The sequence below is a fragment of the Panthera tigris genome, chromosome E1, assembly GCF_018350195.1.
Source record: "Panthera tigris isolate Pti1 chromosome E1, P.tigris_Pti1_mat1.1, whole genome shotgun sequence".
Taxonomy (NCBI): Eukaryota; Metazoa; Chordata; class Mammalia; order Carnivora; family Felidae; genus Panthera; species Panthera tigris.
The window spans coordinates 37,254,415-37,384,483 of NC_056673.1; the positions used below are offsets into that span (position 1 = coordinate 37,254,415).

General features: G+C 39.2%; 1 protein-coding gene, 1 non-coding gene and 1 pseudogene across 3 annotated transcripts; all 3 read right to left on the reverse strand.

Annotated features, from left to right (window-relative positions):
- Positions 1-8,546: 8,546 nt before the first annotated feature.
- Positions 8,547-99,197, reverse strand: NPEPPS (aminopeptidase puromycin sensitive). 2 transcript variants are annotated; one of them, XM_042967184.1, is made up of 23 exons: positions 98,892-99,197; positions 89,508-89,592; positions 47,994-48,071; positions 39,507-39,628; positions 37,944-38,051; positions 36,273-36,473; positions 35,731-35,827; positions 35,585-35,618; positions 34,626-34,740; positions 32,424-32,588; positions 31,495-31,599; positions 31,019-31,079; positions 28,303-28,412; positions 26,423-26,486; positions 24,612-24,751; positions 22,088-22,222; positions 20,403-20,622; positions 15,740-15,882; positions 15,255-15,311; positions 12,474-12,581; positions 11,835-11,990; positions 11,495-11,542; positions 8,547-9,361 (listed from the first exon to the last, which is right to left on the reverse strand). In XM_042967184.1, the coding sequence occupies exons 1-23, from the start codon at positions 99,144-99,146 to the stop codon at positions 9,209-9,211; spliced, it is 2,760 nt and encodes a 919-aa protein (XP_042823118.1). In that variant the 5' UTR covers positions 99,147-99,197; the 3' UTR covers positions 8,547-9,208. The 2 variants fall into 2 exon arrangements, with proteins under 2 accessions (XP_042823118.1, XP_042823119.1); XM_042967185.1 differs by lacking the exons at positions 89,508-89,592; positions 98,892-99,197 and adding an exon at positions 86,881-88,517.
- Positions 51,680-54,066, reverse strand: LOC102951963 (annotated as a pseudogene).
- A 2,915-nt stretch (positions 99,198-102,112) lies between the features above and the next one.
- Positions 102,113-102,236, reverse strand: LOC122233853. The gene has a single exon (XR_006211578.1). It is a non-coding gene; the product is annotated as a small nucleolar RNA SNORA31 (small nucleolar RNA).
- Between the last annotated feature and the right edge of the window lie 27,833 nt (positions 102,237-130,069).

Here is a 130,069-nt window from a genome sequence, read left to right on the forward strand (position 1 = left end):
TGGCAGGTCGTGAGGTTAGCACACAGTGTCACTGTATTATTTGGTGGTTACTGGGAAAGGCTGGTGCTGTCGTCACCTGTCGTGTTGTTTCTCTGATGCTCAAACACCAACGAGAACCTGTGTCCACCACCCTGGGTGGGGTGGTCGAGCGGGGATCACAGAAGATAATATGGATATTCAAAAGCGCCCGGACTATTCCTGTCTCAGGTCTCCCCTTCGTCTGGCGCACACTCGGGTCGTCTGCAGATGGGTGGCACGTTTATTTACTGGAAGCAGGGAGGTATGGTCAGATTAATGGTGACAGTGGAAGAGTAGGAGGTTAACAGCGCTGCGCGGGCTCACGCGGCGGGCACTCGACAGGTAAGCAGGGCCCAGTGGGAGGCACTCACGGCCTCATTTCAACAACTGCCCTAAGCTGAAGTCCCTGCAGGTTGCAGTCTGGGAGAAGGGCATTTTTTTCCTTCTTTTCTCACCCTAAGCCAGCTATATCTCTCCCCATCAAAGTGAAATCCGTCACCATATAACTTCCTAAATCCACCGAAGAGTGGTAACAACCAAAATCTGTCACGAAACACCCAGGCAGCAGTGCATAGGGTTGCAAATGTTAGTTCCAAATATAGTGCCAGTTCACATCTCCAGTGAGGAAAGAACACTGAGTGAATTCATTACACGAACCACTTAAACTAATTGAGCCAGGAGCTTAAAGCCACATTCTTCAAATGTGTGCACTCTACAAAACTGGCATTTAACATCAGGCAGCCAGGCTGGAAAACACTCCCGAGCCAGTGAATCTAAACAAGGAAGAAATGCTCCTCAAGGTATGCACTTGCCAACCGTTAATTTGTGCTCAAGCGATTTCTAGTGATTAGCCTCGTGACTTAGAGCATGACATCAGGGGTCACAGGTCTGAGCCGAGCACACTTAGCTTCCCTAAGGCAAAGACGGACAAAGCTGGGCACCGGTTACAAAGGGGAACAACAAAAGGGGCACGGCCTGTCTTCGTTACTAAAACCAATTAAATGCATACGTTAGGGGGACGCCTGGGTGGCTCAGTCGGCTAAGCGCCCGACTCTGGATTTCAGCTCAGGTCACAATCTCGCGGTTCGCGGGTTCGAGCCCCATGGCAAGCTCTGTGCTGACAGTGCTGAGCCTGCTTGGGATCCTCTCCCTTCTCCGACTCATGTCCCCTCTCTCCCAACAATAAATAAATAAACATTAAAAAAAATGCATACACTAGAGTGTAAAACCATAGCTGGAAGAAGACCTCCCAAACACATCTGTAATCATGACGGTCTCTGGGAGGCAGGTTTTTAAGATGAGATGGTCACTTTTTTTTTTCTTCTTTAATTTTTCTTAACGTTTATTTATTTTTGAGACAGAGAGAGACAGAGCGTGAACGGGGGAGGGTCAGAGAGAGGGAGAGACAGAATCCGAAACAGGCTCCAGGCTCTGAGCTGTCAGCACAGAGCCCGACGCAGGGCTCGAACTCACGGACCATGAGATCATAACCTGAGCCGAAGTCAGATGCTTAACTGACTGAGCCACCCAGGCGCCCCTTCTTTTTCTTTTTAAAATATAATTTAGTATCAAATTGGTTTCCATAGAACACCCAGTGCTCGTTCTTCTTTTTTTTCTTCAAATTTTAGAAAATGAGTATGTATCACATTCCTAAACAGAAATAAAATTTAAAGTGGATAGGGGTTAGTGATACAATGTTCTTAGATGAGTAGCAACGTTACAAGAGGTTGGTAAAGAAGAACATATTATGTAACTATTTGCTACCTTAAATAAAAAATACACTTGCACATACTCCATGTAGAACAGGGGGTCCAGCAGAACTTTCAATGACGGAATATGATCTATACACCTGTGCTGCCCAATACAGCAGCCACTAGCCATATGTGGCTAATAAACACTTGAAACGTGGAACTTAATTTTTAATTAATTTTAATTTTTTTTTTTTTTGAGTTTTAAATGTCTATTTATTTTGAGAAAGAGAGCATGAGTCGGGAAGGGGCAGAGAGAGAGAGGGAGACACAGAATCTGAAATAGGCTCTAGGCTCTGAGCTGTCAGCACAGAGCCCGATGCAGGGCTTGAACCCACGAACCGCGAGATCATGACCTGAGCTGAAGTCCGACGCTTAACCGACTGAGCCACCCAGGTGCCCCTACTTTAATTTAATCTTAAATAGCTGCATATGGTTAGAGGCTACTGTATTTGGACACACAGCTCTAGAACCTTCCATCTGCTGGAAAGAAGAGTGTCAGCGGGGCAGGGAGAGTAGACCAGATTTGGTAGGCAAAAGACCTTATAAGTCATGTACTGTTTTGTTATCTTTCCAGTTAGAGATCATCTGTGTACTCTGTTACCGGTAGATGAGGGAAGTGAGAAACCCTTGAATGGCCACAGCAATCTCAAGAAAGAACAACACTGGACGCACCACCCTCCCTGGTTTCAAACTCTATTACAAAGCTATGATAATTAAAACAATATGGTATTGGCATAAAAACAGACACGTAGATCAATGAAACAGAATAGACAGCCCAGAAATAAACCCATATATGTATGGCCAATTAATTTATGACAAAGGAGCTTAGAATATACAACAGGGAAAGGACAGTCTGTTCAATAAATGGTGCTGGGAAAACTGGCGAGCCACATGCAAAAGAATGGGACTTGGGTCTTTCACCGTACACAAAAATGAACTCAAAGTGGATTAAAGAATGTAACACCTGAAACCATAAAACTCCTAGAAGAAAATATAGTTGGTAAGCTCCTTGACATAAGTCCTGGCAATGTTTTGTCTTGTTTGTTTGTTTTTAACCTGACACCGAAAGCAAAAATAAGTGGGACTATATAATATTAAAAAGGTTCCTCACACCAAAGGAAACCACTAACAAAACAAAAAGGCAAACTTTACTGAATGGGAAAAAATATTTGCAAGTCATATATAAGGGGCTAGTACCCAAGATCTCTACAGAACTCCTACAACTCCATAGCAAAAAGCACCCCGCAAATAATTCAGTTAAAAATGGGCACACGACCTGAATAGACCTTTTCCCAAAGACAGAGGGCCAACAGGCACATGAGATGATGCCCAGCATCATTAATCATCAGGGAAATGCATATCAAAACTATAACGAGCTGTCACTTTACACCTGTCAGAATGGCCAGAATCAAACAGACAAGAAATAACAAGTGTTGGTGAGGATACGGAGAAAAGCGAACCTTCACGCGCTGTTGGTGAGAATGTAAATTAGTGCAGATGCATAGTGGAAAACAGTATGGAGGCTCTTCAAAAAATTAGAAATAGAAATACCATATGACCTAGCAAGTCCTCTTCTGGGTATTTATCTGAAGAAAATGAAAATACTAACTCAAAAAAGATATGCACCCCCACATTCATTGTAGCATTACTTACAATAGCCACGATAGGTAAACAACCCGTGTCCACCAACGGATCGATGAATAAAGAAACTGTAGCATGTACACATGCACACACACACATCACATGTGCACACACGCTAGAATATTATTCAGCCGTAAAAAGAATGAAGCCTTGTCATTTGTGACAACACGAATGGACCTCAAGGGCATTATGCGAAGTGAAGTAAGTCAGATCGAGAAAGACAAAATACCAAGTGATGTCTCTCAAGTGTGAAATGTTAAAAAAAAAAACAACAAAAAACAAAAAACCAAGCTCACAGATACAGAGATCAGATTGGTGGTTGCCAGAGGCCCCGGAGAGTGGTGGTGAAGGGGGCAGAGGAAAAGAACCAAGTGAGAGAAGGCACTTCTTCACACTCTAAAAGGCCACAGCATGAACTTCATCCTACCACACCCCTTCACACGTCCCACTTTCAAGTGCTCTATTCCTAGAAGCGGAAACTGATCTATCAAGAAAGCAACAACCATGTCATCCATCCTCACTCATGTCAAACGTTTTAAATATTTTGTACTTTTTCTTATAAACTGGTTCTCCATCTCTCCTTCATTGTCTTGTATTATTTTCTTGAGACTTCTATTAAACCATTAGCCATTCAGTTATGTGGCTTTCTTCATCTTAACTGCCTTAGTAGAAGTCTAAATAGTAAGCATTAAGAAGAGAGTATCTGTGGGGCGCCTGGATGACTCAGTTGGTGGGCATCCACCTCAGCTCAGGTCGTGATCTCGCAGTTGGTGAGTTTGAACCCCGCATCAGGCTCTGTGCTGACAGGTCACAGCCTGGAGCCTGCTTCAGATTCTCTATCTCCCTCTCTCTCTGCCCCTTCCCCACTTGCACTCTGTCTCTCTCTCTCAAAAATAAATCTAAAAAATTTTTTTTAAAAAGAGAATATCCATAAGATTAGCATATACAATACAAAGTAGATAATCAGCCGCCTAATAGAGTGGGCTGAAATTAAAGTGCAATGTTACATACCTGCACCATTTGTCCAACTGATGAAAATGGTTCAAGTTGGCTGGGGGTATGGGGGGGGGGCAGATGGCTCAGAGGGCCATGCTGGCATGGTCAGCCAAACTATGGCAAGATTTAATTATATTTTTCTTTGGTTGTCATCTTAATTGGTATACAGTATGTCTCCTGTCAGCTGCTGGCAACTTCCCCGAGAAAGCGTAGATCGATAGTAAGCTATGTTTCTGTCGTTAACTCTACCCCAGTGTTGGAACCAGAAGTTCAGTGCTGAAAGCTACACCTGCCAGATACCAGCAGCGGAAATGCAGGACCGAGCAGACTTTTTTTTTTTTTTTTTTTACAAGTGACACGAACAGCCCAATAAACCTTCCCTTCTCTGACCCTGCCGTCTATCACATTTGCCATCAAATGTCCTGGTACAGCAACCAATCCTCTGATTTGGTTTCCCAGGGAAGGCAGTTGTTTGGCCTAACATTTTATTACCATCAGGGTCTCCTGTCTCTTGTGCTTGTGTTGGAAACCAAGCACCTTGAGCAGTCTGTGCCCGCTGGGGGCGGTGCAAGAAGGCACGGTCCACCTTGGGTGAATTTCTGCATTATCTCAAAGGAGAAGACAGTCTTATAAAAAAATAAACATTAAAAAAATTTTTAATGTTTATTTTTGACAGAGAGACCATGAGCGGGGAGGGGCAGACAGAGAGGGAGACACAGAATCCGAAGCAGGCTCCAGGCTCTAGGCTGTCCGCACAGAGCCCGACGCGGGGCTCGAACTCAGGGACCGCGAGATCATGACCTGGGCCGAAGTCGGACGCTCAACTGACTGAGCCACCCAGGCGCCCCAGTCTTATAAAAAATTTAAAACCACGCACGCACGCACGCGCGCGCGCCTGAGTGGCTCAGTTGGCTGAGCTTCCAACTTTGGCTCAAGTCATGATCTCGCGGTCTGTGAGTTCGAGCCCCGCCTCAGGCTCTGTGCTAACAGCTCAGAGCCTGGAGCCTGCTTCGGATTCTGTTGTCTCCCTCTCTCTCTGCCCCGCCTCCACTTGCGCTCTGTCTCTCCCTTTCTCTCAAAAATGAATGAACGTTAAACACACACACACACACACCAAAAACCTGGAGAGCCTAAAATCAGTATGTAGTAAGTAAGAAGAGATTAATTTCTCATCAAGTAATTTATTCAGTAAAAAAAGAGGCTATCTCTTAAGTGTAGATTCAGTGCCGTAAGTAGATTACCAAAAGCTTGTTTATTTTCTGCCCTGCTAAAAAAAATAATCACTAACTGTACAAATGTGGCTCCAAGTCTTTCTGATCACATTCTAGGACCTGTTTGGGTAACAGAATTGAAAGAATCTTTTCAAAGCTCCAGAACTCCACTCATTCCCCCTAAATCGCACACTACAGAGATCTATTCTTTACCAATACTTTCGAGGGGCTCCTTGCTCCCTGAAACCCATCCTCAGAAACTGTAAGTTTAAGAATTCATGCAGCACCATGTAGTATTCCAAAATGGTTTACTGCTTCCCATTAATAAAAGATAATATCAAATTCCCTATAGGAAGTAACACATTCATCTTTTTTTTTTGAAAAAAAAAATTTTTTTTAACGTTTTATTTATTTTTGAGACAGGGAGAGACAGAGCATGAACAGGGGAGGGTCAGAGAGAGAGGAAGACACAGAATCCGAAGCAGGCTCCAGGCTCCGAGCTGTCAGCCCAGAGCCCGACACGGGGCTCGAACTCACGGACCGCGAGATCATGACTTGAGCCGAAGTCGGCTGCTTAACCGACTGAGCCACCCAGGCGCCCCTGAAAAAAAATTTTTAATTAGCTCTATGTGGGGCTTGAACTCATGACCCCAAGATCAAGAGTTGCATGCTCTACTGAGCCAGCCAGGTACCCCACATTCATCTTTCTTTCCAACCTTCTGATTTCCACTAAAATCTTTAACCAAGGAAAAATCATTAAAAATCTTTAAAGCTGTTGCCTGGATCCAGTCTGACTGTACGACCTTTTAAATGTGAAGACATGACAATTAGTGAGAAGAAAACAGGTTTTAGAGGCTGGTGATCTTGGGCTGACCACTGGTTCTAAGTTGTTTTTTTCCTTTTTTTTCAAGTTTAAGAGGGAGGGGGAGAGAGAGAGAGAGAATGAGATCACGACCTGAGCCAAAACCAAGAGTTGGACGCTTAACCAACTGAGCCACTCAGGTGCCCCCTAAGTTATTTGTTGTGTAACTCTTTACCTAATTTTTCTGAGCCTGCTTTCTCACCTGTAAAATGAATATATTACCCGATAGGGAGCTACTTGGAAGACACGCAGTAAATCTAACACCAAAAAGACTGATTTAAGACCTTTAGAAACCCGTTATCATCAGGACTCTGGTGCCAGAATCAGTCAGGATATTAGTAGAGAACAGAGAACACACTTGAACTAGGTAACTTGACGAAGGTTTAATAAAGGGACTATTTACAAAGATGTGAGCAAAGTTCAGGGGAACCAACAAGGAATAATGGAATGATCCAGAGCTAGTAAGGGAATAATCCTTTCCCTAGGTTTGAAGGGGCAAAGTGACGGAGCTAGAAGCTAGAGAGGGCTTCTGAACAGGAGTCGTGGCCTTTGGTAGAGGGTCACAGACGACCCATGTGACCTGGGGATGAGGAAGCCTGGTGAATAAATACCCTGACCGTCCTCTCCTCATGCCTTTTGATCTTGAAGGTATTACAAATTGGATCAACACAACCTGAAGTCAGAGGGCAAAGGACCCTGTCAGTGCAGTCCGTGTGGGCCAAGCCCTCCCGGGGCACAGAACGGGATGGGAGCGGCTCTGAAGGGGACACAGAAGACACCCTCCACCACCTGTGCCGCAGCATAATTCAAGCCAATTAACTATTATACACAAAACTTGTATATATGCTGAAAATGAAATTACTTCTTTCTAGAATTTCTAATTGTAAAATGAGAATACTAAGCAGATTTCTTCTCAGTCTTTTTGGTGTCCCTACTTTGCTGGTGCCTTAAGCACATGCCTAGATGGCCTCATGGCCGCCCTGCGTGTGGCACCTGGACAAGAGAGCCTCAAGAAACGGGAACTGGCAAGTGTCAGGTTAACTCCTGAATGCTGACTGATCCAGAATGAATTTAGAAGGACTCTTAGGATTTTTCTGTTTAGGTCTTAGTCATTAAGGAATTCAGAAACTGGATTTTCTTAGACTCAAAAAATCCCATGATAGCAAAACTTCTTATAATCCTAGTGAATGATAGGAAACGCTTGTAATTTCTTATTGAAGAGAATAAAAGAAATCAGGACATCAATTTCACATTGACATTTTTATTAACGCCAACTGTTTTTTAATTATTATTTTTTTAAAACAATAGCACAAAAATGTTTCAAGGAAGCAGTCTCACAATCTGATGACCTTCTGGAATACAGTTAAGCCACACCAAATATGAATTCCTGTTAATAACACAAAAAATATTTTTAAAAAGAAAAATAAAAAGAAAAGGAAAAAGGGAAGAAAAGAAAAAAGGTAGGGCCAGAGAAAAGGAAAGAGGTTTAGAGTTAAAACTCGCTGGATTAGTTAGGTGAGGCTTGTTAGTAGGATACACTGTTAAAGCGAAGAGTGGCACACAGGCTTACAGTTTTTGTTTGAACCAGTTACCACTAATATGCGGCCCCTGCAGCAGTTACCACGGACTTCTTACATGTCCAGAATGAACCAGGAGAAGCCAGTGTTGACACTGTTGGAAAGAGGCTTAACAGTTGGCCTGTCAGACAACTAAGACCGCTGTCAGCAGAGTGACTCCTTCAGGATGGCCTGGCTGAAAACCCTTTCATCTCTATGTCTCACCTATATGCATTTCAGGGTTCTTAAAAGTTATCTTAAAAAAGAAAGAAAAAATAATGTATATCAGTTTCTCTTATTTAATGTGGCTATAAAAGATGTTTCCTTATTATTTCTTTATCTCTAAGAAGGACACCGGGGGTAGGGGGGGGGTGGGGGGTGGGGGGGGGGGAGGAGGTTGGGGGTGGAACTAGGAGGAGGAAAAACCCAGACCAGGATAGGTTTGGTTTTTTTAACTTTTTTTGTTTTTTTTGTTTTTTTTTTTTGGCCAAGGGGGTCACACAGAAGGGAAGGCAAGGAGGAAAACTACAATCCTTGGTTCAGATTGAGTTATGCAGGAAAATATATCTTCCTGATCAGTCCCCATGCCCAAAAAAACCAAAAAAAAAAAACAAAAAAACCCAAAAAACCAAAACCCCAAAAACAAAAAACCAAAAAACACTTGGAATTATGCACAGACTCTATGTTATACCAGCTATCAGCCTTTCACGTTTAACCATTCCCAGAGCAATGGACACTACCCTTGGCTTGTAGGCTGCTCGCAGAACCCACTTCACAAAAAATCTTCTTCACCCAGAAGCCTCTAGTTTCCTTTTGGTAGGTTATAAAAACAGAACATCTGTCATTAACAGGAGAGTGTTAAATACTTTTAACCACTGACAAGGCTTCAGGAAGTTTCACAGTTTCGTTATGCTCTATTTTATTACTATCATATTTACATTTTTTATTTTTTATTTTTATTTATTTACTTATTTTTTTGCTGAATTGCTGATTTTCCTTTTTCAATAGAATTTAATTCTGGAGTGTGAGCAGGAACCAGTTAACTACATTCATCGTCCAACCCCCACTGGTTTGAAAGAAGACTCCAAATTCTCGGCATATGAATCAGCTGTTCGGTAGCCCCACCTCATCCCTGCAGCCAAGCAGCAGAACCGCGGTGGCGGCGCTCAGGGTTCACGCCGTAGGTGGCGAGGCCTTTCGCTGAAGGAGGTACTGGTGAATGCTCTCAGCATCTCGCTTTAGCCAAGCAGCATTCAGCAGGATATTTTCACAGCACTGCTGGATGGTGCGCTCAGCTGAAGGAGCTGGGTGGCTCTCGAAGAAAGCCTGGTATAAAACAACCCAGAAGGTAGGATCATTACTAGCAATGGTACGAAGTTAGAAGTATCACAGGTCATGAGAAGTTACCCACTGTTCTGTAAAGGATTCAAAAGCTTTAATCGTGAAAATTTACCGCTGCTACTCCCAGGCTAAAAGAAAACAAAGCAGCCCCTTAGACCTGCATACAGGAATTCTTCCCCAAATACATGCTTCAAATCTAATCAAAAGGTAACAAAGAGGCAGAACCTCTGGCCTGTCTTTTAGGTTCATTATCTAGTGGTTAATGTAGGGCTTTGGAATTAGGTTGGGACTCAAATCTCGGTTCGGTCATGTATTAGCCTGTGAGTTTGAGTACATTAATCATTCTGTTTTCTCATTGGTGAGAAACTATTTAGTCCAGAAGTTTAAGAGAAAATCCATAAAAACTGTTAGCACAATACTTGGCAGGCAGAGTCCTTAAGGACGCACACATTCCGGCTGCTTCAAACAGAGATTAATTTGTGAAGGCGATAAGACCACAAAGATTAAATTGCTGCTCCACAGACTCACATCTTTCATACAACAAAACATTTCTGAGTTTATTATAATTTATCCAAAGCTTATTGATTAAAGATTCAACAAACTACGTTCCAATGAAGTATACCAAGATTCATAGTAAACAGAGCAACTCTTAAATACCAACCAACGAAAGGATAGGGGTCTTTACTTTGAACCAGTCGTCACAGGTGTAAAGGAAAGAATGACTAATTCATCAGATTAAGTCTAGAACTTTTGGAAATCAATAACCTCGTTCACACAAACAACAATGGCGCCTTCGCTGAGGCTCGTTCTTGGGGCTGGGTTCTTAGGGCCCAAGTACAATACAGAAGTGCCCCTCATTCCACCTCCACAAATAGCACCACTATTTACATATAAGAAACCCAGGAATTATCGTTGATTCTTCCTTCTTCCTCTGCCAGGTACATTCACAACACAGAGAAGCCAATCAGTAAATATTTGTTGAATTAAAGATTAACAAACCCAAGCCCTTGAATTTCATAACTCCATCTCCTGAAAGCTACTCTATCATTCTTGCTTGCAGTCAGCATCCCAAAATGTTTCTCTTTCCCATACTGCAGCCGGACTGAAATTTTTATGGTACAAATCACATCAACTCACTCCCCTGTTGACAAGCAGTTCAAGGGCTTTGCACTCTTAGGAAAATTCATATGGCCTCCAAGGCCCTCCAGTCTGGCCTCTACCTATCTTCCCGGTCTCAGCTTGGCCACTCACTGCCTTTCCCCTCCAAACCAGGTATATGTACTTCTCCTTCAGAGTACTTCTATCCTTTACGGTAAAGTAACTGTTTCCACAGCATACAATGTAAGTTAAATGAAGGCAGAGATCAAGTGTTTCACTGTTTTCTCAAGACCTGAAACCTTAAAATTCCAAACAATGGCTCACAGAGTGAGTGAAACAACACAACAGCCCTCAGAGCCTCCACATTCACACCTCGTAACCCCACTGCCTTCAAGAAGTAAAGGTAAAAGTGACACTTCAAAAATAACTTCACAATTAAATCCAATGGAAGGCTTAACATTAAGATTTCCCTCATCAGTGTAGATCTGTTCCTCACATGCTGAACGTTACCACTAAACTGAAGATTCTCCTTTGTAAGGGCTAAGAGGAGATTCCTTGCATAGCCATCTTGTCTCCTCGTGCACAGGACAGACCTATGAAGGTTGTTATTAGAAAGGAAAAAAAGAACCATTATCAAGGACCTACTACTCTGTTCCAGTCCCACTACATTACTTAAATAACAATCTTATCATCATTCCATTTTATGGATGAGGAGACAGGCTCACAGGGATTAAAAAACTTACTTGAAGTCCCATAGCTAACATAGGGCAGAGCACAGATTTATACTCAGATCGACTGATTCCAAGTTCCACCACGTTCCTTCAACCATATTGCAAAGCGCTCAAAGATGATTCCAACCCTAAATTCTTCAAGCATTAAAGACACAACCCAAGCTGTCTTCTTCCAAGCAAAAACAAGGATAAATACAGCATTACCCCAACATCGTATCATTACAATTTGGCTCATTAGTGTTTTTACTTACTAGATTGAAAAGTAAAAAGGAAACAGTACTTTGCTTACCTTAACCTCTCCAGCCATTTTATCAACTGCAAATCCCTCAACTGATAGCTGAAAAAACAATGGTTTAAATAGTAAATGTAACTAAAAGACGCTAGGAACAAACTTCCATTTACCTAAAAACCAAATCATTTTATATTCTCCCAACTTCAGAATATTCTAGAAGGTGCAGGATGGGTGATGGAGAAGCCCTTTAATAAAGCTAATAATTATTTAAGGAACTTTTGTGGGTTTTTTTGGAAGAAACCCTTAAAGAGCAAAGACTATAGGCCTAGTGAATCAGGGATGTCTCTAAATAACATCTATGATAAGCAAGCTACTCAAAATAAAAATCTTCACACACCTTTATTAGTCTGGATATTAAGAATCCTCCCTGGTATCGATTATAAAGTTCTTCCCAGTTGTCTTTTATAAACTTCCAAGCAGCCTTCCTTCCATGCTTGCTGCCTCCTGCCACTCCACCAATTACTGACACAGTGTCCTGTGGGCGTACCTCTTCCTAGAAATAGAAAGAGAACGAAAAGTCTACTGTACTCAAAACATCTTCTGGTGCCAGAAAGGGCAAATGCTGTTGAGGTACCCAAGTAATCACACTGAAGACCCTCATTCCTTATTTTAGGAATAACTGGCACCAGAAAGCTTCCTAAAGATCAGCCAAATTGAGAATGAGGCACTGAGACAGGTAAAAACAGGCTGCTGAATAGATGTTTGCTTGGGTTCCTACAGGATAAAGAAAGGAAGAGACAGAAAGTAGGCACAGGGGTAAGATAAGTAGGCTTGCCAGTTTATTCCTGCTTCCAACTATCCCGATTCCCACCGTTAGAGGCAGATATAGATAGAGGTCAGTAACAAAAGCCCATTCCATTTCCCCCAGACTAAGAGGAAGGGGTTAAAGCAGATCAAGAGAATATGGAGTCAAAGACAGCTGCCACAGATCGATAGGTTACAATTCCCTCTAAAAGCAGTTTTCATTGTAACTTACTGAAAGTGCAAACGTGAGGACTTTTTGAATCAATTCAGGTGAAAGAGTAGCCCCAAGGACCCTTTCAATTCGGTTTTTCTCTTCCTGCATATCTGCTTGTTTGTGAAGCTATAGTGAAAAAATACAGATCGAGATAGTTAACTGTCCCCTGGAAGTCAGACACATGCTTATATGAGCTTCTCCCCCAGTAAGGTGAAACTTCTGTTCTATATTCTCATTGGCTAGGCACGCAGGGCATAAAATTAACAGAAGATAAAACTTTACAGGATGTTCAGGCACTAAATTTGTGATTTGCCATTATAGTAAGTCACTAAATGTAAATGAGTACTATGTGAATGGCTGGTCATCAGTTCTGAGCAGTTTAAATTCAAGATCTGAGGGGTATGATGTCTGACTAATGTTCTGTGTTAAATGAACAAACTGGTGATTGCCAATACCATTGAAGGTCATCAATTTAATTTCTAATAGTCAAAAATGTATGTTAATATTAACGATGGTCTCTGATCAGTGGGATTCTGTATCATCAAATTTTTCAACTGCAAAAGCATCGCATGCTGAATGCAGGAAATTAGGAAAATGAGAAGCATAAAGAAAAAATTAAATTATTACAATATGTACATTACCAAATTGGACATCAGATCATCTTATACCTATTTTGTGACCTTTTTAAACATTTCAAATTACAGGTAAGTATTTTCTTTATACTTTTCTAGTCTCTAAATCTTCCACAGTGATTATACCGAGTCTTTTTTCCACCATCAGAAACAAAACATTATGCATACAAAAATTACAAGCATATATGAGATATCTCTCCAAGACAACTTAATCGATAGACTCTGTTGGCTTTTTTTCTCACTGAAGGTTTTACACTGACCAGTGTCCGCACACCCCATCACAGGCCCCCATTTCCTCTTCTTTTCCTTTGATTTCTTTTGAGCAGCAGTGTAGTAAAATAGATAGAAGTCAGGAGACCTGGGTTCTAGTCCTGGTTTTGTGTCTAACTAGCTGTGTGACCTTGACTAAGTCCTTAACCTCTTTGGATCTCAGTTTCCCCTTGTGTAAAATGAGTGGGGTGGAGAGATAATTTCTAAGGTCCTTTTCAGCTCCAGGACTCAAGGTCTGAACTCTGGCTTTCAAGAAGCATGGTTTTCCCCAAGGAGAACCTGTTAAACTAGTCCACTAGATGGCACCACAACACCACATTCCAAATATACTTTGAAATCAAAGTTCTTTATTAGCGGGCCTCATTATTCCTAAATTACCAACAGAAGACAATCCTCCTCATCTCCCATCAACTGGTCTCTTGAAGAAACCTAATTTGGCCTTCATTAGAGCTCTTTCGATAGTAAATCAGAATTATAGTCAGCTCCCTTACATTAAATAGATGCCAACACTTATTAAATATACATACTAGAATAAATTCTTAAAAGTGTGCTAGGACATGAAAATGTCAAGGTATCTGTCATGAAAATTTCAGAACCCCTATTTTGTTCCATACTGCTATGGAAAAGACAAAACCCACAAATATCTGATTTCATATGCAAAGAAATACAGGATTCATAGTGCACAGTTTCACAGAATATTAAGACTGAGAAGGGACCTCAATGTCATTTAATTGAAAGTTAAGTTAAACCCAAAGTATAATTTTGATATTATTAGAAAGGAAACTCTTGTCCAAGATCAGTAAAGTGGCACATTTTGAGTTTCTTAAAGTTTACATTTTTCAAAATATTTTAATCATTTAAAAAATATGATTTGGGGGCGCCTGGGTGGCTCAGTCGGTTGAGCATCTGACTTCTGCTCAGGTCATGATCTCGCGGTCCGTGAGTTCGAGCCCTGTGTCGGGCTCTGTGCTGACAGCTCAGAGTCTGGAGCCTGCTTCGGATTCTGTGTCTCCCTCTCTCTCTGCCCCTCCCCTGCTCATGCTCATGCTCTCTCTCTCTCTCAAAAATAAATAAACATTAAAAAAAAAAAACAGGATTTGTTTAAAATGAAATACTAGAAATTGGATTTGCAATTTTGATCTACTTGAGGTCAGAAAAGTGTTCTTAATCCATTAAAGATGGAAGTAGCAAAGCACATCCCATTCCTGTTCTGTTTGTTCCCACTAAGAGCAGGTCTTTAAACGAATGGGCTTTGCAGATTTGACACGTAATTTGGGTATTTAGACACATTTTGCACATTTTATTCGATGGTAATAAGTACATTCAGCTCCCCCTGTCAAGTGATTTCTTAAGATTGACAACCGCATGGACAGGGACTGGAAAAGTACAGTATCTGTATTAGAGTTTAATTACATGCCAACCCTCTGGGGAAACTACAGAGGCTACGCAGGCAAGTCAATTAATTTCCTGTCCATTCATAAGAGGCACTGACATAACTCAAACCCTGGAGACACCTGATTCTCTCTCCCCTAAGCACAGACACAAACCTTTTCTTCAAAATGGGAAGGATCCTATGTAAGTTTACACAGAAGGGAAAATTTTAAGAGCTTGACTTGTTAATCAAAATGAACACTTCATTTTTTGGTTTAAGATACATAAACTTAGAAATTAAAAAAAGTGAGAACACTAGATGACTTCTGGCATTGTATTGGTAGTACACGTGAACAGACATGATATCTCTCTCCCATAGTTTCTTAATATTTGCCTGTCTGCAACATGCATATCTACATATATTTCTTTCGCCAGGACTTTTTTTTTTTTTTAACCACTTAAAGCTTGTACTGTGTCAATCCAAGTTTAACAGCAGAAGATGGAAACCCTTTCCGAATGTACTCACCTTTAGCATAATGTCTAAGGTAGTGCCATCACCATGCTTCAAAACGGTCAGATAAACCTACAAGAGAATACAGGAACGACAAAGAAGGCATCTGATTAACTGTATCTTGTTCCAAATATTCTAATGTTAAGGCAGAAAGCAAGTCAACACGATTGTACACAGCTGTGTGTGGATGTTACGTACAAAGTGTGCGACAAAGAGCTTCGGAGCCCATACTGAAAACCAGACAGGGAGACGGCATGCACACCGGCTCTCTCAGGGGAATGTGCACAGATAATCAGCTTTAAGCACAGTGTAGTCTGAGAAACTTGAAACAAACGAGAAGCTGGCTACAAACCACCTAAATGGCACATATGAACACAGAGTCAGACACAATGTGTGGGTCAGTGTCTAGGTCATTTCTGGTTACCATTAAATACATCCCACACTGTGTGCAGAATGATGCAGTCACCTAGAAATCAAGGTTATTTATCATGAAAACCTACAGGACTCCTCAGATCAGCGGAGAGAATCTGTTTCCCTTCCACGTGGTCCTTAAATCGACGGCGGGCTTCTTCTAATGTTGCCTTATGTCCTGCTTTTCCTAGTTTGCCCAGAACCAAGCCCCTCAGGAGTGCATCTAGATGACCTGATTAAGAAGTAAAAGAGACACAACACTGCTTAAAAATCCCATTTTCACAAATATGCTACTTGGATATCTTATACCATGTCTGCCATCTTGAACAAACACAATCAATTACCCTAGTACTTGAGAGGACACTGATTTATACTGTTCAAATCACAAGAGTGAAATGAAGTGCTAATAAACACACTAGACAAGCAAATGAATTTGCTGACTTTGTCTACAAATGCCAATGATCTGAATTGACTAAATGTTCACTCCATCTAGGTAATTACATTGCTAAGGATTATATGTGAAAGAAACAGGCTTAGATCATGCAGTTTTGACCCAAGATTCAGAAAAAAGGCCACATACTGAACTAGTATGCTGTGTATAACCAATTGAAATCTGAGATTTTTAAAAATCGAAATCTGATGGATCGGTTTACTCCAATAAGCACATAAAGAGATGTTCAACTTTGGTCATTAGGGAAACGCAAATCAAAACCACTATGAGATCTGCTTCACACCCACCAGGATGACTAAAAAAGACAGACAATAACAAGCACTGTCAAGGACGCGGAGATGTTAGAACCCTCATACGCTGCTGGCGGGAACATAAAATGTTGTGACCACTTGGAAAAACAGTCTGGCAATTCCTAGAGAGGTTAAACATGGGGTTACCGTATGATCCGGCAAGTCCACGCAATAGAAACGGAGGTGTTACGTCCACAAAAATTTGTACACACATGTTCACAGCAGCATTCACAACTGTCGAAAAGTAGAAACCATCCAAACACCCACCAAGTGATGAAAACACAAAATGTGGTACATCCATACAGCAGAATACTATTCAGCTATAAGAGGATGCGGTACTGACAGACACTGCAACACGGATGAACCTTAGCAACATTGTGCTAAGTGAAAAAAGTGAGACACAAAAGGCTACACGGGGTATGATTCCATTTACAGGAAGTGCCCAGAGTAGGCAAATCCATAGAGACAGACAGCAGATTAGTGGTTACCAGGGATCGGGATTGCCAGGGGATGGGGAGTGACTGCCATGGGTATGGAGTTTCTTTTGAGGCTAAAGAAGTTATTCTGGAATTGGATGGTGGTGACGGGTGTGCAATGCTGTGAACAAACTAAAAAAGACTGAGTTGTATACTTTAAAAGGTACATTTTATTATATACTATGTCTTAAAAAAAAAAAAGTTAACACTAGCAATGATGGATTGCAATACCAAAACAGCTAAGTTGTGGTACATACAATGAAATACCACTAAGCAATAAAATGGAATGAACACCCTGGATGTATCTCTAGCACATTATATTGAAAGAAGCCAGATGTAAGAGCAGGAAAAATATATTAGGATTCCATTTACATAAAGTTCTAGAAGAGATAATATTAATCTAGGGTGAAAAAGGCAGAATAGTGTTAGCCTGGAGGGGATGGATAGGGGAACCGGCCTGGCAAGGACTGACTGGGAAGAGGCCCGAGGCAACCTCTTCAGTGTATTTTTTGTCAAAAGTCGCTGAGTTGTAACATTAAATTTTTTTTTAATGTTTATTTATTTTGGAGAGAGCAGGGGAGGGGCAGAGAGAAAGAGAAAGAGAAAGAGAAAGAGAAAGAGAGAGAGAGAGAGAGAGAGAGAGAGAGAGAGAGAGAGAGAGAATATGAATGAATATCCGGAGCAGGCTCCAGGCTCTGAGCTGTCAGGACAGATCCCGACCCAGTGCTCGAACCCATGAACTGCAAGATCATGACCTGAGCTGAAGCTGGATGCCTAACTGACTGAGCTACCAAGGCACCCCAAGAAATGTAACACTGAATTGTGCATTTTGCTACATTTAAATTATAACTCAGTAAAAAAATAAGTCCAAGAAAACAATAGGAGATCAATACATAACACAACAGGACACTAGTGAGGTTCTTAGAAGAACCAATTTGTAATTCTGACTCTGGTACTCACTTGCTGTGTGACACAAGGGAATGTTTTATTATTTTGCTGTTTGATTCTTCTATCTATAAAACTAGAAAACTAAAGATATTCTCCCTATTTCATTAAGGTGTTTTTGAGCCGTGAAAGAGAAGTACAACATCCACCAGTCTGCGTGGATCTGACCCCACACACCCTCTCATGTTTTGTTTCTAGGGCTCTGGGCTCCTGTCTAAAGCACACTCCTCCGTTGGGTCCCGACTCCTCTCCATCGCTTGGCCATCGCTCCAGGAATTAGCCCCCGTCTCTTTCACATCACGGATTTTTCTATTACTACTCTAGCATTGTCATCAGCACAAAAACATGTTACAAAATCTCCCTCTTTATTAAAAAAAAAAAAAAATATGCCTCCACTGACTCTACATCTCTCCCCAGACTATCCCCTTTTCTCTGATTGCCTTTTCAGCAAAAACTCCTTGAAGAAGTTGTCTGAATGTGGGGTGCCTGGGGGGTGGCTCAGTCGGTTAAGCGTCTGACTTCGGCTCGGGTCGTATCTCACGGTTCTTGAGTTCAAGCCCCACATCCAGCTCTGTGCTGACAGCTCAGAGCCTGGAGCCTGCTTCCGATTCCGTGTCTCCCTCTCTCTCTCTGCCCCTCCCTTGCTCATGCTCTGTCTCTCTCTCCCAAAAATAAACATTAAAAATTAAAAAAAAAAAGTTGTCTGAATGTGCCCTTTGCTTACCCCCTCCCGCTCTGGAGGACCACTAGTGCTCTCCACCGCTCCACAGAACTTGCTGATGGCCTCACCAACCCCCTTCATCTCGCCGGACTCAGAGCACCAGCCGTCACAGTGGGTAACGCTCCTTCTGCACTGCTTCTTAAGACGTCTGGAACATCTCCTCCCTCCTGACTCTCCCACCTCAGTGGCCAGTCTCCCTTGCGGACTCCTCGTCTTCCACTCAATCTCCAAATCTTGGCCTGGCATCGGACCTAGCCCTCAGACCTCTTTTGTCCGCCTACACTCAGGCCCTGCGTGATCTCGTCCAGTCTCGTGGCTGTAAACACCATCTACACACTAAATGCATTTATTCAGCCTAGACCTCTAGGCTTGACTCTCCACCTGGATGTCTAAGTTGACATGTCCAACACCCAGCTCCTGATTCCCTCTGTTCCCAGCCCACTTCTACGGCCATCCTGTTCTGTATCTGGCAAGGTCACCCCTCCGGTCCTCAGGCCAGAATGTGGTGGCTCCTCCTCCTTCCCCTTGCAGTCAGTCCACCACCAAATAGGTTCAGTTCTACCTTCAAAACACGCCCAGAATCTGCCACCTGCAAGTGTAAGCTGCACCCGGCACCTCAACTGGATTACTCGAACAGCTCTGTAAGGTCTCCCTGCTCCTGTCTCTTGCCTCTCCACTCGTCTGGGTCCCACACAGCTGAGTACGTCAAGTCACGTTCTTGTGCATCAGCTCTCAAGTCACTTTCTCATATCACTAACTGTGAAAGTCGAAAATGTACTAGGTCCCGCAGGTCCTATAGGAGCTGCACCGCTTCCCACTCTGTCCCCCTCACTTACTCCGTCCTGATGTAACTAGCCTCCTTGTTATTCCTCGAACAACCCAAGCCTGCTCCTGCTGCAGATCTCCTGCACTGGCTGTTCCCTGTCTGGACCATTTCCCTCTAGATGGCCTCACAGCTCTCTCTCAGGTCTCTGCTTATGCTCATATTATCACTTCATCATGAGTGACTGTTGCCCTGACCAGGCTAGGGCGTACCGGCCTACCACTCTTTATCTACCTTACCTAACTTTATTTTTCTTCATGATACTCGTTGCCACCTAAATTATCGTATGTTCAATGGTTTGCTGTGTCTCCCACTAGAATGTAAGCCACACAGGGCAAAGCTTTCTTCACTGCTGTACCACCAGCTCCCAGAATAGTACCTGGTATTTACTAGGCGCATAAATATTTGTTGAATCCACAAGGGGAAAACATAGAGCTCTAGGTAATTGTTACTGTTGTTCTTATTGCAAAAGACTCTGAGATCAAGACTGCCAGGATGAAATACCACCTTTAGTTATTTGCAGATGGTAGAAAACAATTATATATAAAACCACAAGATCACCATTCCCAACATATGATGACGGCAAAAGAGTAAATATACAATTATGGAAATAATCAGAGGAGAGAACACATGTAGAATGTCAGTAACTTCCTTAATTCACTTACTGTCTCTCGGTATCCTTCCGAGTTGTACACATAAGGTGCCTGATAGTTATGGCAATAATAAATAAAATCATCTAAAATTCCCTTTAGCTTTTCTTGACTACAGACAGGCTTTTGGAACGCTGTAAAAGGCCTCTATTTCCACCATTTGTGTTGTTTACGAATCGTATTTAACAGTGAATACACATGACCACCACTGTTTTTAGGTTGGTGACCCATGTAACTTCACCAATAAACTTAAAAGACCTAAGATTTAATTTCTGGGGAGCTGAAAACATAGTAACACCCAACAGATACCACGATACTACCGGTACTGTTAACCACAGCTGAGTAAAAAGGGTCCAATTCCTCATCAATTCTTTCCCCATTCCGTGCATCCATTACCTTCTCCAGGTTTGGGGTCCCAGCCTAGTCTCTCCCCTATGGGTGAAAAGACATCTTTCACAAACTCCTGGATTTCCTCATAGAAGTCTGTGTGGGACAAGAGAGTTGAGAGAATCCCCAGGTTACAGCTCAGGTCGCTCCATACAGTATAATTGGGCTCATTCACAAAAGCCTCCATGACTTTTAGAACCTCTACAGTGCTAATGATTCCAGCTCGAGCCTGGGATAGGAAAAAACATAAATTAATCTAGTCTTCAGACAAAAACAAAACAAAGAAACACAAGCATGCATTTTCAGCATTATCTACTGCTAGTCAGTCATTTCTTTGGTTGAAAGAACACAGGGGATTATGAGAATAAACCTCCTATCATGACAATATCCCTTATTTACTTTTTGTTATTTGTGACAGAGCAACTTAGGTACACTTTGTTTGGTGACAGGTTGTATAGCTACACTTGTGGTGAGCACGGCATGAGGCACGGACACGTGGAATCACTATGCTGTCCACCTGAAACTGATGTAACACTGTGCATCAACTATACTTCAATGAGAAAGAAAGCAAGGGAAAAAAAAGAAAGCAAGAAGGAGAGCCGTTAATTTCCTATTTCTATCCAGTGTCTGGGGCCTTGGCTTTGTTTTTATTTTTAAAATTCTCATACTTTCAGAAAAGACACAACAATAGTTAGGGCTTTGGTTTTTGACAGAGGCTCTTTCAAAGCTGGACCTGCCAACTGTGTCAACTTCAGTCTGTCCTTTACTCATTTGTGAAAGAAGGCAAACTGGAAGGCCTTTCAGAATTAACTAACAGAGCTAGGAAAAGGAACTCGTGTTACAGCAGCCAACTGCACAAATACACCACTCTCCTGGGACAGGTCTCTCTCAGCAATGAGATCAGCAGATGTGAGGTTTTGTGCATCAGTGCTAATCTGTGTTTATACAAAGGAGGAATCCAAAACCAGTTACTGCAGAAGGGAGGGAAAACTCAAGTCCACTTTAAAGGAATAGTAGGAGGAATCTGACAATTTTATCACAGACATCTGGAAATTATCTAACCTATGTTGGAGTCATAAAGATAATACTACTAATTGCTGATTTAAATCCTTTCTGGAACAAAGCCAAAAGAAATATAATCCTTTTTTTTTTTTTTTAAAGTAGGCTCCATGCCCAATGTGGGGCTTGAACTCATGACCCTGAGATCAAGAGTCGGATGCTCTCCTGACGCAGCCGCCCAGATACCCCACATAAATATAATTCTAAAGCTAATGGACTATTATTTGAGTAGTAATGGAATGTTAAAAAATTCTAGATGTTTCCAGCCAAGTACAATCACTATTTTAGAAAAATATAAATTATTCTGAATTATTAAAAAAAAACAAACAAACATCAATAGGGAAATTTCTTCAAGGCTCATACCTATTTCTACCGAAAAGAACTTTTGCCTTACGAAGGATAGTTTTCATTGCAAAAAGCTGGCTTAGGAGTAGTGACATGGGATTTGTTTCTGGTAAATTATATAGGTTCAATCTTGTCATGTTAATTGATAATTAGTCATTTGTTCTAGTCCCAAAAGGTGTTCAACCTTCAGGAAGAGCCATATTCTTCTAATTATGTTTCAGTCAGATACTCCAGGAAAAACAAAATCCTTTAATCAACAAAATCCATTATACTACTTGAGAGAGGCTCACCAAGGAGAAGAGGTCATTTTGTAATCCAAGTCGATCCACAGGGGGCAGAGAAAGGTCACGAATGCCGGGTAATAAACTTTCCAGCATGGCTGAGCTGTACTGGGTCCGATAAAACCCAACTGTTCCCAGGTTTAACTGAAAAGATACCCAATGGACATTATTAATTAAACAGTTCCATTTGTTTTGTTTGTTAATTTTTAATTTTAGTGTTTGTTTATTTGAGAGCGAGAGCACAAGCAGGGGAGGGGCAGAGAGAGGGAGACAGAGAGAGAGAGAGAGGGAGATACAGAATCTGAAGCAGACTCCAGGCTCTGAGCTGTCAGCACAGAGCCCAACGCAGGGCTTGAACTCATGAACCATGAGATCATGACCTGAGCCGAAGTCGGAGACTTAACTGACTGAGCCACCCAGGCGCCACATCCATTTGTTTTTTAAAGCAGTCTTTTGCAGGTGTGAAAGGAGTTTTGCTTTCAGTATATCTGAGTGAAAACAACAAAGATCACATATGCAGGCAGGGATTAAAATGAAACAACACATAAAGATAGAAAGCGGTTGTCAAAGATGAAAACAGGTGAAAGAAAACAGAAACTTGACATAGTGGGGGACAAAGTGAGAGACAGTAGGAAGGATATGGTTGGGAGGGAGGGAATCACACGGATCGGTTTCTGTCTACTCTCGGTGGATGGTTTTAAGTTCACAGAAAATATTTACTATATGTAAGAACACGGGGACAGTGGAATCTCTGAGGAAGACTAAACCTTTACAAAAAGACTCATCTACTCAGCCCACAGTCTCACCAGAATAGCAATGCTCAGGTCCTAGATTTTAAAGAATTGCATGGACCTTAAAGGTAATTTCATATAATTTGTGGAGTGAGATAATCACGGACTGTTATTCTCTGTAGGCTAATGACCGACAGGCAAAAATATTTTTGATAATATTTATATACCAAATACCTTAAAGGTAAAATAAGGTAGAAGATACAAGTACTTCACTATTTATGTTTTTACTTTTACTACTTACATGTAAGTATTTTTTTAATTTTATTTATTTATTTTGAAAGAAAGAGAGAGTGAGCATGAGCAGGGAAGGAGGGGCAGAGAGAGAGAGGTGGAGAGAGCATCCCAAGCAGCCTCCACACTCAGCACAGAGCCTGATGCAGGACCGATCCCAGAACCATGAGATCATGACCTAAGCTGAAACCAAGAGTTGGATGCTTAACTGACTGAGTCACCCAGGTACCCCTGTGAGTATTTTTTTTAAATCACCTCACGATAATACAACTGCTATTTTATTGATTCCCTCTACCTTTTACTGCAGGAATAATACCTTTATTTACCCAGTAACAATCACAGCATACATAGGTTTTTCTCATTTATAAGAAAAATTTCATATAGCTACATAATCTTCCAGATGTAATTTCAAATGGTAACACAGTATTCTACTGAGTATGTATATGTGTGTATCTATCTGTATTTTTAAAGTTTTTATTTATTTATAATTTATAATTATTTATTTATTTTTATAACTTTTTAAATGTTTTTTTTTTGAGAGAGAGAGAGACAGAGTGTGAGCGGGTGAGGGTCAGAGAGAGAAGGAGACATAGAATCCAGAGCAGGCTCCAGGCTGTCAGCACAGAGCTCAATGTGGGGCTCAAACTCACAAACTGTGAGGATCATGACCTAAGCCGAAGTCAGCCGCTTAACCGACTGAGCCACCCAGGCACCTCTTAAAGATTTTATTTTTATGTAATCTCTATACCCAATGTGGGGTGTGAACTCAACCCTGAGATCAAGAGTCTCACACTCTTCTGACGGGAGCCAGCTAGGCACCCCTCCACTGAGTATATTTTTAAAAAATCATATATGTGTATGTGTATACACACACACACACACACACACACACACACACACACACACATATACATATACAAAAGTCTGAGATAATGTATAATTCCTATTAGGAACCTATAATTGGGAGAAAAGTTTATAGTAGATACTTTTTATTACGAATGGTACAGAGTACAGAATAATGGGAAATAATCTTTACCAACTGTTATTTTTATGAAATGATTTTAAAACACCAGTTACAGGAATTTCACATTTCAGTGACACAAACTCATTATTACATGTGTGGCCTCGCTTGACGATAGCTGTGCATACACAATGACAGCACATCGTGGAGGTTAACATCTTGTTACAATGACAGCGCAGTTGGAAGTTGCAAGACCACAGACCTTTTGATTAATGTGACTTTACACATAATCTACTATTTTTTCCCCTTTGATCATATCCCTTTTTATCTGCTTATGTACCACTCCCTTACCTAAGGGAAGACATCAGATAATATTATTTGAAAATTGGCCCTAAATTTCACACAGGACAGTTTAGTAATGTTTTTGTCTTTGCAAGTCCTCATCTAAACTAAAGCAGAATTTACAGCCGGCCATAAAATGTATAAAGGAAGTGAGAGAAATCAATTCATTTAGGTAAGATAAAAATGGCTAGGCCATTTATGGACTCACCTTTACCCACTGGTCTGGTTTGACATTTTTCAAAACCACATTCATCTCTGGCTTGTCCATCAGAATTTTCAGTTTGGCATGGTTGGGGTCTTCACTAGTAGAGATTGTGATGGGAACCATCCACTGGGGACAGTCTTCTCCTTAAGCAACAGAAGAACAAATAGAAAACTTGAAAAATAATTTGTCATGGGAAGAAATAGAAGGTAAGGTGGAGAGAGAGGACTGGTATCTTACATATGAGCTTGAGTCTGTTAAGCCAATAGCTCATTTTCAATGGTACATAAACTCTTCCATAACCTGAATAATACTAGTATAAAGGAAGAGAGAATTTATTAACAAAAATCACAATAGCCTAAAAGAGAAAAGGAGAACAGTTTATTTAGTGTTTCTTAATTAAAATTCGTGTTAAATTAAAACACAGTGATTTTAATTTAATCATTTCCCTTTATAGAGTAACAGAGACAGTAATAATTTTACTGTAAAAGAAATTTCAAGTAGGTCAAAGTCTTCATATAGCATTTAAAAACATTCTAAGGTGCAGTCCTTAACAAGTATACGTAGTGAAGGGTTGACTTAATTTCTTAGACAGGATACATCCTAGAACTGACGGATTCCATCACTAAAAAGTCATAGCTAAAACTCAAAGCTTTTGCAAGGCAGATAACATACCTGTCTTTTAGGGATCCGACAGAAAAACAGACTTTGAATTAAGATGCCAAACAGAAGAGAGTCCTTTGCCCATTGCCCAGTACATTTAACTATAGTTACATTTAACTATTTTACTAAGTTATCTAGTTTTGTGCTATCAGGTTAAACCACAAATTAAAATTTCCTAACAATGGGACATTTCAGGTTTTAATACTGCCTATACTGGTCAGTCACAGAGTATTTGAAAAAAACTGCAAAACCTCTCAGTCCTACGATGCAGATTGTGGGTATGAGGCAGAAAACAGAAACTGTGACCCTTAGGGATTTATTTTAGATAATAACCTTGTCATCTGACTTGTCAGACAGCTTTACTTAAAAAGTAATTCCAAATGCTAAGGAAGGTTAAGGATGAAAGGGTATATACCTCTTAACCCTAGTAGAGTGTGCCCTATTTTGGAACATGAAAAGGATAGGTGATTCTGATATACACCTCCCCCCACTAAGAATTGTTTTAAAGGAGGTGAGAAAGGTACTTTTAATTTCCTGAGCAAAAGAATCTAATGACCTGTAGAAATAATTTGAAAAGCCAGAGTCGAGTGGTAGTTAAGGGTATAAACTCATGGAATCCAACTATTTTGTCTGAATTCCTACTCTTTAACTCATCAGATAGGCGACCTTGGGCAATTTAACTAACCCAGCTATGCCTCAGCTCCTTCATTTGTAGAAAGGAAATAATACTACCTACCCAGTAGGGTTGCTGAAACTATAAAATAAGGGTCAGTGATACTGCTTTAGCACAGTAAATGGTACATGATAACTCTAAATAATCTTTGTGCTTTATTTACTTGTTTACTTACTTAGTATGCCCAAGAATTAAAAAGAAGACAAAGAATTAGCCACCCACACAAATGTGCAGCAAGATTCTTGTAAGGATAGAGACATGGAATTTCAAAAAACTGAAGAACATCAAAACACCACAAATACCTCATGAATCTCCTCTTTTGATTTCCTAGATTTCATTTATATTTTATTACCATTTCCTTGTTTTTATTTAATCCTATCAAAAATACTAAAAAATATGTAATTACTTCCTGTTAATTGGAACACTACTGGAATGGTGTCCACATTCACTCATCAGCTCCCGCTTACAGCCATTTGCTTACCAGCATATGGTCCACTGGCACAGAACTTTCTTTGGGACAACCTCAATAATCTGTCATCTTCTACCTAAGAAAGCATAAACAAAGGCTATTAATAGTAGTATCAACACTTTTTTTTCCCCTTCTTTTTGGAGGGGCCAACACTTCTGTGACAAAGTAGAAGGTGAAACCAGTACAGCCAAATGTCTCATGAGAACACAAAGTGCAACAGTGAGGAAGAGGACCATAGTATAGAATGGGAGAAAAGGCGCTGTTTCTCATTTAGGCCCCAAAATAACAAGCCTCTAAATAAAAGGCCATGTTCTATGTAACACGGCCCCTCAGAAGGGTTATGTACACAGACAAGAACTTTAAAATGTTACCATTTTCACAAGGATACGTAACAATAAATAATACTGCAGCCAGTTGTTTTAATCTTTATAGAGGGAGGTTATGTCTTTAGACTCTTAAGCTTCTAAAAAGTGGCAACCTTACATTAGCACATGGACTCAACGTTCAGAATTCAAAGGTTTAGAGTGACTGGTAAACATGAAAGAGGCACACATTTTGTTTCAAAGGATGAGCTTTGCAATGAAGCACAAAAAAAGCGGTGGGGGAAAACTGCAAAAACAATTTAAAAAAACCGAAGTGCATATTAAAAAAAAAAAAAACTTAGCAAATATGCAATGGTTTGCTTTACTTATCATTTGTTAATACGTCCTAGAACATTTTAAATAACATAATATATAACAGATTAGTATCACCCAAATTCAACGTCAAATTAGGCCAATGACCTTTATGGATAAACTGACTACACAAGACAGAATTGAAAAGCTAAAAAATTTGAGTAAAGAAGCAATGACTGGGGGCGCCTGGGTAGCTCAGTCCTGCTGGGAAGACAACTCATTCTGAGGTACAACTCTCTGAATTCAGGTAACAGTTCAACTAATAATAGTGCAATTCTGATCAGAATCCCATTGCCACCCAACCAACATTAAAACTAATTTTAGGGGCACCAGGCTGGTTCAGATGGTGCAGCATGTGACTCTTGGTCTTGGGGTTGTGGATTCGCGCGCCACACCGGGTGTAGAGATTACTTAAAAAATAAATCTTAAGTGGTGCCGGGGTGGCTCAGTTGCTTGAGCGTCCGACTCTTGGTATCAGCTCTGGTTATGATCTCATGGTTGTGAGATTGAGCCCTGGGTTGGGCTCTGTGCTGAGCATGGAGCTTGCTTGGGATTCTCTCTCCCTCTGTCCCTCCCCCGCTCATGCTCTCTTTCAAAATAAATAAATAAGCATTTAAAAATAAATGAATAAAATATTTTAAAAAGTGCTGATGTTTAAGAATGACATTATAAATGGGTGTTGAATTTTCACAAATGCTTTTCCTGCATCTTATTGGAGTGATTATGTGGTTCTCCTACCTATATTCTGTTAGTGTAGTGTTTATGAATCAAAATACTGATAGTTTTTTTTAATGTTATATCAACTTTGCAGTCCTAGGATAAACCTGACTTGGTCATTTTAGAATTCTATCAAGGGGCACCTGGTTGGCTCAGCTGGAAGAGCATGCAACTAGTGACCTCAAAATCATGAGTTCAAGCCCCATGTTGGGTGTAGAGATTACTTAAATAAACTTAAAAAAATGAGTTATATCAACAAGTTTACAGTGTTTTCCTTGGGGACAGTAAGAGTAGACAACATTTTGTTTTCTACTATAAGTATGTATGATTTTAATGATGGCGGAGGGGGAGGCAAACCATTTAGTATACAGATAATAGATCACCAAGAAAACAATGCAAGGGCTAGTTTAAATGTAAGTACAGAAAAGCAAATGAGGTAACACCGCCTGAATTCCATGTAGTACAGTAGCAGACAAATTGGAGGACTTTTTATAAGGTTACCTGTTCTGCTTCCACATAAATGAGGGGAAATCCCATTTGTTTGGTCCAGGTATTCATCACCGCTGCGATAGGTTTACCACTAGCATTTTCTAAACTTTCCCAGAGGTCCTCTAGAACGTAAACACGAACAATGAAAATCTAAAATGTTTACATTTTTATTTTCTGAAACAAACCAGAAATTTTATATAGCTCCTGACGCTATCTTGCTAACCAATTCTTTGGTTCTTTCAGGTTTGGGAGATAAACGGGGGGTCAAGTTAATGTCCACTTGCCTCTCCATTAAATAAACTCTATTACAAAAACCGGTCTTATAGTTTAAGATGCCCCTAATTGTTCCAGTTTAATAGAAAAAAATCACAAATTATAGGAGTGCCTGGCTGGCTCAGTCAATAGAGGGTGCAACTCTTGATCTCAGTTTTTTGAGTTCAAGCCCCATGTTAAGCCTAGAGTTTACTTAAAAAAAAAAAAAAAAATCCATCACAAATTATAGTAAAGAAAAGACAAACAGGGAAGTTCAAACAAGAAGATAACAGAAACAAACAAACATATTCAAGATCACCACTAAGCATCACCTACAAACTTAAAACCATGATATCCATTCAATTAACAGAGGTTTAAAAAACACTCAGTGCTCTAAGGCTGAAGTAAAACTCATATGGTCAAATGGCACTGGTGGCATGGTAAGCAAAACAGCAATTCAATGAGATACACGCTATAATGGGGGCATGAACAGAGGAAAAGCCCTTTAAGGAAAAATCCAAGGAAGGGGCACCTGGGTGGCTCAGTTGGTTAAGCATCCGACTCTTGATTTGGGCTCAGGGCATGATTTCACAGGTTTGTGAGCTGACAGTGAGGCACCTGTTTGAGTTTCTCTCTCTCTCTCTCTCCCCCTCCCTCTCTGTCCCTCTCTCCTGCTCGCACTCTCTCTCTCTCAAAATACATACGTAAACGTTAAAAAAAAATTCAAGGAAAATAAAGGCTTCACAAGAGTTGGCTTCTGGTCTGCATCTTGAAGAGGAGTTGTTCATTAGGCAAAGGGAAAAGGGCATTCCAGGTGGACAAATAAATGGTTTATATACAAAGAAAAAGTGTAAGAAAGACACAAAACATTACTAATAGCAAATGTTCAATGCGCTGAAGCTAGAAGGCATATCCAGCAATGAGGCTGAAACAGTAGGCAAGGGCTGACCAGCTAAGACTACGTGTGGCTTGGGGCACCTGGTTGGCTCAGTCAGTTAAGCGTCCGACTTTGGCTCAGGTTATGATCTCATGGTTCGTGGGTCCAATCCCCACATCAGGCTCTGTGCTGACAGCTCAGAGCCTGGAGCCTGTTTCAGATTCTGTGTCTCCCTCTCTCTCTGCCCCTCCCCTGCTCACATTCTGTGTGTGTCTCTCTCAAAAATAAATAAAAATTAAAAAAAAAAAAAAAAGACTATGTATGGCTTAAAAAGAACAGACTACACTGTGAAGGGACTGAAGTATCTCAAATGTTTTTAATCAGTAGGTGATGCAATAATCAGTAGGTGATGCAATCAAGTATTTGCTTTAGAAAGATAACCCTGGCTAGCCTCAGAGTGACAGGGAGAACTGCAGAGAGTGGGGCAGGCAAGAAGTAGTGAGTTGGTAGGCAGCTGTGGAATTCAGTAGAGATTGTGAAGGCGTGAATTAAGCAAAGGGTAGTGAGGACAGACAGGATAAAAACCATGGATGGTAACTGCAGTGTCTTTGAACTGCCAACTGTCTTTAGAAGTAACATAAACCCAAAAAAGGTACATGGTAGGTGTTGCTTTTCAAAGTGTGGCCTAAAGACTAGTGGCACTGGCTTCACCTGGGAGCTTGTTAGAAATGCAGATCCTCCGGTCTCACCCCAGATCTACTGAATTAGAAACATTTTCAGCTCTGGGTTCCTGCATGTACATTACAGTTTAAGAACCAGAAAGCTCTTTCCTCATGTATTATGTATATATGCATGCTAAAGACTCAGAAAATTTGCAAGAGCACATTCTTCTTTGGCTCTGTTTTAAGGAACAGAATGCCTCTCTATTTCATAAACTGAGATGGACATTTATGGCCAGGGGAATGGGGCGGGGTGGGGGGGGGGTAGAAGGGGAGAGTGTCAGGATTACATCGTGTCCTCAACAGAGAGGCAGATAGATGTATGTATTTTTAATTCACAGGTCATAAACCTCAGGAACAGCCCATGGCCGGGCCTCTCTGAACTTTTGTCATTCTATTAGATACTAATGACATTACATAAATCTTGTTTTCTAAACTTTTTGTTCACTAAGAACTCAAAACTCCAACCCTGGTTCTTTGTCATTTTCAATCAACACTTACACCTTTATTCTTTCTTTGGACTCCCATTCACAATAAGTCACAGACCACTATACACTAAAAATCTTAAACCTTACTTCATTGAAACTCTGTTATTCCATAAGTTTACTCCTAAAAATGGTTAATTTGTAGCAATTTTAATGGCCAAACAGAACTCTTCAGACTCTTCTTGGAAGTGGCAGGACACCGAGCCATGGAGAGCAGACTACCAGAGGGCACCGGAAGGAAGGTCCTGATTCATGCTCATCCGTGACTTAACACATGGCACCAGGTAAGTCAACTTGATTTCCTATGTTAAGCATTTAGGAAAAATTAAATGTCCCACTCTGGATTGAGAGCCAACACCTTCTCTCCACTCGTATCTCAAGCTATTAAAGATTACCTGTGGCAGCATTCTTTTGTTGGAACTTGGTTAAATACATGTTCATTCCTTTCTTAAAGTCCTGAGAAAACACAATTTTTAAAATCCGGGAGATTAAGACCTTGGAATTTATAGTGTATCTGCATATTAGTACTCAAATTACCTGAGTGTCAGATTTACTGAAAAACACATATCCCTCGAACGTCTACTACCTTCTATTTAAGAATGCATACGCTCTGCTTTCTACTTTTGCTTTTAAGTTTTATACCAGCCTCCCACACATCCCCCAAACACATTTACACGTCATTCATCTAAGAGACCACGAGAGTCAATATATATAAAAAGAAATGGAGGTATAAGCCAGATCAGAGTATATTCTTCTAGAATCTAGAAAAATTACTTAGGAACTTAATTTAAATGAAAGCAGACATTTTTTTTTCCATGCAAAACTCTATGATTTCACCATAATGGAAGATTTTTTTAAACTGCTTTTTTACCTTATCCCCAATGTAGTCATGGAGCATTCGGATGACAGATGCACCTTTGCTATATGATATAGCGTCAAATATCTCATCGACTTCAGAAGGATGTCCCACACTGACCTGGCAGACAGTGTGACTCAGGGTTATAACACGAAGCAGACAGCCTGTAATACTGAATTACATAAAAAGCTTTCTAGGAAAACCCTCCTAACTCATAAGATACTTTTCTGCCTTTAGCTCACTGATAAATGCATAATGATGATCCTTAAAAAGCATGTAGTAACTAATACTAAATAAAGTGGAATATATGACATGATCCCCATCGTCTCTGAGGGTCCTGGCTCCGCTTTGCTGGGAGGTAAATCACTATGGATCTATTTACTGGAAGACTGGAGAAGGAAGAAAGGAGAGATGAAAAACATTTTATTTCTTGCAGCTAATCGTAATGGCTTACAATTATATAGGATCCTCGTTAAATACATCAAAGTAGACTGTAAGTCTAGTTCTTTGGAAGCAAAATTAATTCATATAAACTAAGCTGAAATAAGTCAAGAGAAATAAAATATACATAAAAACAGATAATGACAACAAAAAAAATACATTCAGAATTTTCTTTGAAACAAACAATGGAATCAAAATGTTCCCTTATGCATACTGCCCAATAGGCATGGTTCTCCCATTCTATGCAATAAAAATGTACTTAGTGAATGTTTATGGGTACATAGCACTTACTTCTACAAAGATCAAACTTTTATACTGCTTACCTTAAAAAGAAACATAATTAGAACTTAACCTTGTGAGATTTTCAAGACTGAAAATATAAGCTATAAAAACAAGTGAACTGCTCATGTAATTTTCTTTTCAGAGTCCTAAGTATCTCCAAAACAAATTACTTATTTCATTAAATATGAGAGAAAGGCCGATGGTTGAAAAGTATGGCTCACTTCAATAGGATGGCTGTTATCTAGAGCGTCAAGTTCCTGGGCACGGGTGTAATCAGCAGAAACAAACTGAGTCCAGATATCATACTCTGGGAAGCAGTGGTCTACACACAGATATTCAATCCATGATGCAAAGCCTTCATTTAGCCAAAGATGAGTCCACCATTCCTAAAAACAAAAGAAAGAAATGTGTAAGGAAAACAAAATGCTTTTCATTCCACTAACTTGAAAAAGTCACATGTCTCTTCCACTATACTCTACAACTTACAACTTAATAAACCAAAATTCAGTGAAAAACATTTAGTAAGTCACATGTCTGAACAACAAAAAAAGTGTTTAAAAGAGATGCTAAGAAAGGCCTACTGGTGATATTGGCATTATGCCTGAGGGACATTTCAAAACATAGCTAAGTCACTTTTTATTACCAAAGGTAGAAAAGATGTAAGGAGAAAGGTGGGGCGGGGGGGGGGGTGCTTATATGGAAAAGGGGAAGAGAACAGATAAATGTAGGCAAGAGCCTAAATTGTCAGGTAAAAGTTAGTTTGATAAACCAGAAAGCTACCAGGACCAAACACAGAAAACTAGAAAGGATTTTTATAATGACTGAGAAAAGTTACTGTCAACTGACAAATTTTCTAGATAAACAGAAAAGCAGTACTGCTTATATAAATATTAGGTAAAATGAACAGAAATATCATGGCAGTAAGTAGTTCAGTAACGAATGTTGTTTTAAGTATTTACGGAATACAAAATTCTCACCTGTTAATAAGAATTAATAGTAGAGTGGACAAGGAATATAAGTGAGTCACAGATAAAACCAACTTAAAAAAAAAAAACAACTTTTTAGAAAGAGATCTTAATCAAGTTTCATTAAAGCTGATTAAATCTCTTAAAAAAAGAAATCAATATAAGAATCCACGATAGAGATGCTAAAGGACGAATGCAATGGTGAAAAACAAAAAAGGCATTAAAATTCTGGAAAGATCAGATGTTTTCAATACTAGGTGATGAAAGGCTATTTGTCTAAGTGCTCTGTGCACTTATTTAACTAGTAGCTCCCACGAAGATAAGCTGGTACAGAGCTAGCTATTCACCAACCTATCATGAAGCCCTTACATTTCACTTAATGAAACAACTGACATCTAACAACTAGAACAGTTACTCAAATCCAGTAAAAAGTTGTTTAAAAGCAATATGAGAATGTGCACATATCCCCCCACTAAAATGTATTGCTGGTAGTTTACTAGCATACTTAATTCCACATGAAATTATATGTCAAAAAAATTTTTTTTACTCCTACGTAAAATTTTAAACATCCAAAGCAAAAGGAAATGGTTTAATCTCAAGGGCTGGCTTTCTTTAAAAACTCTCTCAGACATGTAATAGTTGTTAAATGCCGTACTTTCTTGCTTATTCCTGTGACATATGGACTCAACTAACATCCAAGTCAGGTTCTGCTCTTTGGCAACCTAAAATGCTATCAGGGAATCTGGCTGGCTCCAGAATCTCCAGTTCTTTCTTTGCAGAGGTACTTCCAGTTCACTCATTAAACCCTGTGCTCCCAAGCTCTAACATAGTTGGCTGCCATAGATAGCACTTACTTAGAGTAAGAGGGGAAAGGTCAAGACTTGAGGACAGAGATCATTCACTGTAAACATTATAATAAACAATAATCTCAATGGAACAGTTGGAAATTTTAATATACTTTATAGTTATTCCCTACTTTCTTTGCTTCCGTTTCTATTAAATTTCAATGTAATATTTTAGTCAATGAGACAACTGACCCCCAAAAGCATTTCAGCCTAATCAAAGATCATGTTGTTATTTATCAGGTTATTTTTCAGCTACTGGACTACATAATAAATATTCTCAAGAAACTAGTGTCAGGCTGGCATCTCACTGCACAGAATCTCTGTACCTAAAAGGAACCCCTGTCACCCAAATTAGTATGGCTTCCCATTTGTAGGCAAACCCTACAACAGTTTAGGAAGTGTTTTGTGTTGAATAAAGACTGTCCACGTGCTCCTGGTTAATACTGAGATTCTGATAAACACTTTTCAAAGTGGACCTTCTAAAATAAAGATTTTCTATGATTCATTTATTTTTTAGCACAGTGTTCCAGTCAAACCTGAAATACTATGTAGCCAAAATAATGTACAGCAGGATGAAGACAAATATATTTGAGCACTTAAAAATATTAAATACCATAGTAACAAGATTTCCAAACCATTGATGGGCGAGTTCATGTCCCACAACCAGAGCAACCCACTGGCGTGATGAAGAACAGGAGTTTTTTGGATCGATAAGCAATGCAGTCTCCCTGTGTTTAAAAAAAAATTTTTTTAAACAATAAAAGTATTGCAATAAAAGCAGGCATGCACAAGTGGGGGAGGGAGATTCAAATAATACTAAATAAGATGGTCAAGTTAGGCTTTAGAGATATCAAGAAAACATTTCCTCCGAGTATACAAAGGAGAAAAAGTTCTGGGAAGATTAAAAGCTATTCCAACAGAATTCATACAACAGAAGATCAAAGGTGTGACACAAGTTAAATCATCAGTTTGTAAATAGGACAGCTGCCTGAAATTCTTAAAGAATTTAGTCTGAGGGATTAGACTATTGTGCTAGACAGAGACAAGACAGTCCTTCCATTAAAAGAAGGGGACTGGCAAATTGGGAGAAGATGCATTCCACAGTCCGGAAAAGAACACTGAGCAGGCTGTCCAAAACTTAACTCATTGAAGCAGGCAGGGCAAAAACTTGTTTACAGACCCTGCTTTAAAAATTATACAACCCACATGTTTGTATTGTGGTGACAGACATGTAAAAACCTGGCCAGAAAATATTAAAGCAGAGAAGGTTCTTCAAGCTGGAAAAATAACTATGAAACTTCTGGGAGGAAGAGAAGGCACCGAAATGAGAAACTCAGCCAAAAATAGATCTAAAAATGTTACTAATGCCAGATGCTCACTTTAAAATCTTACAATCTCAGATAGTAGCACCAGAGGGTGTTCATGTGCATTCCTGAAATGTGCACAGAAGTGGGGGAGGTAGGAGAATTTACCGCAGATCATAAGGCAGAAGCTACTCAACCGCAAGTAGGTGTGAACCTTACGAAATCAGTGATTGAAAAGACAAGGCAGGGGAATGTGTCATTAACATACCTATAAGTAACAAGGCCCCAGTTCTCCATGGCACCTTCATAAAATAAATACAAACATTTATTGATATATGTACATAACTCTTCCTCAAAAATCACAAAATTCAAAAAAGTTATTACAATTCAGCAATAAAATGAAATTTACTTTACCAGCTGCAAAGTCTGCAATAGCAATGAGATCAATTTTAGGTAGAGGATAAGGAACATTGAAGTAGTCCTTATAAAAAGGCAGGGTTTTAGCAGCAACCTACAAAAGTATAAACAAAAGAACCACCTGATAAATATTTCATTGTAGTTCATATAGAAATCCACACAGGAATCCTGTTGCAAGCCAAAGCACCTCAAGTTACTAGAAACCAACCCTGGGGAGCCCTACCTCCGAAGACTACCTTAGCCCCAAGCTTTGTTAAGGTTGGCCATTTAAAACTTGGTATGAAAAATATATTACTTATTTTCCCACCCACTGTCTGGATAAATAAATTCCGCTCTAATATTCTCTTCATCATTATCTTGTAAAATGTTAATATAACACCAAGGTTGGTAGTTCCAAAATTCTCTTAAAAATAAAATCAACGTAGCACAACAAATTTCAGACTAAATTATAAATAATTGTACTAATAATTGATCAGAAATGTAAATTCCCCAACCTGGAGTTATGGACTGTTGGAACAATCCTCTTCAAGTACATTTACCTCTAACGCAAATTTTCCTTGCTCTGCTTTGCCAACAGGGGTGTAAACACGGACACACACACCATCTTTTGACCTTGTTTCTACAAAGTCATATTCACCCACAACAAATGCCACCAGATATGTAGACATGACAGGTGTGCGGGCAAACTTCACTTCCACTACATTTTCATCATCAGGGTACGGTTTCCGATCAATTACATTCTTTAAAAAAAAAAAAAAAAGAAAGAAAGCAAGAAAGAGAAAAAGAAACAAAGAAAGAAGTAGAAAATTTAAACAGGTTTACATTAAATACCTTAGAGGAAATACTAGCCATAAACTGTGTTGCCTCTCCTTCCCCCTTTCCAGTACTGCTTACTTATCTATCCCAATTCAACCACTGCTTTCATGCTGTCAAAATCTCTCCCATTAAGAAGGATAGGAGCACCTGGGGGGCTCAGTCGGTTGCGTGTCAGACTTCGGCTCAGGTCATGATCTCGCAGTCCATGAGTTTGAGCCCCACACTGGACTCTGGCTGACAGCTCAGAGCCTGGAGCCTGCAGCCTGCTTCAGATTCTGTGTCTCCCTCTCTCTCTGACCCTCACCTGCTTGCGCAGGAGCACGCACACTCTCTCTCAAAGGTAAATAAACATTAAAAAAAAATTTTTTTTAAAGGATACATTAAGAGGTTGGGGGCTAAAGTGTTGAAACTACCAAGGATCTGTGAGAGAAAAGCAGCAACTTTTCCTGGATACCTATTATATGCCAGGCACTGGGATGTAAGACCTCAATGCTTTTCAAGTGAAAGAGGGATAGAAGGCAAATAACTATTAATGAAGTGTAATTGTGAAATCTACATTTCAAAGGGTACAGATTTCTAAATTTAGCGCATTCTCTATACCAAGGCTGGTTCTAAGCAAATTTGTGGAAGAATCTCCACTTTTATCTACAGAGTTCCTCGTTTCTCTTTTTTGTTACCCCTCTTTTTCCTATTCAGGCTTTCCATTTCCTCAAGATCTCTCTATTCTTTCTTCCAAGGAAAACTTACTCAAGAACAGACCTGATAATTTCATTCATACTAAACGGTAAGAGAATATCTGTTTAATGTATTATTCTCCTTTTAGGAATATTCGAGAAGAGAATGGCATTCTATCTATGGAATTCTCTCTACCGATAAAGGAGGCAAAAGCCAGTTATTTTCAGGTACAGTAGGCTTTTCCAGGTTCCCCAGATTCATATTATAGGCTATAGGGTACTCTCTGTCTTAATCAATAGACTTCATGTGGTAAATGCCTACTCTATTTATGAAAGAGATCAATGACATCAGTGAAAAGAGCATATTCCAAGAGTACAATCAACCAAAAACCTCAATACACACTTCATTATATGGCTATATCTTTTGGCATTATTAACAAGAAAGCCAGATTTTTTTTTCAGGTAATATTTATTAAACTCATCACTTATTTAGTTTTCCAAATTAAAGTTTATAAGGAATTTCTTCCATGAGGAGGGAAATTCCAAGTAAGGCAGTTTAAAAAAAGAGGGCTTACTGGAAATAAGAAAACTAACATTTATGTTCCCATTCTGTATCAAGCATTGTGTGCTACGTGGTTTCATGCTATTCCGTCTAACCAGCAAACTAAATATTCTAAACACTTATTCAAAATTTAAATATACTTACAAACACATACATACCATATTTGATAAAGCTACTCTGTCTTTAGGAACAACCAACGAGATATCAAAAGTTGCTTTGATGGCAGGCTCATCCCAGCAAGGGAAAGCCCTCCGAGCATCCGTAGCCTTAAGAAAAGAATATGAAATCTAAATATTACTGAATTAACCTAACCAACTATTTCATGAAGTAACTGCCATTGTCTTATTTCTATCATCCATTCCTTCACTTGTTTAAATGTTTACTTTCTACTCAGTGTCAGGCAACAAGCTAGGCAGTGACTACAGGGAGAACATAAGGCTTACTATCACTGCCCCATCAGCAACCCCAAACAAACAGAAACAAACAATAAACAATAATCCAGGAATTAGGTCTGCTACAGATCTTAACAGTCTATAGTATTAGACTATTTTAGAATATTTTTAACAAAACATTTCAACATTTCAAAAATTCAGTGTAAATGGCTTCAGCAGTAATGTTACAAAACACAGAGCATAAGAGAGTCAACAAGTACACAGTAAGGATTCAGAGCTGGGAACACAGGTTGCCTCTCTGGATTTATTAACCCCCCGCCCCGAATCTTCGATGTGCTTTGTTCTTCATCCGAAATGACAGCAACAGGAATAAAGACAGATGCCCTCATCAGTTCTAAACAGGTCGTTCGTTTAATGGCATTTCCATATACTACACATAAAACTGCCACCACTTGACCTACTTAAAGAGACCTCATTTTTTCCTTTAAAAATAAACAAAGAACAAATTAATTTGTTTTTTAAGAAAGGCACCTGGGTGGCTCAGTCAGTTGAGCATGTGACTCTTGATTTCAGCTCAGGTCATGATCTCACGGTTGTGAGAATGAGCCCCACGTTGGGTTCCACACTGAGCATGTAGCCTGCTTAAGATTCTTTCTCTCTCTCTCTCTCTCCCTCTGCCCTTCTCCCTCACTTGTGCTCTCTAGCTCTCTCTCTCTCAAAAAAAAAAAAAAAAAAAAAAAGGAGCAAACTTGTTAAGCAAAATAACGTTTAGTGGTTCAGTTTTGAAAGAAACTTTAACAAAACAGAATGAAGTAAAAAAAAAAAAAAAAAAAAAAAAAGAACCAATGACAAGATGCTGTATCTTGAAAAGAAGGAACAAAATATGCAGAAGTAGAGGAAGCACATACTTTTGGAAAAAAGTTTCCCCAAGGAAAATGTTAGATGGCTGGCTGCACTCTAAAAGAAGTTAAATAAATGATGAATTCATTCTACTTACTTATTTGAAAAGTAAACAGGGTATAAGGAAAGAAATGGTAGCACAGAAAACTTTTAGATTAGGAGCAGCAGCAGTAGGTAAATGAATTTATACTAGAAGAAATTAAATGAATTAACATGGATAAGATTTAAAAGTTTCTAAAAAAAAAACAAACCAGTTTCTCAAATATCTAAAAGACAAAGTGATGAAAGCTCTCAAAAATTCATTTGAGGGACAGACATTAGACATAAACCAATATGAAGGGAACAGAATAATCATGCAAATAATAGAACAGAACTTTGTCAGAATGTTTATACATCAAGATCGTAATATTTTAGAGAAGAATACCATACCTCAAACTGTGTGACAGCAGCATAACGCACTTCTCCAGAAGGGGTAGTATATTTACTTCTGTAGAAGCCTTTCATTTTGTCATTCAGCTCTCCAACAAAATCTATCTTTAAGGTTCCTGTACCTGTGATTGAAAATGAATGAAAACCACTTTAATATAGATATTAGTTCAAGTTATTAAAAATATGTCCTTAAGACACTAACTTAGTTGACCTGTTACAATGTTCAACTCATTCTTTCCTTTCTCAAACACTTCTCCCAGCAAAGGAGAGAATACAGTATTTACTAAAGGAAATGGCAGACTAATCCTAAAGTAAATCTTAACATTATGTTTAGGGTGACTGCTTATAAAGTTCTTTAACTGTATTGGGGCACCTGGGTGGCTCAGTCAGTTGACTGTCCAACTTCGGCTCAGGTCATGATCTCACAGTTTCTGAGTTCGAGCCCTGCGTCGGTCTGTGCTGACAGCTCAGAGCCTGGAACTTGCTTTGGATTCTGTGTCTCCTCCTCTCTCTGCCCCTCCCATGATCATGTTCTGTCTCTCTCTGTCTCTCAATAATAAATGTTAAAAAAATTTTTTTTAAGTTCTTTAACTGTATTAACTTCATCTCAAATCACCAATACATAAAGATAAAAACAGAAGAGGAAACGAACATTTGTTAATAAATGTATGACATGTTACTGTGCATGGTGCTTTAAAAATATTTAGAAACTTGAAAGTTGGTATAGTCTCCATTTTTTTCAGATGAGGAAACTGACTTCAATAACTTGCTTGAGGTCACACGATTAGTAAGCAGCAAGAATGAGATAAAAATTTAGGCCTGCTTAATCCAAAATTCATGTCCTTTGCCAATTATGCCATATAAATTGGTCCATTTAGATGAATTCATGCCAATTACTCTATCAGTAAGATAAGACCTTATCTGTTCAATCCAAATGGAACACTGATTCCCTACTTTTGTAAGGAACTATATATGGAAGATCAATGATTTGGCTAGCAAAGGGGCATAAAAACTCTTATAGTCACCTCAATCATTTGAAATGATAAAAGAAATACATTTAATCAAATAATTACTAAATGCAAATAAAAATGCAACTTGAATATATATTCTATTATTGTATAAGGGCAAACCAAATTAGACAAAATGGGAGTTTTTGTGAGTATATATACTTTCTTTCACAACAGAAAAATTATTATCTATAGTCATCTATGAAATTCAGATGCATGACAAAACAATAATCCCATTCTACATTTTACAAATTAAACCCCCCCAAAAAACCAACCAGAAAAATGTTGACTTTTACTTGATCCTTTTAAAAGTGCCTATTTATAACAAGAGCTAGAGCATGGGAATCTAACAAATCAAAGACATAGTATGATTATAAAGTAATTAGGCAATCATTCTAAAACATTTTATACCCTAATGTTTTAAACTGTCATTTTGGAATGCCACAGAGCAATGCCACTGACATTGTTTAAAATGTTCTTGACTCTATCTTTCTGACATATCCTTTCGGATGTTCTCAAAGTCAAATCTTCACCTTGTAAAATTCAACTTTTTTAAAAAGGTCCAAAAGTCACGAAGAGTCCAAGTCTACAGAATAAGTGAATGACAAACTGCAAACTGTTTCTGGACAAAACACTGTGGTCTATTAAGTATGTCAATTAAGTAATTAAACTGATTTCCTTACGTACCTCAAACTCATTCTGAAAGGAATTTCAAGTGAAAATTTCAGACCTTTGTGGCAAAGTCATCACTCAACAAAGTGCCATGTTCTATTTTTTTTTAATTTTTTTTAAGTAAGCTCTGCACCCAACGCAGGGCCCGAACTCATGACCCCAAGATCAAGAGTCACACGCTCTCCTGATGAGCCAGCCAGGCACCCAAAAGTGCCACATTCTTAAAATAATCATGCTGGGAAAAAAACTGAAGTTTATTTAAATAAATGTTTGTGACTCTGATTTTTTAAAAATCAGACATTCTGTCTGAAGGGGACAATGAATACTTTCTTAAAGAGAATGACAGATTACTGGGACAGTAAATAAGAATACAATAAAAGAATGTGAAAGAATTCTAAATGAGTGATACCAAATGATATGTATATATAGTATTATATACTAAAGAATTTAATTATAGTATAAAATTTGTTTTCTTTAGGAATTCACTAATCTTTAAAAAAGCAGATATAGTCACATTAATAAAGTTTATAAGGAATATCTAATAGATTATAAAAACCCACTACCTTTAAAGGGAAGTTGTATGATGCAATGTTATGTTGCAATTCCCGTAAATGGAAACTGCCAGTCTGTTTTCACTAAGTCAACTGTTAAAATATCTTTTATGTAATTCATACTCCATGGAAAATCTACTTTTGCCTTTTCCTATTTGGAATACAAATGGATTTAAAACTCATAACTAAATAAGAAAGGCTGCTTACACTTTTACTCGGTTTTAAATCTCCAAGGCCATCAAACCATAACAAGATACTGATAGTGACCACTTCCAAAAAAGTGGCATACTAAACAAAATACAAAGTATTGGAAAAGGTTATTACCTGAAATTCAAACAAAACACAAGTTAAAGTTTTAAAAATCATTAATAAATTTAAGTAGTGTCACATACAATACTAATTACAAAATGCTTACACTAATATAGAATTTTAGGGCAAAAACAGGAGAGAAAAGACTTCTTAATAAACGTCAACTTATCAAATTTACAGCATACTGAAGAACTGATTGCCAGACTGTCTAATTTTATACCTGTTTGTGTACAAAATTTACATTGTTCCTCACATTAGACACCTTATTTCAATATCCAGTGTATGCAATACTTATCTGCTTGGAATGGTAAACCTTTTAAAACATACAATAAATTCATTTATAAAGTAAACAACAGAAAAATTGCAACTTCTACCAAAAACTCTATTTGCTATCCTGCTTAGGATAGAACTGCTATAAAACCTCATGTAGACCTTGAAATACTTCAATAAAAATTTAATGAGCCTACTAAATGCTAAAAAATTAAAGACAGATTAATTTGTATGAAAAGAGAGTAAAGGTCTCTGCCTTCATGCCACCATTTCCTGTGAACCTGTTTTTCACTCTTCGAAATGTCAGTATCACCCGGTATTTCTCCAAATACACACACAATTAAGGGGAAAAGAAGGGTACAGAATATGATGCGTGGCATGCTAACCTTTATGGGTTTTTTTTAGGTTTGTTTGTTTGTTTATTTATTTATTTAGAGAAAGCCAACAAGGGAGGGGCAAAGAGGGAGAATCCCAAGAGGACTTCACCCTGTCAGCACAGAGCCGGATGCAGGGCTCAAACCCACAAATCATGAAATCATGACCCAAGCCGAAACCAAAAGTCGGACATTCAACCAACTGAGCCACCCAGGTGTCCCTAACGTCTGTGTTCTTAAACAGTATATACAGACATGTTTACAAAACTATGGAATAGTTTTGAAAGGATACATAGGAAACTGTTTGCTTTTGAGTAGAGCTGAGTTAGAAAGGACTAGAATGGCAAACACATTTCCACTATATATCGTATGAATTTTATTTTTATTATTTTTTAAACTTTTATGTTTTATTTATTATTTGAGAGAGAGAGAGAGAGAGAGAGAGAGAGAGAGCAAGCAAGCTTGCATGAGGGAGGGGTGGGAGGGGATTTTTCAGAGAATCTGAAGCACGCTCTGTGCTGACAGGCTGACCGCGGCAAGCCCAGTGCAGGACTCAAGATCATGAACCTGAGCAGAAGTCAGACACTCAACCGACTGAGCCATTCAGGTGCCCCTTTATTATTATTTTTTAATGTTTATTTATTTTGAGAGAGAGAGAGAGAGAGACAGAGAGAGAGAGAGACAGAGACAGAGACAGGGAGAGAGACAATCCCAAGCAGGCTCAGAGCTGTCAGTGCAGAGCCCTATGCGGGACTCTTATCTCATAAACGGGAGATTATGACCTGAGCAAAAATCAAGAGTCAGAAGCTTAACCGACTGAGCCAGCCAGGCACCCCAACTCTGTGATTTCTAAATACCTTGCTTATACAGCTATTTCTTCATTTTTCAATTTTACATATTATTTTCTTTTTACTATAGAAAGTAAAGTTTTAGTTAAATTACATCTCCCACTCCTTTATCTTTTACAAAGAGTTAATTTTTTTTTATGACCATGCAAATCTGAAAATATCTTTATTTTACCGTCTTTAAATTCACAATTTGGCTAAGCACAGAATTAATTCTAGGTTGAGGATCATATTCATTCATAATTTTGAAGGAATGGCTTCATTAGGGTCTAGTTTCCATTGTTCCTGATGGTCTACTACTATCCCTTTTTAAAAAAAATTTTTTCATTCATTCAAGTATAGTTGACACACAATGTTACATTAGTTTCAGGTATAAAACATAGTGATTTGGCAAGTCTATAAGCTTTGCAGTGCTCATCCAAGTGTAGCTACCACCTGTTACCATACAAGCTATTACAATCCCACTGACTATGTTTTTTATGCTGTACTTCTAATCCCCCCCAATTTATTCTATAAAGGGAAGCCTGTATCTCCCACTCCTTTTCACCCATTTTACCCACTCCCCAGTCTACTGTTATTTTGATTCCTGAACTTGGAAGGTAACCTGCTAGCATTCCCTCCTTCCTCCCAGCCCTCTGACTTTGGGGAGAAACTCTTTGAGAGCCTCACTTTTATCCCTGGAAGTTCTAAGATTTGCAATGATACGGCATTTTTTACATTTATTAAGTTAGTCCCTCTCGGTGGTGTACCTTTTCAAAATGAAGATTCCAATCCCCTCAGTTCAAAGGAATTTTCTTGTTTGTGTCTTTAATAATTTTCTCTTCTCATTTTCTCTGTCCCCTCTTCTACTAGATGGATGTTGGTTCTGATAGAATGGTCCTCAAATCTTCTTCCCGTTTGTAAGATTCCTCTATTTCATTTTCCAAAACTTCTATTGTTTTTTCTTTTTTTTTTTTTTACGTTTTTATTTATTTATTTTGAGAGAGAGGGCACAAATATGTGCGCGAGAGGGGGCAGAGAGAGAGGGGGAGAGAGAGAATCCCAAGCAGGCTCTGCACTGTCAGTGCCCAGCCCCACACAGGACTTGAACTCATGAACCATGAGATCATGACTGGAGCCGAAATCAAGAGTCAGACGCTTAACCGAATGAGCCATCCAGGCTCCCTAAGTTTTTTTTATTTCTACTGTATTATAATTTCCAAAGTTTTCTTGCTCTAATTCTGTTTGATAACATTCTGTCCTGTTCTTATTTGATGAATGTGCTATTAACAATATCTCTAAGGATATTCATTTGTTTTGTGGGGTTTTTTGTGACTTTATTTTTGTCTTCTAGCAAGTTTCTATATTTCTATTATTGTCTGGTTTTTGACTCTTTCATAGAAGTTTAATCAAATATCTGGTAATTGTTGCCCCAGTGACTTTGGGCTTGGCCATGCTATTTGCTTCAACCAGTGAAATGAGAATGGACATCAAGTATACCACCATTCGTGCAGAAGCGTTAAATGTATCTTTATGGTTTGTTTCTGTCCCCATCCCTGAGCTGCAGAAGCTGCTTACTACAGGTCCTAGAAAGAGAAGAGTTGTGAGTTGAGTGGAGCTCTTAGGCAAAGGTGGAAAGAAGGCTGCAGCAGTCCTCAGGGCTGTGTGTAAGCAAGAATTCTCTGCTGTAAGCCACTGAGATTTATCATCCCATTTGTAGATGAAAATGTATGTATATACTTCTACACAGATGAAATATTTCTTTATTTTTTTTTTTAATTTTTAAAAAATGTTTATTTATTCTTGAGACAGAGACAGAGCGTGAACAGGGGAGGGGCAGAGAGAGAGGGAGACACAGAATCTGAAACAGGCTCCAGGCTCTGAGCAGTCAGCACAGAGCCCGACGCAGGGCTCGAACCCACAAACTGTGAGATCATGACCTGAGCCGAAGTCAGACACTTAACTGACTGAGCCACCCAGGCGCCCCTAGATGAAATATCTCTTGAAGGATTCACCAGATGATGGAAGTGGAAGGGATCAGAGGAAGAGAAATCTCAATTTTTATGTTATATTATTCAGTATCTTTTAATACATGTTCATGGCAAAACATTTATTTTTATGATCATTTCATACAAGAAATCCTAGTTAGAAAAAGGCAAAATGAAAAGAGGACTGAAATAAAAAATAAAACTTCTCCGATTTAAAATTTTTCTAGGGGTGCCTGGATGGCTCAGTTGGTTAAGTGTCTGACTTCGGCTCAGGTCATGATCTCATGGTTTGTGGGTTCGAGCCCCACGTCGGTCTCTGTGCTGACAGCTCAGAGCCTGGAGCCTGCTTTGGAGGCTGTGTCTCCCTCTCTCTTTGCCCCTCCCCCACTTGTGCTCTATCTCTCTCAAAAATAAATAAATGTAAAAAAAGGTTTTTTTATTTTTTTCTAAAAATACTAGGCAATATATTATCAGTATAAAAACTATGGAAACTGGGGCACCTGGGTGGCTCAGTCAATTTAGCATCCGACTCCTGACTTCAGCTCAGGTCATGATCTCATAGTTCATGAGTTCAAGCCCCACGTCGGGCTCTGTGCTAACAGTGCAGAGCCCACTTGGAATTCTCTCTCTCTCCGCCCCTAACCTGCTCACAGTCTGTCTCTCAAAATAAATAAACATTTTTAAAAATTACGGAAACTAAAAAAAGGTATAAATAAGAATAAAATAATCAGTATGTCAACAACCAGACATATCATTTTATTTGTACAATTTTAGGGATATGATTCATCACCCTGTATATGTAATTTTGTATTCTGCTTTTCGATTTTACACTATAACAAGCACATCACAGCATTAAGGATTCATAGCCTCACTTTTAATTGCTATATATATTCCACCATACTGATATGTCATAATTAGCTTAATTATTCCCTTACTGTTGGGTAAATATACTCATTCTTATTTTTTACTACCTTAAGTAATGTCTCAACAGACATTTCTAAGCATAAAGCATTTCTTGCATTTAGGATTTTTCTTTATATTCAGAACTGCTGAGTCAAAAGACATGAACATGTTTAGACATGTTTTTTTAAGTTTATTTTTTTCTGAGAGTGCAAGAGAGAGCACGACCAGGAAAAGAGCAGAGAGAGAAGGAGAGAGAGAGAATCCCAAGTAGGCTCCATGCTGTCAGCACAGTGCCTGACAGGGGGCTTGATCTCACAGTTTGTGAAATCATGACCTGAGCCAAGATTAAAGAGTCAGAAGTTTAACCAACTGAGCCCCTGAGGCCCCCCAGGCTTTTGATACATATTGCCAGACTGCCTTCCAAATACACTGCATGGATTTGCACTCCCACCAGTAATATCAAAGTAGTCAAATCATTAAGAATCTTTTTTTTAACTTTAGCTTACATAACAGACAAAAACTGGTGTATCAGTAAATGCTGTTTTCATATTTCTCATTACTAGGAAGTCAAAATGTCTTTTCACATGTTTTAGTCATTTGCATTTTCTTTTATACAAATTACCTGTTGCTTTTTTTTTTTTTAACTTTTAATTCCAGTTAGTTAATGCACAGTGTTATATTAGTTTCAGATTTTTAATACAGTGATTCAATACTTCCATATAACTCTCGGTGCTCATCACAAGTGTACTTCACCTGCTGCTTTTCAAATTGATCATAAATCAAAGTCATATAGTGCTTTACCAATTGACTTGTATGTAATTTCTTATACTACATTAAGCTCAGTCTTCTTTTTTCTTTGTGTGTGTGTTTTTTTTTTAGTGTTTATTTATTTTTGAGAGAGACACAAAGAGACAGAGTGCTAGCGGGGAAGGGACAGAGAGAGAGAGGGAAACGCAGAATCTGAAGCAGGCTCCAGGCTCCGAGCTGTCAGCACAGAGCCTGACACAGGGCTTGAACTCACAAACCATGAGATCATGACCTGAGCCGAAGTTGGACGCTTAACCACTGAGCAATCCAGGCACCCCTTTCTTTGTGCTTTTATACTTAATAATAGTCTCGTATCAACAAATATTTCCTTTCGTACGCTCACTTGCATAATATACATCAAAATCATCTGTGGGAAATTCACCTCAGACATGTGGATTCAAGTATGGAAAAACAGAGCTGGGTAACTGTATTTTTTTAAAGGGTGAAACTAAAAAGGTGAAAAACAATGCATTATGTTCTAGGATAGGATGATCATTAGTTTTGGTCATCTTTTTTCCTGGTGGCCCAAAAGCTGTAATGAACCTCTTTCAAAAGCTTTGTCTTAATATTTAATCTGCTTAAAACGGTGAGGGGATTGAGGAGGGCACCTTTTGGGATGAGCACTGGGTGTTGTATGGAAACCAATTTGACAACAAACTTCATATATTGAGGAAAAAAAAAAAAAAACGGTGAGGGGAAAAAAAAGGCACACAACAAATTTCTTTGGAAGAAGTAAGACGTCACTATTCATCATGGGATCTTACAAAAGCCATGACTCTTACCTGTTTGGAGAGTGCTAGGAAAAGACAAGGTGACTTTTTCATCTTCATTCTGATAATTAAATCCTGTAGCATGTATTTCTGGAATGGAAATAAAAAACATTACTTCACGTATCTGACTGAACTAAGACAAATCTAGACTGCAACAATTAACTTTTTTAAGAGCAAAATCTCTACTAAAACTAAATATTCTTTTTTTTTCTTTAAGTAGGCTTCACACTCAACGTGGGGTTTGAACTCACAACCTTGAAATCAAGAGTCACATGCTCTATCGACTGAGCCAGCCAGGTGTCCCTAAAACTAAATATTCTTAATTTAATAAATTAAATTAATAAATTAAGTTTGTAGTAACAAAAGTATCATTTCAAACTAACCTATTTTAGGCCACATCCTGAGTTAAAAAGGCTCATGAAAAACAATTATACATCTGTATTAATACACAAAACTTTCATAACATAAAGGAAATAGGGCTAATATAAATGTGAAAAGGTCTTCTACCAGATTCCCAGACATGCTTCATTCACATCTTTGTGTGACTAAGATATTTAAGTTTGCTTTTATTTATTGAGAGAGACTGAATGAGCGGGGGAGTGGCAGAGAGAGAGGGAGACAGAATCCCAAGCAGGCTCTGAGCTGTCAGCACAGAGCCTGATGCAGGGCCCGAACCCATGAACCATGAGATCATGACCCGAGCCGAAATCAAGAGTTGGATGTACAACCAACTGAGCCACCCAGGCATCCCTGGCCCAGACAAGATACTGCTTTCTATGTTGTAGTTTTACTCACGAACGTTCGAAAGATACAGCAAATTGCCAAGATTTCGGTGTTAAAATATATCAATGAAAGTTCTGTCCCCTAACCAAAGATAGGTAACAATTCCAACCAAAATACAGGTCATACTGGGGTGCCTGGGTGGCTCAGTCGGTTAAACATCCAGCTCTTGATTTCGGCTCAGGTCATCATCTCATGGTTTGTGGGTTCCAGCCCCACATTGTGCTCCATGCAGACAGTGCAGAGCCTGCTTGGGATTCTCTGTCTCCCTCTCTCTCTGTTCCTCCCCTGCTGGTTCTTGCTCTCTCAAAAATAAATAAAAAATTTAAAAAAATCAAATGTAAAATACAGGTCATACTTCCAATAAAATTCTTTGTTGTTGCATTTTACAGAAATACAGGTGAAAACAGATGCGTGGATTAAATTACAGCTTTGATTTACTCTCTACCAGTAGTAACAAAAGATTGCTTATTTGATACTTCAGAATGCTCAATTGACACTTGAGGGAAAAGAGCTAAGGTAGATCAACCACATCACATTCCCAACATCAGAAGTCAGCCAAAGAGGTAGCCTTAATAAGCACATGAATAGATGCTCAACATCCTTCAACGTCAGGGAAATGCAAAGCAAACCACAATGAAACACCACTTCACACCCACTAGGATGCCTAAAATCAAAAAGAGAGAAAATACTAAGTGTAAGGGAGGATGTAGAGAAATTAGAATCCTGGTACATTACTGGTAGGAATGTAAACCGGCGCGGCCACTTTGGAAAACAGCCCAGCAGTTCCTCAAATAATTATTAAATAGAATAACCATAAGACCCAGCTCCCACTTCTAGGTATATATCCAAGAGAAATAAAAACATATGTCTACACAAAAACTTATACGCAAATGTTTGTAGTAGCATTATTCACAATAGCCAAAAAGTGGAAACAACCCTAATGTCCATCAAATGATGAACAGATAAAATGTGGTATACAATGGAATACTGTTTGACAACAAAAAGAAATAAAGTGTTGATATATACTACAGTAAGGATAAACCTTGAAAAATATTGTATTAAGTGAAAGAAACCAGACACAAAAGGCCACATATTTATAAGAAGTGTTCAGAATAGGCAAATCTATATAGAGACAGAAAGTAGATTAGGGGTTGCCTAGGGCTGGGAGTTTGAGGAGAAAGGGAAAGTGACTGCTTACAGGTACGTTCTTAATGGGGTAATGAAAATGTTTAAAATTGATTCTGGTGATGGCTGTGCAATTCTGTGAGTATACTAAAAATTACTGAATTGTACACTTTAAATGAGTGAATTGTATGGTATGTGAATCCTATCTCAATAAAACTGTTATTAAAAGAGAGGGTAAAAAGACAGAGAGGTAGGCTTATCAGTCATGGACTTAAGTTTGATATGGGTAACAATGATTCAGATTTAATAACATTCTGTAAGCCAGGCAAGATGCCCACAATCCACTCCTTTTTATGAATCACCCTGATTGAATTTTCAATGTTTTTAATACTATTATGGTTCAAACATGTCTTTATAAAGCTAAACCTTCACAAAACCATTAAACTATAATTTCAGATTTTTTTTTAAAGTTTATTTATTTTCAGAGAGGAAGGGAACGCAGGGGTGGGGCAGAGAGAGAGAAGGAGAGATAGAATCCCAATAGGCCCCATGCTGTCAGCGCTGAGCCCCATGTGGCTCAATCCCATGAACTGTGAGATCATGACCTGAGGTGAAATCAAGAGTCAAGGCTCAACCAACTGAGCCACGCAGATGCCCTACAATTTCAGATTTTAAAAGAACTTTAATCAAATATTTGTTTTAAAGATGAAGAAAATGATACATAAAAGTTAATGATTTGCCTAAGGTCACATAGTTGGACTAGAACTCAGTTCCCTTCCTACTGCCAAAATTGTTTCTACCGTCATAAACTAGCTCCTAAATTTGAAAAGAACTCATGACTTGGCATATATACAATACTGATGAAATCTTCACTGAAATGACTTGCTGGCAAAAACTCGAGATTTGCTCTAACTTGATTCCTATATATAGAATCATACTTAGCCTAGAGGAAAACCAAGAATCACCTTAATGCTTAAGAATGTACCCCTCTGGGGGTGCATGGATGGCTCAGTCATTGAGCATCGGATTCTTGATTTCAGCTCAGGTCATGATCTCATGGTTCATGGGATCAAGCCCCACAGTGGGCTTCGTACTGACCGTGCAGAGCCTGCTTGGGATTCTCTCTCTCCTTACCTCTCAGACTCTCTCCTGCTCACTCTTTCTTTCTCTCTCAAAATAAATGAACTTAAAAAAAAAAAAAAAAAAAAAGAGTCACATGATCCACCAACTGAACGAGCTAGGTGCCCCAAGAATAGCAGTTTTTAAATTGAAACAAGTTTTGTGGAGCACCTGGGTGGCTCAGTTGGTTAAGTGTCCTACTTTGACTGAGGTCACGATCTCGCAGTTCATAGGTTCATGCCCCATGTCAGGCTCTGTGCTGACAGCTCAGAGCCAGGAGCCTGCTTCGGATTCTATGCTTCCCTCTCTCTCTCTCTCTCTGCCCCTCACTCTTTCTCACTCACTCTTTCTCTTTCAAAAAATAAATAAACATTAAAAAATTAAAAAACAACAATCAAGTTTTGTATTGCCGTATTCCATTCTAATACGGGCTTTCAAGTGTACATAGCAACTATATTACATGTGTAAAAAAAAAGAATAAACCCTCCTCTAAAATTCTCTTAGAAAAAAAAGGGTAGTATGGGGTGCCTATATGGGGTGGCTCAGTCCGTTGAGCATTGGACTTCTGCTCAGGGTCACGATCTCTCAGTTCATGGGTTCGAGCCCCATGTTGGGCTCTGAGCTAACAGCTCAGAGCCTGAAGCCTCCTTCAGATTCTGTGTCTCTCTCTCTGCCTCTCCCCAGCTCATGCTCTGTCTCTCAAAAAAATAAATAAATAAAGGTTAGAAAAAAGAGTAGTAGTCATATATTTGAATTCTTAAAAAGTCTCTTGTATTATGGGACACTCTTCCAGTCAGTCAGTCGAATTGGGGGAAGGGGGCTGTGGTTTTTCTTTTTGAATACTTGTTGTAACAGTGTCCTTCCAGTGGCTGAGGCAGTTTCATTTTCTTTAGACATCATTAGGCGCTGAAGCTCTCACAGGACAACTTTGATGCTATATGAATTCTGCCATTTTGCTAACATTGATATGTCTCTTGGGTCCACCACTCCATTAGAACTCTTAACTCCATTCATATTAATTTTTATTACAAATCTTACAAATGGGGGTACTCCTGGGTATTTATATTCACATTTAACTTTAAGACTGTATATTTGATTTTCATAAATTGTCCAAGGCCATAATGGCTGCAATCTTATGTCACTAATACTAATTCTTTTTTCTTTTCTATTTTAAGTAGGCTTCAGGCCCAGTGCAGAGCCCAATGCAGGGATCGAACTCACGACCCTGAGATTAAGACCTGAGCTGAGATCAAGAGTCAGATGCTTTACTGACTGGGCCACCCAGGCACCCCTAATATCTTTTTTTAATAAGCACATACCACTATGAGGGAGCCTACCGTTATCATTAAAGCCAATCTGTATTATCAGTGGATAACACAATCGGTAATTATAAGGTAACTCCTGCTTTACTTAATAAAATCTAGATGAGTTTTTCTTAATTGAAAATTTGCTAAATATGTTCATATATGCTAACAATCCTATATCTCAATTTAACCTTTTATTCAACCAGTACTATGCTACATAAATAATAGATATAAAAAATAAAGAATATATAAAATAGCTTCCTTCCTTTGTGAACCACAGGCTTCCTGTAGGTCTCACTGATTCTCTGATCTCTTGCATTCACAATGTGAACATAAAACATTATTTACATACTGAAGTATCTCATATTTTTCTTGACTTTAAAAAATATTAGTAGTCATAAAAATCAAATCTATTTTTACTCAACACCCCAAAAGCAAATAATCTAATATAAAAATGGGCAGAAGAAAAAGAGGTTAGCGTGGGAGAGAGCCAAAGCATAAGAGACTCTTAAAAACTGAGAACTGAGGGTTGATGGCGGGGGGGGGGGGGGGGGGGGGGGGGGGTGGGGGGGTGGGTGATGGCTATTGAAGAGGGCATCTTTTGGGATGAGCACTGGATGTTGTATGGAAACCAAGTTGACAATAAATTTCATATATTGAAAAAAAATGGGCAGAAGACATGAATAGACATTTCTCCAAAGACATACAGATGGCCAACAGTCAGATGAAAAGATGCTTAACATCACTTGTCATTGGGGAAATGTAAATCCAAACTACCACGAGCTATCACCTCACACTGGTCAGAATGGCTAAAATCAAAAACACAAGACACAAGTATTGGCAAGGATCTGGAGAAAAAGGGACCCTCGTGTACTGCTGGTGGGAATGCAAACTGGTTCAGCCACTGTTGAAGACAGTAAGGAAGTTCCTCAAAAAGTTGAAAATACACCATATGATCCAGGAATCGCACTACTGGATATTTACCCAAAAAGTACAAAAACACTAACTCAAAGGGATACGCGCACCCCTATGTTTATCGCAGCATTATTTACAATAGCGAAATTATGGAAGTAACCTACATGTCCACTGATAGATAAATGGATAGAGATGTGGAATATATACATACAATGGAGTATTATTCAGCCATAAAAAAGAATGAAATCTTGTCATTTGCAACAGTATGGATGGTGCTAGAGGGTATAATACTAAGGGAAATAAGGCAGTCACAGAAAGACAAATATGATTTCACTCATATGTGGAATTTAAGAAACAAAACAAATGAACAAAGAAAAAAAAAAGAGACAGAGAAACCAAGAAACTGACTCTTAACGACAGAGAACAAACTAAACAAACCAGAGGGGAGGTGGGTGAGGGGGATGGGTGAAACAGGTGATGGGAGATTAAAGAGTACACTTATCAGGATGAACACCGAGTAGTGTACAGAATTGTTGAATCACTATACTGTACACCTAAAACTAACATAATACTGTATGTTAACTATACCGGAATTAAACAAAATTAAATTAAAAAATAAAAAATCAAGTCTATTTTAACATAGTACTAACCTCACAAAAGGTTGACCAAAATCTTAATCAACAGATACTAGAAGTATCAATTACATGAATTAGCAAATGGAGCACTACAAAGCAGTGGGGAAAGGATAATGTTCTAGTAAGTAGTACTGAGGCACAATTCCCTTTGGGGGTTAGAAACCAAGCTGGACCTGGACTCGTACCATACCTTAAGAAGTACATTATGTAAATCAAAACAAAGCTTTTCAAAGGTAATATGGATGGGGGCACCTGGGTGGCTCGGTCCACTGACCATCCGACTCTTGGTTTTGGCTCAGGTCATGATCTCAGTTTGTGTGATTGAGCCCCATGGGGCTCTGCGCTGACAGCAGAGCTTGCGATTCTGTCTCCTCATCTCTCTGCCCCTCCCCTGCTCATGCTCATGCTCTCACTCTCTCTAAAAATAAATAAGTAAACTTAAAAAAAAAAAAGATAATAGGGGCACCTAGGTGGCTCAGTTGGTTAAGTATCTGACCCTTGGTTTTGGATCAGGTCAGATCTCAGTTTGTGGGTTCAAGACCTGCATCCAGCTCTGCACTGTCAGTGCAGAGCCTGCTTGGGATTTGCTCTCTCTCCCTCTCTCTGCACCTCCCCTGCTCGCTTGCGTGCTCTCTCTCAAAATAAATAAATATTTTTTTTAAAAAGGTAATATGGATGATATCTTCATGATATTAGAATCGAAAAAGGTTTTGTTTTTGTTTTTTTTTTTTTAAGACAAAAAGCAACAGTCGCAAAGAAAAAGAAAAGGGGAGGTGGGTGGTGCCTGACTGGCTCAGTCAGTAGAGCATGCGACTCTTGATCTCAGGATTGTGAGTTCGAGCCCCACACTGGGTGTACAGATTATTTAAAAATAAAATCTTTAAAAAATTTTTTAAAAAGAAAAAAATGATAAATTGTATTTCTCATGAAATAAGAATTTCTGTACATTAAGAGGCACCATTAAGAAAGTTAAGATGCAGGGGCATCTGGGTGGCTCAGTCAGTTAAGTACCTGACTCTTGATTTTGGCTCAGGTTATGATTACACGGTTCATGAGTTCAAACCCCACATTGGGCTCTGCACTGACAGCATGGAGCTTGTTTGGGATTCACTCTCTCCCTCTCTCTCTGCCCCTCCCCTGCTCTCTCTCTCTCTCTTTCAAAAAAAAAAAAATTAAAAAAATTAAACTTAAGATGCAGAAGATATTTGTGACACATAAGTGGCAAAGAACTTACATCCAGAACATAAAAAGAACTCCTTTAAATTCCAAGAAAAAGACAGAGAACTCAGAATAAAAATAGGCAAAATACTTTGACACAATAAAGGAAATATGTATGCCCAATATATATACAATAAGGTAACCAACTTCATTAAAATCAGGAAATGAAAATTAAATCCTCAGTCAGATACCATTACATACCTACCAGATTAGCCAACAGCAAGAAGTCTAAAAACACCAAGTGTTAATTAGAATGTGAGGCAGCTGGGGTGCCTGGCCGGCCGAATAGAAGAGCATGGAGCAGTGAATTCGTGAGGGTCATGAGTTCTAGCTCCACCTTATATGTAGAGATTACTTAACTAAATAAACTTGAAGAAAAAAAAAAAAGACCAAAGACCATGGAGCAGCTGGAACTCACTCTTGGAGGTAATGTAACTGACATACCTTGAAAATAATTACACCCTATAGCACAGAAACTCCACTCCAAGGCATATACTTGATGGCAAAGTATGCCTATGTGCACCAGGCTGAACATTAAGAAAATACATAGCAGGGCATCTGGGTGGCTCAGTCGGTTAAATGTCCGACTTCAGCTCAGGTCATGATCGATTTGAGTTCGAACCCCACATCCATTTCTGCACTGACAGCGTGGAGCCTGCTTCAGATCTTCTCTCTCCCTCTCTCTCTCTGTCCCTCCCCAGCTTGCTCTCTAACATAAATAAACCTTTAAAAAAAAAAAAAAGTATGTAGCCGCATTGTTCCCAATAGCCTCAAACTAAAACAATCCAGATGTCCATCAATGTCCACCAATGGAAGAAAGGATAACTATATTTTGGTATGTTTCTATAATGGAATGCAGGGTAGTGACAAAAAAGAATAAACTCCATGGGAATGCAAGCTGGTGCAGCCACTCTGGAAAACAGTATGGAGGTTCCTCAAAAAACTAAAAAGAGAACTACCCTACGACCCAGCAATTGCACTACTAGGCACTTATCCACGGGATACAGGTGCTGTTTCGAAGGGACACATGCACCCCATGTTTATAGCAGCACTATCAACAATAGCTAAAGTATGGAAAGAGCCCAAATGTCCATCGATGGATGAATGGATAAAGAAAATGTGGTGTGTGTGTACACACACACACACACACACACACACACACACACACACACACACACGATGGAATATTACTCGGCAATCAAAAAGAATGAAATCTTGCCATGTGCAACTACATGGATGGAACTAAAAGGTATTATGCTAAGTGAAATTAGTCAGTCAGAGAAAGACAAAAATCATATGACTTCACTCATATGAGGACTTTAAGAGACAAAACAGATGAATATAAGGGAAGAGAAAAAAATAATATAAAAACAGGGAGGGGGACAAAACAGAAGAGACTCATAAATATGGAGAACTGAGGGTTACTGGAGGGGTTGTGGGAGGGGGGATGGGCTAAACGGGTAAGGGGCATTAAGGAATCTACTCCTGAAATCATTGTTGAACTATATGGTAACTAATTTGGATGTAAATTTTAAAAAATAAAAAAATTAAAAAAAAAATAAAAATAAAAAATAAAAAATAAAATTAAAAAAAAAAAGAATAAACTCCAGCTGTATACAACATGGGCAAATCTTAAAAACTTAATATTGAGCAAAAGAAGCCATACAGTATTTTACTGTGTGATTCCATTTATATAAAGTACAAAAATCATAAACTAAGCTATATTATTCATGAATGTGTACTTATGTTGTCACACTATAAAGCAAAAGAAGAAAATCATTACTTTGAAAGTCAAAGTAAGGTAAGATGGGATGTGATCAGAAAGGGGCATGGTAATAGGTCTTTAGGATTATAGTATTAAGCTGTACAATTGCCATAGGCACTTTTTTGAGGTACACAATATTTTTCACGATAAAAGATTTAAGAAATTTAAGGAAATGCAGGTCATACTAAAAACAGATGGGTGTCATCTATCCTAACTCCAAAACATTTCTTATAGTTGCTTTAAACACAACTAAACTAGTTCAGTAAAAACAGATTAAGAGAAAAAAATAGTTTACCCTATAGATGCTGAAAACATGATTAAACGTTCATCAGCCACTCTTGGTAAAAACTTAGTAAGTATAGATAAAGCTGTATCAGTTATGAGACTGTATTTCAGGAAAATCCAAGAGAATCAAGTGAAAAGAAATGATTTAAAAAGTCAGTAAGGTAAAACAAGATACAAAATTAACACAGAGTGGAGGTGCCTGGCTGACTCAGTCAGTAGAGCATGTGACTCTTGATCTCAGAGTCATGAATTCAAGCCCCACACTGGGCATAGAGTTTACATTAAAAAAAAATTAACACAGAGAAATCAAGAGCCATAACTAGAAGATATAACAAAAGACTTCATTCATAATAGCAACAAGAAGTATAAAACACCTAGGAATACATACAGTAAGAAATGTGTAAAATCTTTTTTTTCCTTGGGGGGGGGGGTGCAAGTGAGTGAAGGGCAGGTGGGGGTGGGGAGGGAGGGGGGGAGAGAAAGGGGGGGGGGAGAGAGAGAGAGAGAGAGAGAGAGAGAGAGAGAGAGACAGAAATGCAGCTCACCTGAAATGGGGCTTGTGCTCACCTGAAGTGGGACTCGAACTCATGAACCGTGAGATCATGACCTGAGCCAAAGTCAGATGCTTAACAAATGAGCCACCCAGGCACCCGAAATGTGTAAAATCTTTATGAAGATAATTTCAAACACTACTCAGAGACACAAAAGACAAACAATGGAAAGGTAAAAAATAATCTTAGGGATAAATCTCATTGTTATTAATTGTCTTTAGGTTACATATCATATGATCCCAATAAAAATACCAATAGTTTTTCTTTTTTAATGGGACAATCTGACACTGATATTCATATGTAAAAATAAATAAGAAACTCGAATTCAGAACAAGAAATGTAATGAGAGGGCCTGTTCTACAGCTATTAAAACATATTACAAAATTACAATAATTGTGAGTATGGAACTACACTTAGCAATACAGAACATTCAAAAAGTAAAAAGGAAAATCAAATACATATGATTTAACATACAATAAAGGTGGCATTTTGAATATGAGGGAAAAGACGGATTATTCCATAAAAGATGTTGTGGCAAAAATTTAAGTTGGATTCATACCTTATATCTAATATGAAAATAAATTCCAAGTGGAAGAAAGACTTATGTTTAAAACCAGAACTATAAAAATACTGTCTTTTACAAATAACCAATGTCTGGAAAAACCTTCCTAAACATGCCTTAAAATCTAGAAGTCATAGGGGCACCTGGGTGGCTCAGTTGGTTAAGGGGCCAACTCTTGGTTTCAGCTCAGGTCATGATCTCATGGTTGTGGGATCGAGCCCCACATTGGGCTCCGCACTGAGCATGAAGCCTGCTTGGAATTCTCTCTTCCTCTCCTTTTGCCCCTCTTCCTGACTCACACACACACACACTCTCTCTCTCTCACTGATAGAAAAAGGGTTACTCTCCCTTAGATTTAGTATTGATTTTTTAAAAAAATCAGTAAAAAAGGACAGCATCCAATTAAAAATGGGCAATGATATGAACAGGCACATCACAGAAAATTCAAACAAGAATTGTTTTAATTGTTTATTTATTTTGAGACAGAGAGAAAGCATGAGCAGGGGAGGGGCAGAGAGAGTGACAGAGAGAGGCTCCCAAACAGGCTCCATGCAGTCACTGCAGAGCCTGATACATGACCATGAAATCATGACCTGAGTTGAAATCAAGAGTTGGATGCTTAACTGACTGAGCCACCCAGGTGCCCCGAATATGAATGGTTTTTAAAATACACAGATTCTTAATTTGATAATATAAAGAAATACAAAGTAAAGGTATTATAAGATTACCTTTTACCTATCAGATTACCAAAGATAAAAAAATTTGAGATGATACGGTACTGAATAGAGTGTTTGATTAACAAGTTTCTGGATATTAGTATAGTCTCTATAAAGTGCAATTTGACAATATCAATCAACATTACAAATATATATACCTTCTGAACCAATAATTCAACTTCCAGGAATTATCCCAAACACCTTCTCATATATGCAAAATGATGTGTGATATATACAATACTATTCACTGCAGCATAGAATTCCATTTAAATATCCATCAGCAGTGGACTGGCTTAATGAATTATGATAAATTCATTTCACAGAATACTAATTAACCATTAAAAAATGAGGAAGCTTTTTATGTACTGATTTATAACAAGCCCCAAAATAAGCAAAGTTCAGTTTTTCATGAAATACTACTTTTGTATTAAAAAGTAAGTTTCTGGGGCGCCTGGGTGGCTCATCCGACTTCAGCTCAGGTCATGATCTCACGGTTCGCAAGTTCAAGCCATGCATTGGGCTCTGTGCTGACAACTCAGAGCCTGGAGCCTGCTTCAGATTCTGTGTCTCCCTCCCTCCCTCCCTCTCTCTCTCTCTCTGCCCTTCCCCCACTTGCACATGCTCTCTCTCAAAAATAATAAACATGAAAAAAATTTTAAGTTTTCAATTAACTAAAGTTGGTGTTTCACCAGGAAAATTCAGCAGAAGCAATAAGTATTAAGTTTAGGACAAAAGCACCTCTTCTCCACTCCATTTAACTTTTTCATGTTAGCCCTCTATATATGCCCTCTCTGTCTGCATCAAAAAACTCTTCCTATATTAATATTTGAGCATGAACATCATGCACTAAAAGGTAAAACATTAGTTGAACCATGCAACACTTTTTTCCTCTTTATGTTTAAACATGATGAAATTTAATCACAGGAAAGGAAGTACAAAGAGAGAAATACAAGAGAGTATACTCAGAAAGCCACATTTTTAAAATGATTGAAATAGAAAAAAAAATACATAAAGTCAGCCAAAATTGTTATAGCTTACATCATCTACACAAGCTTCGAGTGGATTCTGTTCTCGTATTATACTGAGATACAAATATACAATCTTCTAAAAATGCCAGTAACAGAAGTTCCAATTCAACTGTACTTCAAAAGTTCCTTTATAAATGGTCATTTGGAGACATTTTCCAAAACAAGACATGCAGATGGCCAAGAGACACATGAAAAGATGCTCAACATCACTCATCATCAGGGAAATACAAATCAAAACTACAATGAGGTATCATTTCACACTAATCAAAATGGCTAAAATTAACAACACAAGAAACAACAGGTGTTGGCAAGGATGCAGAGAAAGGGGAATCCTCTTACATTGTTGGTGGGAACGCAAACTGGTGCAGCCACTCTGGAAAATAGTACCGCAGTTCCTCAAAAAGTTAAAAATAGAACTACCCTATGACCCAGCAATTGCACTAGGGAGGTATTTACCCAAAGGATACAAAAATACTAATTTGAAGGGATATATGCACCCTGATGTTTACAGCAGCATTACCAACAAGAGCCAAAGTATGGAAAGAGTCCAAATGTCTGTCCATTGACTGATGAATGGACAAAGATGTGGGGTGTACACACATCTGTCTGTCTGTCTGTCTTCTCTCTCTCTCTCTCACACACACACAGACACACACACAGACAGACACACACACAGACACACACACACACACACACACACACACACACACACACACACACACACTATGGAATATTACTCAACCATAAAAAAGAATGAAATCTTGCTATTTGCATCAATGTGGATGGAGCTAGACAGGATTATGTTAAGTGAAATAAGTCAGTCAGAGAAAGATGAATACTCATATGTGGAATTTAAAACACAGTGGGAGGAAAAAAAAGAGAGGGAAACCAAGAAACAGACTCTTAACTATAGAGAAAAAACTGATAGTTACTATAGGGGAGGTGGGTGGGGGATGGGTTAAATAGGTGATGGGGATTATGGAGGGCACTTGTTCTGATGAGCACTAGGCATTGTATGTAAAACTAAATTCTATACCTAAAACTAATATTATACTGTGTGTTAACTAACTGGAATTTAGATAAAAACTTTAAAAAATAAAAATAAATTAATGGTCTATTTGGAACTCAGAATATCATTTCTTCCAAGCCACATCTGTATGTAACCTAATTAGGCAACCTAATCCACATAACTCTAGATAACCCACATATGCCTATATAGTTCAATACTAAATCAAATGTGATTAGGTTTTGTTTTGTTTATTCAGATGGCAACCTATCGACCATAGTGTTTCTGTGGTTTCAGAAAGCAGTTCATGGTGCAATGAAAAAGAATTCAAAGTTCAACAGAGGCTTCCAATAGCCACCTGCTACTTGCAACATACCTTGTTTTTTCATAAAAACCAAAATGGTTTTGCATTGGGAAAAAAAAAAAAACAACACACCATTCTGGAGGAATTACAGGGGAACCTACAGAGAACATGGAACCAAGAACTAAGAGAGTGTGAGGGGAGCGCTGTTGTCAAAAAAATAATAGCCTAGAACTGACTTTGTAAGGGTAACAATGGAAGGAGGAAGACAGTGGAATAAAATAGCCAATGTACTGAAAGAAAATAACTGCCAATCTAGAATTTTGCAGCAAGGAAAAGTAATTCTTCAAAAATGAATGCTATGGAGGTGGGGGGTGACGCTTGGGTGGCTCAGTCAGTGGAGCATCCAACTCTTTGATTTCAACTCAGGTCATGATCCCAGGATTGTGGGATCAACCCCCATGTCAGGCTCACGTTGAGCATGAAGCCTGTTTGGGATTCTCTCTCTCTCCCTCTGCCCCTGTCCTCTGCTCAAGATCTCTCTCTCTCTCTCTCTCTCTCTCTCTCTCTCTCTCTCTCTCTCTCAAATTAAAAAAAAAAAAAAAGGAATATTATGGGGCACCTGGCTTGTTTAGTTGGTAGAACATGCAACTCTTGAGGTCATGTGTTTGAGCCCTACATTGGAAGTAGATTTTACTTAAATTTTTATTTATTTATTTAATTTTTTGAGGTGGGGGAGGGGGAGAGAGAGAAAGAAACAGGATCCCAAGCAGACCCCTCACTGTCAGTGCAGAGCCCAAAGTGGAGCTCAAACCCATGAGCCATGGACGAGATCATGACCTGAGCTGAAACCAAGTCAGACGCTTAACTGGCTGGGCCGCCCAGGTGCCCCATGTATTTAAAATTTTGTTTTAAGGGGCGCCTGGGTGGCTCAGTCAGTTGAGCGTCCGACTTTGGCTCAAGTCATGATCTCACAGTTCGTGGGTTCGAGCCCCACATCAGGCTCTGTGCTGACTGCTTGCTCAGAGCCTGGAGCCTATTTCAGATTCTGTGTCTCCTTCTCTCTCTGCCCCTCCCCCGCTCACGCTTTGTCTCACAGTTTCTCAAAAAATAAATGTAAAAAAAAAAATTTTTTTTTTGTTTGAAAAAATGAATATTATAACACTGGTAATACACATCTGTCAAAACTCACCAAAATGCAAGATGAACACTAAAAATTAATAGTGTTAATAATATCTTAAAATTAACATATTATTGCATGTGAATTATACTTCAATAAAGTAGGAATTTATTTTTTTAATGTTTTATTTATTTGAAAGAGAGAGAGAGCAAGCAGGGGAGGGGCAGAGAAAAAGGGACAGAGACAGAATCCCAAGCAGGGTCCGTGCTGCCAGCACAGATCTCAACTTGGGGCTCAATCCCAGGAACGATGAGATCATGTCCTGAGCCAAGATCAAGAGTTGGAGGCTTAACCAACTGAGACATCCAGGTGCCCCAATAAGGTAGGAATTTAAAATAAAGCCTAAAAAAATAAAGCAAAGATATGCTCAAAGAAACAAAATCAGAGACTTTGCCATCAACAGATCCATACTAAACATTGTAAAAGGTATTCTTCAAACAAAAAAGAATGATTCTAAAAGGATTGCTAGGATGAACAAGACAACAAATATTTTGGTAAAGCTAAAGAAATATTATACTATATATAACAAAATAATGTCTTATGACTTAAAATTTTTTAAAAATGGAGAGAGGAAAATTAAACTATACCACAATGATACCATGTAAGTCAGATGGAGATACATAGAGATTAAGTGCTCCTAAGATCCTTGTAGTATCCAGAAGAAGGGTGAAATGATCAATTACCACTGGATTTTTTTAGTTAGGGATGGCTGTTGTAATTCCAGGGGTACTGACATACATCCAAAAAACAAGCATTACTTTTAGGACCTTTCTAATTAAAAGAATATGAGAAAACACATAAAATATGGTAGATTTAAAGAAAAATAACAGTAATTACATTAAATGTAAATGGATTAGCAGCTTTATTTAGAAGACAAAGGTTTTCAGATTGTAACTCAAAGAAAAAAAAGTACAATGAGCTGTTTACATGAGGTATACCTAAAACACAATCATTCAGAAAGGTTAAAGGTAAAGAATAAGAAAAATCGTGACAAACACCAACCAATAATTCATAAAATAAGCAGGGAAAAATCAGTAAAAATGAAGATTTAAACAAAATTAACAAACTTGATTTGGTTAAGACATATATAAAACAGTGCATCCAACAATTACAAAACCACACTCTTTTCAAGCACCCACGAACATTTTAGAAGTGACCAAATCTTGGTCCATAAAGCAAGAGCAAGTCTTAAAGTCCAAAGAAGTAAAATCATATACAGGCATACGTCATTTTATCGTCCTTCACAGATATCATGCTTTGCTTACAAATTGAAGGTCTGTGACAACCCTGTGTAGAACAAGTCTATTGGCCCCATTTTCCCCCCAAAGCATTTGCTTACTTTATGTCTCTGTGTCACATTTTGATAAGTCCTAAAATATTTCAAACTTGTATATGTTATGGTGATCTCTGATGTAACTATTATAATTGTTTTGGGGTGCCACAAACTGCACCTATGTAAGACCACTAACCTAATCAATAAATGTTGAGTACACTCAGAATGCAGATGTGATGGAAACAGCAAAATAACTAGAAATGGAGCCTGAAGGTGTGAGTAAACTGCTACAATCTCATAATGAAGCATGAATGGATGAGAAGTGGCTCCTTTTTTAAAAAAAATATTTTAATGTTTGTTTATTTTTGAGAGGGAAAGAGACAGAACACAAGTGGGGGAGGGGCAGAGAGAGAGGAGGAGTACACAGAACCCGAAGCAGGCTCCAGGCTCTGAGCTGGCAGCACAGAGCCTGACACAGGACTCGAACCCACGAACCGTGAGATCATGACCTGAGCTGAGGTTAGATGCTTAACGGACTGAGCCACCCAGGTGCCCTGATGAGGAGTTGCTTCCTACGGGTAAGCAAAGAAAGTAGTTTCTTGAGATGGAATCAACTCTTGGTGAAGATACTTTGAAAACTGTTGAAATGACAAGAGCAATCTGGAATATTACATAAACTTCACTGATAAAGCAACAATAGGATTTGAGAGGACTGATTCCAATTTTGAAAGAAGTTCTACTGTGGGTAAAATGCTATCAAACAGTATCACATGCTACAAAGAAAGCATTCAAGAAAGGAAGAGTCAACCAATGCAGCAAACTTCATTGTTGTCTTATTTTAAGGAAATGCTACAGGGGCATCTGGATGGCTAGCTCAGTCAGTTAAGCACTAGACTCTTGGTTTTGGCTCAGGTTTGTGAGATTGAGCCCCAAATCGGGCTCCATGGAGCCCACTTGGGATTCTATCTCCCCCATCTCTCTGCCCCTCCTCTGCTCACATTCTCTCTCTCTCAAAAATAAACGTTAAATAAAAAAGAAAATGCCACAGCCACCTCAATCTTTAGATCAGTCAGCATCTATCAACATCAAAGCAAGACTCTCCATCAGCAAAAAAAAAAAAATTGCGATTTGCTAAAAGCTCTGATAATGATTACCATTTTTTAGCAATGAAGTATTTTTAAGTTAAGGTATATACATTGTTTGGTTTTTTTTAACCACATAATGCTACTGCACACTTAACAGACTACAGTATAGTGTAAACATAACTTTTATATGCACTAGAAAACTAAAAAAAACTCATTTGATCCACTTTACCATGATTATTTACTTTATTTCAGGGGCCTGGAACCAAACCAACCTGTACTATCCCCCAGATATGCCAACAGTGTGTTACCTGACCCTAATACAATTACTAGAAAAGCTCCAGGTACATCTAAATATTCCATGAATCAGAAAGTATTTTGAACTGAATTATAAAGACACTATATGTCAAAAAAACGTGGAAGCAGATCAGTGGTTGCCTGGAGATGGGGAGAGAAGGAGAAGAATGGATCACAAAGGGGCATGAGGAAACACTGCAGGGGTGATGGATAGGTTATCTTGGTTGTATCCATTGGTCAAAAAGTATCAAGTTATACATTTTATTTATTTATTTATTTTAAGAGAGAGAGAGAGAGAGAGAGAGAGAGAGAGCACGAGTCAGTGAACAGGGAAGGGGCAGAGGGAGAGAGAGAATCTTCAGCAGGCTCCACACCCAGTGCAGAGCCCAACAGGGGGCTGGATCTCACAACTGTAAGATCATGACCAGAGCTGAAATCAAGAGTCAGACACTCAACCGATAGACCCACCAAGGTGCCCCCAAATTATACATTTTAGTACACATGGTTTATTACATGTCCAATAATACATAAACCTTATAAAGCTGTATTTAAAAAAAGGAAAGAAAAAAAGAGGAGAAGGCAGGAGGAGTTGCAGCTGCATCAAACCACAGTCACTGCCTGGAGAATTTTCCCCAAAACAAAAAAAGTGTGGGATGCACCTAAAAGTGGTATATTTTTAGAAGGAAACTTTTTAGCTTTAAATGAATGTACTACTACAAAAGCAACTAATAAGCCAAGCAACCATCTCAAAAAGTTTAAAAAAAAAAAACAACTGCAAAACAAACTTGAAGAAAGGAGAAGGAAATAATAAAGAGCAAAAGTTAAGGAAACAGAAAATAAACATGCAATTGAGGACTTAAAATCAAAAGTTGGCTGGGTGGTTCAATCAGTTAAGAACCCGACTTCAGCTCAGGTCATGATCTCACGGTTTGTGAGTTCAGGCCCCGCATCAAGCTCTCTGCTGTCAGCACATAGCCCACTTTAGATCCTCTGTCCGCCCCCTCCTCTGCCCTTCCCCAGCTTGTTCTCTAAATAAATAAACAAACAAACAAACAAATAAATAACACAAAAGTTGATTCTTAGACTAATAAAACTGAAAAGACTTGGGGACTGAAGGGGAAAAAAGAAAAGTCATGAGGAAATAAAATACGGTTGACCCTGAGCAACACGAGTTTGAACTGTGCAGGTTAACTTCTACATGGATTTTTTTAAATAAATACAGTACTGTAAATGTACTTTCTCTCCTTTATGGTTTTCTTTTTTTATTTTCAATTTTTAAAATTGTATTTTAATTCCAGTACAGTTAACATACACTGTTATATTAGTTTCAGGTGTACAATATAGTTGTTCAGAAATTCTATACATTCTCGGTGCTCATCAAGACAAGTGTGTTCTTCGTCCCCTTCACCAGTTCCCCCCGCCCCCCTGCCCTGTAGCCATCAATTAGTTTTCTACAGTTAAGAGTCTGTTTCTTGGGGCACCTGGGTGAGCATGAGCCCCGCTTCAGGTGAGCCCCACTTCTCTTTACCTCTTTCTCTGCCCCTTGCTCACTTGCCCCCTCTTTCTCTCTCAATAAAAAGAGTATGAAAGAGTTTGTTTCTTAATTTCTTTTTTCCCCCTTTGTTTCGTTTCTTAAATTCCACATAAGAGTAAAATCATATGGGTTTTGTCCTTCTCTGACTTATTTCTCTTAGCATAATGCTCTCCAGCTCCATCCATGTTGTTGTCAATAGCAAGATTTCAGTTTTTATGGCTGAGTGATATTCCACTGCGCGCACGGGCGCGCGCGCGCGCGCGTGCACACACACACACTCACACACTCCATCTTTATCCATTCATCCGTTGATGGATACTTGGGCTGCTTCCACAATTTGACAATTGTAAATAATGCTGCAATTAACATAGGGGTGCATATATCCTTTCAAATTAGTGTTTTCATATTCTTTAGGCAAATACTCAGTAGTGGAATTACCGGATCGTATGATAATTATATTTTTAATTTTTTGAGGAACTTCTATATACTATTTTACACAGTAGCTACAACAAACTGCATTCCCACCTTATGGTTTTCTTAATAACATTTTCTTTTCTTTAGCTTACTTTATTGTAGAAATACAGTATATGATACATATAATACACAAAATATGTGTTAACTCTAGGTTGCTGGTGAGTCTTCCAGACACAGTATGCTACCAGTACTTAAGTTTTGGAGGAACCAAATTATATGCAGATTTTCAACTGCACAGGAGGTTGGTGCCCCTAAATCCTGCAATGTTCAAGGATCAACTATTTATAAAAAAGTACAGTAAATTTATAAAGTTATTACTTATGTAAACAAATATATAAATAAATAAAATGATATTTTGTTATATGAGATTTGGTAGCTAAGATCCTTTGTAATGTTAATATGTTGAAACAATTTACAGTAGAGTTTTTCAGTGTTTTGTGGCAGCTCCAAATATGAATTACAAGTCTGCCAAGATGCTGATTTCCTTGGCCCTTGGGTCCGCCAGATAGTGCTTGAACAATAAGATACTTCTGTCACCCTCCTTGTGTGAGACTCTTCTTTCCAGTGTACCAAGAAAACATTATCATTTTCTATGAATGTCTTGGGGGAAAAAAAGTTAAGAAGCACTGATTTGGAGAATAACTCTTCCAGCTTTGCCTTTAAGAACAGCATACATACTATCAAAAAGACAAAGATAATAAATAGGTGGTGGCAGGATGTGGAAAAAAGAGAACTCTTGTATAGTGCCAGTAGAAATGTAATTGGTACAGCCATTATGGAAAAGTTATGAAGGTTCTTCAAAACATTAAAAATAGGGGTGGCCTGGGTGGCTCAGTTGGTTAAGTGGCTGACTTTTGGTTTTGGCTCAGGTCATGACGTCACAGTTCATGAGATCAAGTCCCGAGCTGGGCTCTGTGCTGAGCCTGCTTGGGATTCTCTCTCCCTCTCTCTCTCTGCCCTTCCCCTGCTCATGTGTGCATACATGCTCTCTCTCAAAATAAATAAATTTTAAAAACTTAAAAAATAAAAAATAGAGCTATCTTATGATCTTGCAATCCCACTTCTAGATGTATACACAAAGGAAATGAGATCAGTATCTCCCACATTCATTGCAGCATTATTCACAATAGCAAGACATGGAAACAACCTAAGTATCTGCCCCTAGATGAATGGATAAAGACAAGGTGGCGGGGGGCGCACGTGTGTGTATGTACATAATGGAATATTATTCAGCCTTAAAAAAGGAAATTCTGGCATTTGAGAACATGTTTAAGAACAACATGAATGAACCTGGAGGACATTATGCTAAGTGAAACAGGCCAGAAACAGACAAGTACTGAGCAATTATTACTTGTATGTGGAATTCAAAATAATCAAACAGAAGCAGAGAGCACAGCGGTGGTTGCCAAGAGCTAGGGGGATGGGGAGACATTAATTAAAATGTACAAAGTTTCAGCTATGCAAGACGAATACTTCTGGAGATCTAAAACATAGCAATGTGACTATAGTTAACAAAACTGTTTTGTATAGTTGAAATTTGTAAGAAGGTAAATCTTAAATGTTCTCACCACACACACAAAAAAAAGAAATGAAGAAAATTAACTGTGTGAGGTGATAGATATGCCAATTAGCTTGTGATGATTACTTCATGATGTTATGTATCATAAAACATCAAACTATGTATCTTAAATATATATATAATTTTAATTTGCTAATTATACCTCATTAAAACTGGGGGTGGGGAACTCAGCAAATACAAAATTATATTATAGAATCCATTTTTCTTTTCCATTTAATCCAAAAATTACATAATTTACAATTTTCATGCTCTTCATTGTCTTAATATTTAAAACACTGGGGATGCCTGGGTGGCTCAGTCAGTTAAGCATCTGACTCTTGATTTCAGCCTAGGTCATGATTTCATGGTTCGTGGGTTTGAGCCCCACATCTATGCTGTCTGCGCAGAACTTGCTTGGAATTATCTCCCTCTCTCTCTGGCCTTCCCCCACTCACATTCGTGTGCTCTTTCTCAAAAACAAACTTAAAAAAAATGAAACACTATACAAAATCATCTTTTTAACTTTAGGGACAATCTTTTTTTTAATGTTTTTTTTTTTTTAATAATTTTTAAAATGTTTATTCATTTTTGAGAGAGAGAGCACACAAGCAGGAGACGTGCAGAGAGAGGGGGACAGAGGATCCGAAGCAGGCTCTGTGCTGATAGATGTGGGTCTCAAACTCACAGACCACAAGGTCATGACATGAGCCAAAGATGGACGCTCAACCAACTGAGCCACCTGGGCACTCAGAGAATCTTAAGCAGGCTCCACACTCAATGCAAAGTCCCATGCGGTGCTCAATCCTCTAACCCTGGGATCATGACCTCAGCCGAAATCAAGAGTCAGACACTCAACTGAATGAGCCACCCAGGTGCCCCAGTACAAAATCTTTACAATTAGCAGATATTTTGACTATTCCTCAAAGGGAATAAAATACAAATTAAAGTTAATGACAAAATAATCCCAAATATAATGTAATTTTGTTACCCATAAAAGTCAATACCATAAGCATATGAAGAAATTCAGTCCTAACAAACATGACACTCCATCTCTTTAGATTTTACTTCATTTTACTAAATATTTACCTATTATATATCAGATACTATCAAAGACCACAGAGGAAAAAGAAGGAATCATGGCTCTTGGTACTTAAGGAACTTAGATTCTAATAAGTATGGACACAAACAAGTACTTACAATATGGTGTCGTTAAATTAATAACCAGCAACAGACTGTGGACCCTAGAAGCCAAACTACCTGGATTTGCATCAATTACCAGTCTTATGACCTACCATACATCACATGACCTCTCTGTACCTGAGGCTGTTGTCTCTATGAATATGTAATACACTCTGCCTGGCATACAATAAACCATGAGTTCTCCAGTATTTTTATCATTACTACTAAACATGATCATTATTATGAAAAATGATACACGTGACTGGGCCCCTAACCTGGTCTACAGATTATAGGGAACCTAACCTAATTTAGGAAGCCAATGTATCTTTTATAATCAAATGACAAGTTATCTAAATTCTTAAAAACAACAGCCACTAAAGCAATCCATATCACGTTAAAGCTGTTTAAATAACGTTAAAAACCCACTAAATACAAATAAGATAAATTTTAAAACTATGATACACTGATATACTTTATATTCGTACATAACCTTATGGAACCTGGACTACTCCTTATCAGAGTTTTCCATTACCGTTCAAAACCAACTAAAATGAAAGCGAAAGAATTTAAGTGTGCACAACTCCAAACGTCATGTTTCTCATTTCTGACTTGTACTAAAAAGGAAGAAAAGGGTTGACTAGCAGTATCGTTTGTCCCTCCTTTTTTAAAAAAAAAAAATTATTTAATCTCTACACCCAACATGGGACTTGAAATCACAATCCCAAGACTGAGTCATATGCTCTTTCAACTGAGCTGGCTCAGCTGGCACCCCCAATTTGTTCCTTCTAATGCAAGAATATATTCAATCTGACGCCAAGTTGAGCTAATCGTACTTACAGATTACTTATTTTAAAATGCATACATTTTGTATAGAAAGCAAAATACAGTTTCATATATAAACTTAGATATCCTAATAAGATCAGGAATTAGAAATTTAAGATTTTATCTTGGGGCGCCTGGGTGGCTCAGTTGGTTAAGCATCCGACTTCAGCTCAGATCATGATCTCACAGTTCTTGAGTTCAAGCTCCAAGCTGGGCTCTGTGCTGACAACTCTGAGCCTGGAGCCTGCTTCAGATTCTGTGTCTCCCTCTCTCTCTGCCCCTTCCCCATTCACATTCTGTCACTCTCTAAAAAATAAACACTAAAAATGTTTCAATTAATTTTAAAAAAATGTTTATTTATTTTTGAGAGAGAGAGAGAACCGTGAACCACCCAGGCACCCCTACTGTGTCAAATTTTTAACACATATCAAATTACCTGCTGTAGATATGATTATCAAATATCCTCCTAAAGAGTTGCTTCATTTTATATGTCTAATGAAGAGTACGAGCCTGTGTTCTGCTTTTTATGAACCCGTTAGTAGTAGGGTTAAATATTTTTTCATCTACTTATTGGCCTTTTACTTTTTGTAACAATTATAAATCTGTAGTATTTCTGTCCAATTTTATATTGAACATACATTTTATATACTGTATTTATTTATACAATAAAATGTTCAAATAAAAATATTATTTTTTCATTTCTTAGATTAGAATAGAAAGACTGATAATAACATCCAGTGTGGTGACAGTATAGATTGATAACAATGCTCAGGATAAATGGCAATATAAGGAAATGAACAGTCCTGGGATGCCTGGGTGGCTCAGTTGGTTAAGCATCCAGCTCTTAATTTCAGCTCAGGTCATGATCTCAGAATTTGTGGGTTCAAGCCCCGCATCAGGCTCTGTGCTAATGGTGTGGAGCCTGTTTGGGATTCTGGCTCCCTCTCTGTCCACTCTTTCTCTCTCAAAATAAATAAATAAACTCAAAAAAAATTTTTTTAAAAAAGGATATGAACAGTCCTATATTCTTGACAGGCATGTAAAATGACACAACTTTTTAGGAAGGATACTTGATAATCATAGCTACAACAGATAATTTGATATGTGTTAAAAATTTTTAAAGTACTTTTTTATGCGTAATACAATTTATAACTATATTCTCACTGGTACACAAGATATCCTTTGCACTACCGTTTACAACAGCCAAAAAAGGGAGGGATAATGTGCATTAACAAATGGCTTTAGGGGGGACTCCTGGCTGGCTCAGGTGGGAGAGTATGTGACTCTTTATCTCAGGGTTTTGAGTTCGAGATGCACGTTGGGTGTAGAGCCTACTTTAAAAAAGAAAAGAAAGAAATGACTTGTAAAATGACACATTTATACCAGGTTTTTATGAGACAGATCTATGTATATTGTCCTAAAAAGTGAATATCACCTTAGTTTAAAAAAGCAAGTTCTAAAGCCCTGTATATCAAAACCTCACTTCTGTAAATTAAAGGGAAAAATTTGCACATATAAAATAATTCATATGACATTATTAACAGTGCTTACTTCTGGGGCTAGAGGGTAGGTGGTACAATGAAGGGAGGGAAAAAAGGACTTTTTATTTTATATTATTATTTTTTTAATGTTTATTTTTTTATTTTGAGAGAGAAAGAGAAAGTGAGCACAGGGGAGGGGCAGAGAGAGGGAGAGAGTCCCAAGCAAGCTCCATACTGTCAGCACAAAGCCCGACATGGGGTTCAATCCCATGAACCATGACATCATGACCTGAGCTGAAATCGAGTCAGATGCTTAACCGACTGAACCACTCAGGCACCCCAACTGTTTATTTTATATTCTAAGTTGTTTGATTTTATGACAACAAATATAAACTTTCTTTGTCATTAAAAAAAAAAATAAAATAATATATTAAACACCATGTTAATGAAGATAACCCATAACTGTTTTGTAATTGTTCACATTTTAAAAATTATTCGTATGCAATGTTTACAAAGTATTTTAAGCTTTAATAACCATCTTCAGATCATTAAACCATCATCTTAATACTTACCGATGATAATGTGTATCCGGATTGAGGCCAATAATTGTACCTACAAGTAGCTGAATGAGGGGCACCTGGGTGACTTAGTCATTCAAGTGTCTGACTTGATTTTGGCTCAGATCATGATCTTGTGGTGTGAGATCAAGCCCTGCGTGGAGCTCTGTGCTGAAAGCACAGAGTCTGCTTGGGATTCTCATTCTCTCTCTCTCTCTCTCTCTCTCTCTCACTCTCGCTCTCGCTCTCTCTCCCCACCCCTCCCCCACTCATGCTCTCTCTCTCTCTCGCTCAAAATAAATAAAACATTTAAAAAATATATTTTAAACACAACTAGTTGAATGAAATACCGTCTTCTACAGATCTCATAATGAATTGTTTCACTTTTTTTTTTTAAAGCAAGCTCTTAGCCCAATATGGGGCTTGAAATCACGACCCCAAGATCAAGAGTCACATGCTCTACCAACTGAGCCAGCCAGGCCCCAGTTATGTTTTGCATTTTTAAATGATGCATCTAGACTTCTGCTTCTGGCTATCACAGCTTAGGTGGTAGCAGAACAATTATAAAAAATCGGATTAAAGAACTTTTAAGTGTTTGAATGGGAATCACACAAAGAACAACTCTATATTCACAGGTTCTTTATTCCCTTGCTGCATTTTCTGACTCCTAAACAGAACACAGAGGCCAATGAAGAAAGGAGAGCCATAAAGCTTGCAGCAGTCTTGCTGGGCTGAAGACACAAAAATTGGAATTCAGAACTACCAAAGCAGCCAGAATTCAAATGGCCAATATCCCAGAAAAATGGAATAACAGATTGTCTAACATTCTTTATTCAATTTTCCCTCAAGACATTTGGTGACTCCTAGATTTCAGCAGTTTTATGACGGGAGGGAACTAAATACTGAATTTCAGGGCCCAAAAGGGAAAGGAAAACCTTAGTAAACACCCCTGACCAGGCTACAAACCCGGAATAAGAGCAGTTTAGAAAAAACAAACAGATTCAATTGTATCAAGATGATCTCGCTTATTAATAAAAGATTGAAAGCTTTCCCCCTAAGGTCAGGAATAAAACAGGATGGCTGCTTTTGCCACTTCTATCCAACAAAGTACTAGAGGTTCTAGACAGAGTAATTAGGCAAGAAAGAGAAATAAAAAGCATTCAAATTGTAAAGAAAGAAGTAAATGTTCTCTGTTCAGAGAAAAATGACCTTATATATAGAAAATCCTCAGGGTTCCAACAAAAAAACTGTTAGAATAAGCAAATTCAGCAAAGTTGTAGGACACAAAATCAACATACAGAAATCAGCTGCATTTCTACACACTAACAATGAACAATTTCAAAAGGAAATTAACAAAACCATTCCATTTGCAATAACATCAAAAATAATATAAACATACTCAGGAACAAATTTAACCAAGGAAGTGGAAGACTCATACACTCAAAACTAAAAAATGGTGCTAAAAGAAGTTAAAGAAGATATACAAACAAATGGAAAGACATCCCTTGTTTATGATTAAAAGTCAATATTAAGGGGCGCCTGGGTGGCTCAGTCGGTTGAGCGTCCGACTTCGGCTCAGGTCATGATCTCGTGGTCCATGAGTTCAAGCCCCACATCCAGCTCTGTGCTGACAGCTCAGAGCCTGGAGCCTGTTTCGGAATCTGTGTCTCCCTCTCTCTCTGATCCTCCCCCGTTCATGCTCTGTCTCTCTCTGTCTCAAAAATAAATAAAACGCTAAAAAAAAATTAAAAAACAAAAGTCAATATTAAGATGCTCATAATATCCATGGGGCACCTTGTGGGCTCAGTCAGTAGAACATGTATGACTCTTGATCTCAGGGTTGTGAGTTTGAGTCCCACATTGGGTGTAGAGATTACTTAAAAATGTTTTTAAACTTAGAGGCACCGGGGTGGCTCAGTCAGTCAAGTGTCCAACTTCAGTTCAGGTCATAATCTCATGGTTTGTGAATTCGAGCCCCATGTCAGGCTCTCTGCTTGTCGGCATAGAGCCCACTTCAGATCTTCTGTCCCCCTCTTTCTTTGCCCCACCCCCGCCAAAAATAAACAAACATTAAAAAAATATTTTTAATTAAAAAAAAAAGATGTTCATAATATCCAAAGCAATCTATAGATTCAGTACAATCCCTCTCAAAAGCTCAACAATGTGTTTTGCAAAAATTTAATAACCCATCCAAAAAAATCACATAGTATCTCATAAAGACCTTTAGAGCCAAAACAACCTTGAAAAAAGAACAAAGTTGGAAGTTTCACATTTCCTGATTACAAAGGTATAGTAACCAAAAAAAAAAAAAAAAAAAAGTGTGGTACTAGCATACAGACAGACATACAGACTAATGGAATAGAATCAAGAGCCCAGAAATAAACTCTTGCATATATGATCAAATGATTTTCAACAAGGGTACAAAAATTATTCAATGGGGAAAGGTAATCTTTAAAAAAGAAATAGTGCTGGGGGGCACATGCACCCCAAAGTTTACAGCAGTGCCACCGACAACAGCCACAGTATGGAAAGAGCCCAAATGTCCATCGACAGATGAGTGGATAAAGAAGATGTGGTATATATATACAATGGAGTATTACTCAGCAATCAAAAAGAATGAAATCTTGCCATTTGCAACTACATAGATGGAACTAGAGGGTATTATGCTAAGAGAAATTAAGTCAGAGAAAGACAAATATCATACGACTTCACTCCTATGAGGCATTTAAGATAAAAAACAGATGAACATAAGGAAAGGGAAGCAAAAATAACATAAAAACAAGGAAGGGGACAAAACATAAGACTCTTAAATACAGAGAACAAACTGAGGGTTGCTGGAGGGGTTGTGTGTGGGGAGGTGGGCTAAATGGGTAAGGAGCATTAAGAAAGGCACTTGATGGGATGAGCACTGGGTATTATACATAGGGGATGAATCACTGGAATCTACTCCTGAAATCATTATTGTGCTATATGCTAACTAACTTAGATGTAAATTAAAAAAAGAAGAAGAAAAAGAAAAAGAATAGTGCTGGGAAAACTGGATATCTACACGCAAAAGAATAAAGTTGGACTTTTTAAAAAATGTTTATTTCTTATTTATTTTGAGAGAGAGAGAGAGAGAGAGAGAGAAAGAGAGAACAAGCAGGGGAGGGGCAGAGAGAGAGGGAGAGAGAAAATCCCAAACAGATTCCACTCTGACAGCTCGAAGCCCAATGTGGGGCTCCATCCCACAGTCTGTGAGATGGTGACCTGAGCTGAAATTAAGAGTTGACACTTAACTGACCAAGTCACCCAGATGCCTCTAAAGTTGGACTTGTTGAATCACCATACTGTACACCTAAAACTAATGTAACACTGTAAGGGTTCCCCCTGCCTTTTTTGGGAATCTCTACACCTAGCATGGGGCTCAAACTCACAACCCAAGATCAAGAGTCACATGCTCTTTAGAGTGAACCAGCCAGGCACCCCTATAACACTGTATGTTAACTGTACTGGATTAAAATACAAAACTTAAAAAAAAGAGCTCAGGGTGCCTAGATGGCTCCATCAGTTAAGAGTCTGACTCTTGATTTCAGCTGAGGTTATAATCTCATGATTAGTGGGATTGAGCCAAAGTCAGGCTCCAAGCTGAGTGTGGAGCCTGTTTGGGATTCTCTCTCTCCCTCTCTCTCTGCCCATCCCCCATTTGCACTCTTTCTCTCTCTCTCAAAAATAAAATAAAAATAAAACTTTTTTTAAAAATGAGCTCAAATGAATCAAAGACCTGAATGTGAGAACTCACACTACAAAACTCTTAAAAGAAAATGCAGGTGCACCTGGATGGCTCAGTCGGTTGAGTGTCCGACTTTGGCTCAGGTCACAGTCTCACAGTTCATGAGTTCAAGCCCAATATTGGGCTCACTGCTGTCAGCTTGTCAGTGCAGAGCCCACTTCAGATCCTCTATCCCCCTTTCTCTGCCCCTCCTCTGTTTGTGCTCTCCCAAAAAATGAATGTGTTTTTTTAAAAATGCAAAAGTTTCAGGGGTGCCTGGGTGGCTCAGTCGGTTAAGCATCCAACTTCGGCTCAGGTCATGATCTCGAGGTTTGTGAGTTCGAGCCCTGCATTGGGCTCTGTGCTGACAGCTGAGAGCCTGGAGCCTGCTTCAGATTCTGTGTCTCCCTCTTTCTCTGCCCCTCACCTGCTCACGCTCTCTGTCTTTCAATAATAAATAAACGTTAAAAAAAAAAATGAAAAAGTTTCTGGGAATGCAAACTGGTGCAGCCACTCTGGAAAACAGTATGGAGGTTCCTCAAAAAACTAAAAATAGAACTACCCTACGACTCAGCAATTGCACTACTAGGTATTTATCCAAGGGATACAGATGTGCTGTTTTGAAGGGACAGATGCACCCCCATGTTTATAGCAGCACTATCAACAATAGCCAAAGTATGGAAAGAGCCCAAATGTCCATCAATGGGTGAATGGATAAAGATGTGGTGTGTACCTATATATATATAAATCTATATATATATGTATGTATATAATGTATGTATATATATTTATATATATAAGTATATATATTATATATAATATACATACATTATATACATAATATATAATATACATACATATATAAATATAATATATAAAATAAGTATATTATATATTATATTTATGTATATATTATATATATATAAATTTTATACATATAAATTTTATATATATAAATTATATAGTAAATATATATAAAATATATATAAATATATAAATTTATATATAAATATATAAGAATATATAAATTTATATATAAATATATATAAATATATAGTATATAATATATTGTATATTTTTTAGATATTATATTTATATAAATATATTATATATTATATTTATATATAATATACATATATTATATATAAATATATATTATACATACAGTGGAATATTACTCAGCAATCAAAAAGAATGAAATCTTGCCATTTGCAACTACATGGATGGAACTGGAAGGTATTATGCTAAGCGAAATGAGTCAGTCAGAGAAAGACAAAAATCCTATGATTTCACTCATATGAGGACTTTAAGAAACAAAACAGATGAACATAAGGGAAGGGAAACAAAAATAATATAAAAACAGGGAAGGGGACAAAACAGAAGAGACTCATAAGTATGGAGACAGACTGAGGATTACTGGAGGAGTTGTGGGAGGGGGGATGGGCTGAATGGGTAAGGGGCATTAAGGAATCTACTCCTGAAATCATTGTTGAACTATATGCTAATTTGGATGTAAATTAAAAAATAATAATAAAATTAATTTTAAAAATGCAAAAGTTTCATGACATTGGATTTGGCAACGACTCCTTGGATATTATGCCAAAAGCACAAGCAACAAGAGAAAAAGCTGAACCTCATCAAAATTAAAAACTGTTGTACATCAGAACACAATCAACAGAGTGAAAGGCAATGTACAGAATGTATGAGCATGCATGAGCCAGGAAGAGGCAGAGGAGAAGGAAGAGACAGAATCCCAACCAGGCTCCACGCTGCCAGCGCAGAGCTTGACACAGGGCTTGAACTCAACTGTGAGGTCATGACCTGAGCCAAAACCAAGAGCTGAACACCCAACTGACTGAGCCACACAGATGCCCCCCATCTCATTATTAAAGACCTATTTCCCGTGGTTCTTTTTACTCAGTACATCATGTCTGGGTCTCAAAAACTATTGGAAGGCATACTAAAAGGCAGAAAATGCAATTTGAAGAGACTAAACAAACATCAAAACCAGAGTCAGTTATGACAGGAATGTTGGAATTATGTGACCAGGATTTTTGTTTTAAACTATGATTGATATGCTAAGAGCTTTAATGAAAAAAGTAGACACGTGCAAGAACTGACAGATAATGTAAGCAGAGAGATAGAAATACTAAAAAGGAATTTAAAAAATGATAGAAATCAAAAACAGTAACAGAAATGAAGAATGCCTTTGATGGGTTGGTTGTTAGACTGGTCATGGCTGAGGAAACCATCTCTGAGCCTGCAGACATGACAAAAGAAACCTCCAAAACTGAGGGTAAAAGTGGGGGAAGGGACGAGGGGGGGAGCAGAACAAAATGTCCAAGAATTATGGGAAAACTTTAGGTGTAACCATGATGGGACTACCAGAGGGACAAGAAAAGTAAAGGAATGGAAGCAATATTTGGAGCAATAAAGGCTGAGAATTTCTCCCAAATTAATGTCAGATACCAAACTACAGATCCAGGAAGCTCAGAGAAGACCAAGCAGGATAAATGTAAAAAAAAAACAAAAACAAAAACCAAAACCTCTAAACCTAGGCATATCATATTCAAACTTTAGGAAATCAAACATAAAGAAAAAGTCTTGAAAGAAGCCACAGGGGAAAAAAAACACTTTATTTATAGAAGAGTAAGATAAGGATTACATTCAACTTCTCATCCATCACGCTAGCAAGAAGAGAATGGAATGAAACATTTAAAGGGAAGAAAGAAAAACTAGAATTCTGTATCCTTGAAACTGATCCTTCAGTGGCATTCACTTTCAAATGCCCCCTCTCTGTAAAGAGAGCTTTCATATTATTCTTACTTTCTGTTCTTACATTCTAATATGCTTTTGCCGGCTGCTCATTAAAGAAAAAAAAAAAAACATCCTTTGAAAGTGAAATAGAATACTCCTCTCAATCTGGCTGTGAACCTAAACTGTTCTAAAATAAAATTAAGTCTTAAGGGACACCTGGGTGGTTCAGTAAATGTCTGACTTCAGCTCAGGTCATGATCTCATGGTTTGTGAGTTCAAGCCCTGCATCAGGGACAGTGCAGAGCCTGCCTGGGATTCTCTCCCCGTCTCTGTCTCTCTCCCACTGATATGCACGCATGCACACACGCGCTCTCTCTCTCTCAAAATAAATAAACTTAAAACAAAATTAAGTCTTAAAAACAAGTGAGGAAAAATAAACTTTCTCAGATAAACAAAAATTGAGGGAATTTGTTACCAGTAGACATGCTTCGCAAGATATGTTAAAAGAAGTTCTTTAGGGGCTCCTGGGTGGCTCAATCAGTTAAGCATTGGACTCTTGATCATGATCTCAGGTCATGATCTCACAGTTTATGAGACCGAGCCCTGAGTCAGGAAGCTTACTTGGGATTCTCTCTCTGCTCTTTCTCTGCCATTCCCCTGTGCATGCACTCTCTCTCTCTCTCTCTCTCTCTCTCAAAATAAACATTAAAGAAAAAAGTTCTTTAGAGAAAAGGAAAATTATATAGGTCAGAAACTTGGATCTATCTATACAAAGGAAGAGCATTATAGAATGAATAAATGAAAGTAAAATAAAAATATTTTTGTTATTTTTAAGTGATCTAAACGATAATTTGTTCAAAATATTAATAATAACAATGTATTTGATTAGGTTGGCTTTTGTATGTGTGTGCGCGCGCGCATGTGCTTATGCATAAGGGAAATGAATGATAGCAATGATACAAGGCATGGCAGGAAGGAATTGGGAATATTTTGTAATTATATGGTGCCTGTACTACTTGGGAAGCATGATGGTGTTATATGAAAGTGACTGAATTAGTTATAAATGTACACTGCAAAATCTAGGGAAACCACTTAAAAAAATTTACAGATTAAAAGTAAAGGGATGGAGGGGTGCCTGGGTGGCTCAGTCAGTTGAGCGTCTGACTTCAGTTTAGGTCATGATCTCACAGCTTGTGCGTTCAAGCCCCACATTGGGCTCTGTGCTGACAGCTCAAAGCCTGGAGCCTGCTTCAGATTCTGTCTCCCTCTTTCTCTCTGCCCCTCCCCCATTCACGCTCTGTCTCTCTCGCTCAAAAATAAACATTAAAAGAAAATAATTTTCAAAAATGTTTAAAAAAGTAAAGGGATGGAAACAGATACACTAACACTAATGAAAACAAGTGCAAGTAGTTGTATTAATTTCAGACAGAGCTGATTTCAAAGCAAAAAGAGAGGAACATTACATAACGAGAGAGGGGCCAATACTCCAAGAAGACATAACAGTCCCTACTGTGTATGTGTCTAACAACAAAGCATCAAAATACATGAGGCAAAACCTGAAAGAATGGCAAGGAGAAATACATGAATCTAGTATTAGAGCTGGAGACCTTAACATCCTTCTATCAGAAATAAATAGACTCAGCAGCAGAAAATCTGTAAGGATACAGTTGAACTCAACAGCACCATCAATCAACTGGATATAATTGACATCTATAGACTATTTCATTAAACAGAATGTGTTACACATTTTACTCAAGCTCATTTGGAACATTCATCAAGACAGACCATATTTTGTGTCATAAAACACACTTTTAACTAATCTAAAAGAATACACATCAAGGCGCCTGGGTGGTTTGGTCAGTTAAGTATCTGACTTTGGTTCAGGGCATGATCTCACGGTTCATAGGTTTGAGCCCCACATCAGGCTCTGTGCTGACAGCTCAGAGCCTGGAGCCTGCTTTGGATTCTGTGTCTCCCTCTCTCTCTGCTCCTCCCCCACTCATGCTCTGTCTCTCTCTCAAAAAGAAACATTTTTTAAAAATTAAAAATAAATAAATAAGAGAAATCTAAAACCTCTGCTTTTTGACCACAAAGGAATTAAACTAGAAATCAGTAACAGAAAACTAGCTGGAAAAATTCCCAGATACTTGGAAATTAAATTATATATATATATATAAATATATACATATATATTTATATTTTATATACATATATAATATATTTATATTTTATATATATAATATATTTATATATTATATATATATAATATATTTATATATATATAAAATAACACACAGGTCAAAGAAGAAATCTCAAGAGAAACCTTTAAATATTTTTAACTAAATGAAAATGCAAATACAACTTATCAAAGTTTGTGGGATTCAGTGAAAGAAGTGCTTAGAGGGAAATTTATAGTACTGAAAACATATATTAGAAAAGAAGATCTAATTTCAATTATCTAGGGGTACCTGGCTAGATCAGTCAGAAGATACAACTCTTAATCTTGGGGTTCTGATTCAAGCCCCATGTTGGGTATAGAGTTTACTTATAAATAAATAAATAAAATCATCTAAGCTTCCATGTTAGGAAACTAGAAAAAGTTTTTTAAATCCAAATTAAATCCAAAATAAGCAGACAAAAATAAGTAATAAAAATTTGAGCAGAAATTAATGAAATTTAAACTAGAAAAACAGGGGGCACCTGGGTCACTCAGTCAGTTAAGTGCCCAATTCTTGATTTTGGCTCAGGTCATGATCTCATGGTTTGTGGGATTGAGCCCTACATCAGGCTCCATGCTGACAGCACAGAGCCCGCTTGGGATTCTCTCTCCCCCTCTCTCTCTGCCCCTTCCCTGCTTGCACGTGTGTGCTCTCTCTCATTCTCAAATAGACTTTAAAAACATAATAAAGGAAAATAAAATAGAAAGTCAGTAGAGAAAAATCAACAAAAAAACACACAAAACTGATTCTTTGAAAAAAAAAAATCAATAACCCTCTAGCCAGGTTAAGGGAAAAAGAGAGAAGACACAAATTACTAAAATCACAAGTGAAAGAGGGAACATCAGTACAGACCCCATGGACATTAAAAAGATAATACAGAAATATTATAAAGAAGTCTCTGCCCACAAATTTAAAAACCTCAATGAAATGGACCAATTCCTTGAAACACACAATCTACTAAAACTCACACAAGAAGAAACAGATACTCTGAATAGCTATATATCTATTAAAGAATTCAATCAATAATAATCCTCCAAAACAGAAAGCACAGGCCCAGATAGGTTCACTTGTGAATTCTACCAATCATTTAAGTAAGAAATTATATACATTCTCTATACCCTCTTCCAGAAGATAGAAGCAGAACTCATTTTATGAGTTCCTAACTTCCTAACTCATTTTATGAAGTCAGCACTACCATAACATCAAAACAAAAGGCATACAAGAAAACTATCAACCAATATCTCTTATGAATGTAAACACAAAAATCCTCAACAAAATATTAGCAAATCAAATGCAGCAACATATAAAAACATAAAAAGAGGGCCGTCTGGGTGGCTCAGTCAGTTAAGCATTCAACTTCAACTCAGGTCATGATCTCACAGTTTGTGAGTTTGAGCCCCATGTTGGGTTCTGTGCTGATAGCTCAGAGCCTGGAGCCTGCTTCAGATTCTGTCTCCCTTTCTCTCTGTCCCTCCCCCATAAATCCCCCTCACTCAAAAATAAATACATGTTTAAAAAAAAGAAAAAGAAAAAAGTATATAAAAAGAGTTATGGGCCATGACCAAGTGGAATTTATCCTAGAATGCAAGGCTGTTTCAACACTCAAAAATCAACTAATGTACTTCATCATAAGAGCCTAAAGAAGAAAAATCACACAATCATCACATGTACAAAAAGCATTTGACAAAATCCAATGCCTATTCATGATAAAAACTCTCAGCAAAGTAGAAATGGATGAATTTCTTCAACTTGAAATTCCAAGCTTTCCAGCTAAGATGAGGAACAAAGAAAGCAAAGATATCCCTTCTCATCACTGCTTTTCAACGTTGTACTGAAAATCCTAACACAGTAAGACAAGAAAAGGAAACAAAAGGTATACATACTGGGATGGTAGAAATAAAACTGTCCTTGTTCATAGATGGCATGGTCATGTAGAAAATTCAAAAGGATTAGCAAAAAACTGGAACTAATAAGCAATTATAATAAGGTTGCATGATATAAGATTAATACATATAAGTCAATCACTTTTCTATATGCCAGTAATGAATAAGTGGTATTTAAAATTAAAACCACATTATCATTTACATTATCATATTCAAAAATGAAACAATGAGGTATAAATCTAACAAAATATATAGAAGATCCGTATGAAAAAAACACAAAACTCTAACAAAAGATACCAAAGAACTAAATAAATGGAGAGATATTCCATGTTCATGAGTAAGAAGGCTCCATACTGTCAAGATGTCATTTCCTCCCAACTTGATCTATAGATTCAATCCCAATCCCAATCAAAATCCCAGCAAGTTGTTTTGTGGATACTGAACAACTGATTCTAAAGTTTATATGGAGAGGTAAACAACCTAGAATAGCCAACACAATACTGAAGAACGAAGTCAGAGGACTGACACTACCCTACTTCAAATCTTACCATAAAGTCTACAGTAATCAAGATAGTGTGGTTTTGGAAAAACAAAAGGCAAGTATATCAATGGAAGAGCATAGAGAGCCTAGAAATAGATAAATACATAATTTAAATACATAAGTATTTAATGCAGTCATAAATACAGTCATATTGATTTTTGACATAGGAGAAAAAGCAATACAAGGGAGCTATCTTTTTGATATATGGTGCTGTTAACTGGACATCCACATGCAAACAATCTACACATAGACCTTACATCTTTTACAAAACCTAACTCAAAATGGATTATAGACCTAAATGAAAATGCAAAGCTACGAACCCCCTGGAAGATAACATTGGAGAAAACCTAAATGATCTTGAGTATTGTGATGGCTTTTTATTTTAAAAAAATTTGTTTTAAAACATTTATTTATTTTTGAAGGAGAGACAGCATGAGTGAGGGAGGAGCAGAGAGAGAGGAAGACACAGAATCTGAAGAAGGTTCCAGACTCTGATCAGTGAGCAGAGAGCCAGATATGGCACTCCAATTCACGAGCTGTGAGATCATGACCTGAGCCAAAGTCAGACACTTAACCGACTGAGCCAACTAGGTGCCCCAGTGATGACTTTTTAGATAAAACACCCAGGATATAATCCATGAAAAAGAAATGATAACCTGGACTTAATTAAAGTCTAAAAATTCTGCTCTGAGAACGACAATATCAAGAGAATGAAAAGACAAGCCACAGATTGGGAGAAAATATCTGCAAAGGACACAGCTGATAAGGACTATTATCCAAAACATACAAAGGATTCTTAAAACTCAACAATAAGAAAAAGAACAATCCAGTTAATATTGTGTAAATGATCTGAACTGACATCTCACAGAAGATGATACACAGATGACAAGAAAGCATATGAAAGAGTTTCAACATCATGTGATTAGGCACCTGCAAATTAAAACAGTAATGACATACCACTCTACACCTACTAAAATAGCCAAAATCCAAAACACTGATAACAACAAATGCTTGGGAGCATGCAGAGCAACAGGAACTCTCACCCATTGATGGTGGGAATGCAAAATGATACAGTTACTTTAGAAGACAGTCTGGCAGTTTCTTACAAAACTGAACAGTTTTGTTTTTTAAATAATCTCTACATCCACTGTGGGGCTCAAACTCACAACTTGGCAAACAAGAATTAGATACTCTACCAACTGAGCCAGCCTGGGACCCCTAAATGCACTCTTATCATAGGATCCAGCAACCATGCTCCTTGGTATCTATCAAAAGGAGCTGAAAACGTACATCCTCACAAAAACCTGCACGTGGATATTTACGGCAACTTTACTCCTAACTGCCAAAACTTTAGAGTAACCCAGAAGTCCTTCAATAGGTAAATGGACAAATAAACTGGTATATACAGACAATGGAATATTATTCAGAGCTAAAAAGAAATGAACTCTCAAGCAATGATGAAAAGACATGGAGAAACTTGAGTGCGTTAATACTAAGTGAAAGAAGCCAATCTGAAAAGGCAACATACTGCACTATGACTCCAACTATATGACATTCTAGAAAACACTATGGAGACAATAAAAAGATTAGTGGTTGCCAGGGGTTAGGAAGGAAGACTGCACAAACAGGCAGAGCACAGAGGATTTTTAGGGCAGTGAAACAGTTGTGTGTGGTACAGTAATGGTGACTACATTTGTTAAAACCCATAGAATGTATAACACCAAGAGTGAACCCTAATGTAAACTATGGACTCTGAGTGTTAATGAGGTGCTAATGTAGGTTCATCTACTGTAACAAATGTACCATTCTGGTTCAGGATGTTGATTATGAGGGGAAAGGGGGTGGGTGGGACAAGGAATACATGGGAAATCTGCACTTTTTACTTGAAACTGCTCTAAAAAAATTAAGTTTACTAGCACAAAAAATAAAATCAGAGGCGCCTGGGTGGCGCAGTCAGTTAAGGGTCCAGCTCTTGATCTTGGCTCAGGTAAAGATCTCACCGTTTATGAGTTCAAGCCCCACATAGGGCACTGTGCTGATGGTGCAGAGCTCGCTTGGGATTCTGTCTCTCCTCTCTGCCCCTCCCCACCTGGGTGTGCACACATGCTCTCAAAAGAAACTTTGAAATGAATGAACGAAGGGGCGCCTGGGTGGCTTAGTCAGTTAAGCGTTTGACTTCGGTTCAGGTCATGATCTCACAGTTCGTGAGTTCGTGAGAGCCTGGAGCTTCGGATTCTGTGTCTCCCCTCTCTGCCCCTCCCCTGCTCATGCTCCCTCTCCCTCTCCCTCTCTCAAAAATAAACAAACATTAAAAAATTAAAAAAATAAAAATAAAATAAAATAAAATTTCCTTATGAAATTCTGTATCATATTTCAATATATTTGTATTAAAAATGGGTATTTTCCCTTCTCTTTCAATTTTCCAGATTTGAGGGCTAGCACTTAATTGGTCATGCATGTATTTTCCGAATGATGACAAAAACAACTCTATTGCAAAGAAATGGTAGTTTATTAATGTTATTCCTCAACCACACTTAACTGTATGACAGAATATATATTACTAATAGGCTTATAAAGGCCTGTTGAAGCTTATGATCAAGTGTTAGGAACCATTCCTTTTTTTCAAGTTAATAGTTTTGTTCTGAATTATTAATATCTGGCAGTATTTCTGACTAAGCTGTTTCCTTTCATTAAACACATACATGTGCTCTTATGCACACACCGAAAAATAGAATTCTACTTCAAGAATAAATGTGTTAAAATTTACATGCCTTACAAATAAACCAAAGTGATACTAGTGGACCTGAAAGTATGTATTAGAACCTTCTATGAAATATTATGTCGCCAACGGAAAACTGTTTCCTTATACAGCTAATGCCACAAACATACCTGACAGAGTATACACTAAGGGAAAAGTTGGTACAAAACTTTCAAGTGATCATTCTCCATGTGCTTATGCCCAAGCCATCTATTAACGATAAATTAAAAAACTCTTTACCTGTCAGGACCTGAGTTCAGGCACTCAAAAGTTTCGTATTTCTCTTGCAGAAGCTGATGACAATACTAATCCCTGCCCTGTGTAGGGAGGTGCACTCCTTGTACTGGGGCTTAAGTGCTAGTGATTTCACCAACCCTTGAAGTGCAGAACAGTAAAAAAACAGTTTTCAGCCGTTTTTCTTACTGATTTCTCATTTTTTAAATACTACAAAGATCTCAATTAGGTTTTAAAATAAATTATTTCTGTTTAAAAGGCAGTGCCTTAGTTTAAGGAGACACATGCCAATAGGTCTTTCTGGGTTACTGCACATATACATAAGATGGCCTTTTCTCATCAATTAAAAACTTACACAGAGAAGCAACAATTTTGTGCTTTCAAACGATTTTCTGATTTCACCTTAAAGCACCAAGATTTAGTGGTTACAGATATGTAAATCAGTTTTGCAGAAGGCAATCTGTAAGTATTAACAAGTACCGGACTAGATGAGATTAGCTGGGTTTAAAAAATGAGTCCTATTGACTCAAATATTCCCCTGCCAACTCATACAGTCCTAGAAGGAGGTGGCAGTCAAATTTCCAACTACTAATTTCTAAAGAAACAACGTGTTGTACTCTCCCATAAGGTAAAAATCAAGAAATGCTACTCTGTCCAAGGGCAAAATTAACCTGGGTATGTATCTAGAAGGCCAAATCTATCTGTTTCTGACTGAAACCTTAAAATACCACATTAATATAATTTCCCCTCTTCTTATCCCTTAAATTAGAGGTGCTTACACATGACCCTAGGTTTTTCCCATTGCTGTAGGAGAAATGAGTTGAAAAATATACCTTAGCTAGTTTTGAAGAAAATATTTTAAGTACCTAAAAAAAATTAATATTTTATCTGAATCTCTCTTCAAATCCCCTTACTTCCTATAAGCTTTCATTTCTCTTCTGACCCTCTTAGTGAGAACACAAACACTGCTTCCTTGATATTCAGGCTGGTATGAGCTTGGCACCATTCAGTTATGCATATTCGAAGCATTTAAGTTCTCTGAATTCTTTCCTGGCGTTTGAGTAGAGGAAGATAAAAACAAACCTGAGCTGAAACCATGCCAGCTGGAGGGTGCACATGTATTTTACTGGGCACCATTTAAAAACTCTGTATTAAATTTAAATGTTCTCTACCTGTAACAAAACATGTTTGCATTGATATGCGTGGCTAAGGTGCTTATATTTTTCTTCAAAGGTAAAGAAATTAAATCATCCCTCTTTCATTTACCAAACAATTGCTTTAATGTTGGCACTCACTCAAAGTCCATTGGAAGGATCTGTTCCTCTAACTTAAAATCACTGCAGTTTGATCTCATGTACAATCGAACATCAGTACTTCTTGGCAATGATCTGCTCAACTGATACTTTTTTTTTTTTTTTTTTTTGTCTTTCTATGGATAAAACAACCTAAGAAAAACTCACGAAATAAATACTGCCTGGTCATAAAATGTTACTTGTATGCTTCTTTTCAGAGTAAAGGAGAGGGGAAAGAGCAATACTAAATGGAAATTAAAGGGTCAAATTCCTAACTTATTTGATATCAAATGAAAAGATTTTTTCTTTTGTTTTTAAAGTAAGCTCTACACACAACATGGGGCTTGAACTCACAACCCTGAGACCAAGAGTCACATACTCCACCAACTGAGCCAGCCAGCCAGCGCCTGGATATCAAATGAAAAGATTTTATGGGGCTTCTGAGTGGCTTAGTCGGTTAAGCATCCAACTCTTGGTTTCAGCTCAGGTCATGCTCTCGCAGTTCGTGAGTTCAAGCACTGTGTTGGACTCTGTGCTGACGGACTGGAGCCTGCTTGGGATTCTCTCTCTCTCTCTCTCTCTCTCTCTCTCTCTCAAAATAAATAAATAAACTTAAAAAAAAAAAAAAAGTAAAAAGCACTTCAGTTCCAGTATCAATATACTTGTGAGTTTTTGCCAAACTTGACAACTTTTTAAAAATGTAGCTTATGTGGGAATAGGATTTCAGGCCAAAACTGAATACTCAATTTAATCCTTATTGTAATTACAAGGTCTAAAATAGTTCTCATTTTAAAGACGCTAACTGAATTCCCATGTGTTCTATATAATGTTTCTTCTTAACATATTCTTACCCTGTAACTAACTTGGTCATCTAGCGTCTAACCTCCACATTCAATCTCATAAGGCCAATATTTTTCTCTCCATTACAAGTAAGATTTATTATCCCTGTTGTAATCTATCGCTCAAGAAGGAAAAAAAAACTTTTAAGAAAACCACATATGAACTAAGCCGCCTGGATGAACCAATCTTTCATGTTCAAAGTACTTATTTTTAAAATAACTCTTTGGCTTTATATGCATGTTACTATATTATATATATTTTACATTTATAAAAATGTAATCTGCCTAGAGTCAAAAAATAAGTTAATGTTTGAAGTAGAATTAAAATTGTGGCATTTCCTTAATCTCATAATATAGATTATTAAAATATTTCCCATGAACATCTAAAAATGTTTCCTATTTCTAAAGTAACAAACACTGATATCTTAATCTGAAAATGTATCTATCCACCATACACACATCATACACACAGACAGCAAATCAAATGGAAAACAGCTCTTACCTTCATCTCCCTCTGGTGCATATGAAGCTGTAATAATGTCAATATCAGCACAATTCATCACAATCTGATTGGTTGCCTGCCTCACCTAAAGGGAAAAGAAAAACCAGCAGTGTCAGAAATAGCCTAGATTAGTAACATGTGCATCTTCCCCTTAGCCTAATGTATGTCACAGGCAATTTTTTAAAACCCAGACATCACTAAAACCTTGACTGAGTATTTATACATCACCATGGTAAAAATAAATGAGTTGTTTTAAGTAACCCAAGGTAATTTACACTTTCCAAATTATATTACAAGCAATAATAAACACAAGTATTTCACAGAATTTAAACATCTGACCAATGAGCGAAATAAAAGCAATTTTTTTCTACTTGAACCTTTATTTAAAACAATTACAATTTTTCAAATTAAAAAAAAAAATCAGGAAACATTTCTCATAGGTTGCAATTAATTATGTATTATAACCTATACATCAAGCCCATCATAAGACCTTCTGTAAGGACAGAGGAAGATGAAGACAGAGGAAGTGATATTATAAACCATGTCAAAACTTCATAAAACTCTTAAATTTTTTTCTTACCAAAGAAACATTTTGGATGTAACAGACACTAATGACTCACCATCAAGACCAAATAAACTTTTTAAGATTTTGTCTTATGTGCTTCAGATCCCCAAAATAAAATACAGACATAACGAAAGCCCCATCCTCTCTTCCTCATTCCCTGCAGCCACTCTCCAAAGGCTAATGTAGCTCTTTCTCATGTATGTATAGCACTTCTGCTACATATATAAATATCAGCAAGCAATGTTTTTAACTTTATACAAATAGTATCAAAGTGTATATAACCTTTGCAACCTGCTTTTTTCATTTAACATTGTTTCTGAGATGGGTAAATGCAGGCAGATGTAGATCTAACTCATTAGTTTTAACTTCTGCCTAGTGGTATTCCATTCTGTAAGTAAACCACAGTTATCCATTTCTGTCCTGAAGGAAGTTAGTTTAGTTCCATTTTTTTTGTTGTTGTTATTTAAAAAATAGTGCTACAATACTCATCTTGGTTCATGTTTTCTTATCCACCTTTTTCTTTACCAAGAATTACCCAATTATCCTCTAGAGTATTTTCAATTAATACTCCAATGAGCAAAGAATAAAGAAATTTCACTTTCATTATCCTCTGAAAACTTAAAAATTTTTGACAATCTGATGAGTCTTAAATGGTATTCCACTGTTGTATTAATTAGAATGTCCCTTATTACTAGTAACACTGACTAATAAGCATCTTTCCTAAAAGTTTTTCTTTTTTTTTTTTTTTTTTTTTTGCCATTGTTTTTCCTCTGCAAATTGTCCATTCATAACCTTTGCCCATTTTTCAATTTGGTTGTAACCATGGTTTTACATACTTGTTGCATTAAACAGAAACTCAAATTCATTTTCAGACATTTGAAAAGTCTAAATTTAAAGCAATAAATATACAGATGCCCTAAATCATCAACAAATGTCTACAGAGGCCAGCCAAGTAGGTGAGTACAGTAGGCCAAGTGAAGGCTCTGTGTAAAAGTAAGGCGGAAGTAACCAATTCTTGGAGCCAACCAATTATTGCTATACTGAAAAGCAGACTTAGTAGTGACAGATCTTCCAATTAAAAAAAAAAAAAAAGCCACAGGGGTGCCTGGCTGGCTCAGCCAGTACAGCATGAAAACACTAGATCTCAGGATCTGAGTTCAAACCCCACATTAGAGACAGAGATTACTTAAAAAAAAAAAAAAAAAAAAAAAAAAAAAAAAAAAGCCACAAATTTCAGATTTCATGTGCAATCTCCCAAATTTTAACTAATGGCAATGAATGCAAAATTTGCAAAAACACTGCACAGTCCAAACAAAATCCACGTGTAGGTCAATAGCGCCTTGAGATCACCAACAGACCACAGAACTAGGTAAGGACAAGAGAGTAGTGTAATATCTGTAGGGAAAAGCTATACCATAATCATTTTATTAATAACCAATAAACATGATTAATCTCAAGCTAAAATTATCTAAACTAAATTAGAGAGTATGTTATTAAGCCTGTAACACACTGTCAAAATCTCCAACATATAACATGAAACTATTTTGGCTCATTAAAAACAATCCTTTCCAGGGGTTTGACTTGCTCAGTTGGTAAAATATGGACTCTTATTCTTGGGGTCCTGAGTTCAAGCCCCACGATAGGTATAGAGCTTAGTTTTTAAAAAATCCTTTTCATAAGTCCGTTTCTAAACAAAAATGTCATTTAATGAACTTTAAAAAAATTTTTCAAGTGGTAGAGGCAGCTGGCTGGCTCAGTCAGCAGAATATGCGACTCTTGATCCTGGGGTCGTGAGTTCCAGCCCCACATTGGGTGTAGAGACTACTTAAAAATAAAATCTTAAAATAAACACACACATACATAATAAATTTTGCGAGTGGTAATATTCCTTCATACCATTTACTTCACCAAGATCATATCGTTCCCTTTTTTAATACTTATTTATTTTTGAGAGAGAGGGGGGAGGATGGGCAGAGAGAGAGAGAATCCGAAGCAGGCTCCAGGCTCTGAGCTGTCAGCACGGAGCCCTATGTGGGGCTCAAACTCACAAGCCATGAGATCATGACCAGAGCCAAAGTCAGACCGTTTAACCAACTGAGCCACCCAAGTGCCGCTACTTATTCATTTTGACAGAGAGAACGAACATGCTCTCTGTCTCTCTCAAGGTGGGGGGCAGGAGCAGAGAGAGAGGAAGATAGAGAATCCCAAACAGGCTCCTTGCTTTCCACTTGGAGCTGGATGCAGGGCTTGATCCCAGGAACAGTGAGATCAGGACCTGAGCCGAAACCAAGACTCGGACTCTTAACCGCCTGAGCCACCCTGGAATCCCACACCAAGAACATTCCTAAACAGCAGTAAAACTTTTGTGTCCCAACTGGCCATTTAATAACACATCTGAACAAAAACAAACAAACAAAACTTTGCCTATTTATAAAGTGACTTTAAAAAAATTCAGAACAGAGAAATGAAGCACTTAATGAGGCTGCGGTGAGGGGCAGGGAGGTATCTCCAAAAAGTTGAATGAATAAAAGTCTTCCAGAGTTTGAAGTTTATGCCAACAGAATGACAACAGTAGTTTAGTTACGCATCTTAATCTTTATCTAGGCAACCGTATTTTCATCCATCAACAGCTTTGGTGAATTTAATGGTAGCCAAGCAGTTAATCTGCCAATGTCAAGATACCTGTACAACACTACATATGCCAAATGACATTTATCTCACTACTACTGTAACATTCTGAGGGAAACTGCTTGCGTACTTTGGAAAGGCACAGTGTACAAAATCCAGTTACCAGTACATTCTAATTTCTCCTGTGTTGAAGGAAAACCCACCTGCTTATAAGCTGCTTGTTGAATAACTACTAATTTTTTTTGCAGGGTGGCAGGGAAGAACCAAAGGAACAAAAACACTTATTTTAATAATAGAAAGCTACTCAAATTTTAAAAACCAGACAGTATATTCTGCTTCATGTTAGACAATGCATTTTGAACAGGATGGAAAGTGCTTGTTTTAGCCCTTAGTGCCTGATACACAGTAATTACTTAATAGATGTTATTATTAAGACACACACACAGAGGAGCACACAGCTGGCTCAGTTGGTAGAACATGGAACTCTTGATCACAGGGTTGTGAGTTCAAGCCCCACGCTGGGCACAGAGTTTACTTAAAAAAAAAAAAAAAAAAAAAGACACAGAGACCAAGATTAAATGCACTCTAATCATAAAAATGTTAACTCTGAATATCATCTAACAGCATTCACCCAACAGTTTATAAAGTGCCTAGGAGAATGATATAAAACTTAAAAACTATGTGCTATTATATAGCACCATGGGTATCAGCATACATATACTGCCCAAGGTTTAAAATATCTCCGTGGACTTAAGTGCTTGACTACCACACTATAACACTACTCTTTTTGATGCTTTCCCAACAGTAGCACTGACCGGATGATTCAGAATGTGATTTCTCACATATTAACATCACCATGTTAGTGAATGTTACCTGTGTGTTCCGCTATTAAAAATATGGGTAATAATTCAAAGGAATTTCAGCATTAAGACCTTCACAATTTACAAGCTTAAAATAGAAGCAAAAAACTGAAGTTGGCATATATATTGTGTGGATAACAAACTCATTTTCAACTTCTCCATTTGATTCTACTAAAGAATGGAACAATAATATATCCTTTCCTTGTTTCAAACCTAGGGTTAAGTCTTCTTGAAGTTTGATATAGACTGTATTTCAACTGGACCAAACACTAATAGTTCTACTGAAAATACAGCTTGACCACTGGTAACACTTTTACAGTGGAAGTTTCCTATGAGCTAAGGCAGCAACATGAGATAATTTTTTTTCCTGAATAAGTCTTTATTACAATCACCCAGAAATACATCTTCCAGGTACTATAAGACTCAAGAGGGTTTTTTTCTGATTGCCAAAGTCCTCAGATTTTAGTAAAAGGAAATCTCCAGTGTAATAACTCCAAATACCAATCAGTCTGAAGCCTGAGCCACTTTGCCTCACAAGCAGTTTCATAGTTAAAATTCTGTAATAATCATTGCTTCTGCAGAACAGGGCTGTAATTTCTAAAGACAATAAGGAGCAAATAATTAGCAAACACAAATTGAGCCAAGTTTTTTAATGAGAGACATTGACAAGAAAAGAACAAGTTGCAGAAAGTCAAATGTGGTAATGTTTTCGATTACCACTAATGTAAAAATTTGTAATGTACAGAACACTGCTGTGTGTTGTTGGTGGCTACTTACATATGCAATAAAAGTTTAAATAACAGTTGGTGGCTACTTACATATGCACATAGGAATAATACTCACCTACCTAAAGAGAGAAGTTACCCCTGAGAGTAGGGATGGGAAGAGATGGAAATGGACTTCAGTGGTATCTGTGACCTTTTATTTCCTAAAAAACATTGTGCATAGTCTGAAGCAAATGCGGGGGGGGGGGGGGGGGGGGGGGGGGGGGGCATTAATATCTGCTTAATCTGAGTGGTGAGTTACTCTTCTGTATTTATAAAACATTTCCTAATTTAAAGTAAAATTTTAAAGTGATTACAAGTGGCCAAATAAACTGAGAACTACAAACTTAAATGATGTTCAAAACTGAATCTCCAAGATCTGGAGAACGAATCCCAGTTAGCAACAAAACAGCTATCTAGGAAGACTCAGTCCTTTGCCACTGACTCACATACAGATTAGAGTAGGATTTACCTTCCAATAAGAATAGGCTCATTTATGTAGCAAAGTTCGGAGAAGTTGCATAGATAATTTACTGCTCAAGATCACATGTGGCCAGGTTGTACTGGACAACACCAATTATCCAGAACCAGGAAGTTTAAAAAAAAAAAAAAGAGCCTGTATAGAAGCCAGAATAGATGATACAAAGTCCATACAATAAAGCTCATACCCTTCACTCAGAAGAGTCCATCAAACTCTCACTTAGAAATTTCTTTTTAAGCTCACAAAAGCCTGTTTATCTGGTTAGTTAGACCTCTTCAGATCAAGTTCAATAAAATAGAAGAGGGAAGAAATTGCACAATCGGCAACAACCAGGCACCAGAAGCAGCAAGAAGTAATAACCTAACAGTAAGAAAAACAAACAAAAAGACTTTATAGATATGACAGTAGTAAATTATAGTAATAATTGGGTAAATCTGTGGTTACAAGTATCGGTGACAGATGTTCAGAACAATGTCCAGTATTTAAAAAAAGAGGAAAGCAACAAACCTAGATTATAAGGAACTAGAGTTTTAAAAAAATACATTTTTGGAATCTTTCCATCCAAATCAGTAAATATTTTTTTTAAGTGTAAAGTGCCTCAAAGGGTAAACTTCATTTATCCAGAAAATTCACTGCAAAATTCATTGCCAGATGATAGTAGATAAAGCTTAACATATAAAAGCTGCTTATATTTAGGTGTTTCTTCATACATATAATTCAAGAAATAAAAGAAAATCTGAACAACTTCAGTTCCTTATTACCAATCTTTCCAATTTAATTTCTTAAGACCATTTAGTGATTCCACACAATGCTGCACAAATTATTAATTTTATCACTTTTTTAAGTAATAAAACACAACCAAAATGACTGCATAGAAAATATGCAGGAGCGCCTGGGTGGCTCAGTCGGTTAAGCATCCAACTTGGGCTCAGGTCATGATCTCTTGATTGGTGAGTTCAAGCCCCGCATAGGGCTCTGTGCTGACAGCTCAGAGCCTGGAGCCTGCTTGGGATTCTGTGTCTCCCTCTCCCTTTGCCTCTCCCCTGCTCACATTCTGCCTCTCTCTCTCTCTCTCTCTCTCTCAAAAATAAATAAACATTAAAAAATTTAAAGAAAATATGCAAAATTTGGGCATAAAATTCCATAACACAGGGTTGACAATAACATCCATTTAGGTGCCAGGTTTTAGCCTGCCAAACAAACTACTATATCTGTAACTCTCCGCTAAGTGCCAATTTAGTCATCACCAACATGAGTATTTTGTTGGCAAAGACCAAGGATTGTCTACTATATCCTGACTTCTGGCCTTGAAGGATGAAGTTAATTTCTTTGGCACAGGTTAACTATTTCCATAAGAGAAAGCCCAATTACTGTATAAACCACAATACCCTAGTAACAAGAAAGTGTAGCCACTCACATAAACATCTTATCTATTTTTTATTAATTATCCACAAAGCAAGAGAAATCAGAATTTGAAATAGCTACAAAAGCTCTCAAGTATCCTAATGTAAAGGGAGATGGGGGCAGTGGTAGTAGAAATGTCCCATTTCTCTAGGCCCTTGATAACACATTTGCAAAAAAACCTGCTGACCTAGACCACACTCACTTATGTAAAAGACAACTGCTTTTAAAATTGGTGCACGTTGACTAATTTCTTCACCTTCCCCAGGAGCCCACACCCCAGACCAGGTTAAAAATCCACTAAGCTTCTAATATGTAACCTGTACAAATACTCTGAGCTTATCATAAAATTTTGCAACTAAAGCAACCAAGCAACTTGCATACTTTGTGTAATATGATCCCAACTGTTAGGAAACTGACCCAATACCAGTTATAAATCTAGATTTCTAGAGATATAATAATCTTGTCCACATTTTTAGATCTCCACAATAAGATACCATCTAACGCCACAATTATTGCTCTAAACCATGTATCTCAAAAATATGACTATGTGCTTTTTACTACTAATGCTAACTTTTACCAACATTAACTCCTTTCCTCTTCCAAAGGTGGCAATGTGTGCAATTAAAAAGTCCAATCATTCTGTAATCAAACCTGTTACAAGTCACTATCATACCATCTTTCATTCGTGTTACCACCTAGCCTGCAAAGAATTTCTGGAAAGAATTGCTTTGAAAACCTCCTGTTACGAACAAAGATGCATTTACTTCCTTGTATCAAATTCACAATTCCCCATTAATATCTAGTACGTTACCATGTGCTCCCTCAATGGCCCAAAGCAGTCTTCCACATAGTTTTCACCACTTTGGAAAAGCAAGTAGAAAGGCGGTAAGGAGAAGCATGTCACTGCATCTTGTTCTGTCCCAACACTTAAACAGAACTGTCACTTCACTTCCTAATAATCACTGAAAAATCTTTATTTAGATAGTCTTTTTCTGAAAAATTCCCTTCAATATGCATACCTCTCAAAACTCAGAACCCATGTTGCCAACTAACGAGGTAAGGAAACAAATGATTTTTTAAATCTAACTCAGTCTTTTCACATAATGCGAACTCATTCATCATAGGTCCTTCTTCCCCCAGGTTTGCCAAGTCACAAGACACACTACTGTTTACAATCCCTCCCATCTGCCCCCTGCCAATATGTATCAAACACTCTAGTCACTTGGCTTAAACAAACAGTCTCCTAAATAACCCTCTCAAATCCTAATTTAGACCAAAGATACACTCATTCTGATTCATATTCTTAGTGGAAATTTTTTTAAATCACCTGACTTTCAAACGGGTTAAGTTTTGCCTTTTGAAACAGCCAGACCCTAGAGCCCTCGTGCTTTCCCACAAGCACTTCATACGTGACAGTATACTTTTTAATTCTACACTTTCAGACGTATTTTCAATCTGAGTACTCAGCTTTCAAAGACAACTTCAAACTTTCAATTCATTCCAGCACCATACATTCCTTTCATTTCGCTGCGATATACACCCTGTTCTTTAAGCTTGAGGCCTACTGGTTTTCCCTCTCTGACTGCAGTAGAGAAAGAACTGAAACAATATATTTACCATCATTCTTTTTAAAGATAACTGCTAAACGGTTCCCATTTCTCACCGCAGACTTCACATAACACACCATAAAACACGGTATATCACAAATGTCTATTGTTCGGGACCTTTGGAGGGCATCAGTACTAAAAGTCTCCAAGATCAAACAATACTTAAGATAATGTGGGGGGCGGGGGGCATGATTCACCAAAAACTGCAATGAAGAGTAATGGAATATTTTCAACAGTGGTATGCTAAAGCTAACAGCTTCTTTCAGAGGACTGTTACTGCTAAGCAACCATCGCGGTAACAATAAATCCACCTGCTTCACAGCCTGCAAAGCTAGAAGACGGGAGGAAAAGCGGAGATGGGGTCCTCCTTCAGCTTCTCTAGAGGTTAGGAGAGAACAAAGTCACTGCTGCACTGTCACTTGAGGGGAAGGGGGAGGGGGTGGATCATCTTGGAAACCCAGCCCCTGGGCCGGAGCAGGCGGGGAGAACTCAGCAAGGCTGCCCGGGATTAGCATTCTCCTTCTCACCCTCTCCCCCCCTTCTAGAATCTCCCGTCCACGCTAACGCGCGGCGGTCGGAGTCTCAGATGACCGCCCCTTCCAATGTGTCCTCCGTGGGGCGTAGGGAGAACCAGAGAAAAGAACTGAGTCAGGAGGGTGAGACGGAGCGTGGACTCCCATGACCCCTCTGGCCTCCCCCAACAGCCTCCAGCCTCGCCCATAACACTACCGAGCCCGGAAGGGCCTGGGGTCGGGGGGAAGCCCGGCACAGGTGTGCTCGCCCGGGGCAGGGGTGGGGAGGGGGGGTGCGGGCGCTCGGGCAGGGCCCGCGAGCTCCCTCGGCGCTCCCCGCAGCGCGGCCCGGGGCCCCAGCCCAGCAGGGCAGAGCACATCGGCCGGGGCGCCCCGCGGCCGCCCCAGAGGGGCGCGCCGCTCCCCGAGCCGGCCTCGCCAGCCCCAGGCCCGCAGCGCCCAGGCCCGCCGGCCTGCCCGCCCTCCCGGCCGGGCCCCCAGCCCAGCCCGCGGCCTAACTGCTTGCCCCGCAGCTCGCCCCCGGCGCCCGAGGGTCGCCGTACCTGGGCGGCGGCCTCCAGCTTGCCCTCGAAGGTGAAGTCCAGCAAGTCGGGCTTGAGGCAAAGGCTGTAGTTGATGGGGGAGACATCGGCAGGCAGCCGCTCGAAGGGCCTCTTCTCCGGCATCGCGGCGCGGCCCAGGCTGTGGAGGCGGCGGCGAGAGGAGCGGCTGAGGAGGAGAAGGAGGAGGGGAGGAGGCGGAGGGCCGAGGAAGAGCAGGCGGCGAGCGAGGGAGGGGGCGGCGGCTGCCAGCCACATCCACCGAGCGCGGGCGACCGCCTGAGGAGAGCGACCGGGGAGCCTGGGGTGGGGGGGGGCGGGGGAGAGACCCAGCCGGAGCGCTCGCGGCCGGGAGGGAGGCAGTGCGGGCGGGCGGGCGGGCTGCCTACGGGGAAGGGGGCGGAGGGGAGGGCAGGGGAGGAGGGCCTGCAGGGAGGGAAGGAGGCGGCGGCAGCGGCGGCGGCAGCTGCGTGCGCGGCCCCGCCGGCCGGGCGCGCCCCCGCCGCTGTGCGCGCGCGCGCCGGGGCAGGGGGCGGAGCGGCGAGGGCGCGGCCGGCTGGGCGAGAGGGTGCGGGGTCGCGGGCGCGTGCTGGGGGCGGAAGGCGGCTCCCCGCGCTGCACCTGTCGGCGCCACTGGGGAGAGCCGGATCGTCGCGAGCCGAAAGGAGCCCAGAAGGGTTGGAGAAGCGGAGGGAAAGCCGCGTGAGGACCCCCCCCACACACACACACCCCACCCCCAGCTACATTTGGAAGTTGAAGTCTGTGCAATTGGCTGGTACATCAGGGTAAAATGTTAAAATATCAATTCAGAGCAAAACCCCAAACTGGATTTTTACCTCCAGATCAGCGGAAAGCCCTGACTGGAGGCTATTTGGCAGTACTTATTCCTGTTATTTTAAACAACTTGAAGGGATGATTATGAAAAAAAAATTGCCAGAAAACTTTTAATAATCCAGGTTACTTAAACCAATGCCATTTGGACCTTTGAGGGAGTGATTTCAAAAGTTAGGAAGATTTTCGTTTCCGTGATTTAATGTTCACAGTGAGATATGTTTTTCATCTTTTTTCCGTTTTCATCTTTGTTTCTTCTTTTTTAAACTAAAAGACCCTTTGCCAGTTGTGTCCTCTTTAAAGTTAAACTAGCTGTGGTTCCCTCAATAGATAGTAGTTCTGTAGATATCTCACAAATCGGGGTTATATATATTTTAATAGAAATGTATATTAATCATATATAAATATGTATTTATACATATATATAAATATGTATTTTTAAAGTGTCAAGGACAAAGAGATTCATCCGTAATCCCCACATTCCTTTATAGAACCTTCTCATGTAGTACCCCTTGATTTCCAAACTCAAATGCTGAATGACCTACGGACCAGCACTGTACAATGGAAATATATTGGAGCCAACTAAGTAACTTTAAATTTTCTAGTAGCACATCAGAGAACGAAAGGGAAACAACGGAGATTGACACATCTTATTTAACCCAACATATCCAAAATATTTCCACATGTAATCATATAAAAAATAATGAGATTTTATTTCTCCGTACTGAAGCTCTGAAATCCAGTGTATATTTTACATTCAGAGAACATCTCAGTGCCGGCTAGCCACATTTATAGTGCTCAATTGCCCCGTGAGACCAGGGGCCGTTGTCTTGGGCACTGGGCCTGCCCTCTTGTTCTCTAAATCCTGCATAACTTTTAGGACAGACTGAAAGCAATCCTTTCAAACTGAGATGTGAGATGAGGCCTTTTGTTACATGCAGGACTCTCTGTGACCACTTCTAGGTCATAGAAATAATAATAGTAATAACTTAGTTATATGCTAATAATCTAACTAGTCACTGAATAATAATGTATGGAATGCTTACTACACACTTTTCACATATTAATTCGTTTAATCCTTTCAACAGCCTGTTTAGGTGGACCCCATTTTTCCCATCTTACAGATGAGAAAACAGACACACATAGATTCAGTGACTTGTCATACAGCTAATAAATGGCAGAATTGGCATCAGGACACAGCCATTTTTATTTCTCTCCTGAAAAATTTTGTGGCAGCTTCCCTATTTCTCTAACTCTTCAGTTTTGTTTTATTCCAGTCCATCTGTATCTCTGCTTCTTAAAAAGTTATTCTCATTTTGTGAGTACCCATAAAACTCCCTCTTGTATGTTAAAGCAAATTTGATTTATAACCATTTAAGGCTCTCCATGAACTGTCCTTAGATTTGTTTTTTTCTCACCCTGTAACATAGATTCTCCAGTCTTAGCAAGCTAACCTGTTTACTATTTGGCCCTGATAGTTTGCTCATTCTCTCTTCTCTACCATTGCCATGTGTTATTGCTGGAAAGACCTCCTTATCCTCTTTGCCCAACCCATGCTTCTTCCTTCAAACCTCACCTTTTCCAGAAAGCTCTCATTGACTAACTCCACTCAACTCTAACCCCTTTCCTGTCAGCTCCCAAGTACTGGCTTTTGCTGATTTGTTTGTATTTCGTCTGTTGTTCTGTAATCATATTTTTAATTTGTTTATATGGATATCTTTTCAAGATGTACTTCTAATTCCTTCATAACTGTAGGTATTGAGCCCTGAACAAATACATCTCAATTGTTATTGACCCAACTAACCGATTGATCAAGAGAGAATATTTTATCCAGTCTGTAGCCTTTCCTTTTTGTACAAGACGTATGCCCTATAGAGAAACTTTGTATAGCCCTAAGACTAGAAGCAACCTTTTTTTTTTTTTAAATAAAATCACAGAAGCAATTAAAAAAAAAAAAATCACCAGGGCCATAGACTTCATAGTAGCAGTAATTGTGACCCTGCTGAGGGAAAAGGGGAGAATCTTACCTGGCCCTCTCCCTAGTCCCATGACCCAGCAAGTTCCAATGTAGCAAGTCAGGAGTGAAGCCATACTTACTACCTATAAGTTGGGATTGGGGAATGGAAGGTTGAATTGGGGTATGGGCACACAGTTCTCATAAATAAGACTGGCTAACAATCTAATATGCTCCAGGCAGGCCTCTCTGGAATAACTTAAATGAAGAACACGAGGGCTCTTGGAAATTCATTTCTCTCCACGATGCTTCAGAAGGAATGGGGCGGGGTGGGGGGGGGTGGGAGATTCAGTAATGTCTCAAGGTCATTAGCCTTACTTCTAGCAGATCTCTAGGCTTCTGTTTAAGGAAGCCCTTGAAAATCTAAATCCCCCCCCCCATTCCCCATTCAATCGTGGCTGCCACAATTAGACAGAAAGGGTGAGGACAATTTTTTTCTTACATCTGTAATGAGAACCTTAGCAGCAGACAATAACTGCTCCAGGTCTGTCAAATAGATGCATGAAAATCTAAATTTCAAAACCCATGCAAATCGTATACTTCAGTAAAAAGTTAAGAAAGAAAAACGTAGGGGCATCTGGGTGGCTGAGTTGGTTAAGCCTCTGACTTTGGCTCAGGTCACAATCTCACAGTTCAAGACTTAGAACCCCGCTTTGGACTCTACTATCGGCAGGGAGCCTGCTTCAGATCCTCTGTCTCCCCCTCTCTCTGCCCCTCCTGCACTCGTTCTCTTTCTCTCTATCAAAATAAACTTGAAAGAAAGAAAGAAAGAAAGAAAGAAAGAAAGAAAGAAAGAAAGAAAGAAAGAAAGAAAGAAAGAAAGAAAGAAAAAAACACCAAAGTTATTCTAGGGGCTCTTGGCTGACTCAGTCAGTAGAGCATGCAACTCTTGATCTTGGGGTCTTGAGTTTAAGCCCCACATTGGATGTAGAGATTACTTAAATAAGTACATAAACCTCAAAAAATAAATAAATGAAGTCATTCTAAGACATTTTTGTCCTTAGATTTTAGGCACTAGCCTGAGTCTGAGGACATAAGTCCCAGTCTTACCACTCACTTTGTCTATGGCCTGGAGCAAGTCTTACAATTTCCCTGCTTCAGTTTCCCCATTCGGAAAGGAGACAAGTGCATGATGAATGCTTTTCTCGAAGAAAAATATTATGTTACCTGTGGGTTAGGAATTTCTAAAAGAAGTCTATCATGTTCTTAATGTCAGTATGGTCTTCATAGCAGGAATGCTAGATAAAGAGCTGGGAGAAATGATATGTCGAACAAACGTAAACCATTGGAAAACATGTTTTAAAGCAAAGATAATATAAAGGAGTTGGGACAGGAAGCCAAAATATTCAGGGAGGAGGGAAACACATCCTGGCTGTGGAACATTGAAAGGGGAAGAGAAAGATGTGGAAGACTTTGGGAGACCATTACAAAACCCACGATACTAGATCGAAACTAAGCATAACTATTAATATGTAACCTCCCTGATGTAGAAATTAAAGCCTTCAATGTCACTTTCAAGCATGGAAATTATAATTCTAATTTCGCTATTATGAGTCTTAACCTGGGGAAGGTAGTGAGGGGGTTCCAAACACTAGGGACACAAAAAGAAAGAGAGCAATCCATGGGAGCTTGGATGCCATGAGATCCCAGCTTTGACTCTTTGTAACATAAAATGGCTGTTGGAATGACTGTTGGAAAAGTGGGGAGTACATCTACCCATCCTGTGTTTTTCATGAAAGTAAAGCAGATTAATTCCATATGCTTTTAAATGTATACTATACCAATGGATACTGTGTATAACAGGTGGTGTGTATGTTTGCATGTGTATATAAATACAGCTGAACTTTGAAAAAGGCAGGGATTGAGGCACAGACCCCTGTGCAGTTGAAGGTGCATGTAACTCTTTGACTCTGACTTAGCTACTAATAGCCTACTGTTGACTGGAAGCCTTACTGATATCAGTCGATTAACGTGTATTTTGTGTGTGTGTGTGTGTGTGTGTGTGTGTGTGTTTATTTAAGTTTATTTATTTTGATAGAAATGGCACAAGTTGGGGAGGGGCAGAGGGCAAGGGAGAGAGAGAGAATCCTAAGCAGGCTCTGCATGGTCAACGCAGAGGCCACTGCGGGGCTCAAACTCAAGAACCACGAGATCATGACCTGAGCCAAAGTCGACTGCTCAACCAACTGAGCCATCCAGGTGTGTGTGTGTGTGTGTGTGTGTGTGTGTGTGTGTGTATGTGTGTGTGTTTAAGTTTATTTATTTTGAGAGACAGAGCATGTATAAGCAGGGGAGGACCAGGGAGAAGGAGAGACTGAATCCCAAGCAGGCTCCCCACCAACAGTGCAGAGCCTGATGTGGGGCTCCAGCTCACAAACCAGGAGATCATGACCTGAAGCCGAGGTCAAGAGGCAGATGCTTAACTGACTGAGCCACCCAGGTGCCCCTGTTTTTTTTTTTTAATTAATTTATTTATTTTAAGAGAGAGAGAGAGAAAGAGGGAGAGAGAATGAGTGGGGAAGGGGCAGAGAGAGAGGGGGAGAGAAAAAATCCTGAGCTGTTAGCACAATCCACACTGGCAGCACAAATCCTGATGTAGGGCTCGAACTCATGAACTGTGAGATCATGACCTGAGTCGAAACCAAGAGTCAAATGCTTAACCAACTGAGCCACCCAGACACCCCAATTAATACGTAATGTGTATGTTATATATGTATTACATATTGTATCCTTACAGTAAAGCTGAAGAAAGGAAAATGTTTTAAGAAAACCATAAGGAAGAGAAAATACATTTACAATACTGTATTTATGGGGGAAAAAAAATCCATGTATAAGTGGACCCTCACAGTTCAAACCTGTGTTGTTCAAGGGTCAACTTTATATATATTTGGTGGCAATTTGACATTATTATATATACATCCAGATATGGCCAAAGAAGGGTCCTCAGAGTCAGAAGGAGTTTTATTTCTTTTGGTATCTTTCCATCAGGAAGTTGAAAAAGTCATACATTTCCACCTACCGTCCTTCTTTTCTAGCTCCTCCCAGCTTTTTTTTTTTTCTTCAGTACTTCTGCTTCCTTTTCCCCAGCCACTACTCCAGGATTACTTACCAATCCCGAGTGACTGACAACTACAAGACTAAACCCAAGCCCTTTGTTGCTGATCTTCATACTGAGATGAGCCTTTCTGACTGTACTTTTAGGAGAGATTAGCCACCAGAGTCTCACAAGAAGATGAGTTAAGCAGGAACACCAACACCCTGTGCTGCAGGCGAGAATGCGTATGTCTGTGTCTGATGCGTAGGTCTCTGGAATGCTGCTGCAACATTTCTCATGGAATCCCGAGTCTTTAAAGGTTACAGTGTTCTGGAGCTGGCATGCTGGAATTGACTTAGCAATGTTGTTGCCTTGACCTCTCATCTAGAAAAATGAGTGATGGCTCAGCGGGAACCAGCCCGGTAGAGTAGCTGAGAGGATTAAAAGCCTCAGCAGCTTGGCAACAGTTAGATAGCCTCAGTTTCTCCACCCTTGGCTCTATTTCTGTTTGCTTTTTAAATCCCTGACAAAAAGAATGTACATCAGAGTTGGCCCTCACTCAGGACACTCAGTCAGTTGAGAGTCGGATTTCCACTCAGGTCATGATCTCATGGTTTGTGAGTTCAAGCCCCATATCCGGCTGCTTGGGACTCTCTGTCCCCCTCTCTCTCTGCCCCTCCCCAGCTCATGCTCTCTCTCTCTCTCTCTCTCCACCCCCCCCCCAAATAAATAAACAATGGGGCGCCTAGGTGGCTCAGTTTGTTGAGCACCCATCTTCGGCTCAGGTCACGATCCCACAGTTTGTGGATTCGAGCCCCACGTCAGGCTCTGTGCTGTTGGCTCAGAGCCTGCTTTGGATTCTGTGTCTCCCTCTCTCTCTGCCCCTCCCCTACTCACACACACACTCTCTCTCTCTCTCAAAAATAAATAAACATTAATTTAGGGGCGCCTGGGTGGCTCAGTCGGTTAAGCGGCCGACTTCAGCTCAGGTCACGATCTCGCGGTCTGTGAGTTCGAGCCCCGTGTCGGGCTCTGGGCTGATGGCTCAGAGCCTGGAGCCTGCTTCCGATTCTGTGTCTCCCTCTCTCTCTGCCCCTTCCCCGTTCATGCTCTGTCTCTCTCTGTCTCAAAAATAAATAAAACGTTAAAAAAAATTAAAAAAAAACATTAATTTAAAAAAGATTGCAATTCTAAAATGATAATAATAATAATAATAATAATAATAAAACATTAAAAAAAAAGGAATTGGTCTTCACTCAATACCTGATGCCATGCCTACCAAAGAGAATACTCTCAACCTCTTTCCAACCCTGAGTTAAGGGTGGGGTGAAAAAAGAGACCCAAGACATTTAGGCCTGCCAACCTGGCGGGATCACATCTTATGGAGTGAGATTTTATAGGAGCGATTTATCTTGGAGTTTAAATAAGTGAGGATGAAAAAAATCTGCTGCCAGCTTCCCTACAGAATTTGCATAGGAACCAAGATTAATAAACACTTAAAAAGTGTAGAGAGAGCTAGAAATTGGCTTGTGGCCTGCTTATGCACAGGACTGAGCTGAAAGTCATCTTGTCCCCAGTAAACAAGTAATTCCAGAGCTGAAGAAAAACTGTAAATTATGCATCTAGGTCCCTTTCATTTTCAGATATTCTGTATTTTCTGGGAAAATGGTCTCAGTATGGAGGCTAGCCTTTGGGATATGGTGCCTTTCCCCCCCCCCCCAAATAAATCTATATGGTAACATCTCTGTATTGTGAATTGACTCAGTAAGAAACCAAAGAGACAAAAAGCATTCAAACTGCTCACATTCTTTCGTCCTAGGAAGCCGTACCAGCCGATTTCTAGATATGATCTATTTTAGCTCAAAGTGCGATCACACTGTATAAAATATACATTCACTGAGAATGAGACCTAGCACAGATCACAGATACCCCAGGGACCTGACATCAGGAATTAGGACAGGCCAAAAGAAAAAAAAAAAAAAAAAAAGACAAAACTCTTTAGGCAACAAGGCACAATTCAAACATTCAAGAGAGATTTGTATTTTTGCCGCCCCAAAACATGCATTAACTATGAAGTGGAGACCACAGTTTTAGAAGCTCTGCATCAGGAAACCTGAAGTCTTGCTGTGCCCTATCCTGATGGGTCTCAGTGACAAGAGATGCCAGAATGTGGCATCTTTGTTTAGTCCTGTGTACTTTTGCTAGAGTGATTCATTACTGTCTTATCTCAATTTAAGAGGACATTAGTATATGGAGGGGAGGTAACAGGATCAAAGGAAATGAAGAGGTTGAGTGGAGAAAAAGTGTCACTATTTCCTAGAAAATACTTTTCTTACTGTCTGAGGGGGTAAATTACTTTCTTTAATTTATAAACCCCTTTTCATTTTTTTCCCGGGAATGAGAATACTATGGCTCTATCCAGGTTAGGTTCAGACTTGAAGTTGACAAATGGCAGTCCTGAAAGCAGACGCAAGTTTCATTCTCCTAAACAAGGAAATCAAATGGTAAAATCTTTAAGAGCTTTGTTTTCCATAACTTCTCCCCTTTCATGGTAAAGGGAAAGAGAAACCCAATAAACCAAGTTACAAACACTAGGTTTCAAAATCAAATGTTAAGGCTAGGCAAAGTAAGTCAGAGATGAGTGCCTTTTGCTCTGTTTTTTTTTTTCTTTAAGCTTGTTTTTATTATTATTACTTTTTTTGGTATAGGGGGCTTCAAATTCAAGGGGGTCAGAAACAGGACAGAGGTAGCGGCAGTAATTTGCCCAAGGTTAACTGCAAAGCAGTGATCAAAGCCGTGTTGAAAAGAATTCTGACTCTCAGTCCTGTCTCCTTTCCAAATATCCTCACCATTGTGGGTAACTGTCAGAGGACAAGTGTTGAAATCTTAGGGAGACCACATGTCCTAGATTTTACAGGAAAAGTCCTGATTTCACATATTCTCTACTGTTGTTACAGCCATGTAGCTGTCCTAGAAATTCTAATATTCTGGCATTTGAGTTTAAAGAAAATGAAAGAATTGTGTGTCTGGGAGTCAAGGCAAAGAGGGTACATGATAGCTGGTGTCAGGCCGGGTAACAGGAAGGAGACAGAAAGATCTGATTGCTAGAATAACCAGGCAGCTCAAATGAGGGTAACAGAATCCTGTGCTGCAGAGCATCAGCTGATGCTGAAAAGAATGCTCTCCCGAAGAGTGTTAAAACAGACTCAGAGAAATATTGCTGTTTGCAACCCACCTCTGGAGTACTGGTACTCCAGACTCCATCAGAAGCAGGCTCTCCTCTTGGAAACATAGTATATGAGACATCTCTGACATAGTGTAAGTCTTTTTTTTTTTTTAATTTTTATTTTAACATTTATTCATTTTTGAGAGACACAGCACAAGTTGGGGTGGGGCAGAGAGAGGGGGACACAGAATCTGAAGCAGGTTCCAGGCTCCGAGCTATCAACACAGAGCCCAATGCAGGGCCCAGACTCACAAACTGGGAGATCATAACCTGAGCCGAAGTCGGACAATTAACTGACTGAGCCACCCAGGCGCCCCTAATAGAAGCCTTATAAAGCAAAACAATGTGGGCAATCCTTTAGTAAAAGGGGTGCGGGAATAACCTCATTAGAAAAAAAAATACTTTCATGTGGCGATTTGGAAGTCTTTAAATCGCTTTACAAAGTCCGGTCTGTTCATTCCTTACTAGGAAAAGCAAACCTAGCAAGGGAAATGAGTTCTCTAGGTTTATAAACCCATATGGTAAATCCTAGGCACTTAGCCCCTACACAAACCGTAGAGTTCCAATATCAAGTGTATTTATTTAGTACAACCAATTCATTACCACTTAAAAAGATTGGAAATACATTTCAATGCTTTTCACCATATTTTTCAGTGTGACAGAGTAAAAAATCCAGGAGCACAAGAAAGGTTCAGGGGCAGCTGGCTGGCTCAGTCAGTGAAGCATGTGACTCTTGATCTCTGGGGCATGAGTTCCAGCCCCACATTGGGGGCAGAAATTACTTAAATCTTTAAAAAAGAAATGGTGGGGGGGGGGTGACACCTGGGTGGCTCAGTCGGCTAAGCGTCTGACTTCAGTTCAGGTCATGATCTTACGGTTTTGGGTTCAAGCCCCGCGTCGGGCTCTGTGCTGACCACTCAGAGCCTGGAGCCTGCTTTGGGTTCTGTGTCTCCCTCTCTCTCTGCCCTTCGCCTGTTTGCGCTCTCTCTCTAAATAAATTAACTAACAACAACAACAAAAATAAAGTTGTGCCATTCCTTCAGATTAGATGAGAATAAATATTTAAAGAAAGAAAAGAAAAGAGAAAAGAAAAGAAGGGCGCCTGGGTGGTTCAGTCAGTTAAGCGTCTGACCTCAGCTCAGGTCATGGTCTCATGGTTTGCAAATTCAAGCCCCGCATAGGGCTCTCTGCTATCAGTGCAGAGCCCGCTTGGGATCCTCTGTCCCCCTCTCTGTCTGCCCCTCCCCTGCTTGTGCTCTCTCTATCTCAAAAATAAATAAACATTAAAAAGAAAGGTTCAGTTCTTCTTTTACCATAACCATCGTTAACCTTGTAATTCCATGTACTAACCGCAAAGGCTCATCCCCCTCAGCCTGGTGGGGCCTCTTGTCCTGCAGAGAAGTAGCACTCAGCGTTGCTGGATGAAGTACGGGATGCCTAGTTAAATGTGATTTTCAGATAATACATAGCTTTTTAGTATAAATATGTCTCAAATATGTCATGAGACATGCTCATACTAAAAATATGCAATATTTGGAGGGAACGCTTCTATTAAAAACTGTTCATTGTTTTATCGGGAAGTCAAATTTAATTGAACATCCTATATTTTTATTTGCCGAATCTGGCAACCCCACCAAGTATCTACTTTCAGATTTTGAAGATGGCAGCCAATGGCTTTTGAACTGTTTGATTTTATAAAAGGGGATTTTAAAATAGCTTTGCATGTTTGCGAAAATCTTTTTCTTGAGAGTCAATTGGCATTCTGTCATGTTTACTTTTTTAGGCTATGAAACCCCCAGAAGGATTCTCTGTCTCCCCTTTAATTTTCCTGTACCCCAGGGTATTAACCTTAGTGCAAAACAGCATAGGTTAACATCAGCTGGCTCCATAAACCTTCGCTCGTCTCTTGAAACCTTTCAAATACTTTAAATACTTTTTTTTTTTGAGATTAAGTACCCATGTTTAAAATAGGGTGGTGATCGTGCCATATTTTATAAGAGAAATTGCTTTGAGAGTGATGTTGGCAGGATTATGTGGAAAAGCAGCCAAATGCTGATCTACCTCCCTGGGAAACCAGTGATGGTTTTTAACTTCTTTCTCTCACCGCTGTTACTACCTTGATAATACTTTTAGTGTTTCCACTCGCCTGCAAATGATGCAGGCAGACATCATAGACCTGATTCTGCCACTCCTGTAGATATCAAAGCTTACCCATTTTAATGGGGGGGGGGGAGAGGAAAAAAACTGCCGTGAAGAATAAATATTCACAAGCTTTTAATCAAGGGGTATCCCAAGAGACTCTCACATTTTACCATAACCCAGGAGAAGGAAATCGTTTCTATGATTATTAATAATTTGGTTTCCTTAGAAAAATCATCTCCGTTTGTTCATTAAACATTTGTTGAGTGTGTCTGTGCTACTCTTTGTGTATGTAAGCTTTTTAAGAAATATAATCTACATACAGTAAAATGGATAAATCATAAATGTGCAGGTCAGTGCCTATTGACAATTGTAACCACTATATAACTACCACACAAAATAAGATAAAGAATATGTTCATCACCCCGGAAAGTTTCCTCATGGCCCCTTCAGTCAATCCCCACCCCTGACCCCACTTCACCCAAGCAACTACTTTCTGATTTCTATCACCATAGATTTGTTTTGCCTATTCTTGTACTTCATATCAATGGAATCAGTCAATATGTGTTTGGGGTGTGTGTGTGTGTGCGTGTGTGTGTGTGTGTGTGTGAGTGTGTGTGCGCTTATGGCTTTTTTTTTTATACAACAATGTTTTTGATCTAACCTGTTGTACATATCAATGGCTCATCCCTACATATTGCTGAGTAGTATTATAGGACTGTGGTTTATTTATCCATTCTCTTATTGATAGACATGTGGTTTATTTCCGGTTTTGGGGCTATTATAACTAAGGCTACCTATGAGCATTCTTGTACAATCTTATGGCTACATGTCCTCATTTCTCTTGGGTACATACTTAAGAATAGTCATAGGTTAAGTGTGTATTTGAACTTCTAAGAAGCTGCCAAACAATTCTCCAACGTGGTCGTACCATTTTACAGCCCCACCACCACTGTATGAGAGTTCCAGTTTTTCCATATCTTCATCAGCATTTGGTGTTGTCAGTCTTTCTTCAAAGCCCTTCTAGTGGATGTGAAATGGCATCTCCTTATGATTTTAATTTGCATTTTCCTGATGATTACTGATGTTGAGCATTGTCACAGTTGGGGTTCCCTTGGAAGCCGACTCCGAGAGGGAGATTAGTCAGCAGGAGGATTTTTTTGGGAGTGCACTTGGGTTCAACACCTATAGTGTGGAAGGCAAAAGGATGATTGGGAAGAGGAAAGGCGAGCTATGTAGTCTCAGAGGCTTCAGCTGACCCTACAGAGAGCACTGAAACTGGGATGACCCTTCAAAAATGTTTTGAGTTTGAGCGAGTGGCTAGGCCTTTATACCTCCATGTTGATTTGTCATTGGATACAGGCCACTGTGTAAAGAAAGAATGACCTTAGGCAAGTCAGGGCTCTTCAGCTGAGGCAATCAATCATTGAGATGGACTGGACAGTCGAGGGCTGTCTATTGGCAGCCTTTCAACACCTGAAGAATAAGTCCTTCGTTCCAAAAGAAAAATCTGGGTGATATATCATAGCATTTACCATAAGTACCCTTTCATGGCTTATTGGCCATTTATGTTTCTTTTTTTGTGGTGTCTGCTTAAGTCTTTTGACCATTTTTTAATTGGGTAGTTCATCTTTTTTTGTTGTTGGTTTTTAGGCATTCCTTATACTATCTGGGTATGAATCCTTGGTCAAGTAAATATACCATGAATATTTTTCCCTGTCATTTGTCTACTCATTTTCTTAATGGTGTCTTTTGATGAGTAGACATTTTTAATTTTGATGAAGTCCAATTTTTCAATTTTTTCTTTTATGTTTAGTGCTTTTAGTGTTCTGCCAAGAAATCTGTGCTTCCTTCAAGCTTGCAGTGATATTTTTCTGTATTTTTTCTAGAAGCTGTGTGGTTCTTGTGCTACTCACTTTCAAAAGCAGGGGTGCCTGCTAGGAATTTACCCAAGGGATACAGGAGTACTGATGCATAGGGGCACTTGTACCCCAATGTTTATAGCAGCACTCTCAACAGTAGCCAAATTATGGAAAGAGCCTAAATGTCCATCAACTGATGAATGGATAAAGAAATTGTGGTTTATATACACAATGGAGTACTACGTGGCAATGAGAAAGAATGAAATATGGCCCTTTGTAGCAACGTGGATGGAACTGGAGAGTGTGATGCTAAGTGAAATAAGCTATACAGAGAAAGACAGATACCATATGTTTTCACTCTTATGTGGATCCTGAGAAACTTAACAGAAACCCATGGGTGAGGGGAAGGAAAAAAAAAAGAGGTTAGAGTGGGAGAGAGCCAAAGCATAAGAGACTCTTAAAAACTGAGAACAAACTGAGGGTTGATGGGGGGTGGGAGGGAGAGGAGAGTGGGTGGTGGGTATTGAGGAGGGCACCTTTTGGGATGAGCACTGCGTGTTGTATGGAAACCAATTTGACAATAAATTTCATATATTGAAAAAAAACAAACAAAAGCAGGGGTGCCTGGGTGGCTTGGTCGGTTAAGCATCTGACTTCGGCTAGGGTCATGATCTCACGGTCCGTGAGTTCGAGCCCTGCGTCGGGCTCTGTGCTGATAGCTCAGAGCCTGGAGCCTGTTTTGGATTCTGTGTCTCGCTCTCTCTCTGCTCCTCCCCTGTTCATGCTCTGTCTCTCTCTGTCCCAAAAATACATAAACGTTAAAAAAAATCAAAAGCAAAGGTTATTGTGAGGGTGTTTCTGTTTATAAAAGAATTGCTTGATCAACACAGTGAATTAAGAGAATTTAGATGAGCATTAAGAAAACAAAAATGGCAGGGGGCACCTGGGTGAGACTCAGTTGATTAAACATCCAACTTCGGCTCAGGTCATGATCTCACAATTCGTGAGTTTGAGCCCCGCATCGGGCTTTGTGCTGACAGCTCAGAGCCTGGATCCTGCTACTGATTCTGTGTCTCCCTCTCTTTGCCCCTCCCCTGATCGTGTTCTCTCTCTTTCTCTCCCTCTCAATCTCTCTGTCTTTAAAAAATAAACATTAAAAAATTTTTAAAAAAGAAAAAGAAAACAAAAATAGGGTGCACCTGGCTGGCTCAGTCAGTAGGGCATGTGACTCTTGATCTCAGGGTCTTAAGTTCAAACTCCACATTGGGTGTAGAGATTACTCAAAAATCAAATCTTAAAAAAAAAAAAAGAAAACAAAAATAACCAGTAATTCCATAAATATCAAATAATTGGTAATTCCATAAATATCACTGTTAACATTTGGTATACTGTCTTCCTGTCTTTTTTCTATGCACATATACATTACACACACACACACACACACACACACACACACACATGCACACACACCATACTGGGATCATAATATATTTTGCTTAATATGTTATTCATGTACTCATGCTATTAAATATTCTTCAAGTATGACTTAATGACTGTAGATGATCACATCTTAATTTAATCTGTTAATCTATAGATTAGTTAACTTATTTAACTAATTTCCTATTCCTGGATATTTAGAGTGTTTCTAATTATTTTTGCTGTTTTAAATATGATCCATGTAAAACCAAGCTGATAATAGCCCAAGCTAAGATTTTAAAGAAACATCACTCCAACACTTAAAGGGGCGCCTGTGTGGCTCAGTCAGGTGAGTGCCCGACTTCGGCTCAGGTCATGATCTTGCGGTCTGTGAGTTCGAGCCCCGCATCAGGCTCTGTGCTGACAGCTCAGAGCCTGGAGACTGCTTCGGATTCTGTGTCTCCCTCTCTCTGTGCCCCTCCCCTGCTCATGCTCTGTCTCTCTCTCTCAGTCAAAACTAAATAAAACATTTTTTTAAAAATTTTAAAAAGAAAAAGGGGCACCTGGGTGGCTCAGTTGGATGGGCGTTCAACTTTCGATTTCAGCTCGGGACATAATGTCACAATTTTGTGAGTTGAACCCCCATGTCTGGCTGTGCACTGACCTCACAGAGCCTGCTTGGGATTCTCTCTCTCCCTCTCCCTCTGCCCTTCTCCCTCCCCTACTTGTGTTCTCTCACTCTCTCAAATAAATAAATAAATAAATAAATAAATAAATAAATAAAATATTTTAAAAATAAATGAAAAAGAAAAAGAATAATAAGAGAAAAGGAGGATGACAAAGAAGAAGAGAAGAGAGAGAAAGAGAATGAGAATAAAGAAAAAAGAAAGGGGTGCCTGGCTGGCTCAGTCAGAAGAGCATGAGACTTCTTAATCTCAGGATCATGAATTTGAGCCCCACATTGGGTGTAGAGATTACTTAAAACAAATTTGGGGTGCCTGGGTGGCTCAGTCGGTTGAGCATCCGGCTTCCGCTAAGGTCATGATCTCGCAGTCTGTGAGTTCGAGCCCCGCGTCGGGCTCTGTGCTGACAGCTCAGAGTCTGGAGCCTGCTTCGAATTCTGTGTCTCCCTCTCTCTCTGCCCCTCCCCCGCTCATGCTCTGTCTCTGTCTCAGAAATAAATAAACAGTTAAAAAAATAAAATTAAAACAAATTTTTTTAAGAAAAGGAAAAAAAACAAGAAAAGAAAAAGTAAATTTTGACTCTCTCAAGATAAAACCAAAGGCAGATTGCATTAATAAGACATAATTAATTAGCATTAATAAGCACTTCTCAGAATCCTCTCTTCTCTCTCTTGTCTCTTAATACCTCACACATAGGACAATTATTTGAAGCTTCTCTCAGCCAGCCCCTTTTTTCCTGTTTCCGCCTTCCCTTCCTTCCTTTCCCCATCATGTCTTCCTCCCTCTTAAAATGTTCTGATAAAATTCCTCTCACGTTCCTGTAAATATCTGCCTTCAATGTCAATTAAATCGAAGCTGTATCTAATTTTCTCCAGGACCTACTCATCTAGCAACAAAGCATTCTTCTTACCGTGTAGGAAAGAGGAAAGTTGTGAGAACTCATCCTTACTGTATTTCTTCCTATCCTATAAAGCATCTATATGAACTAAAACGCCACACGTGTAATTGTTTCCTTAGGCAAAATACCTAGAGTAAAACCCTGAATCAGAGAGCATAAACTTTTCTGCTAAATATTTTATTTATTTTTATTTTAAGTTTATTTATTTTTTGTAGTAATCTCTACAGCCAACGTGGGGCTCAAACTCATGACCCTGAGATCAAGAGACGCACACTCCCGCAACTGAACCAGCCAGGTGCCCCCAGAGCAGGAACATTTTTAAAGTTCTTAACACACATTGCCGAACGGACCTCCAGAAATGTACCAATTGACACTCCTTTCGGCAATATATGAGAATATCTGCTTCCACCCCTCCCCTCCAGTGTTAATTAGCTTTGTTCTCATCTTTGCCAATTTGGTGGGTGAAAGTGGTACCTCGTTGCTCTTTATTTTGCATTTCTTTGATTCATGGTCCGGAAGAAGTTTCGGTGTTCTTTTCCTATTGGCCTTTCTTACTGCTTTGGTGAATTGCTGTACACTTTATACTATGTATTCTTTCACTTACACCCCCAAGTATCATTTGAAGCAGATGTTACTATTCTCGTTTTGGAAAACAGAAACACTTGGATTAACTGATTTCCTGCGATCTCAGTGGCTGGTAACTGGTAGAACCCATACAAGAGCCCAAGCTGGCTTGACTTAGAACAGGCATTCTTTTCTCATCTTCTCATGATCTTCTTCTGTAAACTCCAGAGCTGATTGATGTAATTCAATGCAAAGAATGGCTGGAGAGTACGCGACTCAATCTCAAAGTTATGAGTTCAAGCCCCCTATTGGGTGTAGAGATTACTTAAAAATAAAACCTTAAGGGGCGCCTGACTGGCTCATTCAGGGGAGTACATGATTCTTGATCTTTGGGTTGTAAGTTCAAGCCCCACACTGGATGTGGAGATTACTTAAAAATAAAAAATAAAATAAAATTTTTTTAAAAAGCAAGGGCAGGGGCACCTGGGTGGCTCGGTCGGTTAAGCGTCCGACTTCGGCTCAGGTCATGATCTCATGGTCCTTGAGTTCGAGCCCCGCGTTGGGCTCTGTGCTGACAGCTCAGAGCCTGGAGCCTGTTTCAGATTCTGTGTCTCCCTCTCTCTCTGCCCCTCTCCTGTTCATGCTCTGTCTCTCTCTGTCTCAAAAATAAATAAACGTTAAAAAAAATTTTTTTTAAATAAAAAATAAAAAAAAAATAAAAAGCAAGGGCACCTGGGTGGCTCAGTTGGTTAAGTGTCCAAATCTTGATTTTGACTCAGGTCATGATCTCACAGTTCATGAGATCAAGCCCCACATTAGCACAGAGCCTGCTTGGGATTCTCTCTTTCTCTCTCTCTCCCTCTCTTTCTCACTTTCTCTGCCCCTCCCCTGCTCGTCCTTGCTCTCTCTCTCAAAATAAATAAATAAATAAATTTAAGAAAAAAAAGTAAAGAATGGCTGGAACAGTAAGACTAGAGCTTGAGTCCCCATTTTGCTCTTTGCAGTTCAGATGAGTTTTCCTCACCTGTTTAATTTAAATTTCATTTAAAAACTTTTTTTCACTGTTTACTTATTTTTGAAAGAGAAAGAGAGACAGGGCGCGAGACGGGGAGGAACAGAGAGAGAGGGAGACGGAATCCGAAGCAGGCTCCAGGCTCTTTCTGAGCTGTTAGCACGGAGACGGGGATGGGGTTCGAACTCCATCCCGTGAGAGCCAAACCGCGAGAGCATGACCTAAGCCAAAGCTGGATGCGTAATCGACTGAGCCACCCAAATGCCCCAAAATTTCATTAAAAAAAAAAAAAAAATAGGCTTCACTCCCGGCGCAGAGCCTATCACGGGACTTAAGATCAAGACCTGAGCTGAGATCAGGAGTTAAATGCTCAACCAATTGAGCCACCCAGGCGCTCCTCGTTTAAATATTGAAAACTTACTAACAGACGTCATTTTCTCTTGATGGTCACCACAATCTCTTGGTTTTCCAGCAGCACCACCCAAATCCTTTTGTCTCTAGAACCTCTCAGTCTTTAGTTTCTTCATCTGTAAAATTGAGTGTTGGACTAGATCATTTTTTTTTTCAACGTTTATTTATTTTGGGGACAGAGAGAGACAGAGCATGAACGGGGGAGGGACAGAGAGAGAAGGAGACACAGAATCTGAAGCAGGCTCCAGGCTCTGAGCCATCAGCCCAGAGCCTGACGCGGGGCTCGAACTCACGGACCGTGAGATCGTGACCTGGCTGAAGTCGGACGCTTAACCGACTGCGCCACCCAGGCGCCCCGGGACTAGATCATTTTTAAAATTCTTTCCAGGGGTGCCTGGGTGGCTCAGTTGGTTGAGTGCTGCACTTTGGCTCAGGTCATGATCTCTCGGTCTGTGGGTTCGAGCCCCCCGTCGCTCACAGCACAGAACCTGGAGCCTGCTTTGAGTTGTGTCCCCCTCTTTCTCTGCCCCTCCCCCACTCACTCTCTGCCTCTCCACCTCAAGAATGGATAAACATTAAAAAAAATTTTTAATAAATAATAAAAATAAAGTTCTTTCTTGTTCTTAGTTATAGTTCTTACTATGTTTCTATTAATTTTCTGTAGAAAAAGCTAGTATGTTCCCGTCTATCAGCTTTGGCTAATGAGGGTTGCGTCCAACAGTCTGTGAAGTCTAGGAAATTCCCCTTAATAAAAGTATATACTACAAGCAGTGACAAACTTCGAAAGTTTCTTTCTTTAAAATATACTCACTATCTAAATCCAAGTTGGGCATGGGAGATCAGTGTTGAACATCGGGTGTTTTGTGTTTTATATTTATATTATAATGTTCAAAATGCAAGTATAACATTTTAATATTTGTCAGTTACTTTTACAAAAATAAATCCTAAATTACTAAAAAAAAAAAATGCTTTTTTCTTTCTGACCTCCCTTTCTGTCCTTCTCACTGTCCTTTCCTCCTGATCTGTTGCATTCTTTTCCAGAGGATGTCTCTCTCTTCCTATGTCTCTCTGTTCACTGGATTTGAATATCCCTCCCCCACCCCAGTTTTGTTTCCATGGTCACATTCTGTGTGTTTCTACTTTTACCCTCCATCATTCTCTAAACTCGTTACTGCTCTCCTTGCTTTACTATTTTTTACTATTCTCTGTGTTCCTCTCCATCAAAGCTACAAGATAACCATAAAACCTAGAAACATAGCAAATAGCTTAGTTTTTACAGATTGAAACCCTTTGATTACTTCTTCTGAGGTATGTAGGTTTATTCAGTGAAAATGAAAATCAGAGGCACCTGGGTGGCTCAGTCAGTTAAGCATCAGACTTTGGCTCAGGTCATGATCTCACGGTCCCTGAGTTCGAGCCCCACATCAGGCTCTGGGCTAACAGCTCAGAGCCTGGAGCCTGCTTCAGATTCTGTGTCTCCCTCTCTCTCTGTCCCTCCCCCGCTTGTTCTCTCTCTCTCTCTCTCTCTCTCTCTCTCTCTCTCTCACACACACACACACACACACACACAAACATTAAAAGAAAAAAGAAAATGATGGGGTGCCTGGGTGGCTCAGTCAGTTAAATGTCTGACTTCGACTCAGGTCGTGGTCTCACAATTCGTGAGTTTGAGCCCCACATTGGGCTCTGTGCTGACAGCTCAGAGCCTGGAACCTGCTTCAGATTCTGTCTCCCTCTCTCTCTGCCTCTCCCCCTCTCATGCTCTGTCTATGTCTCTCTTTCAAAAATAAATAAACGTTAAACAAACTTTTTAAAAAGTTTAAAAAAAGAAAATGAAAATCAAAGTTAAATTATATGAGACAAGGCATCACAGACTCATTTCAGGGATTGATAGAAACTCCATTAGTGTTTCATGCACTGTGGATTGGCACATCACATTGAACTAAGCATTCCTAATGCGGGGCATTCTATTGACCACGTGATGTAATGTTATTGAACATAGCATGTACGGTAATATCCATAAGCCTTTTATTATGTATGTTCGCCTGTGTTTCCAGATTTTTATGGCCATTTGTAGCTCATCAATGGATTTTTTCCTTGCCTTTTCTCTCTCTATGTGTTATCCATATTTCTTCATAAGTGTGCTCTTCATTAGAACTCGCCCTTGTTTTAATGATTTAGCTTTGAAGATACAACTGAATGCTTAAGTGGAGTCCACTGAGAACCAGAAGTTGTAGAATGGTTGAGTTCTATTTTGGCCCTTCTCATGTTTCTGTCAACTGCCAGAATTTCTGTCCCAATTAAGAGGAGGAAGTTACTCAAGAGAGGTCCCTTAGCAACTCTCAACCTCCATTTAAAAAATAGCATATCAGCCATGGTCTTTTTACTTTTCTGAAACAGTCTGAGAAATTATTAAAAACAATAAAATACGTCTCTACAGAGTACTATTTTTCCTGAGGCCTTTAAATGTGTATCTATGATTCCTCTCTTTCCTTTTTCACAATATCATTGGGAGACAAACATTTATTATTCCCACAGCACAAAAGAGAAACTGGATGTACAGATAGGTTTTGAATTTCCAAAGCTCTCAGTAAGTTGGACTAGATCTGAAACCAGAAACTGGGTGTCCCTGCTGGCTTAGTCTCTTGTCCAGAGCTTTTAATCCTCCCACAAGAAGCTGTCCGGTTCATGTAGAGGATGTGGCTTGCTTATTCATTGCTGTTGGAAAATGACCCTCTCTCTTCCTTCCTACCTTTTACCTCTTATTAAAAAAAAAAAAAAAGCCAATAATACCCTCACTTTATTAAATAAGAGAAAGAGAATGAAGAATCCATAGCAGCCTGCCATCTGGAATGGCCCAGGTGATAGCCAGCCACCTAGAGGCAGGGAAATGGCCATCGTCACTGGTGATTTCAGTGATTTTTTTTTCCCCCACTACCAGCTGTCATCACAATTTCCAGAAAACCTGCCAAGAAAAAACAGGAATTCGCATTTCATGGAACCCCCTCCCCCACACTATTATGAACCTTGGAACTTATTCTGACTGCTCCCTGCCCTCATACATTCATTCCCCCACCATTCGAGATAAACAGGCAAAGTATTTGACCTCACCTGCCTTTGAAGAACTTAGTATTCAGGAAGGTGCCTCCCTTCTGCCAGAAATACTTACCGAGACTGAGTTATTATTTCTTTCCCTAATCTAGATTGTTTTCTTAAAATAAATCAGAACTCCCAGGGATAAGCACCTTATCCACACTTTCCCTTTCTCCTCTTGTCCTCTCGCACGCCAGACAATACACTCAGGTATGTAGGTAACTGGCGGTTGGAGTGCTTATCTTTGCTTCTAAAGCATGTGACTTATTTATGTTGTACCCAAACACGGCACAGTGCCTGGCCCATTGTTGGGACTCAGTGAATGTTTGTTGAATGGAACTTGCCTAAATTGGCCTTAGGCACCTCTTGCATTTCACAGTGTGCTGAGTTCCAGGGAAAATCAGACTGACTAAACCAACTGCTCCCTTCCTGTCTGAGGAGACCCACCCAGAGACCAGAACAGGGAGGCCACACCTCTGCAAAGGGAAAGGGCTTGACTGGTGTCCCCTTCTGCCTGTGATCCCACCCGATACTTTTTCCTCTGCTGCAGGCTAAGTAAAGCCTTCCTGAAACTTGTTTTTTCCAGGCACCCTTGTGGGGCAGAAATGCCAATAGAACAGGCTGTGGGCTAGATAGGCGTCAAGAGTAAATACCAGAACCTGAATTGTATCACTGGCATTGCTCAGAAGGGTTAGAATTTGATGGGGACCTAAGTAGACTGATCTCCCAAGAGAGGTATCTGTCTGCAGTGGTTAAGGGCATGATCTTTAGAGACCTACCGTGCAGGTTTACATAATTTTTGCAATTTCTAAACTGTGTGACCTTGGAAAAGCTACTTCTATTTCAACTTTGTCACTGTGAAGTAGGGATAACAATGGTACCTGCATCATAAGGTTGTTGAAAGGATTAAATAAGTTAATATTTAATAATAAGTTATAATAGAGTTCAATATTGCTATTGCGAAGGAGGATGGCTTTGGATGGTAACAAATTTATTCTCTTGAGGTTTGCATGTGCAAATACAGGTCTGGGTCAGAGTTAAGAAGGGGAGTCTGGAGATAGCAGAGTTATTTTGCACAAATGAATGAGAAGAATTTGGAATTCAGGGTAGGGGGGCAATCAGAGGAGGGCGTAAAGAGGAGAAATGAGGGAGAAGGGAAAGATTAAAAGCAATTCCAAATTTACAATAGTATAGCAAGATATCTTTTAAGAACAGGCATTTTTTTAAGTTTATTTATTTATTTTGAGAGAGAGACAGAGAGAGTGAGCAGGGGAGGGGCAGAGGGAGAGGGAGAGAGAGAACCCCAAGCAGGTTCCTCGCTGTCAGGGCGGAGCCTGATGCCGAGCTAGAACTTGGGAACCATGAGATCATGACCTGAGCCAAAACCAAGAGTCCATTGCTTAACTGACTGAGCCACCCAGGCTCCCCAAGAACAAGCATATTTAATTTGAAACTGGTGATGTTGCTGAGATCTGAACCACTGCTAAAGTAAAATGGTACAACTCCTCCGAGAGCAATTTGGCGCTATTGAAATTAAACTGTACATATCTTTTGACCCTTCAATTCTATTTCCAGGAATTTATCTTACCTAAGTACTTGCAAACAGATTCACATCTTCTGTGTTTATAACACCAAAATCTTGGGAGTTACCTAAGTGCTCATTAATGTAGTATATGAGCTAAAAGATTGAGGCAAGGTTATAATACTATTTATGGTAATACCCAAACTAAAAAAACAAAAACAAAAAACAAAAACAGTTCTATTGTAGGCAGAGGGAGAGCACCAAGAGCCAATGGGAGGAGCCATGCCCAAGTCCAAGCCAGAGTCTATATTCTAGAGGAGTATAGAGACATCATGTTTGGAGTGGCTGCTAGGGGTGATTAGGGTTGGGTCACAAAGCCTCCCACAAAGTTGCACAGAGAAAAGATCCCCATGACAGCGGTTGGGGAATTATCAAGAAGGAAGGCCTTTGATGATTCCTTTTAAAAAACAGCTGGTGCAGAACACCTGGGTGACTCAGTCAGTTGAGTGTCCAACTCTTGATTTTGGCTCAGGTCATGATCCCAGGGTCATGGGATTGAGCCCCAGGTCAGGCTTCACTTTGGGCTCCCCACTGACCATGGAGCCTGCTTAAGATTCTTTCTGTCTCCCTCTGCCTCTTTCCCCCACTTGCACTCTCTCTCTCTCTCTCAAATAAAAATAAATACTTAAATATATAAATACATAAATAAGCAAGATGATAACACATTATATATATATATATATATATATATATATATATATATATATATATATAAACAACAGCTAGTGCTTATGGCCCCTTATAGAAATCTGTAGTTGTATGGTTTCCTGGGTGGGTTTGGTGCTTAATGGGCCAGGGGCAGATCAGAAAAAGGTAATCAAGGAGCAGGAAGATGGGGCTAAGAAAATGAGGCAGGGGAGTTGTGGGTAGATAATCAGTTATGTAGATTTTTAACTAGCCTTTCAACTGAACGCAAAGGATATTGATTAAAAGATTGATATCAACAAAGAGAGGCCTCATTGTCCGATTGAGCATTTTAAAAATCAATAACTTGCATGATCTAGCTGGGAAAGATAATTAATAGAATGGATGATAGTAGCAAGATTTAAAATCATCTTGACAGATTGGAACCAAGAGCCAAAATCAACGAGATGAAATTTGACAGGGATAAAGTGAAGACCTACATTTTGGTTAAAAAAAAAAACAAAATCAATTGTATAGGAAGCAGTGGTACTGGCTTGGCAGCATTTTATGTGAAAAAGGTTTAGGCCTCACCAAACCCAGTGAGGTCACAGTTTCATGAAAAAACACAATGTCAAATCAAGAGAGACAATAATCTCACTGTGTTTTGAACTGGCCAGTCCTAGGTGCCCCATATTGAAAAAGACATTGATGGATGAGTGTATACCCATTGAGAGAACAGGTTGGAACAGGATCCAGTAACTTTACCAGGTGAGGAAGCATTGGGGGAGTTTAGAGATGTTACATATGGAGAAGAGAAGACTAAGGTGGAGAAGGAATAGCTGTCCTCAAATAGGTTACTTTGTCAAGTGTAAGGCAAACAATATGAAATCGACAATGTTCAGCCATTTTTAATATAGAAAAATGGCAATTTCATGTGGCTCAACCTGAATAGAAGATGTCAACTCATTTTGTAGTTCAGCAGAGGGCAAATGAGAATCATTGGGTGCAAAGGGGAAGCAAACATTACATCAATCTGGAAGGAATTTGTCACAATCAGACGCTCAACAGCAGGATGAACTGCCTTACCAAGTTCTAGGTTCCCTGTCACTGAGACAGCTCAGGTAGAGCTGGGCAACAGTCTGTTGGGGACATTTAGAATTTTCTGTATTTAGTGGGAGACTCTCCATGATCCAGACTGAATCTCCAGCTTCTCCAGCTAGGCACCACGGTATCGCGACAGCACACCAGAGTGCCCTGGCTATCCTACGTTCTGAGCTATCCATAGGGAGAGCACAACATTGGAACGGGGAGATACGTAAAGAACAAAGAATAAGCAGAATGTCCTGAATTGGGACAATCAGGACAGACAAGTACATGTGAAAGATGAAGGAATGGGGTGAAAATAAATCCTGGGGAAGGGTTAGGAGGAAGGAGAAGGTATCATACTGCTGAGTCAGGATTTTAAGCTTGCAGATCTGATTTTCTTTTCTGACTATGGAGTTTGGGGTTACAGCCCGGTAGCTTTCTTCTTCCCTCTCTATAGCTCATTCTCCCTTCCTCCCCTTAGGCAGCCCTTATGGAAACTCTGAAACTCTTTTTCTCTTTTCTTCCAGATGGGGAGCTCTGGCAGAATGTTCTGGCCTGTGTGCAATGACTGAATTCTCTCTGCCAAGGGATAAAGCTAAAATCTGCTTTCTTGGAAACGAGCTAATGTCTTTAAGAAGCATGACCCCAGTTAGGGAGAGATTGGGAACTTTGAATAAAGCGGAGGGTAAGAAAATAATTTTCAGCGTTCACAGGTACGGTAATTTACAAGGATATTAGGATCTGAATACCAAGAAATAATTTAAAAATAGAATTTTCAGTCTTGAAATCTAACCTCACACAGACTACTACATTGGTCTTCTTTGAATCTTAGATAACTCTAAGTGTTTTCAACAATCTGTGGAGGAGGCAAGAAACAGATCTCACATTTCCATAGGACAGATATTGAAAGGGACACGTATGAAACAAATAAGCAAAATACAATTGATATCCTATTGAACCCTCAGGAATTTGCGGGCTTTATAAAGTCCAGAAAACCCAGAATATTGCTCGAGTCCATAAGTAAGGAGGCTGAAGGAAAAAGAATGGAATTTGGGGTGGGGTTAGGAAACCTGAGTTCTGTCCCTAGTTAGGCCACTGACTCACTATGTGATAATGGCCAGTCACTTCCTGGCTCCGTGTTCCAGTCCCCATCTCCCCAGCCCCTGTCCCTGTCCAAATAAAATAAAAGAACAATTTTATTCTTGCTTGAGAAAGTTAAGCATGATTGTTTCTATAAAGCAATCTGGAAAATAGCCATTCCCTTAGTGAGAAGATTGTTCATTTTATAACCAGTGCAACCTCCTGGGTGGCACATAAAGTCATAAAGACCCTACATTTCTTATTTGTTTTGGGGATCCTCAGATGGGGATGAAATAAGTAGGTGGTCTGATTTCCTCTTCTGCCTTCTGGGATGACATGGTCCTGTTCCTAAGGAAGGCTTCTGGAGAGAGATTTGGGAGATAACTGGGTAACACCCAACTAGGTCAGGGAGTGAGTCAGGGCTCAAGGACTCGATACCAACCTCTCCTACTCCTGCCAGGAAACCTCTGGGGTAAGACAGAGATGAGAGAGTTGCTGAGGGGCGGGCCTCACGGCAGCTTGCCCTGAGGCCTCTGGCTTGTGGTTTCACCCTGGTCTGCCCTGCAGCTGTAACGTGTCTGCTGACACGCAAGCCCTGACAGGCCTTCCCTCTCCCTTTCCCAGACTTCTGCTCAGTCCCAGAAACAGATGGCACATTCCACCCTAGAAGTGAGTATGGGAGAAAAGAGAGGAAAAGGGAAGAACAGAACCAGGAGGAGATGGGACGCTTCAGAACACACAGGACAGAACACAAGAGACCTTTGTCCAGGAGGTGAGTAGGAGGTAGAAACTAAACTCACCTCCAAGGAAACCAGGATAAGAAAAAGGCAGAAGACTACCGAGTACCGCAGCTGGGCTGACACAGAGGGTAGAACAGGACTGAGGGCTAAGCCTGAAGAGTATTCAGCAGCACTAGCCTGGAAACCTGTAAGACTCAGAGCAAAATGGCAAACTGTGACATTTCTTGTTTGGAGGTACTCAGCTCTTGCAAATCCATTCCTCTTTGCTCAACTCCATTTCCAGTTTGTAGCAATTCTTAGAACTCTTCTCCAGTGCAAAAGCAGTTTTGGCCACCTAACTGTCTGCCAGTCACATTTGCCATATGTGAGTTCCCTTAGTGCTCACAACAACCCTGCAAGGTAAGTTTCACGATCCCCATTTCACAGACGGGTACATTGAATTTGGGAGTAGTGGAGCCAGGTCTGTATCAGTTGCCAGAGCCCTCATGGATTCCACTCTGCCAAGCTGCCTTTGATTTGAAGTCAAATCAGATCAAAATGATGTCAAGGTAGTAGAGACTTCTTAAGCCCTCCAAGGAGCGGTCAGGAGCAGACCAGTGAAGGAACAATGAACAGAGATCTCTAAATCTCTGAATGTAGTATTTGAAAATTCTGAAATTGTTAGGATTGCTAGGCCTCCCTGCAGTCTGAGATCCCAGTGCAGACTTGATACCCTCTAGTGGAAGTTTTCTGCATTCACACAGCCTCTCTGGCTTCAACCCCAAATCGATGCGAGGGAGGCCCTCATTCAATCACTGGAGAGCATCCCAAAAGAACAGTCAGCTGAGAGATACATGTTTCTATGTCAGTGTCCATGGGGGACAGAGGAAAGACTATAGGGTGGAGGGGAGATGTACTGAGCACTTGGTTCAGAAGGAACTCTAAAGGAAGTCCTTGTTGGTATATAAATGAACTCAGATATTTGTATGTTATTAATAGGAGCTCAATACACATCGCATGGGACTTTGGTTTTTAGGGCTCTAGAGAGTGACTTTTTTTTTTTTTAATGTTTATAATTATTTTTGAGACAGAGACAGAAGATGAGCAGGGGAGGGGCAGAGAGAGAGGGAGACACAGAATCCGAAGCAGGCTCCAGGCTCTGAGTCATCAGCACAGAGCCCAACGGGGCTCAAACTCACAAACCACGAGGTCATGACCTGAGCTGAGGCTGGATGCTCAACCGACTGAGCACCCAGGTGCCCCGAGAATGACTTTTTTTAATGGTGAAAATTAGTGATCGGAGTCACAAAGTGACTTGCCTGAGACCACAGGGTAAGTAAACATCAGCAATGGTGGGACTAAATCCTTGTCTCCTGACTCCCAACCCAGAGCTCTTTCCAGTATATGACGCTCCCCTATTTGTGGGTCGATTGATTTTAGCCATTAGTTGGTGTGCATATAAGGACATGAGGTTGTAGGCATAATGAGGGAATTGTTTTTGCCCACAATTTATTTCCTGCCTGCAATCTATATACTTTGCATTCTTTTGTTCAGCACATTTATAGAGTGCCTGTTATTGCCAAACATTACTCCAGGCATTGCTTTTCAGGTTTGTGGACTTTCCTAGGGTGCCCAGCATTTGAAAACAGCCTCCCAAGCTCCCGAGCCCCATGCCTGAAGCCATCCAAGCCCTTCTGGAGTGTCTTCTCCAAGTTCCCTATGCTAAGGTGTTAGATTTATTTCTGTCTCCCTCCTCCTGCAGAGGTAATCCCTGAGAATGGAAGTGGGTTAGAAACAGATTACTCTGATCCAGGGGCTTTGCCTTCTCCTCCCTGAATGTGGCATGGCGGGGCGGGGGGGGGGGGGGGTGCGGAGAGGGGAAGTTACAAATAGCCTGAAATTCCCTTTTAGGATTATTGCTTGATTTAGCCAGCTGGGGTGAAAGGGGAGCAAGAAGAGGCAAGGGATTAACTCTAGACTGGGCTTGAACAGCAGGATACATGGGCTTCTTTTCTGGCTGAGCCAGATGAGCAATATCTCCTCCCAAACATACCTTTAGAAATAAGGAATTTGAGGCAGGGCAGAAAAAGGTAAAGGAAAAGGCCTTTGTCCTCAGCAGCAGGGATGAGTGGAAGGACAGATGAGAAAGAACAGTTCATAGAAGAAAGTTGTGCAGCACAGAAATAAAGGGTCACGTGTGGGCTTGGAAGTTACCCGCATTCCGGGGATCTTAGCTTCAACAGAGGTGAAAACTGCTCCCTAGGGGAAGACAGCTAACATACAGGGCTTCCTGAGGATCTCTAGTTAATATCTAGGTTAGGGACATAGTGTTTCATAGCCTCGCTTTAGTGACACTGCACTGGGATGGACACTGGGGGCAGGGACGTGATCTGTGTCCAGAACAAAGAGCCGTTACACTTATCAGGATTCTGCTAGGCTCTGTTTATACCTTCCAGGCCTACCACAAAGCTTGGAAGCAAGGGCCATAACTAACCAGAGTGGAAACATGCATTAACTCATTTAATGAGTTAACAATTCTGTGATTTAGGTATTTCATTACCCCCTTTTTATAGGTAAGGAAAAAAGGTGGAAGGAAGATGTAAATTCAGGTGCTATAATGTTCTTAACCACTATGTGAAAGCTATAGACAGTGAATTCTCGGAGTGACCGAGAAGTTTTGTTAACATTATTAGCTAAAGATCGGTTGAGAACATTTCTTAGGAAGTCAGAATTCTTGGTTTCTTCTGTCACTTTATCTTGAACCACTCACTTATTTTGCTTTTCATGCTTTCACTCAAGGGAGGGGAGTACAATGTAAACACATGCCAAGCCTATTACTCTCTTCAATCCAAGTATCATATTGTTTACTGTCATCAATAAACATTATAATCAGAATCTTCCAGTTCTCCAGAAGGATTTTCTTCATTCAGATCAACTGTGTTTCTAGAATGTAGGTCACTAGGCACAATTTCAGAACTTTCAATCTTTGATGTCATCTGCCACTGGGAAGGGGGAAAAATGCAAGCTCATGTCCCACTGTTCAAGGGATAGCCCATCCTCTTTGGCTCCATTTAGAAATTTCAATAGGAAAGCAAGGGATTCCAAGGAACCCCCTGTATTTGGAGAACTAGGATATCAACTTTGCTCTCTGTCTTATCATATTCCATCTGGGATTCTACTCATCCATCTATTGAATAAATATTTGAATATTCTACTATGCGCAAGACTGTTTTTCGAGAGGCAGAGCTCCCAGCCACCTTATCACTTCCTCTAATTGCTTTTCATTTTGCCTTTTCAGAAAGGCAAACTACTGGGGCCGTAGGATTTGAAAATATCCTTTTGGTGGTTGGTGTTACTTCCCCAAAACACGGCTCCCAACGTTCTGGGGAGTTAATGAGGTAGGAATATAATATAAATTTTCCAAAAGAGCAGTTATTTTAAAAAGCCTACTTATGAGTCATCTCAGAATGAATTGATATCGACTTCCCCTAATATTTCACCCAGGCTGATATAGAACAAGTTTTCATTCCCTGAGAATCCGATCAGAGGGGCGCCTGGCTGGCTCAGGCGGTGGAGCACATGACTGTTGATCTTGGGGTTGTGAGTTTGAGTCCCACTTTGGGTGTAGAGGTTACTTAAAAATAAAATCTTTAGGGGTGCCTGGGTGGCTCAGTCAGTTGAGCATCTGACTCTTGATTTCGGCTCAGGTCATGATCTCGCAGTTTGTGAGTTTGAGCTGCGGTGCAGAGCCCGCTTGGGGTTCTCTGTCTCCCTCTCTCTCTGCTCCTTCCCTGCTCTCTCTCAAAAATAAATAAATACACATAAAAAATTCAACGGTGGAGGAAATCATCTCGGATAGACTATGTCAATGTTCTGTATTAATAACCATTCTCATGGAATGGAGTTTCCTCACTTCAGTGGGGAGACCAATAAAAAAAAAAATCATGTTTTATTTTCTGGGGTGTAGACAGACAAGAGTCTATTAAGAAATAATGAGCTGGGGTGCCTGAGTGGCTCAGTCAGTTGAGTGACTGACTTCAGCTTTGGTCATGATCTCATGGTTCATGAGTTTGAGCCCCACATAGGGCTCTGTGCTGACAGCTCAGAGTCTGGAGCCTTTTCAGATTCTGTGTCTTCCTCCCTCTCTGCCCCTCCCCTGCTTGCACTCTCTCTCTCTCTCTAAAAAGTAAATAATAATAAAACATTTAAAAATTAAAAAAAAAGAAATGAGCTCTCATTTAAATGCTTAATAACACACATTCTTTAATTAACACATACATATAGCACCTAATTTCATGTCACGATTAATGTGTCATGCTCCAGGTTCAATGCTGTGGCTAGGACTTGTGGGGAATTCTTACCCTTGAAGAATTTACAGTATAACTGAGAAGTCAAGATTTTAGGCAATACAAGTGATTCCCAAACCCAAAGTAATCCCTCTCTTTTGATAGTCCATAGCATTTTATTTGGACTTTCGTGATAATTATATTTTGGCCTGTAAGCTCTTGTATGTACGTACCACGAGCTCTTAACTCATTGCAAAATGCTGTAGACATGTGCTCAATAAACAGTAATTGACAGACTACATAAGGACCTATAGGTAAGTGTGGAAGGTGTTTGCCATTCAGCAATGATTACAGTATGTATTTTCTAGGATGAACTCAACATCATAAATCCTTTAACAACTGAATGTGAAGCAGTACAATATAGTAATTAGAGCATGGTTTCTGGATTTAGTCTGCTTGGATTTGAATCCCAGTTTTGCCAGTTATTAGCCGTGTGACCGTAAATAAATTACTCACTTAATTTCTGTGGCCCAACCTCATATGTAAAAGTAGGGTATTACTCTGGTTTGTGGTGAAGAGTAATTGAGTTAATATATGCAAAATGTTTACAAAATTGCCTGG

Bases quoted from the DNA above. Each gene is read 5' to 3' on its own strand.
- NPEPPS (XM_042967184.1), bottom strand. From the start codon at position 99,146: ATGTGGCTGGCAGCCGCCGCCCCCTCCCTCGCTCGCCGCCTGCTCTTC. The intron at 89,593-98,891 runs GTACGGCGACCC...TTTTCCCTTTAG, and splicing joins AGCTGGAGGCCGCCGCCCAG to GTGAGGCAGGCAACCAATCA. The intron at 35,619-35,730 runs GTAAAGTAAATT...TATTTTATGAAG, and splicing joins TATTGCAGACTTTGCAGCTG to GTGCCATGGAGAACTGGGGC.